The 144,179-nt window shown below is 43.8% G+C and overlaps 5 protein-coding genes, 1 long non-coding RNA gene, 7 other non-coding genes and 2 pseudogenes across 14 annotated transcripts; 8 read left to right on the forward strand and 7 right to left on the reverse strand.

Moving 5' to 3' along the window:
* Positions 1 to 11,154: 11,154 nt before the first annotated feature.
* LOC121274553 (late histone H2B.L4-like) lies at positions 11,155 to 11,633 on the forward strand. Its single transcript, XM_041181892.1, has one exon. The coding sequence runs from the start codon at positions 11,189 to 11,191 to the stop codon at positions 11,561 to 11,563; it is 375 nt and encodes a 124-aa protein (XP_041037826.1). The 5' UTR covers positions 11,155 to 11,188; the 3' UTR covers positions 11,564 to 11,633.
* Positions 11,634 to 12,560: 927 nt separating this feature from the next.
* On the forward strand, positions 12,561 to 13,314 carry LOC121274522 (histone H2A-like). Its single transcript, XM_041181862.1, has one exon. The coding sequence runs from the start codon at positions 12,663 to 12,665 to the stop codon at positions 13,104 to 13,106; it is 444 nt and encodes a 147-aa protein (XP_041037796.1). The 5' UTR covers positions 12,561 to 12,662; the 3' UTR covers positions 13,107 to 13,314.
* Positions 13,315 to 13,551: 237 nt separating this feature from the next.
* On the reverse strand, positions 13,552 to 14,079 carry LOC121274565 (annotated as a pseudogene).
* Positions 14,080 to 15,252: 1,173 nt separating this feature from the next.
* Positions 15,253 to 15,324, forward strand: trnag-ucc. Its single transcript has one exon. It is a non-coding gene; the product is annotated as a tRNA-Gly (tRNA).
* A 5,533-nt stretch (positions 15,325 to 20,857) lies between these two features.
* On the reverse strand, positions 20,858 to 39,586 carry LOC121274572. 2 transcript variants are annotated; one of them, XR_005942267.1, is made up of 3 exons: positions 39,165 to 39,586; positions 38,908 to 39,052; positions 20,858 to 21,248 (listed from the first exon to the last, which is right to left on the reverse strand). It is a non-coding gene; the product is annotated as an uncharacterized LOC121274572 (long non-coding RNA). The 2 variants fall into 2 exon arrangements; XR_005942266.1 differs by having other exon boundaries at positions 39,375 to 39,585.
* A 7,523-nt stretch (positions 39,587 to 47,109) lies between these two features.
* LOC121274529 (histone H3, embryonic-like) lies at positions 47,110 to 47,698 on the forward strand. The gene has a single exon (XM_041181868.1). It carries the CDS (start codon positions 47,294 to 47,296, stop codon positions 47,696 to 47,698), a length of 405 nt encoding a protein of 134 aa, XP_041037802.1. The 5' UTR covers positions 47,110 to 47,293.
* Positions 47,699 to 48,241: 543 nt separating this feature from the next.
* Positions 48,242 to 48,712, reverse strand: LOC121274543 (annotated as a pseudogene).
* Positions 48,713 to 49,848: 1,136 nt separating this feature from the next.
* Positions 49,849 to 50,281, reverse strand: LOC121274550 (histone H2B type 1-M-like). Its single transcript, XM_041181888.1, has one exon. The coding sequence runs from the start codon at positions 50,264 to 50,266 to the stop codon at positions 49,889 to 49,891; it is 378 nt and encodes a 125-aa protein (XP_041037822.1). The 5' UTR covers positions 50,267 to 50,281; the 3' UTR covers positions 49,849 to 49,888.
* Positions 50,282 to 65,939: 15,658 nt separating this feature from the next.
* Positions 65,940 to 66,012, reverse strand: trnaf-gaa. Its single transcript has one exon. It is a non-coding gene; the product is annotated as a tRNA-Phe (tRNA).
* Positions 66,013 to 76,572: 10,560 nt separating this feature from the next.
* trnaw-cca lies at positions 76,573 to 76,644 on the forward strand. The gene has a single exon. It is a non-coding gene; the product is annotated as a tRNA-Trp (tRNA).
* A 14,852-nt stretch (positions 76,645 to 91,496) lies between these two features.
* On the forward strand, positions 91,497 to 91,586 carry trnap-agg. Its single transcript is given in 2 exon segments — positions 91,497 to 91,532; positions 91,551 to 91,586. It is a non-coding gene; the product is annotated as a tRNA-Pro (tRNA).
* A 12,738-nt stretch (positions 91,587 to 104,324) lies between these two features.
* On the forward strand, positions 104,325 to 104,406 carry trnas-gcu. The gene has a single exon. It is a non-coding gene; the product is annotated as a tRNA-Ser (tRNA).
* Positions 104,407 to 123,307: 18,901 nt separating this feature from the next.
* trnat-agu lies at positions 123,308 to 123,381 on the reverse strand. The gene has a single exon. It is a non-coding gene; the product is annotated as a tRNA-Thr (tRNA).
* Positions 123,382 to 135,517: 12,136 nt separating this feature from the next.
* On the forward strand, positions 135,518 to 136,451 carry LOC121274514 (spermidine synthase-like). Its single transcript, XM_041181851.1, has one exon. It carries the CDS (start codon positions 135,526 to 135,528, stop codon positions 136,393 to 136,395), a length of 870 nt encoding a protein of 289 aa, XP_041037785.1. The 5' UTR covers positions 135,518 to 135,525; the 3' UTR covers positions 136,396 to 136,451.
* Positions 136,452 to 137,911: 1,460 nt separating this feature from the next.
* On the reverse strand, positions 137,912 to 137,984 carry trnaf-gaa. The gene has a single exon. It is a non-coding gene; the product is annotated as a tRNA-Phe (tRNA).
* Positions 137,985 to 144,179: the final 6,195 nt, after the last annotated feature.

Here is a 144,179-nt window from a genome sequence, read left to right on the forward strand (position 1 = left end):
GTGGGATCAGCTCAGCTGCTCTTGCAGAGAGCTGACACAGATACTATGGGCCGAATGGCCTCCCTCTGCTGTAACAATTGCGAGATTCTATTCTATATATTATGAGTGTAAGCCTGACTTATGTTTAATATAAAATGTGTTTCAACAGGAGTTAATAGCTGTGGGTATTAATCAGATATTATGTCAGAGTTTTGGATTAGAATTCCATCTCTGTCAACACAATTCTGAATGTCTGTATAGGGGAAATGTATAACATTGTAAAATCAGCTTAATCCAGATTGTAGAGGCTCTGAGATTTAGGGAGTGATACGTAATGCATTGTTCAGTCTGCAGTCTGGGTACAATGTTGGGATTCATGCATTAACTTACAATCAGGTGCTTTTGCCTGTTCTCTTTGTCATTTAATCTGTATTTAAGGTTCTACTTTTGTTTTGGTGACACAGTGCCTTGCAATCTGAGGGTGTGTGTAATTTTGCTCAGCAATTTGATAAGGTCCCATACAGGAGATTATTTCTCAAAATTAGGACTCGTAGTTGAGGATCACTCTAAACTTGCCCGTTGTGCTCAGTTCGCTCTGTGAGAATGCATACAGTACCTACTATTCTGATACTCTGAGGTTTTTGGAACGATATGTGGTCCCTATCTCAGTGTGTACTAATCAAATTGTTATTGTATCCTTGAGGTTAATAGTTTGGTGAGTTTCAAACTGGAACCTGAGTTTGCAGCTGAGGTTATACCATCTTTCAGTTCTTTCTTGATATTTAATTTAATTACAGCAAACTCTTGCACAAGGTAGAACTGACACATAGATAATCTGATAGTGGGTGAGAATTTGGAGTGTGATTTATGTATCTACCTGTCAGTGGTTTTGAGTTAGTTGACATGGAAACAATATCTGTCTCTCCTGCTCTGTTTGATTGTTGATTTGAAAATGTACCTCTGGAACCAGTTCTGCTGTCTGAGACTGTGGAGCTGATGCACTCTGAGTGAGACCGTACAAACTGTGTGTGAGGAGCTGTCTGCACTGATCACTGTCACTCGGGTGGAGGAAACATCACATTTATTCTGGTCCCGTCAATAATTTCCCTGTAGAAAAGAGTGCTTGGATTACAACAAATACAGGTGAGGTAGAAAATACAAAGGCTCTCAGTACATAATAATAATGAACAGCCACAAAGAAACTGCAGCAATACAAACATTGTCAATTGTCAGTTAGATGCAGGTACAACTGAAACCCTGCACTGCTGGTGGAACAGGGACATTTGTTCAGGTTGGATTTTGATTCATTGTTCCCATTGGGTTAACCATTCAACCGACACCAGTCACTGCTAAAGAAATGTGTTCGTCTTAGTTCTCACCTTGTGCCTGCAATAGCTGCTCTTTGTCTGACTCCCCACACCCTGACTGTCCGGCTCTGTTCCCACTCCTCACTGTCCAATATCAACAAACCGAGGTGGTTGGAACTAAACCAGAAATGTTCATTGTTGTTTAGGCGAGAGAAAGCAGCAATGATTTTCAATAACAGCTTCTTGCCATTCTGTCTCCCTCCTCCCAGGAGGCTGCTGTTTGTTCCCTTCCCCTGGGAGCAGGATCTCTCTATTGGCGGCTGTTTGAAACCATCTTCTTCCAGTCCCAGGCAGAGCTGGGGAGGGCAGCTCATCACTGCCTTTAACAAACACTTGGATCTGCACTGGGCTGCTGGAACCTACAGGACTCACGGAAAAAGAGCCAGAAAGTGATGTGAGGCTGGATCAAAACATTTGGGGGCTGGTGTCGACACAGTGGGCCGAATGGCCTCGTTCTGTGCTGGAAATTTTCAATGTTTGTGTTTCCAGATGTGTGCATCATTCTGCGCATGCACGCTGCCCTCCCCAGCACTGCCTGTGAGTGGAAGAAGATGGTTTAAAACAGCCGCTAATGCAGAGACACATTTTAAACAGCGGCTGTTTGCTTTCACTTGAACGGTTAGTCCATGGGAGCGGCAATTAGAAATCTGACCTACACAATAGTCCCTGCTCCGTCACTCAGTCCCACTCCTGGAGCAGTGGATTGTTTCTGGATGGCAGGAAATTGTTGTAACAGGAACAAAGTCCCTGGTCTTTAGCAGCTGAGTGCCGCAGGACTGCAGTGGATTCAGACACTGACTCTGTTTGTCTTATCTTTTTGTTATTCATTCATGGGATGTGGGCTTCACTGGCTGGGCCAGCATTTATTGCCCATCCCGAGTTGCCCTTGGCAAGGTGGTGGTGAGCTGCCTTCTTGAACCTCTGACTTTGCGGTTGTTCGGAATGATTATTAATTGAATAGTTGTTTTTGTTTCTTTGAATTTTTAATCTCACTTCTCCATAAATTATAATAAACACTTTTTTTCTTCCGATAGGCAAATACTTGAAAGCAGCAGAATAGATGATGTGATTCTACAACACAAGGGGAAGTGCAGTCAGCTCCTCACACACAGTAAGTACATTGTCACTCACAGGGAGCAGAGGTGGCCAAGAGGCTGACTTGGTGGAGTTCTGATCCATTGTACTCTGCATGCACGGGCGCCAAGTTCAATTTTAGTTTATGGTTCACTACCTGGTTGGTGAAGATTTAATCTAAATTGGCAGGGCTTTGGACACCGGCTTAGAGATGTACCAGAAAAGAATAATGACAGAGGGGAGGGAGAGGGATGGATAATACTGGAGAAGGAAGCAATGCCATATTAGATAAGGACAGATTAAGAAGCACTATGAGGAATGCAAAGACTGGTTTACAATGCAAGTATGTGATAAATGAGACTGATGAGCTGGAAGGACAAATGACAATGTGGGAATATGATGTGGTGGCAATGAAAGAAACGTGGTTTAAAAGGATCAAGGACTGGGTGCTGAATATTCAGAAATACAGTGTTCAGAAAAAGATAGAAAAGGATAAAGAGGAGGTGGGGTGACAGCACTGATTAGGGAATCAGTCTTATCTGCAATTACATTACTACCAGATAGAACTGAAAGATACAACCTCAGATTCCAGTTTGTAACTCACCCACATTATTAAACTAAAAGATACATATCAAATTGATTGGTACAGAATGAGATACAAATAACATACCACTCCAAAAAACTCCTACAACACAGTGCAAACTGAGCTCAACAGCCAAGTTTAAAATTCTCACTCAGAAACAGATTGAATGACACAGCGTTAATTTGAACAGTTAACTGAGTTCCACTTGCATAACAATGGAGATTCACATCAAAAAGTTACACAGAATGGGATTTAATATGAGACAAAACTTGCAATTATTCCATTGATTGAACCGACAATGTCAATGGCCGATTGCTGTACTGAAATTTCAACACAAAATGAATCTAGATTGGTAAACAGTCCAAGAGACTGAAAGTTATGTAATGAATCTCACACTGTCCAGAGTAGCAAGAATGACAGATTCCGAATCATTATTGAGCACATGTCCATTACCAGGCACTGACAGATTCAGACTCTCGGTACACTCACCCACAATACCTGAGGCTGAATGACACTAATTAATTTGACACACATGTGGCACCCACTGAAAGTCAGGAATAATTACAAATTCACACAAAATAACACAGACACACAATTTAAAAATGGTATTTCTAGACTGATCCTCTAATCTGCATACAGGACTGCAGAACTATGTTAACATAATCTAGATAATCCCACATTCAGATTCGGTAGCAGGTCCTGACAGTCACAGAATGAATTCCACATTCACATGCAGCACCGGAGTTTGACAGAAGGATAATCAACATAATCAAGCACACCCACACTTGCACACACATCTACAGTATTACTGTCAGCACAAAGGAGGTTTGGCCCATTGACTCTGTCTTGATTCTCCAAATAGGTAATACATCTAGTGCCATTCCCCCACCTTCTGCCCACAACCCTGCACACTCTTACTTTTCAGATAATAATCCAATTCTCTCCTGAATGCCTTATTTGCATCTTCCTCCAGCAGTATCAGGCTCCAAATCTGAGATCTTAACCACTCACTGCATGTAAAAGTTTCTCCACACGAATCCATTGCTTCTGTCAATGTCTTTAAATCTGTGCCCTCTGGTCTTTGATCCATCCAGTAGTGGGAACAGCTTTTTTCTATCTATTGTGTCCAGACTCTTCATAATTTTGAATACCTCTATCCTTTCCTCTCAATCATCACTCCTCTGAGGAAAATGGTCACAGCTTCACCAACTAAGTAACTGAAGTTCCTTATTCTTCACAATGTGGCTCACTTACACATGCTGGAGGCTACATATATTCATGCGCAGGGCCCTGTTATCTGTAGGCAAAACGAACATATCCAGACATTGTGCATATGTTGAATTAAACAAAAACATGTGGGACTATAGCTTCCTGGTGAATGCTGCGTGGCAACTCCTCAAGCAATTGCAGTTTACTTGCTAACCAATCAGCACCCCTTTTCTCACACAGTATAACTTGTTCCTCCCTTTGACTTACTTTAACACTTATTTTTTTGTTCATTTCTCCTTTTTCTATGTCTCTCCTGCTTATCTAGCTCAAATAATCTATCCACTTGTGCAGAATTGGTTGCTTTCTCAGGCATCAGTCATATTCACTGAAAATGAATGCTTCCCAGGGTTAACTGCCTCAGCCAATGCTAATTACTAATGGGTTTCAACCACAATAGGGATAATTCAGCATCAGCTTCTGTCGACAAAACTGTTACAAAGCAGCATGATAAACCTTCAGTTTTATCATGGGATCCACCCCACTACAGTCAGCTCCCATTCTCTTCTCTATTACCCTTTACAAGGGATCTACTGTGGTTTGCTTGGTTTAGAACCTCATTTTCCAAGTTCACAATCCCAGCAAGAAGCCTGATCTGTCCAGGATGTAAATGACAGGTTCACACACAAACGCTACCTGATTTACAACCATTGAATTTAATTTACATCCAGACTTCCATTTTGCACTATTCATTAGTGAGACTCCTCATTCACACCATGAGGTCACATAATTACAGGTTTAAAGTTCAGTTGACAATCCTTTGTTGTTTTGTTGAAATGAAGGAATGGGACACTAATATTTGAACAGTGGTGAAATTTTCAGGTAGACCCAGTTCTGACAAACATCTAGAGGGTCAGTGATTACTGGTGGCTGCTGGAGATGTGAGCTTTCTTCTATTAAATCACCGGATGTGGGCCCATTACTAATTGCCCTGGAGAAAATATTGGTGAGTGGCCTTCTTGAATAGAACTGAATGGTTTACTTGGACATTGTAGATGGCAGTTCAGAGATAAGCTGATCACTGTGGTTTGTTCTGAGATCATATATAAACCAGACTGGGTAAGGATTGGGATGGTAGTTTTACTTCCTGAAAGGTGTTAAGATGTTAAATCATTTCCAACACCATGCCTGAGATAACTATTGGATATAGATACAGAATTAATCCCAGAGTCACAAGCAACATCAAAGATTGAGAGTGACAGAATAAACCAGACACTGTGAAGTGCTCAGCAAATCCAACATGCTACCAGGCACTGACAAATACAGATTGAAGCCCAAGGCACTGACAACATCAGAGATACACAGATGCAGAGTAAATCACACACCCATTTACAGTACCAGAGATAGACAAAGGCAGAATGAATCACATTTCACAGAGTACAAGTGAATGATAGGTACAGAATGAATCTCAAGCAGTCCCAAAGATGAAGAGATGGAGAAAGAATCTGACATTCACAGAGTGCCACAGATTTACACACACAACATTCATGAACACATGTTCAGAAATAAGGTTTCATAAGTACAGAACTAATCCCACAGTCATGCACCAGATCAGGGATTGAGAGTTACAGAATGTATCTAACACTCACACAGAGTACCAGAGCCTAACAGAAACAAAATCAACCCCACTCTCACACACAGTACCACTGACTTGCCAAATTAATCCTACTCTCCCATACAATACCACCACCTGACAGAATTAATCCCACTCTCACATACAGTACCAAACAGAGTGCAGCTGATCTAGCTGAATAAAGACTTGAAGTTTCATGAGGGGGAGGTGAAAGTGCTAATTTTGTTCTTAAATTTTGCTCTTGAAACCTAATTTAGTTTGTAATTAACAGTAACTGGAAAGTACTGTGTAAGCAGGCTCAATTATTTCTTTCTTGCAGTTTAGACAGAGGAAACTCACTCTCAGCTGTAGGAGTTGAGTAGTTCATTAGCAAACTAGTTCAATCTGGTTACAATAAATTCAGGGTTCTTTAGTGCAGCCAAGGCAAACTGAGCGCAGCTGAGCTAACCGTGTGAAGACTTGGAGCTTGGTGAGAGGGGAGCTCAGAGAAGGGTTGGGGGGAGGAAAGCAGGTAAATGTTTCCTTCTTCTATGCTTCTCACCCCATAGGAATTGGTCCTTGTTCTACTACAGAGTAAGGAGTTAGCTGTTTGGTGAGTATCTGGTAAGTGGGTAAGGGCTATTCTATCCCCAAGGTTTAAAATAGTACACACATTTGTGGTAAAGTTAATAAATATATAAGAATAACTGAATAATATCATTAAGTAATTATTGAAAACACATTAAGGATGGTATAACAGGTAACATGTTCAGGCTGCAGCATGTGGGAACTTCTGGATAACATTATGATCCAGAGCAAATGTCTAAGTGTTGGTGGCTTGAGGAACTTTGGCTCAGAGTCATTGAGCTGGAGGCTGAGCTGCAGACTCTGTGACACACCAGGGAGAGGGGAACTTAGCTTGACGTTTTATACCAGGAGGCAGTCACACCATTTAGAGTAGGGTCTTCTGATTTGGTCAGGGATAGCAGGGTGTGACTGTGAATGAGGCAGGTAATGGGACCCAACGGGCAGGAGTGTGAGCCTCTGCAATGGTCCAATAGGTTTGATGTTCTCCCAGCTTGTTTCGATGAGGGCAGTGGCTGCAGGATAGATGAGCAAACTGATCATGGCACGGTGGTACAGGAAGCCATTCAAGTTGGGGGAACAAAAAGGAATGTAGTGGTAGTATTGGGCAGAATATTGAGTGGGATTGGCACTGTTCTCTATAACAAAAAGCGAGAGTCCAGACGGCTCTGTTGCCTGCCTGGTGCCAGGGTTCGGGACATCTGCTCAGGGCTGGACAGCAACTTGCAGTGGGAGGTAGATGATCCAGTAGTCATGGTCCATTTAAGTACCAACAACATAGGCAGGAGGAAGGAAGCTCTGCATAGTCAGTATGAGGAGTTCAGCACAAAATTAAGAAACAGAAGCTCAAAAGATTATTACCTGAGCCATGTGTAAATTGGCATTGGACAAATCAGATTAGAGAAATGAATGCGTGGCTCAAAGGCTGGTGTGGGAGAAGTGGTTTCTAGTTCATGGGGCACTGGCACCAGTTTTGAGAACCTGTACCATTGGGATGTTCTACTCCTGAACTGTGCTGGGGCTGGTTCCCTCTCTTAAGTCGCATACTAGGGAAGTAGTAAGGGTTTCAGACTGAATAGTGGGGGCAAGGGATCATATTTCCAAAGAGTAGAGACAAGGCAAGAAAGAAAGGTATTAACATGGGAAATGGTAAACAGACCATGACAGGAAGGGACAAATAGTACAAATCTAAGAGTAAATCAGCAGATAAGGCTAGATGCTGCAAAAGCAATGGAAGAACAAAACTAAAGGCTCTGTATCTAAACGCATGTAGCACTTGAAACATAACAGATGAACTAATAGTGCAAATATAAATCAATAAGTACAATCTCATAGCTAGTACAGGGGCATGGCTACAGGATGACATAGATTGAGACCTGAGTAATGAAGGGTTTTTGACATTTAGGAATGACACAAAGTCAGGAAAAGGTATAGAGGTGGCTCTGTTAATTAATGATGGTACTGGCACATTAGAGAGGGATGACCTAAGTTTTAGAAACCAGGATGTAGAAGTGGTTTGGGTTGAGATGAGAAATGGTAAAGGCAAGAAGTCACCGTGGGAGTGATGTACAGGTTCGTATTTAATTACACGTAGGACAGAGTATAATAGAAGAGATCATGGAAGCTTGTCAGACAGGTACAGCGATAATCATGGGGGATTTTAATCTACATATAGACTGGAAAATCAGATGGGCAAAGGTTGTATAGGTGAGGAGTTCATAGAATGTTTTCGGGATAGTTTATTAGGACAGCTCATTCTGGAGCCAACCAGGGAGCAAGCTATACTAGACCTGGTATTGAGCAACGAGACCGGATTAATTGATACCCTCATAGTGTAGGCACCCCTAGGTAGCAGCATTCATAATATGACTGAATTTTACATTCATTTTGAGGCAGAAACGAGTGCATCCATGATGAGTATTTTAAACTTAAGTGAGGGCAAGAAAGCAGAGCTTGCAAAAGTAAACCTCAACTCCACCTTCCTGTCTGCCCCCGATAGCCTTTCACCCCCCCTCGCTAATCAAAACTCGATCTAGCTCTACCTTCAAAATATTCAAAGACTCTGCTTCCACTGCCTTTTGAATAAGAGAGTTTCAACATTCACTGCAACCAGAGAGAAAAAAAAAATCTTCTCATCCCTCTCTTAAATGAGCAACCCCTTATTTTTAAACAGTGACCCCCTAGTTCTAGATTTCACCTCAAGAGGAAACAGCCTCTCCACCCCAACCCTGTTAAGACCCCTCAGGATCTTGAAGGTTTGAATCTAGTCGCCTCTTACTCTTCTAAATTCCAGTCACAAAGATAGGATAACCCGTCCAATCTTTCTTCATAAGACAACGCGTCCATTCCTGGTATTAGTCCGGTAAATCTTCTCTGAACTGCTTCTAGCACATATAAATCTTTCCTTAAATAAGGAGTCCAGTCCTGTACACAGTACTCCAGATGTGGTCTCACCAATGCCCTGTACAACTGATGCAGAACATCTCTATTTTTGTAATCAATTCCCCTCATAATAAACAGTATTCTACTGTACCTGCATACTACCCTTATCTGGTTCATGCAAATCCCTCTGAACCTCAGAGCTATGTAATTTCTCACCATTTCCCACATTATGCTCCGTTTGCCAGAGTTTTGCCCACTCACTTAATCGAGCTATGTCCCTTTGTAGCCTCCTTATGTCCTCTTCACAATTTACTTTCCTACCTAGTTTTGTGTTATCAGATTTATTAGCCATTGCTTCAGTCTCTTAATCCAAATAATTTACATAAATTGTAAAATGTTGAGGGCCCAGCACTGATCCCTCTGGCACACCACTCGTCACATCCTGCTAACCAAAAAAGGACCCATTTATGCTAACGCTCACCAATCTTCTATCCATGCCAATATGTTAGCCCCAACACTGTGAGCTTTTATTTTCCGCAGTAACCTTTGATGTGGTGATTTATCAAATGCCTTCTGGAAATTTATGTACAGTATATCCATCTGTTACCCTTTATCCACAGCACATGTGACTCCTTCAAAGAACTCCAAAAATTGGTTAAACATGATTTTCCTTTCACAAAACCATGTTGACTCTGCCTGATTGCCTTGATTTTTTTGAAAGTGCCCTGCTATAGCATCTTTAATAATAGCTTCTAATATTTTCCTTATGACAGATGTTCAGCTAACTGGCCTCTAGTTTTCTGCTTTCTGTCTCCCTCCCTTTTTGAATAAAGGAGTTACATTTGCTATTTTTCAATCTAATTGAAACTTCCCCAAATCTGGGGAATTCTGGGAAAATTAAAACAAATGCATCAACTATCTCACTAGCCACTTCTTCCAATTTCCTCAATACCACTTCCCAGGTAATTTTCCCCGAGTTCCTCCTCCTGATTGACAGGAATTTCCTCCATTTCCTGATTTACAGCTCTTTCCAGGAGATTACTTGTGTCGTCTATCGTGAAGACCGAAGCAAAATAACTGTTCCATTCATCCGCCATCTCCCTACTTTCTATTTTCAATTCTGCAGACGCACTTTCCATAGGACCAAAGCTCACTTTGTTAACTATTTTCTTACTTAAATATCTGTAGAAATTCCTCCCATCCGTCTTTATATTACTAGCTAGCTTTCTCTCATACTCTTATTTTTTCCCTCCTCATTAATATGTTTCCTTGCTGTTCTTTTTATTCTTTCCAATCTTCCGATACATAATTATACCCTTTTCCTTTAACTTTGATTCTGTCTCTAATTTTCTCAGTAAATCATGGACGGCGGGCCCTCCCCTGAGAACATACACATTCCAATCAGAGCGAAAAATTCCATGAATTCTGAGATATCCCTTTAAATATCTGCCACTGCCTATCCCTTCGCCATGATCTCATTGAATGACGGAGCAGGCTCGAGTGACTGAAGGGCCGACTCCTGCTCCTGGTTCGTATGGTCCTAACTATGTTAGTACCAGAATTAACCAAAGTAATTCCACTCTCACATACAGCAGTGAAGATAAACAGATGCAGAATATGTTTCAAAGATTCCCAGATGTTGACAATGACTCTCACATTCCTATTCAATACCAGAAACTGACAGATACAGACTGAATTCTACACTCTGATTGCGGATCAGATGTTGGCATGTCCATTATTCTCAAACACAGACCGGGTTCTGGGAGTGAATGCGAATTGCACACTCGGAGAGCAGCACAGACTGAAATATATACAATCAATGCCACTGATTTACAGCGCCAGAAACTGAGAAACTCATGAGTGAATCTCATTTCCAGTTCCATAAACTGAGAAACTCATGAGCGAATTTAATTTCCAGTTCCATAAACTGACAAGCACATGACACATCAGACACACACTGTACCACAGCTTCAAGAACAGAATGCAGCCCCTGTACTCTATCCCCCTACCTCACACAGTATCCGAGTAAGTCGCAAACATTAGCAGAACGTCAGAGTACCAGAAGGAATCCTGCATTCCCGGACAGTCCCTCGCACTGACAGCCAGGCAACACTTCCCAATATATCTTTACACACTGAGAAACTCTGGCTGGAGAGAAACCTTGTAGAATATGTTGCCTGGTTGCAGTAAATGGGCTAATGATTGGTGGAGAAGTCAAAATCTCTTTGGATATTTGTAGACACCAATCAGAACAATACACAAGAATAGGCTGTTATAATTTGTAAAAATGTCCAATCAGAATCACGGTCCTTCAATCCTTCATTAGCATAGATCTGGGAGACTGTCTATTTAATCGGCGCTCGGAAGGGGTTTGGTTTATTTCTGTGTCTGAAAGTGACGATGGTTGATGAGAAGAAACCAGTTCCCAAGAAGGGAGGCAAGAAAGCCTTAAAGAAACCGGTAGCAAAGGGCGGCAAGAAGCGGCGAAAGTCGAGGAAGGAGAGTTACGCCATCTACATCTACAAAGTGATGAAGCAGGTTCACCCCGACACCGGCATCTCCTCCAAGGCCATGAGCATCATGAACTCGTTCGTGAGCGATATTTTCGAGCGCATCGCGGGTGAGGCTTCCCGCCTGGCCCATTACAACAAGCGCAGCACCATCAGCTCCCGGGAGATCCAGACCGCCGTGCGCCTGCTGCTGCCCGGGGAACTGGCCAAGCACGCCGTGTCGGAAGGGACAAAGGCGGTGACCAAGTACACCAGCTCCAAGTAAAACCCCACAACGGACTGAAAAACACATTCACAACACAACGGCTCTTTTAAGAGCCACCCACAATCTCTCTGAAAAAGCTATATCATCTCAAGTTTTACTTTGTCATGTTTTAAATTTGAACATTCCAAACTATGTTATTCTCATGTTATTTTCCTCATTCGGGCTAATGTAGATTTATCACTCGCTCAATTCTAAAGTCCTGATAATAATGCCCCATAAATGAATGTCTGCCCGCTCACCCTCTGCGCTTTGTTCTCAGACACGTTCATATCCGGCCCCTTTGCCTGGTTTTAGAGAGGGAGAGAATAGAACGCAAATCCGTCAGTTTCCAGTTTGGTCTCAGGAAATGAACTCATCCATTATTATCAGCCCCGGTTGTGTCGGAAACTTCAGTCTCAACGCTGGCAAATTTACACCAGACATGTTCGCTTTTGACTCTCACGAATATCTACAATATACCGTCCGTTTGTAGAACGATGTCAATGAGACTTTGCCGGCTCTTTAAAGGGTTTCATAAAGGATGGAAATTAACCCCGAATAGATCCCGTATTACAAAAGCGAATCTGGAACTTGGGATAAAATGTGAAATAGTCCCATCAGGGACGGGTAATTTTAAAACTTTGTCGTCAGACCGAGTTCACTTTCTACATGAAATGTATTTCTTGTTTTATAAATCTATCGGCCACCTTTTCGATATAGAAATGCGTAAATTTCGAGCCGTTATTTTCGGCTTGTTTTCAGGTTCAGATAAACCCAGACTGAAAATCAGAAACACACAAATAGAGATGATTTGTAGAACAGAGAAAGGGAGAGTGAAATTAAGTAAATCTATCATTGCTATACTAAATACTGAATTACATATTTCCAATTAACACTATGTTCTGTCCGTTTTTTTTACAAATTTGGGCGGGCTTTGAAAATTTGAAAAAAAAATCGGTTGCAATTTGGCGCCGTCATTTTCCGCCCTCACTCAGTGGAGTCTCCGGATTGGTGAGTTCAGTAGATATCTGATTGGTGATATGAACATTGAGACGCAGCACAAAGTGACCAATCAGCAATGCCCGCAGCACCATTCATCCCGAAGATATAAGAGAAGCGAATGCGAGCGCATTTCCTCATTCTCTGTGAAAGTGTTTGTGAGATTGTGGAAATGTCTGGAAGAGGAAAGACCGGCGGGAAAGTTCGATCCAAGGCCAAGTCTCGCTCCTCCCGGGCCGGACTGCAGTTCCCGGTGGGCCGTGTTCACAGGCTCCTGAGAAAGGGCAACTATGCTGAGCGTGTGGGTGCCGGAGCCCCGGTCTATCTGGCAGCTGTGCTGGAGTATCTGACGGCTGAAATCCTCGAGCTGGCCGGTAACGCGGCCCGGGACAACAAGAAGACCCGCATCATCCCCAGACACCTGCAGCTGGCCGTCCGCAACGACGAGGAGCTCAACAAGCTGCTGGGAGGGGTGACCATCGCTCAGGGCGGGGTGCTGCCTAATATCCAGGCCGTGCTGCTGCCCAAGAAAACCAGCGCCGCTGCGGGCTCGAAGACCAAGTGAAGCGGACATTCTTCAATCTAATAACCCAGAGGCTCTTTTCAGAGCCACTTACAGACTCTGTGAAAGGGCTGCTCACTGTCTGATCTCATTTCATTCTGTCTGAAGAAGCGTCATGCCGATTCGGAACGGTAACTGTTTCCACACAGTTGCTGTCAAACCTGAAATTTTCCAGCATTTTCATTAAAAATACGAGCTTCGCTGCAAAAGACACCAGTATAAAACCAGAGAAAAATCATTTTCGCTCTACATGCCTTTCAGTCCGGTTTCAATTCGCATTCATTACCCGATCTGTTTTTAACAGGCGGATAGAAAATTTCTACTGATGGGCGAAATCACCGTGACTAACGACAGTTCCGGCTCTCACACAAAACATCATGAACTGTATGGGTTTCATTCATGTCACGGTTCAATAGGTATTTAAGAGAAAATGGATTGAGTCGTTCGTTAATAAATTAACTAGTGACAGAAAAAAAATTATATTATGCTAGTGACAGAAAAAAAAATGAAATTATGCTAAAGCTGCTTTTCATTCAGTTACAGTTTAGATTTCTCTCCCATTCAAGTCAGTGCTCTTAATGTGACGTTTTGGTTGGCTCTTAAAAGAGCCTTTGTTGTGTTTGGTAGAAAAGGTCGGGTTGTTCAGCCGCCGAATCCATAGAGAGTGCGGCCCTGGCGTTTCAGAGCGTACACCACATCCATGGCAGTGACCGTCTTGCGTTTGGCGTGTTCAGTATAGGTGACTGCATCCCTGATCACATTCTCCAGGAAACTTTCAGCACCCCGCGAGTCTCCTCATAGATCAAACCCGAGATCCGCTTGACACCGCCACGGCGAGCAAGGCGGCGGATTGCTGGTTTGGTGATGCCCTGGATATTATCACGAAGCACTTTGCGATGCCGCTTTGCTCCGCCTTTCCCCAGTCCTTTGCCTCCTTTCCCTCTGCCAGACATGACGATTCTTCGCTCAGATCACTGCAGAGTATGAGAGGCGAGCTGCTTCAAGTTCCTCTTTTATATAGGCCGCCCCGACCTGACTGAGAAAGGGGCAGAGAGTGAGAGTCGGCGCGGGGAGGAGACTGAGTGACAGACAGAAAAGAGGCTCCGCCTCCTGCCTGTTCGAACTGATTTGTTTTCGAATTCTGGGCACCATTAGTGAACAGGGCGCTCGAAACAAATTTTACTCAATGGAACATCTTGTTTATCTATAGTTAGAAACTCGGATCTTTTACATCCAGTTCTGTCAGCAATATCCCGCCTAATTCCGTCGCTTCTACAACCAGACAAACAGTCTGCTTCCATTTCTAGAACAGCTTCTATTCCATTAACACACAACTCCCTCCCAGAAGCATTGAGACTTTTACTAACACCTTTCCAGCTGAATTGGAGAATATAATGTGTTTGGGTTTGAGTTGTGACGCGGGGTTTGGCCAAGGTTGAGTTTGAGAGATTTGTAATCTACAAGGCAGTCAAGAGGTATGAGGAGCAGGCAGAGAAGGAGAACTAAGGTCACAAACAGACAAGCCTCTAAACCAGTTAGTCTGCATGTGTAACAAGTAAATGGGACTAAGAACAAGATAACATCGGATTACGGGCCTGTAATTTAGTTTATTCAGCGGGAATTCGAAAAGATTTGCAAAGATTGAACCGGTCAGTGAAAGTGTCTGTCTAAGAACTGGAAATGAATACCGGCTGAAATTTAAAACGTTGGTATTGAATTAGTGACAGCAAATCAATTATTTTAAGGGCGGTGTTGGTCGAGTTATTTCAGACAGAACTTCATCATCCCTTCCAGGATAAGTTGCATTATTCTATTGTTCTGTACTTTGTGGATATCTACATGGAGCCGTTGTAGTTGGTCACTATCTTTGTCTCTTTCACGGCCCGTTCCCCGGGCAGCAACAGACCTTTTCCTGTCTCGATGTGTCCACAGAAAGAGCAGGAGCCAATTTATTGTGGACTGGTGCCGTCTGCTGGCTGAACGTGAGACGTGCAAAGAGGTAACTTCTTTGGGGACATTTTAAATGAGTGTGAAACAACCTAAACATGGTGAGAATTATTGCAAAACAGTTTGTCATTCAGAAACAAGATGCCAAAAATATAGTGTGCTTTGCGGTACTATAAAGGCTGACTGTAATTTAAAGAAATGTGCGATGGTGGTATAGTGGTGAGCATAGCTGCCTTCCAAGCAGTTGACCCGGGTTCGATTCCCGGCCATCGCAGTAGTGAGTTATTTTTCAGCCTAATCCGTGGTTAGACCATAATTCTCTACACTGGCTAAAATATGCGTTGGGGTTCTTACAGTTCCCCGCTCTGTAAGATTGGTCTTATCGGCAACTTTGTAAATAGGACCCGAGCCATTTGCTCACCATCAGCAAACTTGATGCTGAAATCGGGCTCATCAAAGGCATCCTGCAGGGTAATGGCTACCCTGATCAGATCATTTCCGCTGTGTATCACACAAGCTCATGACCGTGCCTGAGACCGACACTTTCCACCCTGAAGTATATTCTCTATCAGTATAAATTGTTGTCTTCCCCTTATATTGGTTTTCTTGGGAGTGTCCTGTTGAGTGCAGAAGGAAAAGTTTTGACATGTCTCTTTTTTCAGCCACACTCAAATACATTGACGCTAATGTTCAATTTGTAAACCTGTTTCAGCCCTGCCAGTTTGGCTCAGTCAATCTGCGGTCCATTTTCTTTTTGATCTTGGAAAAACTCAGCAGATCTGACAGCATCTGCGGAGGGGAATACAGTTGACGTTTCGAGTCCGTATGACTCTTCATCAGAACACTCTGTATTCCCCTCCGCAGATGCTGTCAGACCTGCTGAGTTTATCCAGGTATTTTTGTTTTTGTCTGGATTTCCAGCATCCGCAGTATTTTATTTTTTTCTTTTTGATGTTTGTTGGTTGGTGAAATAAGCTGCTCTCTGATTGGTTACAAAAGCCACCCAATGAGATTCCGAACACTGACCTTTCAGAAATGGCCGACTGCATTCCCCAGAAGATTGGGGAAGGGTGAGTGCGGGAGGAATTCTTCATTCGTGGTGTAAGTGTGTGTAAGATTGTAGAAAGACAGGCGGTAAAGCCCAGGACAAAGCCAAAGCCAAGTCTCGCTCCTCCCGGGCTGGACTGCAGCTCCCCGCGGGCCGTGTTCACAGGCTCCTGAGAAAGAGCAGCTATGCTGAGCGTGTGGCTGCTGGAGCGCTCCGCTCTTCCGATTGTAACATTCCCGGCCGCTTTCAGGGGAGAGGGTCAGAAATCAGCCGTTTCTCTCTGTCCCGATGAAGCCTGTGTGAAGGAGTCGATTGGTAACCTATGTTATTGCGTTTCCAGTGAGCTGAGTTTGGCTCTGTTTTAAATCGCTGCTTTGTTACCGCCGGTTACAAATAAGAGATTGACACGTTTAATCTATTCCTAAAATAGTGCCAGGATTCTGTGACGCAAAATACAATATTACAGCTCCTAAAGTGTGAGATTAAAATTGTTGCCTGGAAATTAAGGCGTTCGGTACTTTGTTCCCCCACAAATTGGCGGGCTTTTCGAATTTGAAAATATAAACCAATCGGCACTTCCAATTCCTGTTACCTGGCTCTCCGATTGGTTGAAGATTAGGATTGAGAATGGACTGACCAATCAGAGCTAGAGCCTGGATAAAGCCTCTCAAACCATTCATAATGATTATTTATACAGGTTAAACTGATGGAATCTGTATTTTCTACCTCACCTGTACTTGAGCCCTAAAATATATTTTTTTCCAACAGGCAAATAATTGAAGGAACCAGAATAAATGTGGTGTTTCCTCCAGCCAAGCTGGAATGAAGATTCCCGCCAGCTCCTCCCACACAGTCCGTAAATTATCACTGACAGAACGCAGAGACACAGACAGGTCATCAATTTCACAGTCTCAGACAGCAGAAATAGTTCCAGAGTCACACTTTCCATCCATCAGTCAAATAGTGCAGGAGAGATAGATGTTGTTCCAATGTTACCTCGACTCAGTAGCACAGACGGGTAGTCCAAATTCTCACCCATGATCCAATTTTAACCAGGCCAATCCCACAATGTAGCCTCAGCTACAAACTAAATGTCAAATAAAACTGATATATGTTTCAAGTTTCCAGTCTTAACCTTAATAATGTACACTGAGATTCATGTTAAGCACCGGTCCAATATTTACACACATCATTAGTTTATAAATTGCAGTATTAATTCTCACATTGTGTCCTGACACATACATTAGATGCAAATCCAAATCTCAATTATTATCAGTTTGAGATATTCTGAAAGTGAGTATAACCTGAGATACAAACTCAGACTCTAGTTAAAACTCACCCTGATTATGAAACTGAGATACAATATTAATTTGATGGATATGAATTGAGCTATAAACTCCATGCTAATTCTAAATCCTCACACAGTGTCAAATTAAAGATACTTTACCAATTCAGGACTGAGCTCCATTTTGCAGTTGTGTGGAAATTCTGACTCAGAATCAGACTGAATGCCACATATCAAATCCTTTTGTACAAGCTGGAGTTACACTTGCAGACCAATCCAGGATCAGATTGAAGGATACATTATCTTTCACAATTGTGTTCACAGTGACAGAGATTTAATACTCAGCCAAAGATGACACACATTGTTTGCTTTAAACCTACCATATCAGTGGCCTGTTGTTCGGCTGGAAATGTATGTGGAATGAATCCAAACTTATAATTAGTCCTAGAGACTGAAGGTTATATAATGAATCCCACACTCACACAGAAGCAGAGAATAATTCTCAAGCACATTTTCAGTGCCAGATGCTGAAAAATACAGGCTGTTCACTGCACTCACTCACAATGGCTGAATCTGAGTGATACTAAAGAAATATGACACACCAATTGTACCACTGAGAAAGAGTCCAAGAATCACATAGAGTAACAGATGCTGAAGGATACAAATGGAAGACCACACACTAACACACACACTGTAAATTCTACTTTCACATACAATACCGAAGATTGGACAATTCCAATTGAATCTCATGAATTTTTAATAATTGAATTTTTAATAATACCAAAGATGGACAGATGTAAAATTAATCACACTGACAGATACAGAATGAATCTCATGCACACAAACAGAACCAAGTAATGAAAGAAACATATGATTCCCACACTTACTTTACAATATCACAACATTGATGGATCTGTAATGAATCTTATGCTCACACACGTTAAGAGAGTCTGACATGTATGTAACGGATACAGAGTGGATACTACACTCAAAATCCCGACTTGGAAATATATTGCTCTTCCTTCACTGTCACTGGGTCAAAATCCTGGAACTCCCTTCCGAATAGTACTGGGGATGTGCCTACACCACATGCACTGCAATGATCCAAAAAGGTAGCTCACCACCACCTTCTCAAGGGCAACTAAGGATGGACAATAACTGCTGTCCCAGCCAGCGAAGCTAACATCCCATGAATGAATAAAAAAAGGGCACCAAAGACTTCAAATTCAGAATGATTTCCACGTTCACATACAGTAGTACCGACTGATAGGATTAAACACACACACACACCATGAAGAGATTCAGAATGAGTCCCAAACTCATTTGCATTACCAGAAGGTGATTGAGAACAAAACACTTGTACACCTACAGTTCTACTTTAAAAAGTATCCCGACGCTCATACAGTACCAGAAAATGCAATGTGTCTTCTTAATATGACACAGGTACATTGTACCAGAGAATGACAGACACAGAATGAGTGCAGCACTCACTTTCAGTAGCAGGTGACCAATAGAGCAAAATTCTTCCACACATACAGTTCCACTGACAGTTTCAGAATGTAACCCACCTCTCTCAGTATCAGAAAATGAAAGTTAGGAATGGAATATAACACAAATATAATGTACACGAGAGTGACTGTGACAGAATAAATCCAAACACACTGGCAGTTCTGCTGACAACATCTCCACACTCACATACAGTAACCAAGACTGACAGGTTCAGAATGTCTCTCAGTTTCACACAGTACCAGTAAGTGACATAGATAATAAACCCCACGTTCACAAAATGGGCCAGAAAAGGGCAGAGAAGAATGTATCTCACTCTCAAATACAAAACAACGGTCTGACGATTTCAGCACAACATTGTAACTACTGTTTGATATAACAAAATATTATGAAATGTCATCTCCACCGTTAGTAATTCCGGATACCCCCCTTCGCCGTCCAATAAAATGTGATCGGTTCTTGTCTGTTCTGTCGCTCTGACATCTACTGGCCAGAGCGGAGAATCGCAACAGAGCGGAACATTCTTTTATTAATTCAGTGGATATGAGATTCGCTGGCTCGGCCAGCATTTATTGTCCATTCCTAAGTGACCTTGAGAAGGTGGTGATGAGCTGCCTTCTTGGACCGCTGCAGTCCCTGTGGTGTAGGTAGACCCACCATGCTGTGAGGGAGGGAGTTCCAGGATTTTGATACAATGACATTAACTGTGTGTGTTGCAGAAACAGCTCAATATAAGGAATTAGTGATGGAATGTGATAGGGTGGACATAAAGGTGTCAACAATAAATTCAAAGAGAATTCGATATTACCTTGTTTTTCCACTGAATTGGTAAAATTTGGAAAAGGCTGTCATATTGAGCAGTCAAGACGATTAGCACAGCTGTACTTTAGGGAAAGCAAGATAAGCGTAGGAGAGGGAATATATTTCATGGATAAACAGGTAATATTACATAAAGTAAACTGGGTTGAAGATCGTTAGCCATAATGTACCAATGTGTCCAAATGGCCCAATGAAGCATATTCTTGGTAGAATGAATACCAATTTTCAAAGTGCCTCAGAGACTCACAGATATATAATGAATCCCACACTCACATAGTGTACCAGAGACCGAGCAATGCAGAGTGAATCATACACTCTCACACATCCCCAGAGACTGACAAATACATAATGAATCCCGCACTCACATAGTTTTCCAGAGAGAGCAATGCAGAATGAATCACAGATCCCCAGAGGCTGACAAATACATCATGAATCAGACACTCAAATCCTTTACCAGGGATAGAGCGATACAGGATGAATCCGCACTTATACACATGGAATCTTAGAATAGTTACACCACAGAGAAAGTCCATTCGGCCCTTTGTGTCTCTGGTGGTTCTCTGCCAGGGAAACTCTGGTCAATCTGGACTTCTGTAAAATGCCCAACTGAAAGATGAGGTGCTGTTCCTCGAGAGTGTCCTGAGCTTCATTGGCACATTGCAGGAGGCCGAGGACCGAGTGATCTGCCTAAGATCCAGGTCGCCAGTCATTTTATTTCACCACCTTGACTCTATGAATGTGTTGGTTAGAGTTCCTGCTAATTTTTGGACGACTTTGGTTTCAATTCTGTCACAAGAAAATGCCACTATGAAAGATCTGTTCAAAGTTACTGCAACTCCAACACTTACTGCTCTAAGAAACTGCCACTGAGACAATTTGCTGCCTGGTTTGGTGGTGGAGGCAGAAACACTCAGCTCATTTCAAAGTTACCTGGATCTGCACCTAAAGTGTTGCAACCTGCAAAGCTCCATGCTGCAAGGTGGGATTGGAATGGGCGGCTAGATTTTGTGTGTTTCTTTTTCAGCCGGCGCAGACACAATGGGCGGAATGGCCCCTGTTCTATGCCCTAAATTTCTTATTGTTCTATGAGACCAGGAAGGAAATATTTTCCACAGAACTCATCTTCACAGGTCAGCAGAGATCATCTTTACACAAGAGAAAACACTTTTACTAAACATGTCGCGCTTTTACACAGCCAGGAACATATTGGCACAACAGGGAAGCATTTTACACAGCCACAGTGAAGGTCTGTCACAGTTCCACGACAGAGAGAACAGTTGTACAGCAGAAAGCACAGTTACACAACAGGAAATATATTTTAAAAAGGGCCGATCTTCATGCAACAGCAAATATCTTTCATCATAAATGATCAGTTTCTCCATCTCAGTTTCTTCCCTAGTTTGACAGGCAGTTTTTTGTGCCTGTCTTTGTGTGACCTGGTCATGTCTTACTGCTTCTCTGTGTGTCTTCCGCTCTGTGCTCTGTTCGCGGTGGTGTGAAGTGGGGTTGTGCAGCCAGGCTGAGCTCCCCAACAGATGTCCTTTTAAAAAAAATGAACAAGTGAGTCGTTGCTTGGCTCCCAGGCAGCATTAATATTAATTTGAAGCTCCTGCTTCAAAACAGAGTGGCGCAGCGGAAGCGTGCTAGGCCCATAACCCACAAGTCGATGGATCAAAACCGTCCTCTGCTATTCAGGTTGCCATACGGACGGAAAAGAAGGATTTGGACTTCGATACAAAAACTCGGAGCCTTCATTACAGTAAATTTGTATCAGCTTTATACTTCCAGGAAGCATTTCAATCTGCAACCAAACACTCAAGTTGCTTTCATTCACACATGGACACAAACAATAATTGTTGCAAAAATACACCAGCCCCAGGGGATCTCTCCTTTCTCTCAGCCCATTGTCCGAATGGACTTCCCCCATTCTCTGTCGCTACGTGATTATCTGAAAGAGGAAAAAAAGCCAGTGAATTAAAGAACTGATGGTTGGTGCAAGGATCGCAGTAAATACAGCAACTTGCGGACAGCCTCGGATTGTGTGGGTTCTTCAGTGCAGTCAGGACCATTTACAGCCCAAGCACCCAAGGACCTACCCCACTGAGAACTCAGAATGGAGCGGCACTTATCAAGGACAGAGATGCACTCCGGCTCATTGGAAGGAGCCCTTCTCTGATTTCCTCAACCAAGACTCAGTCCTTGACATGAGTGCCCTCGACCACATTCCACAGCATGCTACCCACCACCAGCTCAGCACAATCCCAGCCCGACATGAGGTTGAAAAGGCCATCCGACAGCTAAGAACCATCAAGGCCGCCGGCGCAGACGGAATCCCTGCTGAAACACTAAAATAGGGTGGAGAACTATTCTTAAAGCAAATACATGACCTCATCTCCCTCATCTGGAAGGAGAGCATACCAGGGTATCCCTGAGATGCTTAATTGTGACAATCTTCAAAAAAGGAGACCAGACTGACTGCGGTAACTATAGAGGGCTATCTCTGCTGTCCACCACAGGGAAGGTCGTTGCAAGAGTCCTCCTCAATTACCTTCTCTCCATGGCTGAAGAGCTCCTACCAGAGTCACAATGCGGATTCTGTCCATCAAGCAGAACATTGAAAATGATCTTCACAGGAAGACAAACCTAAGAAAATGCAGAGAGCAGCAGCAACCTCTGTTCATGGTCTTCTTTGACCCCACAAAGGCCTTCGACTCAATCAACTGGGAGGGACTGTGGAGCATCCTCCTCAAATTGTTCTGCCCACAGAAACGAGTCACCACCCTCCGCCTGCTGCAGGATGACATGCAAACCCTGACCCTGACCAAGGGATCTGCTGCAGACCCACACTAGTGCAAACTGGGGTCAAGCAAGTCTGTGTCATCACACCAAATCCCTTTTCCACCTCCATCGCTGCAACAGCCCACCCCATCTCCATGAAGCTTCCCGTCGGGGTGGAGCTACTCTACAGGACGAGCAGGAAACAGCTCAACCTACGTCACCTCCATTCCAGAACCGAGATCACCCCAGCCTCTGTCATCGATCTGCAGCGCGCTGACGACACTTGTGTCTGTGCAAACTCAGAGCCAGGGCTCCAAACTATCACTGACACATTCACGGAGCCGTGTGATAGGGAGGGCTTTAGGCTAAACATGTGGAAGGCAAAGGTTCTCTACTAGACAGCCCCCGCTACGCACACCCTCACCGCACCCCCCCCCCACCAATCCCCCCACCCCCACCCCCCACCTGGAGAGAGAAACAGAGTTATCGTTTGGAGTCTAATATGACTCTTCGCCAGATACTCTCTTTCCCTCTGCACAGATGCTGCCAGACTGGCTGTGTTTTTCCATTCCCTGTTTTCATTTCAGGTTTCTAGCATCCGAGCTACTTCCTTCTAATCCATTCATGGATGTGGGCGTCGCTGGCTAGGCCTGCATTTATCGCCCATCCCTAATTTCCCTTGAGATGGAGGTTGTGAGTTGTCTTCTTGAACCGCTGCAGCTTTATAAAATAATGGTTGGGCCAGGAGCAGGGCATTGTGTCCAACAATGATCATCACACTTTAGAAAGATGTGGCGACATTAGAGAGTGAGCAGGAAACATTGAGAAAAAATGATTTCTCTGAGAAACTTCAGTTACCCATGATCACTGCCGTATGCTCGAAACATTTATCTCTAAATCCCTGTTTAATGCCATCCCCTACTTTATCAATACTGCTTGGAGTCCTTTATACATCTCCCACTAATGTTTTCCACCCTTTATTGTTTCTTAGCTCTACACAGATTGATTCTACATCTAGATTTTATAAACCAATATCCTCTCTCAATATTGCACTGATTTCATCGTTAAAGAAAAATGCCACACCACCTCCTTTTCCTTTTTGCCTGTCTTCCCTAAATATTGAAAACCATTGGATATTCAGTTCCAGAATTGGTCACCCTACATCCATGTGTCTATTCTCGTAATCATGTTGTGCCCATTTACATCTATTTGCAGTGTCAATTCATCCACCTTATTCCCAATGCTCCATGCATTCAGATACAGTGCATTTAGACTTCTCTTTTTACAAATATTTCTTTGTACTATGGCCTTATTTTGATGGACAGCACCTACAATACAGCAGCGCTCCCTCAGTAATGTACTGGAGTGTCAGTCTTACTTGTTACACACAAATTCCGGGTGTGGGATTTGAAGACATATCCTTGTGTTTCAAAGCCGAGTGTGACCAAGTTAGCCCCAGTCAAAGTGTTTAAGAAATCGTCCAATCCACAGCTACATGACTGGGGCAATTATGATGTCATCCCCTGGCAGGTCACGTGACAGCTGGAGCCACAAGGCATCACAACCAGATTTGTGACTGGATTCAAACCCAAAATCCTGTCTCAATGATTTTTCAAATAAAGCTGTCAGCTGCTTGAAAATGCAGCAGTGAAACTTCCTTCTTGACCATGAGGAGAGCTAGGGAGACAGGAGAAAAACTAAATCCTTTAATACAACAGTTCAAAAACCATCAAGATTGAAATCCTGAGAGGAAAAGTCAACTTATTATTGAGAACTCTGCTGAGAGAACTTCACTGGACAGCAGAGGAATCAGGTGAAGAACAGAGTAAATCGACACCAGCGAACAAGTCAACATCAAAACTGGATCAACTCTTGTCAAGATCAGTGAGTAAAAGCTGAGAGCCCCGTGCATCATCAGTTCATCAAGTGGAGATATTGTCTGGACAAAACATTCTCTTTAGAACAAGATTTATTGAACTTAGTGGAATAGATGCATCATTGCAGAACATGCAAGTTACACTGTGATAAAGAAAGTGGGACAATTAAATTGCAAATGAGAAATTGAGTGACCTCTGAGCTCAAACACAAAGTGAATTGTAGAGTGAAGACTTTAAAACAGGGATTTGTTGACAGCGGGGATTGGGTGCATCCTATGCTCTGTTGGATCTCCAAAGCAGGCTGATGGTAAATGTCAGACTCATAAAACATTAGAGAAACAAGCACAATAAATAAAGTACAGCAGAGAACCGATAAAAAGGGAAATTAGAGCAGCAGAGAGTGAGTGCATGAGGAAGGATTAGAAGGCAACACAAGAGAAAACAACGCAGACCTTTCACAAAAAACAGAGAGTCACTGAAAGGGTCGGCTGGCTAAGAGATCATGTGGAGGCAGAGGGCTGAGGTGTTCAATGAGAACATTACATCTGTCAGCACGAAACAGAGGATGCTGCTAATGTCACAGTAAAGGAGGAGCTGGTGGAGAAACTGGATAGGATGAAAATAGATAAAGAGGCAATTAAAAGGTTGGCAGCGCTCACAGCAGAAAATTCACCCAATCCGGATGTCATACATCCTGGATTACTGAGGGAAGGATGGAAATAGTGGAGACTTAAGCCACAATCTTTTCATCTTTCCTTGGATATGGGAGTGATGCCAGAGAACTGAAGGTTGTTAATGTTACATCTGTGTTTAAAATAGAGAGAGATAAACCCAGTACCAGTTAGTCAAATGGTGGTAATGGGGACACGTTTAGAGACAATAATCCAGTACAAAACTCATTGTGACTTCATAGAACATGGGTTGATAAATGTGAACCAGTACAGATTGATGAACAGAAAATCATGACTGAAATACTTAACGGTGTTTGATGAAGTTTCAGAGAACATTGACCAGGGGAGTGAGTTTGATGATGTGAGCCTGGACTTCCAAAGGTGTTTGAAAAAGTTCCATATAATAGACTTGTTAGTAAAATTCAAGCAGGTGGGATTAAATGGGCAATGACAGCATGGATATAAAATTGAATAAGGGGCAGAAAGGATAATGTAGAGGTGAGCGGTTGTTTTCAGAGTGGAGGGATTTAGACAGAACCAATGCTCTGTCACATCAGGCGGCTGTTCTATTCCCATTCTCACAGCTCTTTTAAATTTCAATAAATTCCAGGCAATATCCAAGTTTACTGATGGCACTAGGTTAGGTGACATGGTTAGTAGTGTAGGTGGGAGCAGCAAGTTTCAAAGGATCATTGACAGATTCAGTGAGTGAACAAAACTGTGGCCGATGCTGTTCAACATGGGGAAGAGTGAGGTCACCCATCTTGGAGCAAAGAAAGATCAATGAGTTTCCTAAACAGTCAGAAACTTGGGACTGTGGAGGAGCTGAGAGTGAGGGTGAGAGCTGAGAGAGGCTGGAGGGTGGATAAAGAGCAGCGGCAGAGCAGCTGAGAGCAGCAGTGAGAGAGAGAAGGAGAGAAGAGTGAGAGCAGTGGGGGGTACTCATTCGATTCTATAAGAAGGAATAGAGGTTTGTTTTAGATCACGGATGGGCAGCTGAGACCTGTTGCTTGCAGTTCCTGACCCATTTGGGAACCTCAGGCCTTGGGGGCCACATGTGTAGGAAGTCCCTGCAGCTGCTTGAGTTTGAGCTCAGGATTTCCGAAGTTGAGGGGCAGCTGGAGTCACTGCAGAGCATCGGGGAGGATGAGAGTTTCCTGGATCGTATGTTCCAGGTGGTAAACACCCCAAAGGGTGTGTGTTCAGGGTAGTAGATGGGTGGCCATCGCAAGAGTAGGAAGAGGCAGGAAATGCAGGAGACTTTGGGGTCTGTACCACTCATTGACTCATAGACGTTTACAGCACAGAAGGACGCCAGTCAGCCCATCGTGTAAGCGCGGGTCAACAAAGATCCGACAACACTAATTTCATTTTCCAGAACTTGGCCCATAGCCCTGGAGGCTCTGGCAACGCAAGTGAATATCTAAATACTTCTTAAATTTATGAGAATTTCTGACTCAACCACCTTCCAGGCAGTGAGTTCCAGACTCCCACCACACACTGAGTGAAAAATTTTCTCCTCAACACCCCCCTTTGCCTTCTACCTCTTCCATTAAATCTATGCCACCTGGTTATTGACCCCTCTACTAATGGAAAAAATGCGTTCGTATCCACCCTGTCTGTGCCCCTCACAATCTTATTTACCTCTATCAGGTCCCCTCTCAACTGTTGCTGCTCCAAAGAAAACAACCTCAGCCTATCCAATCTTTACTCATAGCTCAGAACCTCCAGCCCAGGCAGCATCCTGGTAAATCTCCTCTGACCCTCTCCAGCGCAATGACATCCTTCCTATAATGTGGTGACCAGAACTGCACTCAGTACTCCAGTTGTGGCTGAGCCAGCGTTTTATACAGTTCCTGCATAACCTCCCTGCTCTTGTTTTCTATGCCTCAGCTAATAAAGGCAAGTCGACAGTGGCGCTGTGGTAATGCTTTGGGGACCTGGGTTCGAATCCCATCAGGGTAAGTCTAATGATGACCATGAATCCATTGTCGATTGTCGTAAAAACCCATCTGGTTCACTAATGTCCTTTAGGGAAGGAAACCTGCCATCCTTACCTGGTCCAGACTCACAGTAATGTGGGTGACTCTGAAATGCTCCCTGAACCAGGGCAATTAGGAATGGGCAATAAATGCCATGCCCTGCGACCTTCAGGGATCTGTGGACATGCACACTAAGGTCCCTCTGATCTTCAGTACTTTCCAAGGTCCTACAATTCAGTGTAATCCCTTGCCTTGTTAGCCTTCCCCAAGTGCATTACCTCACACTTATCCAGGTTGAATTCCATTTGCTGCTGCTCTGTCCACCTGACCAGTCCATTGATATCCTCCTGCAGATTATGGCTATCCTCCTCACTATTTACCACCAGGCCAATTCTCGTGTCATCCCGCACACTTCTTCATCTTACTCCCTACATTTAAGTCCAAATCATTAAGTACACCACAAACAGCGCTGAGCCCTGTGGAACCCCACTGGAAACAAACTTCCTGCCACAGAAACATCCCTCTACCATCGCCCTCTGCTTCCTGCCTCTCAGCCAATTTTGGATCCAATGTGCCACGCTGCCGTGGATCACTTGTGCACTTACTTTCTTGACCACTCTGTCATGGGGGACCTTAAAAAAAGCCTAACTAAAGCCCATGTAGACCACATCAAATGCATAATCCTCATCAACACTCCTGGTTAACTCCTAAAAAAATTTGATCGAATTTCTCCAACACAACCTTCCCTTAACAAATCCATTGTGACTATCCCTGATTAATCCGAGTCTCTCTAAGTGCAGATATATTCTGTCCCTCAGAGTTCTTTCTCAGGACTTCCCCACCACCGAGGTTAGACTGTCAGGCCTGTAATTTCCTAATCTATGCCTTCCTCTCTTTTTAATAATGGGACAACGCTAGCAGTCTCCCAGTCCTCTGGCACCTCCCCTGTGGCCAGAGCAGATTTGAAAATTCCTGCCAAATCTCCTGATATCGCTTCCCTCGCCTCCCTCAAAGGCTGGTATACATCTCATCCGGGCCTGCTGATTATCTACTTTTAGGGCCACTAAACTCTCTCGTACCTCCTCTCTCTCTAAGTTAATTTCATCTAATATTTCACAGTCCTTCACCCTGATGTCTTTATCTGTGTTGTCCTTTTCCATTGTGAAGGCCAATGCAATGTATTCTTTGAGGACTGTACCCATGTCTTATGGGTCCACATACAGGTCACCTCTATGGTCCCTAATTGGGACTACTCTTTCCCTAGTTGTTCTCTTGCTGTTTATATATTTTTTAAAAACCCTTTGGGTTTTCTTTCATTCTACCCACCAATTTTTCTCATGCACGTTCTTAGCTTTCCTAATTTCCTTATTAAGTTCCCCCTGCACTTTTTATACTCCTCTGGGACTCAGCCGTATTGAGCCATCGGTATCTGTCATGAAGCTTCTCTTTTTTCCTTAATCCTAACTTTTATGTCCCTTGACATCCAGAGTTCTCTGGACTTGGTCCCCCTCTTTGTCTTTACAGGAACATACTTGCCCTGTTCTCTCGCTATTTCCTCCTTGAATGCCTCCCACTGCTCTGACAGTTTTACCTGCAAGTCGCTGCTCCCAGTCCACTTGGGCCAAATCGTATCTCATCTTCGTAAAATTAGCCCTTCCCCAGTTTAGAACTTTTATTCTTGGCCCAACCTTATCCTTTTCTATAACTATGCTGAATCAAACTGAGTTATGGTCACGATCTCCAAAATGCTCCCCTACTGATATGCCTTCCACCAGCCTGGGCTCATTTCCTAATATTAGGTCCAGAACTGCCTGCTCCGTGGTTGGGCTTTCTACACACTGGCTAAAAACATTCTCCTGGATGCAACTTAAGAATTTTGCTCCCTCCCTAGCTTGCACACAAACTATCCCAGCCATATTTGGGTAGTTAAAATCCCCGACTATTACTGCCTTATTATTCTTACACATCTCTGAAATTTAATTACATATTTCATCCTCTATCTCCCTCCCTCTCACCCAACAGCATGTTTGCCCCTTCTGTGTTTTTTAATTCTACTCATATGGCCTCATTTGATGACCCTTCCATGATATCATCCCTCCTCACTGCTATAATTGATTCCTTGATCAATACTGCTACCCCCTTCCTCTTCTATCCACCTACACCCCCTTCTCCCCCAATCATGTCTGAATACATTATAACCAGGAATGTTGAGCTGCCCTTCTTTTAGCCAAGTCTCGGTCATAGCTATGATATCATTCTCCCACATGCCAATTTGTGCCCTCAGATCGTCTGTCTTATTCCTCAGGCTCCTTGCATGAAAATACATTCCACTTAGCCTTGCTAAACTCACTTCCTTCATAAGTGGCCTATGTTTCCTCTGCCTTTCAGACTCAATTGCTAGTGTTTTAACTTCTCATTCCATCTCAGCTTCTCTCCCATCTGAACAACTTTGCAGGATCCCATCCTCCTAACAATTTAAGTTAATCCACCCCAACAGCATTAGCAAACCTCCCCGTGAGGATGCTGCTCCCGTTCCTGTTCAGATGTAACCTGTCCAACTTGAACAGGTCCCAATTGCAACAGAAACGGTCCCAATGTCCCAGGAATCTAAAGCCCTCCCACCTGCACCATCTCTCCAGCCACGCATTCATCTGCTCTATCCTTCTGCTCCTATACTCACTCCTGTGTGGCACCCGGGGTAATCCGGAGATCACCACCTTTGAAGTCTTGCTTTTCAATTTCCCACCTAATTCCCTAAAGTCTGCTTGCAGGCCCTCATTTCTCTTTCTTCCTTTCTTTCTTCTTCGTCCCAACATGAACCACGGCCTCTGACCGATCACCCTCCCCCCTTCAGAATGCCCTGCAGCTGTTCCGTGACATCCTTAACCCTGTCACCTGGGATGCAACAGACCAACCTGGAGTCAGGCCTACAGTCACAGAAGCGCCTGTTTCCTCCCCTCAATAACCAATCCCTTCCCACTATTGCCACTGTCCTCCCCCACTGAGCAGCTGGATCACCCACAGTGCCATGGCCTTGGCTCTGGTTGGCCTCCTCAGAGGAACCGTCACTCTCACCGTTTTCCATCACCGAGAAACAGTTTGCAAGTGTGGTGCACTCGGGGATTCCCTCACTACCTGCCTGGTCCCCTTCTTCTGTCTGGTGGTCACCCATTCCATCTCTGCCTGCACCTCCTTCAGCTGCAGGGTGACCACCTCCTGAAACGTGCTATTCACGAGCCTCTGAGCCTCATGGATGCACCGTAGTGCCCTCATCTGCTGCTCAAGCTGCAAAACCAGGAGCTCGAGTTCTTCCAGTCGGAGGCACCTGCTGCACACATGGTCATCCAGACCGCCGGGAGAGTCTAGGATTTCCCACATAGCGCAGGATGTGCAAATCACAGCACTGAGCTCCCCAGGCATAACTTAACTAAATAGAATATGAACTCTTGCTTTTATTTTACCCTTACTCCTACTTGAGTCTCGCTGCTTTAACCCTCTCTCTCTCCCAGAGTATTGCTTGTTTAACCTCTCCCTCCGGAAGGGAAGGGTCTGTGTTTTAACCTCTCTGTCCCAAAGTTTGCCGTTTTAACATCTCTGTCCCAAATCATGCTGTTTTAACCTCTCTGTCCCGAATCCTCGCTGTTTTAACTCTCCCGAATTCTCACTGTTTTAACTTCTTCCTCCCGAAATCTGTCTCTGTTAAGCTCTCTCTCCCAAACTCTCGCTGTTTTAACCTCTCTCCCAAACTCTCGCTGTTTTAACCTCTCTCTTCCAAGGTCTCGCTCTACCCCAAATTCTCACTGTTTTAACTTCTTCCTCCCGAAATCTGTCTGTTTTAAGCTCTCTCTCCCAAACTCTCGCTGTTTTAACCTCTCTCCCAAACTCTCGCAGTTTTAACCTCTCTCTTCTGAAGTCTCGCTGTTTTAACCTCTCTCTTCCAAAGTCTCGCTGTTTTAACCTCTCTCCCGAAGTCTCGCTGTTTTAACCTCTCTCTCCTGAAGTCTCGCTGTTTTAACCTCTCTCTCCCAAAGTCTCGCTGTTTTAACCTCTCTCCTGAAGTCTCTGTTTTAACCTCTCTCTCTATCGTGAAGTCTCTGTTTTAACCTCACTCTCCCAAAGTCTCACTGTTTTAACCTCTCTGTTCCCAAACTCTCACTGTTTTAGCCTCTTCCTTCTGAAGTCACTCTATTTTAACCTCTCTCTCCTACAGTCACTGTTCTCACTGTCAAACTGGTACTCAAAATTGCAGACTGCTGGGAATGGTGATACCCTGAAGGAGTGCAGTCGAGACCATGGCATCAATGGGCAAGAAACTGCACAGGTGGGAACAGCAAAGAGTAGAAACGCAGTCATTATTGGAGATTTCATAGTCAGGGGGACAGACAGGCTTTTCTATCATTGAGAGTGCAACATGGTGTGTTGTCTCCATGGGGCCAGGGTAAAGGACTTCACGGGGAGGGTGCAGAATATTCTGCAGGGGGAAGGGAGTGAGCCAGAGGTTGTCGTACACGTCAGTATCAATGACACAGGGGGGACAGGTATTGAGGACCCTCCGTCAGAATTTCAGCAGCTCAGGAGGTCGTCAAATGTAGGACCTCGAAGGGAGTAATCTCTGGATTACTGCCAGTGCTACGTGATAGTGAGAGTAGAAATGTAGGAAGAAATAGGGAGCATCAATACATGGCTTGAGGCCAGTGCAGGAGGGGAGAGAGCCTTTAGATTCTTGGGACATTAGGGCCAGTTCTGTGACAGGAAACACTTATTCAAAAGGAACAGGTTGCACCTTAACAAGACTGGGACCAATGCCTTCATGGGGAGGGTCATTCATATGGTTGGCGGGGGGCTTGTACTGAACTGGCAGGGGGGTGAGCACCTGTATATTGAAGTAGAAAAGAGGAATAACTAGAGAAGGAAGTAGAACCATATAAGATAGGAGTAGATGAAGAAGAAATCTAAGAGGAATACAAGGCCAGGTTTAGTGCGTAATCGCACAAAGAGCGGTGAATAAAGCTGGTGAGCTAGAAGCACAAAGAGCCATGTGGGAAAATGATGTGGGGGCAATGATGAAAACGTGGTTTAAAAATGGTGAGGATCGGGTTCATATTCAAGGATACAAAGTGTTCAGAAACGAGAGAGAGAAAAAAATGGAGTTGTGGTGAGAGAGAGATAGAGAAACAAATACGCAGGGAAATCATAGAGATGTATAAGAACTATAGAGTGGTGATATTTTGGGATTGATGAAATGTGTTCAGGAGACCATCCTGGACCAGAATGTTCTCAGTCCAGTTAGGAAGGAGGCATTGCTGGATCTGATGCTGGGGAATGAGGTGGGCCAAGGTTGGCCACGTGAAACAAGTGTGTGTGTGTGTGTGTGAACCCTTGGGTAAAAGTGATTAAAAGGGAGCGAACTTCAATGGGAGGAGAAGGGATTTAGCCAGGGTGAAATGGAACCAGAGACTGACAGGAAAAACTGTAACAGAACAATGGGTGATCTTTCTGGAGGAGATGTTTCAGGTGCAGACTAGGTACATTCCAATAAGGGGAAAGGGAGGGGAACCAAAGCCAGGGCTCCTTGGATGATGAGGAAGATAGAAAATATGATGAAACAATGAAGAGGCCATGTGACACACGTCAGATGAATTATTCAAGTAAGAACCAGGTCACTGCTATTGTATGAGAGTGTGGAATTAACTCTCTCTCTGTCCATCTCTGTTACTCTGTGAATGTGGAATTAATTAATCCCCAATATCAGTCAATCTGCACAATTAACTCTCTATCCATCAGTCTCTGTTGCTATGTTTCAGGGCAGAATTATGATAACTTTCTACCTATCATTAAACATTAGTCTGTATGATTGTGGAATTAATTCAGTATCTGTCAGCCTCTATTGCTGTACATCAATGTGGAATTAACTCTCCCTCATCTCCGTTACTGGGTGTGAGTGCACAATTAACTCTCATCTGTCATTATTTGCTTCTGAGTTTCAGTGTGGAATTACCTCTCTGTCCATCTTCGTTAGTGTGAGAGGGCAGAATTAATTCTGTATCTGGTATTCTATATTACAGTATGTAAGCGGGGCATTAATTCTCTGTTTGTCTCTGTTATTGTATGTGAGAGTGGAATTAACTGTCAGTCTTGGTTGTTGTTTATGAGTGCAGCATTTCTTTCTCTCGATGAGTGTAATTGAATACGGAATTAACTCTCTCTTTGACAGTCTCTGTTACTTTATGTGAGTGTGAATGAATTCTCTATCCTTTAGTCTCCAATACTTTACTTTAGTGTGGCATTAACACACTGTGAATCTCTGTTACTCTCTGAGTGTGGAATTCACTCTCTGCCCATCTACAATAATGTGATTTTCATTATCTCTCCGTCCATCAGTCTCTGTTACCCTATGGAAGTGGGTCACTTTCAAGTTAGCAAACTACAACCAGTAGTGTGTCACAGGGATCAGTGCTGGGTTCTCAGCTAACTACAATCTATATTAGTCACTCAGATGAATGGAAAGAGCAACACCAAATTTTCAGACAATACATAGATAGGTGGGAAAGCAGGTTGTGAGGGGGACACAAAGAGTCTGCAAGAGGATATAGACAGGTTAAGTCAGTGGGCAAACATTTGGCAGATGGAATACAATGTGGGGAACTTTGATGGGAAGAATAGAAAAACAAAACATTATTCAAATGATTTTTTAAATTAATGGACTAGACTGTGGTGTGAATCGAGATGAGAAATCTCAAAATTTTCAGATGATCCAAAGATTGGAAACATTGTCAACTGTGATTGGGATAGTCTTGAACTCAAAAAGGACATAGACATGTTGGTGGATTGGGCAGGCAAATGGCAGCTGAAGTTCAATGCAGAGAAGTGTCAGCTGATTCATTTTGGTAGGAAAAATATAGTGAGACAGTATTAAATAAAGGGAGAGCCTCTAAAGGAGGTGCAGGAACAGAAGCACCTCATTGTATATGTATATCGGTCACTAAAGATTGTGGGGCATGTTGAGGGAGCAGGTAATAAAGCATATAGAATCTCAGGCTTTATTAATAGGGGCACTGAGTACAAGATTCTGTGATTCTGTGAAGAGTAAGGAGGTCATGTTGAACTTGTAGAAGTCACTTTTTAGGCTTCATCTGGAGTACTGTGTCCAGTTCTGGGTGTCATACTTAAGGAAGGATGTGAAGACATTGGGGACAGTACAGAGGAGATTCACAAGAATGATTCCAAGATAAATGACTTGGATATAAATGTAGGGGGAATAATCAAGAAGTTTGCAGACAATACAAAAATTGGCTGAGCAGTTGATAGCGAGGAGGATTTCTGTAGACTGCAGGAAGATATCAATGAACTGTTCAGGTGGGCAGAAAATGGCAAATGGAATTCAACCCAGAGAAGTGTGAGGTGATGTATTTTTTAATTCATTCAAGGGATGTGGGCGTCGCTGGCTAGGCTAGCATTTATTGCCCATTCCTAATTGCCATTGTTCAGAGGGCATTTAAGAATCAACCACATTGCTGTGGGTCTGGAGTCTCATGTAAGGCCACAATACATGGGAGGATACTGAGATGTGGAGCGGAAGTGAGAGACCTTGAAGTGAGTGTCCACAGATCCCTGAAGGTAGCAGGACAGGTTCATAAGGTGGTTAAGATGGTATATGGAATCCTTTCACTTATTAGCTGAGACATATAATATGAAAGCAGGGAGGTTATGCTGGAACTACGTAAAACATTAGTTAGGCCACAACTTGAGTAGTGTGCAGTTCTGGTCAACTCATTGCAGAAAGGATACAATTGTAGTAGAGAGAGTCCAGAAGTTTATGAGGGTGTTGCCAGGACTAGAAAATTGCAGCTATGAGGAAAGATTGGATGGGTTGGGGTTGTTCTCCTTGGAACACAGGAAGCAAAGGGGAGATTTGAGTGAGATGCACAAAATTGTGAGGGGCCTGGATAGAGTGGATGGGAAGGGCCTATTTACTTTAGCAGAGATGTCAGTGACTAGGCGGCATAAGCTTAAAGTGATTGGAAAGAATCAAGGGGAGATGAAGAAAATGTTTTTTGTCCAGGGGGCTGTGGGACTCTGGAACTCACTGCCTGAAAGGGTAGTAGAGGCAGAAACCCTCAGCTCATTTAAAAGGTGTCTGGATATGCACCTGAAGTGCTGTGACCTGCAGGGCTTTGGACTAAATGCTGGAAAGTGGGATTAGGCTGTGTACTTATTTTTTGGCTGGTGTAGATACGATGGGCCAAGGGGCCTCTTTCTGTGCCATAATGTTTCTATAATTCTATAAAGAATTGTAGCTATGGGGATACACTGGAGAGGTTGGGATTGTTTTCCCTGGAGAAAAGGCGGCTGAAAGGAGACTTGATAGATGTATTCAAGATCCTGAGGGGTATGGACAGGGTAAATAATGAGAAATTGTTCCCACTCAGTAGAACACTAAGAACTAGAAGGCACAGACTCAAAATAATTGGCAAAAGGATTAAATGCGATGTGAGATAGACTCATAATGTTTAATTTAAAATTATTTTTTTTTCACCTAGAGGGTGGTTGGAGTCTGGAACAAATGTCCTCAAAGGGTGATGGAGGCAGATTTGCTTGAGATATTCAAAAGGGAATCTAACTGCTAACTGAAAGGAAAGAACGTGCAAGGTTACGGGGACAAGGGAGGAGAGTGGGACAGGGTAGAAAGCTCTTTCAGAGAGCCAGTGCAGACTTAATAGGCTGAATGGCCTCCTTTGATACTGTGGAGAGAGACTGCAGAATGTTGCAGTACAGAGGGATCAAGATCTCCTTGTACACGAATCACAAGAAGTTAATGGGCAGCTGCAGCAAGTAATTAGGAAGGTAAATGGAATGTTGGCCTTTATTCCGGGTGGTGTGGGGAGGGGGTGGAGTATAAAAGTAGGGAAGTCTTGCTACAGCTACACAGCATTGGTGAGACTACATCGCGAGCACTGTGTTATGCTGTAGTCTCCTTACTTAAAGAGGGATATAACTGCATAGGGGGCACCTCAGAGAAGTTTGATTAGACTGATTCCTGGGATGAAGGAGTTGTCTCATGAGGAATGCTTTAGCAGGATGGGGTGACCTGTATAGGAGTTTTGAAGAATGAGAGGTGATCTCATTGAAACATATAAGATTCTGAGAGGGTTTGACAGGGTAGATATTGAAAGGGATGTTTCTATTTGTGAGGAAAATAGAACCAGAGGGCACAGTTTAAAAATAAACATCTCCCATTTAAGACAAAAATGGAAAGGAATTTCTTCTCTCAGAGCGTCATTAATCTTTATATTTCCTCACCTCAGAGAGCAGTGGAGGCTGGGTCATTGCATATATTCATGCTGAGTTAGACAGATTTTTCATCGGCAGGAGGGTCAAGGGTTATAGGGTAGGTGGGAGAGTGTGTTTGAGGGCACAATCAGATCAGCCATGGTCTTATTGAATGGTGAAGCTGGCTCGATGGGCTGAATGGCCTCCTCCTGCTTCTCTTTCTTATATGTTTAATTTGTCAGAGTGGGATTGACCCTCTGTCTGTTAGTCTCTTTTGCTGTATTTCAGCGTGAAATTAACTCAGCCTTATCTGCATGTGAGTGTGGAATTGATTCTCTGTCCGTCACTTACTGAATGTGAGTGTGTAATTTACATCTCTGTCAGTCTCTGTTACGGTTGAGAGTGGAACTAACTCTCGAGCAGCTTATGATACTGTATATGAGTGTGGAATTCACTCTTTGTCAGCCTCTAGCTGTATGAGAATATGGAATTAACTCATGTCAGTCTCTGTTACTATATGTGAGTGTGGAATTATCTCTATCACTCAGTCTTGGTTGCTGTAAGGGTGGAATTCTCTTTTCCAGTCTTTGTTCTGACATCTTAGAGTGGAGTTAAGACCTCACAATTTCCATTAATATTTCAGTGAGGAATTAACTTACAACAACAGAGACTGAGTGAAAGTAAGAGAGTTAGTTCCACACTCTCATATTAGTCTGCCTGTGTGACTGTATGTGAGTGAGGAATAAACAAATAATTTATCAGCCTCTGTTACTGAGTGTGTGGAATTAACTCTCTATCAGTCAGTCTCTGTTACTGTGAGTGTGAATTCACAGAATCACAGAACTGTTACGCTATAGAAGGAGGCCATTTGGCCTATCATGTCTCCACCGGCTGTCTGAGCATTTTAACAGTGCCAGTCTCCTGCCTTTTCCCCATAACCCTGCCCATTGTTTCTATTCAAATAATCATCCAATGCCCTCTTGAATGACTCAGTTGAACCTGCCTCCACCACACTTTCAGGCAGTGCATTCCAAAACCTAACGACTCGCTGCTTCTTTTGCAAAACACTTTAAAACCATGCCCTCTGGTTCTCGATCCATTTACAAGCAGGAACAGTACCTCTATATCTACTCTGTCCACACACCTCATGACTTTGAAAGCTTCTATCAAGTCTCCTCTTAGCCTTCTCCACTCCAAGGAAAACAGTCCAAACTTCTCCAATCTTTCCTCATAACTGAAGTGTCTCATCCCTGGAACCATTCTCATAAACCTCTTCTGCACTCTCTCCAATGCATTCAGATCCTTCCTATATTGTTAACCTTAACTTTCAATCTCTGTCATGTGTGCAAGTGCGGAGTTAGCTTTCTATCTAATCATGTTGGTTATGGTACATGAGTGTGAAATTATCTAGTTGTATGACACTCTGTTACTGTAGGTAAATATAGAATTAACTCTTGTCAGTTTCTGTCACTGTACCAGAATGTGGAATTGATTCTTTATCTGTCAGTCTCGGTTACTGTAGCAGGCCATGGAAATAACTCCTTTTCAGGCTCTGCTACTTCAAGAAAGTTAATTCCACACTCATCATCTGTCAATCCATGTTACTGCATATGAGTGCGATATTAATTCTCAATCTCTGTTATGCGAGTGAAGAATTGCATCTCTATCGTTTCGTCTCTGGTACTGTCTGTGGGTGTGGAATTTCATACCTTACATGTCAACCTCTGTTGCTGTACATGAATGCGGAATTAATTCTGTACCTGTCAGCCTCAATTATACTGTGAGTGTGGTACTCATTCTCTGCCAGTCTCAGTTACTGTGAGTGGGTGTGAAATTAAATTTCTGACAGTTTTGGTTGCTATGTGTGATTGTGGAATTGCCTTCCTGTCAATGTCTGTTACTGGATCTGAGTGTGAAATTAGCTCTCTGTTAGAGTCTGTTACTGTAAGTTGAGTTTGAATAAAATGTCTAATAATGTGCATTACTGTATGAATGTGGAATTAATTTTCTGTCATTCTCTGTTGCTGTGAGTGTGGCAGAGCAAACAGGAAGACTTTTTATCCCTTTGGTGGAAAGGTAGAGGACCAATGGATGCAGATTTAAGCTAATTGGCAAAATAAGCAATGGCAACCTGAGGAAAAATCTTGTCATGCAGTGAATGGATAGGAGAAGTGCCTGAGAAAGTAGGAGAGGCCGGTTCAATCAAGGAATTCAAGAGAGAATTGGATTATTGTCAAAAAAGGAAAAGTGTGCAGGGCTATGAGGAAAAGACGGTTAAGTGGCATGAGGTGATTTGCTCCTTCAGAAGGCCAGCATAGACATAATGGGCAGAATGGCCTCCTTCTGTGCTGTAATCATTCTATGATAAGATGAATTAACTCTCTGTCAATCTCTCTTACAATATATGAGTGTGCGGGGAATTAATACTGTCTGTCACTCTCTGTTATTACATATGAATGTGAAATTTACTTCCTGTCAGTCTCTGTTACTGTACAGGAAGCAGTTATTGAACTTATGTCAGAAATGCTTGGGCCCTACTGTTCCCAAAAGTGCTCGCGGTTAAACCCATCGCCTTCTCCTCTCTCTACTCTCCGGTTCTTAGTCAGCCAACAAGAACATACCTTCAAAGTAAGCGAGGAACGGCTTCCACGTCCAACATCCTTTCTGCTTCAAAAGTGTTCTTCATTTGTCAGTTTGAGTTTCTGACCTTGCTTCTGAGCAACACCTGCAACAATTCACTGGCAGCATCATGTGGATAGTGGCAATCTGAAATAAAGAGAAAAATGCTGGAAATACACAGCACATCAGACAGCAAATGTGCAGAAAGAAAAGTTCACATTTCAGGTCACTGACAATCAACCTGCAATAAAACACTTACTAACATCTGCCCATGGTGGCTGCACTTCCCACAATTCCCTGCATCCGAGAAACCGCTCTATCAAATGCACTGACTTCCCCGGCATTGAGAGTGCGCATGCTCCCCAGGGCCGGCCCCGGGTCATTCTGAGGTCGAACTTATCGGCCCATTTCACCAATATGCTTATGTCCTTTTGAAGTTTAACACTATCCTCCTCACAGTTCACAATACCTCCAAGTTCCATGTCATCCGCTAATTTTGAAATGGTGTCCCATACACCAACCAGTAGGTCAACAATATGTATCAGGAAGAGCAGGGGATCTAATGCCGTCCCCCGGGTCCCACGCCGCACGTCCGCGAAGCCCGGCGGCTTTGATTCGGGCTCTGAAAGCCGCTGAGACTCGGTGTTACTGAGGCTGCGCTCGACCACGCTCCTTGCGCATGCCCGGCGTAGATAGGATTTCCGTTGACGACTTGGTGCGCGTGCGCAGTGCGGCCCTTCTGATCGAGATAGGCCGTTTTATATCCCAGAGAGCATTCTGGGAATTCTGTCTGCCATTATAGTATAAACTTCAACGCGGGAGGAAGCGCCTAATAAATATCAACTTCACTATATTTTCCATCCCAGAATTTCATATTCAGGTAATGATGGAGTGATAGTAAACGAGAGAAGAACATTCAGACCGTGCCTGCTCTTTATGAGAATTGGGCTGGTCTCCACTTGTGTGTGTTTGCAGCAAATGCAGCTCGTGCTTTTGTGTGAATATATACAATTTGAGATATTTGTTGCCGATTCTAGTGTTTAACGGAAGCGAGATTCAAATGCTAATACCTGCAAACTGAAGTGATAAATCAGATAAGTTTGTGAGGAGCAACAAATGTTTCTTTTAGTGGGAAAGTAATTAGCAGAGGATGGTTTCGACTTATCAACCTTTGGGTGATAGGCCCAGTACCTTTCCACTGCGTCACTCTGCTGAATGCCATCTGTAGTTGATGAATATTACTTTGTGCATTAGGGAGATAAATAGTCACTTACTTTATGCTTTTGAGCAAGAGAACATGTGTTGGGAGGGTCTCATTGGCTGCAAAATTATACTGCGTAACACCAGAAACAGACAGAGAAACACAGACAGAAAGGCAGCAAGAGACTGTCAGGATACACAAGATAACAGAGAAAGATGTCGAGCAAATTAGGAAGACACTGAGGTGGAGAAGCTGATCATTTGTGTAAACTGTTCCCTGCTGCACAGAGATGTCCCCTGTTTGTAATAATGAGTCATGTTGTGCAACTGTGCATCCTGTTGTGTAACTGTGTACTTTGTTGGCGTGACTGTGTTCTCTGTTGAGCAACTATGCTGTCTTTCCTGTATCTGTGCAACTGTGCTCTCCGTTATTTAACTCTTCCATCTGTTGTGCAACTGTTCCCTCCATTGTGCAACTGTGCCGCTGTTGTTTAACTGTGCCCTCTGTTGTGTAACTTTGCCTTCTGTTCTGTAACTGTGCCCTCTGTTGTTTAACTGTGCTCTCTGTTGTGTAATTGTGTTATCTGTTGTGGAACTGCGCCCTCCATTGTGTAACTGTGCCCTCTGTTTCTTAACTGTGCCCTGTTTTGTATGACTGTTCCCTCTGTTGCATAAGTGTGCTCTCTGTTGTGGAACCGCGCTCTCTGCCATTCAGAGATCTTCACATTTGTGTTTCGCTTCCATGTCAGACGAACGTGTTCCCAGCTGTAAAAATGTTTTCTGTTTTCTCAATATGTTCCCTGTTCTGTAAAGATGTTCTCTGTTGCTCAGTGAGGATGTTTTCTGTTGGTAAAATATTTTTGTTCAGATGTTCCCTCTTCTTGTGTGAAAATCTGCTTAAGCCACAACTGGAAAACAATCGTTAATTCTCGACTGTATCTGCTAACGTCTTGGAATGAATGTGATTTTACGATACATCCTGAGAACTCTGTTATAAGACGTGAGTGAGATTTGTTCTGTAAATGTCCATCACATATAGTGTTTGTGAGTGTAGGATTCGTTCTGCATCTCAGTCTCTGGAACAGTTTGTGAGAGTAGGATTCCTTCTTTATGGGTCAATGCCTGGTACTATATGTGAGGGTGAGAAATATTCGATTTCAGTCAGTGGTACTGAATGTCAATGTGGGAATCATTCAGTGTCTATTAGACCCCATTATTGCCAGGGAAAGTGGGATTAATTATGTATCTGATTGTCTCCGTTATTCTTATTATTATTCAGCTCTTTGGGAAAGAGAATGATTTGCTTCATCTCCCTCTCTCTCGCCCTCTCTCTCTATTCCTCTCTGAACAGAGTCAGTGTCACATTCCACGACAGTGCTGCAGCACCCAGCTACTGCAGACCAAGGACTTGGATCATTTTACGGCAATTTCATCCGAGCCAGAAACAAGCCACTACTCCATGAATGGGACTGAGTGACAGAGAAGGGAGTTCTCCACAGGTCAAATTACGACTTCCCACTCTCAGGATCCACTGATGTTTTTATTTGTTCACGGGATGTGGGAGTCGCTGACAAGGCCAGAATCTGTTGCCTCGCTCTAATTGCCCTTCAGACTAGACTCTGCTTGAGTTGCTGTTTTTAACTTTCTGTTTTTTCGTAATGACTATTAATTGAAACAAATCATTTGGTCTACTTTGTATTTGCTACCTCCTCTCTCTTTGGATTATTATAAATGCCTTTTTCTTCCTTCAGGAAAATATTTGATCGCAGCAAAATCAAAGCAGTGATTCGATGACATAAGGAGAAGTGCAGCCAGTTCGCTCACACAAAGTACAGTATCACTCACAGAGAGCAGAGACATCAGTTCCACAAGAACCAGCAAGACAGAAAGAGATAAGAGCAAAATAGTGCTGATGCTGGAAATCTGAAAAAGTAGAAAATGCCGGAAAAAAAAACAGCAGGGTCTAATGGCATCTGTGGAGAGAAAGACAGATTAACATTAAGAGTCATACAGACATGAAACGTAAACTCTGTCTTTCTCTCCACAGATGCTGTTAGACCTCCTGAGTTTTTCCAGCATTATCTGTTTTTTGTTAGCACAAAGTTAGACTGGCAGTGAGCCCAAGTTTCAGGAATGTATATTCATTCGAACGGAGCTGGAAGTGCATGAACCAGATGGATTTTTATCAACATGACTTTCAAGATTTTTTAAAATTAAATGTCACCAGCAGCTGTGGTGGGATTTGATCCCTCGCCTCCATAACATTTTCCTGAGGGGCTCCTGAAGTTTCTTGACACGGTAGATGCGGAGAGGATGTTTCCTCTTGGAGGAGAATCTGGAAGTCCTGGTCACTGTTTAAAAATAAGGGGTCGCTCATTGAAGACAGAGATGAGGAGATTTTTTTTCTCACTGAGGGTCGTGAATCTATGGAACTCTCTTCCTCAGAAGTAGGTGGAAGCAGAGTCTCTGAATACTTTTAAAGCAGGGGTAGACTTTTGAAAGCAAGTGGGTGAGAGGTTATTGAGCGTAGGCAGGAATGTGGAGCTGAGGTTAAAATCAGATCAACCATGACCTTCCTGAATGGCGGAGCAGACTCGAGGGGCCGAGTGGCCAATTCATGCTCTTTATTCCTTCTGTTCTTTTGTTCATTAGCTTGGAACTCTAGATTCTCACTACGCCAGCATCTCCACTAATAAAACTACCACCGAAACCAAACAGCCGCTGTTTAAAACGTGCCCGTCTACTTCTCACCTTGTGCCTGCAATAGCTGCTCTTTGTCTGACTTCCCACATCCTGACTGTCCGGCTCTGTTCCCACTCCCCACTGTCCAATATCAACAAACCGGGGGAGTTGGAACTCAACCAGGAATATTCACTGCTGCTTTGCCGAGAGAAATCAGCAATGATTTTCAATAATAGCTTCTTGCCATTTTGTCTCCCTCCTCCCAGGAGGCTGCTGTTTCTTCCCTTCCCCCAGAACCGGGGTCTCTTCAATGGCGGCTCTTCCGGTCCCAGATATAGCTGGGGGAGAGGGAGAGCAGCGCACATGCGCTCTTCCGCTCCAACCCATTCAGCTCGCCTGACGGGTCGGAATGACGCATGCGCAGAATTCTACAACATTACATGAAACACATTTGTTTTGAAACGTTCTCCAATTCACTTTTACCCGAGATCAGCAAAAGAACTGGAACTCCTGAGAAAGGGACCGATGAATTTTGGGACTCGCCCCCTTAAGAAACTCAACTTGGGATCTTTCTGTGCAGCCTTTTTGTTGTTCAGGGGCCTGTCTTCACAAAGCAATCCTTCAGATTCACTGGAGGAACCCGGGAGTCGGGGTGTTTGCTGGGACCGTGAAGGAGTTAATATCTGACAGGAACTCTCCCAGATACGTTCAATCAGAGTGATACCCAACGACCCTGAGCTGCAAGGTGTACAACACGGAACTGAGGGTTAAACATGGGCCATCGTTTCTCACTCACTGACACTGTCAGAGAGACAGAGAGGCATAGAGTCATAGAGACATTACTGCTCAGAAGTAGGCCATATGGCCCATCCAGTCTGACTGCCTGTAGAATAATCCAGTCAGTCCCATTCTCCTTCTCTATACCTGCAACATTATTTCCCACAGGCGCCCACCCAATTTCAATTTGAAATCTTTGATCATCTCCGTTCCCACAATGCCCATAGTGATCAAGATCCAGCTCATTAATCCGAGGGTAACAAAGTTCTTGCACGCATACCCCCTGCACATCTTGTCTTAAATTTTAAACCCGTGCCGCCGCCCCCAATCCTTCCACTCACAGCCAATCAATCACAGAATTACACAGTGCAGAAGAGGCCCTTCGGCCCAATGTGTCTGCATCAACACATGAGAAACACCTGACCTACCTATCTAATCCCATTTACCAGCACTTGGCCCATAGCCTTGAATATTATGACATGCCAAGTGCTCATCCAGGTACTTCTTAAAGGATGTGAGGCAACCCGCCTCCACCAACCTCCAAGGCAGTGCATTCCAGACCATCATCACCCTCTGGGTAAAAAGGATTTTCCTCACATCCCCCCTAAACCACTTTCCCCTCACCTTGAACTAATGTTCCCTTGTGATAGACCCTTCAACTAAGGGGAACAGCTGCTCCCTATCCACCCTGTCCATGCCCCTCATAATCTTGTACACCTCGATCAGGTCGCCCATCAGTCTTCCCTGCTCCGACGAAAACAACCCAAGTCTTTCCAAAATCTCTTCATAACTTAAAAGTTTCATCCCAGGCAACATCCTGGTGAATCTCCTCTGCACCCCCTCCAGCGCAATCACATCTTCCTATAATGTGGCGACCAGAACTGCACACAGTACTCCAGCTGTGGCCTCACCAAGGTTCTATACAATTCCAAGATGACCTCCCTACTTTTATAATCTATGCCTCGATTGATAAAGGCAAGTGTCCCATATGCCTTTTTCACCACCCCACTAACATGTCCCTCTGCTTTCAGAGATCTATGGACACACACGCCAAGGTCCGTTTGTTCCTCAGAACTTCCTAATGTCATGTCATCAAGTGAATGCTTCCTTGTCAAATGACTCCTTCCAAAGTGTATCACCTCACACTTTTCAGGGTTAATTTCCATCTGCCACTTATCTGCCAATTTGACCATCCCAGTCTATATCTTCATGTAGCCCAAAACACTTAACCTCACTGTTAACTGCCAAACCAGTCTTTGTGTCATCTGCAAACTTACTAATCCTACCCCCACATAGTCATCTATGTTGTTTACATCAATGATGAATAAAAAGGGAGCCAGCACAGATCCCTGTGGTATGCCACTGGACACTGGCTTCCAGTCACTAAAGCAGCCTTCTGTCATCACCCTGTCTCCTACAACGAAGCCAATTTTGAATCCACCTTATCAAATTACCCTGTATCCCATGTGAATTTGCCTTCTTTATAATTCTCCCATGTGGTACCATGTCAAAGGCTTTGCTGAAATCCATAAAAACTACATCAAGTGCACTACCCTCATCTACACATCTGGTCACCTCCTCAAAAATTCACTCAAATTTGTTAGGCATGACCTCCCTCTGACAAAGCCATGCTGAATATCCCTGATCAAAACTTTTCTCTCTAAGTGGAGATAGATTTTCTCCTTCAGAATTTTCTTCAATAGTTTCCCTAACAATGACGTGAGACACACTGGCCTGCAGTTCCCTGGCTTATCTCTACAACCCTTCTTAAATAGAGGAACCACATTAGCTGTTCGCCAGTCCTCTGGCATCTTCCCCGTGACCAGGGAAGAATGGGAACAGGTTTCCTTTGTTTATCTGATCTAAACCTATAATAATTTTGTACACCTCTCTCAGACCAACCCTCAATCTCGGTTGCTTCAAGGAGAACAGCTCCAGATCGCAAACAAACCTTGCAGCTGTAATCCTTCATGCCTGGAACTATTCTAATAAATCTTCTTTGCACCCTCTCAAAGACCCTCAAATCCTTGCAAAAGTGTGGTTGACCAGAAATGGATGCAATATTGTAATTGCAGTCCAACCAGAGCTTTAGAAAGGTTAAACATAGTGTTCCTGTTTTTTATGCTCAGTACCTCTGTTGAGTAAAGCAAAGATCCCATCTGCTTTCCAAACTATTCCCTCAAATTCTCCTGTCTCCTTCAATGATCTAAAGACTCTCAGTCCCCCTGTACGTGCATAAGTTTTAGAACTGGACTATTATGTTAATACTGCCTCTGTTCTGTCAATATGCAGCACACCCTGCGTGTGGGATTAATATGTCTCTGTTAACAATATCATTAAGATCTGAGATTGCAGATTCTGCCTCTCCATGAGAATTTTTCTTGGTAAAACCAGAGTTTATTCGGATTTTTGCAACTGTTGTATTACCTGTGTCTCAAAGCCCTCACTCACCCTGTTTCTGTCAATCCCTCCACATCTCCCCGCCCCCCCCACCCCTCCACCCCCCTCTCTTGAACTCCACATGAAGGCGGTATACTGTTGTTTCGTGGCTGAGTGCACAGAATCTGTATCTTCAAATGATCAAAAATAATTCTGCTTGTGTACGATAATAATTTAAACCACTTACGGGTTAAACCAGGCACGGCTGTGATTAGCTGCAGTCCCCTGAATCTGGGGAACAGACACTGTGAGGAGCTCCGGCTCAGAGGGTTTAACAGTTACTGAGCTGTGAAACTACAACTAATTCCCGAGAATCCACAGCACAGGCCGAGAGGAGAGGAAAGCCTGTCCTGGGAGCTGTAAATTTGAGACACCGTTTGTCTTGTCAATGTGTAGATGTGAACATTGTATCAGCGAGAGTATGTTAAAGGGGCGGGCGGGTTAGACTAATGTCACTTTGTTTGTGTTTCCGGCCTCACCACCAGATTTCCGAGTCCTTCCTGTATAAAATCACAAGATTTCCCTGTCATAGGATCGCGCTGCTCCCCTGCTCAGCCCTGAAGAGAGAATTTAAGGCAATGTTTTCGCTTATTTCATGATTTTAATGGAATCACAGAGAATAAGTCAGCGCTCGACTGAGAGGGCGCGATCAAAGCAGCAAAGAAACGGGTTTACAATTAAATTGCAGGGATGGGGTCGCCTACACTGAACACACCAAGCGCAAGACGGTCACTGCTAAGGATGTGGTGTATGCTTTGAAACGCCAGGGCCGCACTCTCTATGGATTCGGCGGCTGAGCAACTTTACTCTTTCTACCAAACACACAACAAAAGTTCTTTTAAGAGCCACCCACCGTCTCACAGAGAGAGCAGAGACCTCGGAACCGGAGGTGGGATAAACATTTTTAAGTGTCTAGAGACGAATATTTATTTGTTCGGATTTGCGATGCTGCAACCACCGAATTTCACATTTTAGTGGAGCAGCGATGGAGATCATTCCAGTATAATCATTCAGTGTTTCGATAGTTAGTGAAACCTTTCTCTGGAGTGCCGGAATACGGGTGTTTGTTAGCAGCAACCGGTGAACAGTTGACTAACCAATCACAGTTCTGATGCTGCACAGAAAATTGGCCGGCAAAAGACAATTCAGCCAATCAGGACCCGAGTTGTCAAGAATTATCAGAGTTTGATTGGAACTGTCAATTTGGGCTCCAGCCATTTACTGTTCGGGGCGGTTCCTCACTGAGTTTAAAATGGCGGATTGTAGGGCAGACTGTAATCGGTTCAGAAAATGGCCAGGATCAAGCAGACACCGCGCAAATCAACTGGAGGGAAAGCTCCCCGCAAACAGTTGGCTACCAAAGCGGCCCGGAAGAGCGCTCGAGCCACGGGCGGAGTGAAGAAGCCTCATCGCTACAGACCCGGCACTGTGGCTCCGAGGGATATCCGCCGCTACCAGAGGTCCAAGCTGCTGATCCACAAAGTGGTTTTCCTGAGCCTGGTGCGAGAGATCGCTCAGGACTTGAGCGTCCTGCTCGTCCAGGGCTCTGCCGTCATGGTCCTGCAGGAGAGCAGCGAGGCTTACCTGGAGAACCTCTTTGAGGACGCCAACCTGTGCGCCATGCACGCCAAGCGAGTCACCATCATGCCCGAAGACATCCAGCTGGCCCGCCGCATCCGCGGGGAACGCGCCTAAAACCCGGCTCTTTTAAGAGCCACTAAATCAACAAATGAAAGAGCTGTGACCGGCGTTTAGATCAGAAATTAATTCGGCCGCTCAGACTCGAATCTAGTAAATATTCGGCATAGAATTTAAACTGTCCCACCCCTATGGGAAGTAAAGAAAATGCTGTCTATACAAGCAATTGAGACCGGAGACAACCCTTTTCACAGACTGCGTGCGGACAGATGCAATTGAATTATATCCTGTCCGTGCGCAACACTCGCTGTGAAACTCGCTTGTGAATTTCTTCATGTAGCTCTCGTTATTACATCGAATAGATTCGGTATTTTTGACATTGTTGGATTTACAGAATTATTGTTTCTGATATCCTGTCCATAAGTAATTCACTAACTAAAGCGGGAGATGTGTGACCAGAGAAACAGCGCTATCCAGAGAGGGAAGTGAAAACAGCAGTTAACAAATCAGAAACAGATAAATCCACCGTTACAATAACTCCATCTCTGACTCGCTCCTGACAGTGAGCAGCCCTTTCACAGATCCCGTGACTCCCTCCTGACAGTGAGTAGCCCTTTCACAGACTCTGTGGGTGGCTCTGAAAAGAGCCTTTGGGTTATTAGATTAAAGAATGGCCGCTTCACTTGGTCTTCGAGCCCGCAGCGGCGCTGGTTTTCTTGGTCAGCAGCACGGCCTGGATATTAGGCAGCACCCCGCCCTGAGCGATGGTCACCCCTCCCAGCAGCTTGTTGAGCTCCTCGTCGTTGCGGACGGCCAGCTGCAGGTGTCTGGGGATGATGCGGGTCTTCTTGTTGTCCCGGGCCGCGTTACCGGCCAGCTCGAGGATTTCAGCCGTCAGATACTCGAGTACAGCAGCCAGATAGACCGGGGCTCCGGCACCCACACGCTCAGCATAGTTGCCCTTTCTCAGGAGCCTGTGAACACGGCCCACCGGGAACTGCAGTCCAGCCGGGAGGAGCGAGACTTGGCCTTGGACCGAGCTTTACCGCCGGTCTTTCCTCTTCCAGACATTTCCACAATCTCAAACACTTTCACAGAGAATGAGGAAATCCTCTCACACTCGCTTCTCTTATAGCTTCGGGATGAATGGTGCTGCGGACATTGCTGATTGGTCACTTTGTGCTGCGTCTCATAATGTTGTTCATATCACCAATCAGATATCTACTGAACTCACCAATCCGGAGACTCCACTGAGTGAGGGCGGAAAATAACGGCGCCAAATTATCAGATTCCAACTGTTTTTATTTCAAATGCTGAAAGCCCGCCAAAATGTTTTGCAACGAATAAAGGACACAATATCGTACTAATTGGAAATAGGCATTTAGTATACGAATGTTAGATGCATTTAATCTCGCTCTCTCTTTCCCTAGTCTACAGTTTGTCTGTATCTGTCCATTTCTGATTTTCGTCCTGGGTTTATCTGTATCTAAAACAAGCCGAAAATAACGGCGCCAGTTTTACAGAATCCAAACTTTTCTTTTTATTCGACATGGAAAAAACCGTCGACATATTTATAAAACAATAAATAGATTTCACATAGAAAATCCCATTAATAGTTTTCTCGGTCTGACGAAAAAAAATTACAAATATCCGTCCGTGATTGGACTATTTCACTTTTTATACCAAGTTCCAGATTCGCTTTTAGCGTTTCGGTTAATTTCAGTCATTTTTGAAACCCTCTAATCTGCCGGCAGAAATTCTCATTTTCATACCTCTACAAACAGACGGTATATTGTAGATATTCGTGGGAATCAAAAGTGAACATTTTGGTGTAAATTTGCCAGCGTTGAGACTGAAGGTTCCTGCACAACAGGGGCTGATAGGAAATGAACTGATCGATTATTGAGACCAAACTTGAATTGGAAAATGACGCATTTGCGTTCTATTCTCTCTCTCTCTCCAAAGCCAGGGAAAGGGGCCGAATATAAACGAGTTTGATAACAAAGAGCAGTCATTAATTTATGGGGTATTATTAATGAGACCAATAATTGAACGAGAGTTAAATCTACATTACCGAGAATCGCTGTGATTGAGACGTGATCAAAATAACAATTAGACCATTCGGAAAGCTTCATAGTAAAATCATAAATTTTAAGTAAAGCAATCGTATAGTATTTTCAAAGAGATTGTGGGTGACTCTTAAAAGAGCCGTTGTGTTTCGGGTGTTTATCAGGTCATTGTGGGGTTTTACTTGGAGCTGGTGTACTTGGTCACCGCCTTTGTCCCTTCCGACACGGCGTGCTTGGCCAGTTCCCCGGGCAGCAGCAGGCGCACGGCGGTCTGGATCTCCCGGGAGCTGATGGTGCTGCGCTTGTTGTAATGGGCCAGGCGGGAAGCCTCACCCGCGATGCGCTCGAAAATATCGCTCACGAACGAGTTCATGATGTTCATGGCCTTGGAGGAGATGCCGGTGTCGGGGTGAACCTGCTTCATCACTTTGTAGATGTAGATGGAGTAACTTGCTTTCCTGGATCTTTTCCTCTTCTTGCCGCCCTTCGCGGGCAACTTTTTCTGCGCTTTCTTGGCGCCCTTCTTGGAAACCTGCGCTTTCTTCTCGTCAGCCATGATCACAAACAGCTTCAGACACAGAATAACTCAAAGCGCTGTCGAAACTCGCATTTTATAGACTAAACCGGAGGCCTATGCTAATGAAGGATGGGTGAATGTCGTGTTCCCGATTGGCTATTTCACAACGAGGTCAATTCGTGATGTTTTACATTTTTCCGATTCATTAGTTTAAAAACAAAATCACATTTATTGGTCCTTCAATCCACAAAATCTCTCAGCAGTCAAACCTTCCTTTCCCGTTGCCCGCTACATCCGCCCAAATCCCAGACTTTCTGACTCCCTCTGCCACACCAGCACATTCTCTCTGTTGAGAATACCACATCACTCTATAATCCTGCTGATGCTGTTCATACATTTTCCCTTCCTCACCAGGACCAACTGCTCTTCTTTACTTCCAACCTTCAGCAGGACAGAGCATTCCCGAATATTAGTGGTCAGACAGAGGCTTATGCCACATTTGCTGCTCATGTGAGGGGGGAATAAGTTTGGTGAGCAGCAGCCACAAGTCCCACATGTGACATTGATATCGTGGCAATAACAGAATTCAATATTATTGGCCTCAACCTATTCAGGAAAGATCAGGCAAAAGAAGCAGCACGGGGGTGAAGTGGGGACTGCATTGATCAAATAATCTATTATAATGCTTGGGAGGGATGATGTGACGGAGGGGGTCAAACACAGAATCTATTTGGTTATATTTATGAAACAAGGCAGGAGCTATCCCACAATATGATCCAAGTATTGTATTAAACAATATTCTCTGTCATTTCTGTCGGCTACGTGGTTGTCGGATTCATTCTGTGATGATCATTATGTGTTTATTCAGTGAGGCTTACAATTTCTATCCCTCAGTCTATTGTCAGTGATGTTGAGATTTAATTCATAACTTGTGTTAGAAGGAAATTGAAAAGGCTATCAGAGAATACAGTAAGAATTTACTGAAAAACCCCTAAAATCTCCAGGCAGACATGGCTGCTAAACATATTAAGAGTTGAAGATTACCAGATGAACATTGCACAGCCTTGACAGTCAGACTGGAGACAAAAGTATGACATAAATTAGATTAGGTGTACTCCCTTCTCACATAGGGAAGGGGCATATGGGTTTAGCTTAGATGTGGGAAGGTGAGCAATGGACAAAGATGGGGCTTTGCTGAAACCCAAACAGTCTTGAGTTGTAAGAACCAAAGTCTTTGTGTACGTGTTTGAATTTTGGTTGGATAATATAATTATGTATACATTCTTTAGAATAATTGGTAAGCCAAGTCACATGTTTATATGCTAAATAGGATAGTTAGTATGGAACTGGTGTGTCGGTTACCAATTGGATGTATTCAAATATATTAAAATGTCTTATGGTCAGAAAAAGTGCAAAAGTAGTGAAATGTAATCAATCAGGGAGTATGCTCTTCATTGTTATTCTTAGGAATGATTGCGGTTCCCTTGCATATGCTTGAATAAAACCAGTTAAAAGGAAGCCTGAGCCTCTGTGGTTGTTGCGAGATCGGACAGTATAACATCTCCTCTTCACTTGCAATCTCCTAAAAATGTTTTCTTTTTCTCTATAACATTCAGTTTTCAAGTGAGTGTGCCATTTACAATGTGCCTGTCAGTCCCAATACGTTATTCTGCATTTCATTCAGCATAGGCTGTTTTTATTTTTAAATATTTTTATTATTCCCTTTCCCTCTGTACTTCTCTAGTCTTTGGAATGCCTGTGTGCTTTTTCTCTGCACATGTTAATTTCTGCCAAGTGAGTGGGGTTTTACTCTGTCCATGTCAATCTTTGGTATAAGTGTGTGGCATTTTCCCATATCTGTCATTTTATTATTTGGAGTGTGTCTCTACAACTGTTTCTAAAGGTCTCCGTTAGTTTTTTTCATCTGATCCCCATCGAGGTTGATAACCTTTAAAAATATCTGTGAATTCCCAGTGACCATCTCAAAGGATCACACAACAGGGTTTCACAATTTAAGACTTGTACTTTAGCAAGCTGAACATTGACTAAACGTCACTTAGTCAGTAATTAATACACAGAGATACAGAAAAGATCCCCCTCCCATTTAACTTCCTAATGTGACTGAAAATCAAATGCCACTGTATGATCTGTACTCAATACCCGATACGCTCTGCTAGCGATCAATGGACTACCTATCAGTAAGTGATTATTTAAGGTGGATTTTAACCTGTATTGGTCACTTCCTGGTTTATTATGATAGTATTATTCCCTAACCCTCTGTTTCTGGAATCAAGGTTTTTTTTTTCAACTCTGTAGCTGTCAGCCTGTGGTACTTACATTGGATATGTTAATTGCTGTAATGCGAGTGCTGTTTTTGCTCTGTACCTGCCAGTGTGTGAAAGATCTGGGTTGTACTCTGTACCTGTCAGACTTTATTAAGTATGGCTGTATGTTTTCATCTACACCTGCCGAGCTATTGTATGCAGGTGCATTATTTTGTTTTTTTTATCAGTTTCTGATAAATGAAATTATAAGCGTAATTGTCAGTTTTTGTTTCATTGAGTTTTATTTTGCTCTGGACTTGTCAGTTTCTGGTATGTGTGACTTGAATAATACTGTACCAAGTGTCACTGGTGTGCCAATATGTGCTTTTCCCTGAATCTGTCAGTTTCTGTCACGTCTGTGTTGGCTTTAATTTGAACCAGGGAGTTTTTGATAAGTGAGTGTGAGTTTGGATCTGTACCTGCTCATTTCTGCTGTGTAACACGTCTTTGGTTTTCACTTTGTGCCTGCTCAGCACTGTTATGCGAACCTGGCCTTTTTGCACATGTCACTTCCAGATGAATGATTGTGAATGATAATCTATACCACTTAGTTTGTTATAGGCATGTCGACTTTTTGCCAATTTCTGTTAAGTGAGTGCTTCTTTTCTTCCATCCCTATCATTTCCTGCTGCGCTGAATGGTGGTTTTGCTTTGGATCTGCCAGTTGCTGATATGTGAATGTGGGTTTTCCAATGTACTTGGCAATTTCTGATCTTGAAGAAGGGGCTTAACTCTTGTATCAGTTAATTTCTGGCATTTGGATGTGGGATCACGGTTAACCTGTCAGAGACTGATACATTATTTTGGATTTGCACTTTGCATGTCAGTTTCTAATATTTGAATCTGGATTCTGCTGAGTGCCTGGCAGGTACAGCTATTTAAGTATACTTTTCACTATGCACGTGGCAATTTATAGTATGGACGAAAGATCATTCTTCTATACCTTTTATATTCTGGCAAGTTTATTTGCTGCCATTCTGTATCTGTCAGTTTATTTTTAGTATCAGTCTACAACTGCCTGTTTCCGATTTCATCCATACCTGTCAGTTTTAAAATACAGATATGTATTATTCTGTATATGTTTTTGGCCCCAAATAATAGATTGTGGGTTTTGATCCCTATTTCCCTGTCTCTGGGATGTGGTTGTAAATGTAAATATTACTCAGTACCTGATTTGTGAAAGTGTGCTTTTTTACTTTCCCTGCCTGTTCGTCACATTTGAATGTGGATCTTACCATGTACCTCTCAGTTATTGGAATGTGAGTTAGGGTAATTATACTTTATCTTTAATCTATGACAAGTAAGTTTGCTCTTTTTTTCTGTCACTCTGATCATCATTCAGTGATGGTTAGTTTATGATAAATGTGTACAAGGTACATTTTATAACCAGTTACAATATTACTGTGGCTTCAAAAACAGATCAGAGCCTGTCTGCAGCAAGTGATTGGCCTGCTAGTCCCCCAAAGACTTTCCACGACCTAAAAATCAAAAGTCCAGTCAGGGATGGAATATTCTGCACTGGCTAGGATAAGTGCACCTCCAACAACACGAAAGAATCTTGAAAACATCTATAAAGCTGTGGATTTCACTTTCACACCATTCACCAGCTTAAGCATTTACTCCCTAAACCATTGGTGAACAGTGTGTACCATCTATGAGACACAATGCAACAACTTGGTTAAGTACAGTGCAGGACTCAGGCTGTAACTCTCAATCCGTTGTGCAGAATGAGATAAACGGTGTGTGTCTCAGTCTTGGGTGCTTTATATGAAAGAAATTTGAATTGTGTATTTGGCTGTCTATGGTCAGTTTGAATGTGTGCAATGAATTGTGCACCTGTGAGAACAGAACATGATTTTGTGACTCATGGACGATGTCAGTCCCCACTACTGCATGTTAATATGGGACCAATTCTGCCCCTGCCAGTGTCTGGAAGTGAATGTGAGTTTGACCTTGGTTCTGCAACCATCAGTCTTTGAATGTCTGATTCATACTGTATATATCAGTCTCTGGTGCTGCCTCTGTATGTTGTTTTTCTTTTGCACCTGTCAGTCTGTGGTGCAGTGTGGAACTGCCGGGTTAATTCTATTAATGTCATGTTCTGATATTCTGTGTATCATCATTGCTCTTATTATTTGAGAAAGTGTGTTTCCTTCTGTGCTTTCACTATCCTGTGTACTGTGATCATGTTGCATTAATTCTATATTGCCGCATCTTGTATAGTATGTGAATGTGTGTTTTTGATCTCTGTATCACTCATTCTCTGTTACTGCTTGCAAGAGTGCAATTGATTCTACCTGGTATTATCTGTGAGATTGAGATTCTATCTGAATCTGTCAACATCTGGAACTAAATGTGAGGCTGAAGTTGATACTGATACTGTCAAACATTTTGAGTGAGGTTTTTTTTGTGTGCTAACTTGCGGCAATATTTTGTGACTGTTGGATTGACTCTATGTTTTTCAAACTTTTTTCTCATGTTTTTGTGTATGCCTGTGGTTTGATTTCTACAGTTCAATTGCTGGTACCCTGTATGAAGCAGGATTAATTCAGTACTTTTCAGCTTATGGAACATTATGTGAGTGTGGACATGCTTCCAATGTGTGTGTGGATTAACTCACTTTTTATTAGCATCTTGATGACAGTGAGTATATGATTTATTCAAGCTCTCTCTGTCTATAATATTTCCTGTGAAAGTGCAACTCTCTTTATGTTTTTCAGTGCCTGGTGCAGTGCATGAGTTCAAGATTAACTTGTACCTGTCAGTATTTGTTACTTAATGTCATTGTGAGATTTTTCCTGTATATTCTAATCTCCATTACTCCATGTTCATGAGATTATTTTTGTATCCTCCGGTTTCAGGTAGTGTAAATGACCGTGGTATTTATTATATAGATTTCATCCTGATTATTTCTATGATCATGGGCCACATTCTGGATCATTCAGCCTCTGGTACAGCATGTAGATATCAGAATAATTCTGTCGTTGTCATTCTCTGACATGTTTTGGAATTCCTTTATTTTCATCAATCTCTTGGGAGTAGATGAATGTGGCATTAATTTTACCTCTTTGATTCTCTGGTTATCAGTGTGTGTAGGATTCATTCTGTATCTATGTGTCTCTGGTGCTGTATGTAAGTGTGAGATAATTCTGCCCCTGAACTATACTGGTATCATGTTGGAAACTATTTATTTAACACCCTCTTAACACCAAGGTATGTTTACCTTTACATTTAATGTATTAAATGGAATTAATGTATTTTATAGCCAGAGGTTACATTCAGTAGTTGTGTGGGAGTTGTGAAATGGTATTCAATGCGTAGCTCTGTGAAAACAATTGTGAATGGTAGCATACACTTCAATTGGATACATAGTTTGGTATCTAATTCCTGCAGTTTGTAGTAAAGGAATTGCTGTTGAATCGTCTTAATTATGGTGAGATTTTTTTTGGATTGGTATGCAATATGTAGCCCTGAATTATTCATTATGTTACAATCAGTTAGTTGTTGTCATTTCTAGCTAAGAGTTTTTATTTAATTTGTGACCAAGGGTGACACAGCGTATTTAAATCTGCCGGTGGGCGTGTATTTTTTTAATCCTGTGGTTGATGTTAGCTGGGTTGGACGTGAATGAAAAAAAAATCAGTTTTGTCTGCTCTGTTGAATCTTAGATTGAAAAGTTGTCTCTTACCTTGGGTACAGTGTGGGACTGAACACTCATTTTCTTTGTGAGAGTGGATCTAATGAGCTGTCGATATCTTGTGCATTGTGAGTGTTGCTGTACCTGCTTTGCGTTGGAACTGGCTGGTTGACATTTCCCTTATGTCGAGGAATAATCTGGTTCCTCCAAATATTTGTCTGCAAAAATAAAATAACTCATTTAACCGAAGAATAGATGAAATAAAAGATACAAAAGTTATCATTGTAACCTTTCAAATAACAGTCATTAGGAACCATCGGAAAAGGAAAACATTCGAACAATGTCTGACTCCACTGCAGTAAGACACCAATCTGCTTCTGCTGACCGGGTGTTTTGAGCGATTTTACAACAATTTTGTGACATTCAGAAACAGTCCAATCCATGCACTGTTCCCTGAGTTGAGCTGCCCGCTGGAGCTTTTGCTCGGGTCATGTTTCTAATTCCCGCTCCCATTTCAACTAAGTATCCAACCGCAAACAAGCAGCCGCTGTTTTAAATGTGTCCTTCACACGTTTCACCTGATACCTGCAATAGATTTTGTTTGTATAACTGTTCTAATCGTTTTTGTGCAGTTATTTTTATTTCCACTGTTCATTGTGCAATAACAACAAACAGTGGGAGACGGGAACTAAACCAGAAACCTTGACTGCTGTTTGGGGAGAGAGAACAGCAATGATCTTCAATAGCGAGTTCTTGCCATTCTATCTCCCTGACCCTGTTCAGACACTGGCTGAGAATTGTCTCTCCCTTCCCCCCGCTTACTCCATGTTCCGGGACCAGATCCTGTCCCACTGGGCCGATTGCAAACAGACCCCGACTCTCCCGAACGTGCCCGGCAGTCAATCCCAATCTCTGAGCATGTCAGCGGACGCTGGGATGGTGATGGCTAAAGTGAGTGGCCGAGAAAGCGGGTGGTCCCCATGTCTCTCTAGGGCTTGTTTTCTCCCGATTCCACATCCAGCTGTGAGGGGGGAGGGGAGGGGGGAGGCGGAGCTGAAATGCCTCGCGGTGTCTGGAACATGCTCCGTCGGCGTCACGAGCCAGCGGTTGCTGTGCTGCTTCCTCCCCATTTCCATAACGTGTGGTAGTTGAGAGCGAGTTACTGGATCTATGCTCATCTTGGCTGTTCTAAACCACAGTGAGTCGAGCCTAAACTGGCAACTGGTCCCGAGGGGCCGATTATCAGTTGCTGGTATTTGATGTGGTGAACATCGGAATTCGACTGGCCGAGAACAGCCTTTGAGCCTGAGGTCTGCCAACCAGCTAAAAAGGGGAGGCTCTCTCTCCGACAGGGACAGTCAGCGATTTTCCGCCCACCACGGAACTTCGCACCGCTGTCAGGAGGCCAAGGGACAAGCGACCCCGACCCTTTCGAACGGCGAAGAGACAGTCAATTGCCATTTATCAAGAGCCCGGCATCCCTCAAGGGCGGTACGGTGGGCGGATGCTGGTGTCCCTTCCTGATCCTGGAGACTGTTCAGCAGCGGAATCGCCAGTGATTAAGACAAGGAGTCGCTTCGCGGGAAGCTAGAAACTTTTCCTCGTTTGTCCGACCCCCAAAGGGTTGAGTAAGGACTTACAGAGGCGGCCTCCTCCCAGGTGTGTGAGTAGGTATCATATGTGACATTGGAGAGACCAAACGTAAACTGGGCGACCGCTTTGCAGAACACCTGCGGTCTGTCTGCAAGAATGACCCAAACCTCCCTGTCGCTTGCCATTTTAACACTCCACCCTGCTCTCTTGCCCACATGTCTGTCCTTGGCTTGCTGCATTGTTCCAGTGAAGCCCAACGCAAACTGGAGGAACATCACCTCATCTTCCGACTAGGCACTTTACAGCCTTCTGGACTGAATATTGAATTCAACAACTTTAGGTCTTGAGCTCCCATCCCCATCCCCACCCCCTTTCTGTTTCCCCCTTCCTTTTTTTTTAATAAATTATATAGATTTTTCTTTTCCCACCTATTTCCATTATTTTTAAATATTTTAAAATCTTTTATGCTCCCTCCACCCTCACTAGAGGTATACCTTGAGTGCCCTACCATCCATTCTTAATTAGCACATTCGTTTATATATCACCAACTTTAACACCTATGTGTTCTTTTGTTCTATTGTTGGTGACATTAACGTTGTGTTTGTTCTTGTTGTTCACTGAGCGCTGTTGTGTGTTTTATGAATAACATATCACGTTCAAATTATGACATGAGTGTGTTCGTAGAAGATCATGTCCTGGTCCTCCACATAGCTCTCCCATCTGGCTCTGCTCCATCCTGGAGGTCGTTTCTCACGTCGACGAGCGACGTAAAGACTCGGATTAGGCACTCGGGTGAGCGTTTCAAATCGCACTGAGTGATAATGAGTTAATATCTCTCACACACACAGAGCAACATCTGGAGATACAGAATGAGGAGATTCAGAAACTCGTTTACAATACCAGAGACCGACAAATACAGAATGAATGACACATTGATTCACAGCACCGGAAGCTACAGAACAGATCACTTGTACACGCAGTTCCAAAGACAGACTCAGAAAGTGACCCAAACCTCAAACAGTATCGGAGAATGCAAGGTACAGACTGAAATGGCACAGATATATTTTACCAGCGAATGACAGATACAGAGTGACTTTAGCACTCACATTACCAGAAGCGGACAAAAAGAGCAAAATCCTTCCACACGTCCAGTTCCACTGACAGGTTAAGAATGTGACCCAGCTGTCTCAGACTCAGAAAATGAAATATATAGATGAAAAATAACACAGGTGCACTATACCAGAGAATTTGCGATACAAAATAAATCCAACACTCACCTACAGTTCTACTGACAACGTATCGACACTGCCATGGAATAGAGAAGACTGACAGTTTCAGAATGTCTCTCACACGCTCACACAGCATCAGATACAGAATGAATCCCGCATTCACAAGCTGGCCCAGATAAGGGCAGAGAAGAATGTATCGCAGTCACGCATACAACAAGCTGATGGTTTTATCACAACCTTATTACCCCAGCTGGGTACACCAGAATTCAATAAAATGTCATCTCCGCTCTTAGCATTCCTAAATCCCTCCTCCCAGATCCAATAAAATGTGAACAATTATTGTCTGCTGTGTCACCCAATGATTTCTAAACTTCGTTCTACCGGAGTCTGCTGACATCTACTGGTCTTAAGCCAAAACTGCAATAGACGGGAAGAAATTCTGATGATCAATTTTGCAGAAACAGGTAATTGTCAGGAATTGGTGATGGGATCTTATAGGGTAGACAGGGAGATTTCAATAGGAAATCCAATAAAGAAGTCGGTTATAACTCATTTTCCCGTGTAGTCGGTAGAATTTGGAAGTGTTTATCTGAAGGAGCAGTTCAGACGAACAGTAGAAACATTTTTAAGGGAAAGCTCGCTAAGTATAGGAGGGGGAATGGATTTCAGGGATAAGCAGGTATTGTGACGTGAAGCAGTCTGGCTGGCGGATCTTGCGGAGAAATGTGCCAATTAGACCAAATGGCTGTTTTATATGAGGTGCCTTCTTGGTAGAATGAATGCAGGTTTGCAAAGTATTTTCAGAGACAGACAGGTAAAATCGCACATTCACAGACAGTAACAAAGACTGACAGAGACAATCACAAACTCTCAAACATTAACAGGGACTGACTGACAGATACAATGACACACTCACAGGCAGTAACAGACACTGACAGATGCAATCACACCATCACAGGCAGCAGTAGAGACTGACATTTGCAGTCACACACTCAGGCAGTAGAGAGACTGACAAGTACTTACAGACAGCAACAGAGAGTGAGAGGTGCAACCACACTTTAACAGAATGATAGATACAATCATACACTCACTGACAGTACCAAGTACAGACAGATAAAATCACACAGTTATAGTCAGTAACAGAGGCTGGAAAATTCAATCACAAACTCACAGACGGTAACAGACTGACAAACACAATCACGCACTTCCAGACAGTAAAATAGACTGACAGACTCAGAACAAATCCCACATTCAAAGAAAGAATCAGAGACGTCCAGCAGCTGCAGTATCTTGTAGGTGTACTGACAGATACATAATGTAACCCATACTCAAACCAGAGACTGACATTCACAACATGAGCCTGAAATTCACATTCAGCATTAGACCAAGATTCACAGAATGATACAATCCATCACACACAGCACCTGAGGCTGACAAACATGGAACTGATCCCACACTCGCATGCAATAGCACATATAAAATGCACATTGAAACCTGCATCCACGTACTGCACCAGAAATGAGAGATGCAGTTTCAGAATCACTCCCAAATCCACATTGAAGACAAGAAGCCAACAGGCACAAAATGATTCTCACATTCGCAAAGAGTACAGTACCATGAACTGATAAATAATTAAACTCAACCTCTCACACTGTATCAGAGACTGAGAGAGAATGGATTCAACATTCACATATAACACAGCCACTGCACAATAGTCATGAATGTGATTTTTGAAATTTTCGGTTGACGCCCGGCCTCAGCAAGTTTTTGTGGGAGAGACTTCCAGATTCCCATTACTCTTCGTTGAAGATGTGCATCTCGTCATTACTCCCGCACAATTCCCCCTTGGTTTGGAGTCTCCCCATTAGACGAAGTAGCTCCTCTCTAACTACCCAATTAATTCATTTAAGCATGATGAATATCAATCAGAGGAAGTCTTAATCTTCGAATTCAAACTATTACAAGACAAGTCTGTGCAACCTGACCTCATCAATTGCATTGGAGTAGCACATTAGTGATTCCACATCTACCTTATGCTAAAGGCTCACAAATACAAATAAGCCAACAACACTTTGTTTGCGGGTCCCGCTGACGTCATCACTCTTCGGCTGGAACGTGAAGTTGGCACCGGCCCCTTCCAAAGGCGCATGCGCGCTGCCGCTGACGTTATCGTCCTGCGCCCATTGAAATCTCACCTTCCACTTCCTGGCCCATCACCCCGCCACCACATCAATCGCCGCTGGGCTCCGTAATCAAAGCGACATCTTTACTTTTTGGAGAAATCAGAATTTCTCCTGTGTTTTAACCAAATAAATCGAACGAACCTATTTCCCGTTCACTGGGCTGTAGGTAATGTTGCTGCTTGTGTGTGTTTAATTTCATTAACACAACTACCGGCAGCGACACCTAACACAGCCAAACATCAATGGAAACACCGATAAGGACAGGATTCGAACGAGAGCGTGTAAAGCAAAGTTCACCAACAGTCCATCTCGTCAACACCACAGAAGCCATGACACTATGGAAACATTACGATGCAGAAAGAGGCCATTCCGCCTGTCATGTCTGTCCCGCCAAAACAAAAAGAGCTAGCGGCTGATTTTAATCGTACTTTCCTGTACCTGGTCCGTAGCCTTGCAGGTGACAGCGTTTCAGGCGCAAATTCAAGTGCCTTTTCAATGAATTGGTCCTTTCAGCCTCAACCACCGATTTAGGCAGTGAATTCCAGACGCCCGCCACCCTCTGTGTGAAAAAGATTTTCCTCGTGTCCCCTCTAATCCTTCTGGCAATCACCTCAAGTGATTACCCCAGATAATTGACCCCTTAGCTAGGAAAGTCAAGTCTTCACTGTCCACCCGATCTAGGTCCCTGATAACCTTTTTGCAGCTCAATTCGGTCACCCCTCAACCTCCTCTGTTCTAAGGAAAACAACCCTAGAATATTCAACCTTTCCTCAATTTCCAAGCTGCAATTTCCAAGCCCTTGTAGCATTTTTAAAATCATTAATTATTATATTCTCTGCACTCCCTCCAGAGCATTACTGTCATTCGTGAAATGTCATGACCAGAACACTGCACAAAATTCCAGCTGTGGCCTAACCAGCGTTTTATAGATTTTCAGCATTATATCCCTGTTTTTGTATTCAATACCTCGAACAATAAAGGAAAACCTTCCGTTACCACCTTGCCCTCCTGTCTTGCCTCCTTCAGGGAAATGTGGACATGTACTCCAACGTGTCTCAGTTCCTCAACCTGTCTCAATATCCTCCCGTTTATTGCGTGTTCCCTTTCTTTGTCTGCCCTTCCCAAATGTATTACCTCAAATTTTCAGGGACTGAATTCCATTTGCCAATTTTCTGACCACTCAACTAAACCATGTATGGCATCTTTCAAATCACATTCTGACCTCTTTGCAGCCTTGATCCAAACGTGGAGAAACATCTGAACTCAAGCCATGAGGTGCAAGTGTTCACTTATGTTCAGAGAAGCATTTGACCTCGTGTGGTATCAAAGAACCCCAGCAAAACTGAAAGTTCATGGAAATGAGGAGGGAAACTCTCCACTGGTTAGAGTTGTCCCCGGGGTTTCTAATACATTTCAAAAGATTTCCAGCAGGAACAGTAATTCGCTTTTGTGTGATATACTATGGGTAACAATGAAGAGATCCCTTGACTGCATCTTGTAGCACAGATGGCGCGTTGCTCTCGGGGCATAATCCACGCCTTGGGACTGTCATTGAATTAATGTGCCAGAGGTCGTGGGTTCAATTCCCGGACAGGCCCATTGGGCATTTTAATGCAATAATGTTTCTCGTGCTCGAGGTGGTGGCAGTTCCGGAAATCAGGACCAGGGTTGAACACCCGGGAAGTCGTTGCAGGGAATGCATCACCTCAACACACGTGATGAAAATGAATGTCAAGTTAAAGAACTTTTCTCCGTGCCATGAGACTCTGAATTTATCCCTATGTGTCAAATAAGGCAACTCCCTCCATGTGGATTCAGGTAGGTGGCTGATTGTACTCAGTTACAATCTTGACTGAAAAGACAAGCAGAGCTGGGAACCCCAAAGTTTCATTTTAATTTACCACATTTTAGCTGTGTTCCGGGACTTGCAGTGAGCTGGGAGGGGTTTCCTTTCGCTACCAAATGCTTGTATGTTCCGGTCTTTCCGCAGTGGGTTTTCACACTGTGTAGAAACATGTTTGATATCAGGTTGAAGTGTTGAAGTGATTCACATCAGTCGGTTTACAACAGTGCCTGACCCGATGTGATGGACATTTACTTTAATGACAGAAACTGCATTTCCAACTTTACGCATCTGGCCGAATATTCAGGGCCTGAACCAAAGAGGATCATTTATTTCAACGGTTCATGGATGTAAAAAGTATAGAAGGGGGTTTAATAAGGCGTATTGTGTTCCGAGGTCTAGGAGAGGTTAAGGGGATGGGCTGCTGATTAATTGTGCTTTGCACGTGTGGGTTCGCATCCCACTATTGCTTTATCAACTGTTTCTTCTCTGTTGCGGTGATTTTGCAGAAGCTTTGTCTGGAATCACTGATGTGACAGTTGGTTGCGATCTTCTTCTTAACAATAACTTGGGGATCCGATGTAGAGTCCATTCGACTTGATATTTCCATTTCTCTCTAAGGGGAGACAGTGGAGTCGTGGAAATATACCGGGGACTGGCTTCATTTCCCACCATAGTTGCTGGTGGAAATTAAACTCAAGAATTAAAAGCTGCAAATAAACGCTAGTCTCAGTGATGGTTCACTGATGTCTTCCCTGGCCGGGCCTACATTTGTGGTTGATTCCTAACTGCCCGCCGAGAAATCCACGGAGTTCAAGGACAGTTTGGGATGGGTAACACTGACTGGCGTTGCGAGCGATGCTCACATCCCATGAAATATTGTTTTCACTATTTGAATTACAAGCGTTAGGCCACCCATCAGCCTTGTTATTAGAAGAGAATAAAGACCCAAATGTCAATCCTTTCGTCCTTGTATACCACGCATTGCATTTTTTTCTTATTTATTCCTCTTTTGTGGGATGTGGACGTCAATTGCACTGCCATAACTTCCTGTCCTTCCCTAATGTCCCTCGAAATGGATGGCTTGCTTAGTAATTTCCGAGGGCAGATAAGAGTCAACCATATTCCCATGTGCATGGAGTCACATGTAAACCAGACCAGGTCAGGACAGTAGACTGTTTCCTCTTAAGTGCATTGGTGAATCAGATGTTTTTTTAAACAACAATCGACGATAGTTTCATGGCCGTCATTATAGAGACCAGGTTTCAATTCAAGAATCATGAAATAATTAAATTTAAGTTCCACGAGTGCCACGGTGGGATTTGAACACTTGCTCCTAGAGATGAGCCTGGGCCTCTGGATTACGAGACCAGTGACTTCATCTTTCATCCCTGGAAACAAAAACTGAACATTCAGCGAATCATTCAGCCGCTTGATGAGGAAATTGGAATTCCCTCCGCAGCATTTTATTAAACTGATTGATGCAAAGCCTTTTGTTCCATTGGAAATATCACTATTTTCTCGACATTAATCAGATATTGTGGATTTCTTAGTAACGGAACAAAATCCAAAGATGAGTGAGCAATGACTGCACAAGGTAACAACGAAATACATTCTGAGAAAGAGCTCCGCAGTGTTTGCAAGAAAAAGCAGAATTTGCAGCTGACGAGTGGAAACATGGTTTACTGGACGTTCCACCAGATTTCTGTATAAAACAACGGTACAGGACACGAAACTGCTATCTTCTGATTACATCATAATGTACATTGAAGTCAGACTCCTGATCCATTAGGACCAGGCTATTATTCCTTACAGCTGGATAATGCCTTATGCATAAAAACTGTGCTGCATTTATGTCTCTTCGATTTTTGAATGATCCACTGATTCCCAGACCCTTGGCCTCGGGATCTTAGATTGACTTTGGATCATGATCTCAGTTCCTATTGTCCGCACCTCTCCTCAAAATATCCCTGCAATTCTTTTTTGCCCTCTCTAAATCTGAAGGTAAATAATTGGCGATTTTAGGAAGTGACTTGAACATTTAAACTAATGTTGCGACCTGTGGTGCAGTGGGACTAGACCAAAGGCACACTCCTCCCATACCGCTCGGAACAGGGTGCTCACTCACAAACTTAACTCCAGGTCACTGTCTGCTCCTTCTGCAAAGCATATGACATATTGGGCTTCCCACTAAACTTGCACAAAACTACGATCCGGTTCCAGTATTCCTGACTGAGGAAGACCTCCAGAAACTGCTGCACATAAAGAGATTACTGAAAGGTCAAATTATTTTGTTTCAGTGAGTCATGAAGGTATCTTTGGAGCAGGTTAAGCAGCATTTCTTGTGTTTCAATGAGAAATTCTGATCTGAATTTAAACGGAAAGGGTAAATATTTGTAATACTCAGGAGATCCGTCCGCCACATGACTGAGGGGAGCTCATTTCTCGATTTCATCACTGAGGGATACAGACACGAAGAAAAAATAATAAACGAGATGGAAACAATGGATAAATTGGATTCCAATTCCTCTCGCCTGGTTAAAGTTAACAAAAGCACCATTGAAATTGATCAACAGGCGGATTTTTCAGGATTTGCATTCCCAATGACTGATCGAGCAATCAGAAGCTGGGAACATATGAGAGTTGCACAGTTGTTAGCACGGTTTAATGGGAGCTGAGTTGAGCAGCGCTTGGTCACATATTTTTAAAGAAAATTTAAACCGGTCTCTATTCCATTAACGTGGACCAGCGAGCAGAAAGCTGCACACGTACAAGGGAGAAAGGCAAGTACCCCCTCCCCTGAGTAATGGGACAGAGTATCCCCAAAAACTATTGGCACCAATAAATATCGAGTAACATACACAGAATCAGGAGGTGGTTAGGCGATTGCATTTGCGGTTCGTTGCCGAAAGCTGGGTTCAAACCAGGGACCTTTAGATCTTCAGTCTAACGCTCTCCCAACTGAGCTATTTCGGCTGAGGGAAGAGCACCTTTTTCGAGCCAGAATTAAACCAGGGACGGAAGGATACTCGTTTTACAGTCACTGAAAGCCCTCCGCTTATATTAGAGAACATGATGGCATAATGACAAAGGACAGCCATCACCTCTTTTCAGCTCCCTCCAAATTTTGATTGTTACTTTGCAAAGCCGAATGAAACATCAGTTCATTCCCATAAGCTCTTCGGCCAATCGCTACACAGGGATTGTCCGACAACCAGCCTTTTTCATCTTTTGAGTGAATTGTTCCCTGACGTCACAGTTAAATGGCTTAAACCTAATTTTAAGGTTATATCCTTTGTTCTGTATTCACCCACCAGAGGAAATCGTTTCTCCGCATTAAAACCTATTAATCATTTCAATTACCTCAACCAGATAGCGCCAATACCTTCTCAACTGACGGGTAAGTAAGCGTCACAGCGGGACCACATCTAACTGCAGATCAGAAAACTGTATGTGTATCGCACATGGTCACCAAATATGTATCGGAATTACTGCAACCCGCTTGTGATAAACACTGTCACCTTTCACTGCTTAGTAGATGAGCTTCCTAGAGCCACGAAAATGATTCCCTCAGTTCTGCTTTTGTAGAAAGCTGGGGAAATGCATCACAGATGTCAGTCTTCAGCCAGCTCCATTCACTCCAAGTGAAATCAAGAAATGGCTGAAGGCACGGGTAACTGCAAAGGCTTTGGGCCCTGACACCATCCCTGCAGCAGTATTGAAAACCTGTGCTCCAGAAATAGCCTCGCCTCTCGCCAATTGTTCCAATACAGCTACAAGACTGACATCTACCCGGCAATGTGGGAAATTACTCAGGTCTGACTTGTCCACAAAAAACAGGAAAATCCAACCAGCAAAAACCGCCCCATCAGTCTTCTCTCATTTATCAAGAAAGTGAGGGAAAATTTCTTTGACAGTGCGATCAAGCGGCAATAACCCGCTCACTGAAGCTCAGTTTGTTTTCTGCCAGGGTCACTCTGATCCTGACCTCATGCAGCCTTGGTCCAAACATGGAGAAAACAGCTGAAATCAATACGTGAGGTGCAAGTGACGGCACTTGAGTTCAAAGAAGCATTTGACCTCGTGCGGGCATCAAGGAACCCCAGCAAAACTGAAGTCAATGGAAATAATGCGGGAAACCCTCCACTGGTTAGAGTCGTCCCCGGGGTTTCTAATACATTCCAAAAGATTTCCAGCAGGAACAGTAATTCGCTTTTGTTTGATACACTATGGGTGACAATGAAATGATTCCTTGAATGCACCTTTCTCTATAGGTGATTTGTCGGTCTAGGAGCATGATTTACTCTTTGGTGTTATCCTTGAATTAGCATGTGAGAAGTCCCTGGTTCAATTCCCAGACGAGCCTATCAGGCATTTTAATGCGGTTGTTTTTTTTTTCGTGCTCGAGGCGGTGGCAGTTCTGGAAATCAGGACCAGGTTTGAACACCCGGGAAGTCATTGCAGGGAATGCATAACCTCAACACACGTGCTGAAAATGAATGCCAAGTTTAAAGAACTTTTCTCCGTGCCATGAGACTCTGAATTTATCCTAACGTATTAAATATGGGAACTGTCTACTTGTGGTTTCACGTGGGAGGCTGATTGCACTCAGTTTCAATCTTGACTGAAAGGAGAAGCAGAGCTGGAATCCTCAATGTTTCATTTTAACTTACCACATTTTAGCTGTTTTTCGGTGCTTGCCGTGAGCTGGGAGGGGTTTCCTTTTGTTCCGATCTTTCCGCGGTGGATTTTCACACTGTGTCGAAAGATGTTGGATATCAGGCTGAAGTGTTGAAGTGTTTCACATCAGTCGGTTTACAACGTCCTGATCTAATGTGATGGACATTTACATTCATGACAGAAAGTACATTTCCAGCTTTACACATCTGGCCGAATATTCAAGGCCTGTACCATAGAGGATAAGTTTTTTAAATGGTTCATGGATGCAAAAAATGTAGAAGGGGGTTTAATGAAGTGTACTTTTGACTAAGTGGCCTATAGGTTAAGATGATCCGTTGTGTTTTAAAATGAGGGTTCGAATCCCACCTTCGTCATTAGATTTTCAATTGTTTCTGCCTTAATGCGGTGATTTTGCAGAAGCTCTGCCTGGAATCGCTGATGTGATTCTTCAACGCAAGTTATGAGGCCAGATTGCACAGAATTTTCTTGTATAATCTTGGATTCGGTCTTTATGTTAACAATAACATGGGGATCCGATTTAGAGTCAATTCGACTTGATATTTCCATCTCTCTCTAAGGGGAGACAGTGGAGTACTGGAAATATTCCGGGGACTTGGGTTCATTTCCCACCATAGTTGCTGGTGGAAATTAAACTCAAAAATTAAAAACTGCAATTAAACGCTAGTCTCAGTGATGGTTCACTGATGTCTTCCCTGGTCTGGCCTACATATGAGTTTGATTCCTAACTGCCCGCTGAGAACGCCACTGAGTTCAAGGACAGTTTGGGATGTGTAACAAAGACTGGCCTTGCGAGCGGCGCTCACATCTCCTGAAATATTTTTTTAAAAGGGTGAATGCGCACCTCACTGATTGGATCTTTCATCTGTCCCTGTAATGGCCAGATGTGTTGAATAATAAAGCACTTTGTGACTGAAAGGAAAATATCGATTCAGAATATCTCAGTCAAACACAAAAAATTCCCTTTAAGCTGCTCCAGGGGCACTTTTACGACTCACTGAAACAATATCATTTCTATGTCTTCACGGAATGAAGCCAGACAGGAGCAGAAACATGTTTCTCAATGATCAGACAATGTAGGTCAGGAAGTCTGTGTTCTGTGGGTTGATGGATTCCTCTGTGAGGAATCTCTGGGAGGGATTTGTTTTTGCTGCCAAATGTTTGTCGGATCTAGTCTTTCCGCAGTGGGTTTTCTAAATGCGCAGAGGCATGTTGGACATGGCTTGGAAGTGTTTCGCATCAGTCCAGTCACATCAGTCCCTGAACTGACGCGATGGGAAGTTTGTCTGCTGACAGAAACTCAATTTCCATTTTTGATCATTTGGCTGAATATTCAGGACCTGTGCCGAAGAGGATCATTTAATTCAACAGTACATGGATGCCAAACCTACATGACGTCGTTAGATAAGTGTCATGCATGTGGCGAGACGGTCCAGAGTTTAAAGGTGCAAATCCATTGGGCTTCCCACGCATGAGTTTGAATCCAGTTTTTGTATGGGACAGCGTTATGCAGAGTGGAAATCTGAAATTATCATTGTGATATCAAACCCAAGTTATGAGGGCAGACGGATTGTCTCGACGTTCCTTGTAATTCCTTGAATATCGATATTTAAGGCTTGATCTGATGGCGATGTGCACGATGATTAATGACTCGCTAGCTTCGTTATTTAACCTGTGGTGGACAGTCTGCAAACCAAGCGGGAATTTACCTGGTTCAGGGGCGTTGTCAAGAAGAATGTCTTCACGCGAAGGGTATTGGAAATCAAGAAGTCTCTCCCACAGAAGCTACTGCGGCTGAGGGACAATGGAAACATTACAAAAAAGATTATTCATATAATTTATTCCATCTCCGGAATTGGCTCTCGCTGGCTAAGCCATCTGTTATTGCCCATCCCTAACTGTCCTTAAGAAAGTGAAACGGCTGCCGTACAAATGGTGTAGGTACCCTGACAATGATGTTAGGAAGCGAGTTCCACAATGTTGTGCCAGTGACAGTGAAGGTACGGCGATATAGCTCCAAGTCAGGATGGTGTGTGGATTGAGGTTGTGTACCCATGCATCTGTTGCCCTTGTCCTTCCAGGTGGTAGATGCCACGGGTTTGGAAGTTGATGTGGACGGAGACTTGGTGAATTACAGCAGTGCATCTTGTGGATGGTATTCACTGCCGCCACTGTGCGTCGATGTTGGGTGGATTGAATGTAAAAGGTCCTGGATAAGTTGCCAAGCAACCAGGCAGCTTTGCACCGTATGGCGTCGAGCTTCTTGAGTGCTCTTGGAGCTTCAAGGATCAAAACAAGTGGAAAGTATTCAGAAGCAGTCCGACCCGTGCCTTGTGGATGTGGGAAAGGTTTTGGCCTGTCAGAAGTTGAGTCACTCTCCGCAGAATTGCCAACATCTGAACTGCTCTTGTAAGCACAGTATTAATATGTCTGGTCCAGTACGGTGTCTGCTATATGGTAACACTCAGCATATGAATGGTGCTTTATTCAGCGATGTTAATTTCATTGAGCTTCAAAGGGAGATAATTGGGTTCTCTCTAGCTGGAGATGATCATTGCCTGGCCACTGGTGTGGCGCAATTCATACTTGCCACCTATCAGCCCATGCCTGAATATTGTTCAGGCCTCGCTGTACATGCAACGGACAACTTCAAAACCTCATGACTCGCAAATGGTCTTAAACATTGCGCAAATCATCTGCGAACATCCCCAGTTCTGAACCTATTTTGGAGGGGAAGTGATTGATGAAGCAGCTGAAGTTGATTGAACATAGATCTTTTGCATAGAGGCTGCAGTGCAACTTTTCCAGAATAATAGTCTGATGAACTGGACTGGCAGGGGGATGGGGACCTGAGAAGGGAGACAGAAGGGCGGGAAACAAAGATAGAAATGAAAGACAGAAAAGCAAAAAAATCAGAAGTGGGAGGCAGAGAAAACGGAGGCTAGCAGCAAATTCGACCATAGTACAAAGAATGATATGTAAAAAGAGAAGTCTAAAGGCACTGTAGCTGATTGCACAGAGCATTTGCAATAAGGTGGGCAAATTATCAGTGCAAATAGATGGAAACGTGAAGGATATGATTATGATTATACAGACATGGCTGCACGTTGACCAATGCTGGGAACTGAATATGCAATGGTGTTTGACATTTAGGAAGGACAGACGAAAAGGAAAAGGAGGTGGTGTGGCATATTTTGTTAACGATGAAATCAGCGCCATATTGAGAGAGGGTATAGGCTCAGAAAATCTAAATGCAGAATCAATCTAGGTGGAGCTAAGACGCAATAAGATGGGGAAAGCATTAGCAGGAGGTGTATATAGGCCTCCAAACAGTGGTGGTAAGGTAGGGGCGGCATTAAACTGGAAATTTGAGTTGCAGGTAACAAGTGTGCTACAGTGGTCATGGATAACTTTAAATTACATATAGAGCGGGTGAAAAAAAATATCAATATTACTTGGTAGATGATGGAGCGTGCATAAAATAGCTTTTCTGACCAGTACGTCGAGGAACCAACCAGGGAACAGGCTATCCTATGTTTTTTTTCTCTTGCAATGATACGAGGTTAATGAATAATCTTGTTGTGCGAAGTCCGTTAGGAAACAGTAAAATGAAGCAATTCAATCCCAAACTACGGTCCTAAATCAAAACAAAGGGAACTGCGAAGGCCTGAGGAGTGCATTGGCTAAGATCAGTTGGGAAATTCATTAAAAGACATGACAGTGGGCAGGCAATGGCTAATATTTAAGGAATGAATTCATGCATTGCTACAAGTATATATTCCTTCCTGGCTCAAAAAGACAGCAGGAAAAGTGGCCCAACATTGGCTAACAAAATCAATTAAGGATAGTATTAGATCCAAATATCAGTCATATAAATTTGCTGGAAAAAGTAGCAAGCCTCATGATTTGAAGCAGTTTAGAATTCAACGAAGGAGGACCAAGAGATTATTTAAGAGAGGAAAAATAGAGAATGAGAGTGAACTTGCAAGTAACATAAAAGGCGATTGTAAAGGCCTATATAAGTATGATATATAAGTACAAGAAAAAGGTTAATTAAGAGAAATGTTGGGCCCTTACACTCTGAAACAGCAAAATTTACAAAAGAGAACAAGGATGTAGCAGAGCATTTCAACAACTACTTTAGTTCGATCCTCACGAATGAAGACACCAATAAATTCCCAATAGTTCCAACGATCCAAAAGTCAAGTGAGTAGGTGGAATTGAAGGAAATCAGCATTACTTGAGAAACAGCGCTGGAGTAATTAATGGCACTGAAAGCCAATAAATCTCCAGGGCCTGTCAATCTGCATCCCAGGGTAGTAAAGAAGGTGGCTATGGAAATAATGGAAGTGATAGTTACCATCTTCCAAATTTCCGTAGATTCTGGAACTGCCCCGGCAGATTGGAAGGTGGCAAATGTAACCCTACTTCTTAACTAAAGGGGGAGGGAAAAAATAGGGTATAACCAATCGGTTTGCCTAACATCAGGGAAAATGCTAGAGTCTATTATAAAGGATGTGATAACAAGACACTTAGAAAATATCAAAGTAATTTGACATAATTAACAGGGAGTTATGAAAGGGAAATCATGTTTGACAAACCTAGGGGAGTTTTTTTGACAACGTAACTAACAGAATAGATACAGGAGAACCAGTGGATCTGGTGTATTTTTATTTTCAGAAAGCTGTTGATCAACCTCAAGTGATGAGATTTGTGTGCAAGATTAAAACAAATGGGATTGGGGGTAATATATTGGCGTTGACTGAGAATTGGTAAGCAGGCAGGAAACAGATAGTAGGTACAAATGTGCCTTTTAAAGAATGGCAGACGGTGACTCGTGAGGTACAACAGGGATCAGTGTTTGGGCCCCAGCTTTTCACAATATATATCATTGATTTGGATGAGGGAATCAAATGTAATATTTCCAAATTCTCTGACGACATGGCACTTCGCCGAAATGTGAGTGGTGAGGAGGATATTGAGGGGCTTCAAGGTGATTAAGGGAAGTTGAGTGAGTGAAAAAATACATGGCAGATGCAGTGTAAGGTGGATAAGTGTTGAAGTTATCCACTTTGGGAAGATAAACACAATGGCAGAATATTAGTTCAATGATGATACATTGGAAAATGGTGATGTTCAAATGAACCTCGGTGCCCTTGTACACCAAACACTGAATGCAAGGACGCAGACGCAGCAAACAGTTAAGAAGGCAAATAGTATGTTGGCCATCATTGGGAGAACAGTAGAAAGGCGGTCTTGCTGCAGCAGTGAAGGGTCTTGGTGAGACCACACCTGGACTATTGTGTGCAGTTTTGGTCCCCTTACCGAAGAAAGGATACACTCGAGGGAGTTCATTGATAGTTCACCAGATTGATTCCAGGGATGGCAGGATTGTCGTATGAGGAAAGATCGGGCCGACTAGGCCTGTATTCACTGGAGTTTAGAAGAATGAGAGAGGATCACATTGAAACATATGCAATTCTGACAGGGTTGGACAGTTGGGATGTATGGTTGATATTTCCACTTGCTGGGAGGACTGGAACAAGGGGTAAGAATCTCAGGATGTGGGGTGGACCATTTAGGACTGAGATGAGGAGAAACGTCTTCATTCAGGGATTGGTAAAGCTGTGGAATTCTCCACCAGAGAGGCCAAGTCACCGCATATATTTAAGAAAGTAATAGATTTCTAAACTTGAAGGCATCAAGTGGCATGGGGTGAAAGCGAGAGTGTAGTGTTGAGATGTAGAAATCAGCCATGACCATATTGAATGGTGGAGCAGGTTCGATGAGCCGAATTACCTACTCCTTCTTCTATTTTTTCTATATTTCTAAAAGGCTTAAAGAATGGGGGAGGTTAGAATCATCGCACCATTGAATGGTTATAGCACAGGAGGAGACCATTCAGCCAGCCATGTCCATGTCAGTCGCCTCGAGTCTCTTTCTATTTCAGTGTTTATAAAAATTCTCCATAGCTGCCTTGCTTTTGTACTTGATGCCACTATTTACAATTCCCAGGTCCCCGAGGAGACCAACAAATCAGAAGAATCAAATTTACCCAACGACCCTAACGAGAAAACCAATGGACAACATTTCGGTTCTGATGTTTTTACTTCTTACTTTGTTTTAACAAACAAACAAACCAAAATCAACATCATTTACACATGAATTAACAGGCAGTTTCCTGTCTATGTAAAGTATAACTGCCTTATTCGGATTGATTTCACCTTGAAAAAAAGTAGTGCCTGTTCACTGAATTTGGAGATTTCTGCATTTGGAACCCTCAGTCTCTCAGCTCCTCCAGAGTTCGCAGCTTCTCACCAGACACAAAATAATCTGATGCATCTTCTTTAAGTCCTAAGCGAACGATCTCACATTTCCCTACACAGAGCCCTATCTGATCGCAACAACATTATTTACGGCTTCACCCAACTTGATGGCGCCAGTTTACTTCCGCAAAAACCAGCAAGTTCCTGTCCTTATTACAACTTTGGTCCGAACACGGCTTCAATTACAGAGACCGGCACCAGGGAAGTATTCCAAATGTTCCCATTAAACAGAAGAGGGGAATAAAATCAAATTGCATCTCTTCACTTTCGGACAGTTGGCTGTTCATCCATTGCCACAATACAACAACCAGTACACATTGGTCACGCTGAACACTGAAGTGCATTTCATTGCAGTGGATCAATATGAAGAGGAAGTAGGACATTCAGCTCCACCAATCAGTTCCACCATTCATCTAGATCATGACTGATTTGTACATCAAACCCATCTGCCAGCTCTGGTCTCATAACCTTTAATGCTCTTGCCCAACAACAATCCAATAGGAATTGTAGCAATCTTTATGTTCAAACCTGCTGTTTTCGCGGATCTGGACAGGAAATGCTTCTTAATGACAGACATCAAATAGATGCCTAAACTACATTTCAGATCTTAGTCTGGAGGGTTTTGATGACCCCTGCGTTTAAAAGGGGGGAAATGATGAAATGGTCAACACTGTGGATCATTTTTCGTGTCATTGAGGTGAAATAAACTTCCATTAAGAATAGGGGAGCAGCTATTGCAACACTTTCGACAGAGGAATGAGGTCGCTCACGGCTTGCTCGCCCTTAACGAGTTGAAGCGGACTATTTCCATCCGGGAAACTTTCGCCTGTAAAATGAGTTTGATAACCGCTATACAATGACATCCTCAGTCAAGTTACTGACGGCTGAGTGGATCTGTCCTGTTAACTACATTAGTGTTGATTGTGAAACTGTCTGTTCATTTTAAACGGTATCACTTCTGCCCGTACGAAAAGCTCTCAAAACTTCCCCTCCGCTGCCTCTTACAAAAAATGTCACTGACCCAGCAACAACCCAACGTGCTCTATTCTAAACCCACACATTGAGGCTGCTGAGGCTCCTACTATCACTGCACAAAACAGTTTCTCACTCCACAGATGCTGCTTGAGTTGCTGACTATTTCCACACTCTTACATTCTTGTATTAGGGTGAGGGATGCAGGATCAGTTACTCTCTCCTTCCGAACTTCCCAGTGCTTTTGATAGACTAGTGCTTCTCACGTCCACTTTACATGTTAATATCCCTCGCTTCATTCCTGGCATTAGAGAGACACAGAATGGTGAGAGCATAGGTCGTGGGCACTTGGCCCTGGTTCTCTGTTCTGGTTCTCTGCAGGGAAATTCAGTTAGTCAATGCCTCCGTAGCCTCTGAATTACTCGCTTCAGAAAATTACAGAATCTCTTCTGAAAGCCATTGTCGAATCTACCTCTCAAGTAGAGCATTCCAGATTCTAACCACACGCTGTCTTAAAACGATGTTCTTCTTCAGGCCCAATTGTATATATCTTGCCAATCATCTTAAATCGGTGCGCTCTGATTCTTGGCAATGGAAACAGTTTCTCTCTATCTTTCTGTCCAGACACCTTGTGATTTTGAAAATCCCCATCTAATCTCCTCTCAACATTTTCTTCTCTGAGAACAGCCGCAGTTTTTTTCCCCCCAATCTAATCATCTCATTCAAGTTCCTCAGCAATTAATTCATTCTTGTAAGCAATGTGTTGCTCAACCTGATGGCGCCAGTTTACTTTCACTGGGGCCAGGAGGCTCCTGACCTCTTTGCAGCTTTGGACCAAACATGGAGCAGGAGATTTCAGAGTGCAGGACCGAGAATGTATTCCGAATGTTGATGCTCAAACAAGGAATTGTTGGTGTGTGACATTGAAGTGTTATTTACGGAATACAAATGTTCTGATAAGTTCACAACTTGAAACATTAACAGTTTTAAAAGTCTCTCTCCACAATTAATACCTGATGGATTGATTGTTTCCAACATTTTCGTGTTTTTTTATTGATGTGAACACGGGGTCAGCGCTGGAGAATTGTTTAATGTTATTTCACAAATCCTGCATTGCTATTTTTTTATACCTGTCAGCTAACTTTCGGTTTAATTATTAGGGTCTCTGCTCCTCCACGGTTTGCAACATCTCACCAATTAAAAACAAAACGAAACAAAACTTGTTCATTCGTGGCCTCATTCGGATTAGGGCTCATTGTGAATCCAAGTGCAAAAGTGTTTCTCACTCATTTAAACTATTTATAAAATTTGAAAATAAATTTCTCCCACGGCTTATTGTTGTGTGTTTACACTCTCGTTCTTTGTTTTTCCTGGATGCTCTTCCATTTGATGTAAATCCACGGAAAGCAAAGAAGGCCACGAGGAATGGAGGGAAAATCATGTTCCCTTTCATGATCCTTGTTTGACTTTCAATGTATTGAATATGACCACTGTCTACCGAAGTGAATCTAGGACAAGTAAAAGTGCGTTTTGGAAGGCTGGGCTTGTGGCGCAACGGTAGCGCGTCTGACTCCAGATCAGAAGGTTGCGTGTTCAAATCACGTCAGGCTCATGGTGTTTTAGTACAGCTGAAGTTCCCGGATTTTATACCTGGACAACATTCAATGCGTGTTGATTCTGCCGAAATGATGAATTTCAAAACTATGATGAAAGTCATCTCTTCTAATTTTGGGGCTCAGATTTCATTTTGCACAATTTTACATTGGAGCAATGTTTCAGCGATGTGGGTATCTACTGTTTTTGCAATTGCTTTGTTACCCAGTATGAGAAGTAAAACACAAAGTGTCCATCATGGGGTTTAAACCCACAGCCGCTTCCGTCCATACAGCTGCTTAGTTCCGTTAGCTAGAGTTGGTTGTGTAAACTATAATCACCCGAGTGTCTTTAATCAATATATCAGGAGCTTCAAACTCGTCCTTTTAAAGCAGAATGTCATTGAGTTCAGTTAAAATAAATGTCTAAAAACAGCAGCAATTTGTTTCTTCTCACTGCATCCAGTTATAGCGACCTGCATTAAACAGCAGGAGCGGAAACCACAGCCCGACACCCGCCTCTTCACATTAACGGGCAGCCTGAATTTCAGTCTTGGGATTTTAGTGAGAACGGAAATTTTTTGTGGAAACTGAAGTCACTTTGTGATGTGAATGGAGCCGGTTAAAGAGCCCGGACCGGCCTAAGAGTCCCCAAGACTGCAGTCATTGGGAGCCTGGGGAGAAGACAGATCCTAGGGAAAGGGGATGAGATTACAGAGAGGGAAGTTTATTGCGGGGTGACGGGGGTGAGGGGAGTGAGCGGGCGGCGGGGGGAGGAAGAGAAATGGGGAGAAAAGGTAATGGGATGTGGGAGACAGCGTCCGTCAGGGCCAGGAAGAGAGCGACGGAGGAAAAGAGGGGGGGAGCTGGAGGGAGGCCGGGAAGGAGGAGGAACTTGCATTTCGCCAGCACATTATGCAACCGCAGAAAGGGTGGCGTGGGCAAGGGAGTGGATGGGGGGTCTTAGTAAATGAGATTCGTGCTTGAACGTGTACATCAGGATCCCACAGGCAGGAACCTGATCAATATTTGGATAACCTGTTTCAGTGATTCTGGATGAGGGATTATTATTGATCCCAGGACTCTGGGTAAAATTCATCTTCTCTTGTTGTAAGTAGTCTGGTCAGATTTCTCACATCCCTCCGAGTGGGGAAGATTGGAACTCGATTTTTAAAGTGGTTTATTACTGGATATTGTCATATATCCCTATTGCCCCTCTGCGGGGTGTTACAATATATCGTGGTGCACAATTTAGCTCTTTGAGAACTTCAAGGAGTTTGAAACACTTAAAAACTGCTCGTCCTGGCATTTCTAACCCACGTGGCCTGTGATAATAAAGCATAATCTCTTCCAGTCGGTGGAGATGTGATGTGGACATATATCAGACTAATACTCACATGCCACAGCAGATGTTATCTATTTTCTTCAAAGGCAGTCGATTGAAAAGTTTCCCTTCTTGTTAGGTTGAACTTTTCAATGTTGTAATGCTGTCTGCTTCATTCTTGGGACAAATGTGAGAAACAGAAATCATCACTTCCTCCCGTTGTGAATCTGACTGATAAGAGTTCTTATCATTAATTTCCCTCGGCCTCTGACGACTTATCACATCCAATCTTTAAATCAAATGTAACGTTTTCTGATTTCGACACTCGAATCGAAATTCCTACAATACCCTCTCTGCCTGCCCAGCTAAAATGTCCACCTCTCTCAACTGTGAGTATTTATCTCTCAACCTCTGTAGCAGCTCTACAAATAACAATCTAGTGCTGCTTCTGGCCACAATTAAACGTCTTCTACCTTTGCCCGATCCTCTGAACTCTGATCAGAAAGTTGCTCTCAGTTTTTACAGTCAGGAGGTTGTGAGTTCAAAACTCTCTCCAGAATTCTGATGGAAAGTCAGACTGACACTTTAGTGTAGTACTGAGCGAATGCTTCACTGCTAGAGGAGCCAGTTCTGAGATGCTATGGCAAACTCTGGTGCCATCTGCCTTCTCATGTAAAATTGCCATGACACAATTTCGGTGAGGGGCACGGGAGTTATTCCATGTTGTCGGAGCCAACATTTGTCCATCAGTTAACACCACTTCAAAACTGATTATCTTGTCTTTATCAAATTGCTGTTCCTGGAACCTGGCTGCTGCAAACCATTTAATAATATAGCTAAGAAAAACCTTGTGATTGAGGAAGAGACAAGGCGTTAATGAGAATTCCGCTGAGAGAGCTTCATTGGACAGAAAATCGGGTGAAGGATTCGAGGAATCGACACCAGGAAACAAATCAACATCAAAACTGAATCAACTCATGTGAAATAAATGAGTAAAAGCTGAGAGCTCAGTGCACCATGAGATAATCCCCAAGAGACACTCACAGAAGAATTTTGCCTCCTATCTTAGGCAGTGCCTCGTGACTGAGAATGACTTTCTTTCACTCCGGGGTGTGGGTTCTGAGGTGTTGAAAGATCACTCCTCTATCTAAGTCGTGAGATATGCAGTCACGGAGAGAGAGAGTATTAGCAAAGAGGGAAACATTAGGATTGAGTGGATTCTAATTGAGATCCCCGATCATTGTTGACAAAAGCACCACAGCACTGGATCGACAGACGGTATGCTCTGGATTTAAGTTCCCAAATACAGATCAATTAATTGGCAGCTGGAAAAATATAGAAAATGCAGTGGTTCTTCGTAACTCAGCCCTGCATACGATTCTAGTTTTGAACAGAAAATTGTTGACAGTGAGAGGAAAATGCCCTGGAAAATTGACTGGAGCTCATTTTGGTTCCCTCGAGATTTTTTTTTTCTACGGGATGGAGAAAATAAGTTTTACTATCAAAAGTGTTCAGAGTGGGAGATTATTCAAAAACCCGTTTGTTCCAGCATCGAAAGATGGGAATATAGGGACGGCAGTAAACTCTTCTCCCCTTAACCCTGTTCAGCTCAGTAATGGTCTGCATTTTAAATTCATTTATTGGTTTCAGAATCCTTAAAACTCCCTCCTGACCAAAATATATCAGTTTCAGTTTCTAAATGGTCAGTTTGAGCCACAGGTTCAGTAGCATATTGCGGGAGGATTCCAGATTTGCTCGATCCTTTGTCTGAATAATTGATGCCTGACACCACCCTTGACCGGCTTCGCTCTAATTCGTAGATTTTGTACAGTGTTTTTGCATTTCCGCCGCCAGAGAAATGGCATCTTTCTATCGACACTAACAAATCCATTAATCACCTCAATTATACAACACATGTGTCTTGAAGCTCACGGGAATACACGACGACTGAGGGTGACTGGCTCCTCCTCCTGTGCGAGAACCATTGCACGATTCTGTTATCCTAAACTGCCCTCAGAATTTAAGCCTTTTATCCCGGTGTTATTCGGGTGAAACTGCGCTGCAGCCACTTCAAAAAAGTTATGAATTTCTATTTTGACACCTTCAGTTGATCCCCGACCTCATCAGCTGTTTGTGGGGGAGACATCTAGATTTCCACCACTCGATGCAATCTGGCCACATTTCTTGGGTTTGGTACCACAGTGATGATTCTCGGCCATCTTAATGAAAGAAGCAGCCCCTCCTCCTCATACAAAGAAGCAATGGATAAAGAATTGACGGGAATGGGGATTTGAACCCACGTGTACAAAACCCAACAGATCAAAATTCCACTGCCTTAACTGCTCGGCAACAGCATCGAAAGACTTATTGTCATGTTGCCTTATGTGCTTTAGTAATTCACAGACTCATAAAAGTTTAAAAGAGCAGAAGGTGGCCATTCGGCCCATCGTGTCTGTACAGGCTGTCCAAATGAACATTATGACCTAGTGCCCTGCCTTTTCCTCGTGCTCCTGCGCATTATTTCTATTCATATAATCTTCCAATGCCCTCTTGAATGCCCTCGATTGAAGTTGCCTCTGCCACAGTTCCAGGCAGTGCATCCCAGAACCGAACCACTGGTTGTGTGAAAAAAGTTTATTTCTCACGTCACATGTGCTTCTTTTGCAAAACACATTAATTCTGTACCCTCTTATCCTTGATCCTTTTACGACAGGGAACGACTTCCCCCTATCTAGTCTGTCCAGCCCTCTCGTGATTTTGAACATCTCGATCAAATCTCCTCTTAGCCTTCTTCCCTTCAAGGGGAACATTCCGAACCACTCCAATCTACCCTCATAGCTGAAGTTTCTTATCCCTGGAACCATTCTTGCAAACCTCTTCTGCACTCTCTCCAGTGTGTTCACATCCTTCCTATGCAGTTTTGCCCAGAACTGTACACAATATTCCAAATTGGACCTAACAGGTGACTTATATAAGTTCATCATAACTGCCTTGCTTGTGTACTTTAAGCAATATTAATAAAGTCTAGGAAACTGTCTGCTTTATTAACTGCTTTCTCCACCTGTCCTGCCATCTTCAATAATCGATGCACATATAGACCCAGTTCTTTCTGTTCCAGAACCCCCTTCAAAATTTCTCCCCTTATTTTATATTGTCTGTCCATGTTCTTCCGACCAAAATACATCACCTCACACTTCTCCGCATTGAACTTCATCTGCCACCTATTTGACCACTCCAGCAACTTGCACATGTCCTTTTGAAGTTCTGCATTATCGTCCTCGCTGTTTACAACACTCCCACGCTTCGTATCATCCGTAAACTTTAAAGTTGTACCTTGCGTATCAAGATTTCATCATTAATATATATCAGGAAAAGCAAGGGTCCCAATACTGACCCCTGGGAAACCCCACGACAGACCTTCCTCCGGCCCGAACAATATCCATTGACCATTAATCTCTGCTTCCCAGTTTTCAGGCAATTTTGCATTCACGTTGCTACTGTCCCTTTTATTCCATGAACAAGCACTTTTCCTCACAGACTGTTGTGTGGCACTCTGTCAAATGCCCTATGAAAGCCCATGTACACCACATAAACAGCATTACCTCATCAACTTTTTCTGTTACTTCTTCAAAAATCTCCAGCAAGTTAGATAAACACGATTTCCCCTTTAGAAAACCATGCTGGCTCTTCCCTCTCCGCTCATCTTTTTCCAAGTGACTACTAATTGTTTCTAGAAACTTGCCTTTTACTGAAGTTAAACTGACTGGTCTGTAATTGCTGGGATTATCCTTTCAAACTTTTTCGAACAGGGGCGTAATGTTCGCAATTCTCCAGTCCTCTGGCACCTTCCTTGTGTCTAGGGAAGGCTGAAAAATTACGGCTATACCCCTGCAATTTCTACTCTGACTTCCTTCAATATCCTTGGATGCATATCATCTGCTCCCGATGCCTTTACAGCATTAAATACCGACAGTCTATTCAATATTTCCTCCTTATTCATTTTGAACCTTCTAGTGACAGTGTTTCCTCATCTGTTCCCATGCTCTGGGTGGCATCTACCTCCTCGGCAAAGACCAATGCAAATTATTCGTTGAATACCTCAGCCACGGCCCCTTGTCCATGTGTAAATTCCCTTTCAGGTCCGCAATCGGTCCGACTCCTCCTTTTCTCATCCTTTTACTATGTTTATGCCTATGGGAGGCTTTGGGATTCCTCTTTATGTTGGCTGCCAGTATCTTCTCATAATCTCTCTTCGATTCTCTAATAAGCTTTTCCACCTCCCCTCCGAAACTTCTATATTGCTCTAGGTTCTCAATTGTATTTTCTACCTGACACCTGTCATAAGCACACTTTTTATTCTTTATGTTATTTTCTATCTCTTTTTTCATCCAGGGAGCTTTGGATTCATGTTTCATGAACTGCTGGACAAAGTGATTCTTTTTGATATAGGTGCCGAATATATAGCCAGATGTTTAATGTTGGAAAGTAGCTTCTGTCAGTAAATTGAATGTCGATCAAATCTCCTCAGAGACTATTGTGAATGGACTGATGGGAAACACTTCAACAACATGTCCATCTCCGCACATTGTGAAAACCAACAGCTGAAAGAATGGAACAGACACTCATTTGGTCGCAAGAACGCGCCACCCACCAACCTCCCCACCCCGCACCACCCGCCCTCCCCCTCCCAACCCCCCACCCGGCATCAAAGAAGAATCCATGTGACTACTAATTATATCCCAGACTACATTGTCTGGTTATTGAGTTACACGTATCCACACTTGCCTGCCCTCATTCCGTGAGCGAGTAGATAATATATTGTTCAGTGATTCGTGAAAGTATTGTTGCAAAGTATCCCTAAAGAACCCCTGCGTTTCCCTGAGATACTCTTATTTGAAATTTAAAGATATTAGAAACTACTCTAATATTCAGCTGGTTGTTCTGTAACAGGATTCATGCCAGATCACTCTTCGATCCAGTCAGTGAGACAGTAACCTAGGGAGAGTATTAACAGAGAGGGAAACATCGGATTGACCGGATTCTAATTCGGATCCCCAGTTATTGCTAAAATAAACAGAATTGTATGAACAGATGCATTTTTGGGGCGATTTAAATTCGCTAAATTCTATTATCTAGCAATTTGCAGGTGGACGAACATGGAGAATGCAGAGGTGACAGGTTCTCCGTGCGGCAGCAGCAGTTACTGGGAACTGATTGGCGGATGGGGATCTAGTATTGAACAGGAAATTGTTAACGGTGACAGGTAAATGTTCTCAAAAAAGGAACGAACCTCGTTTCACTTCCCTCCAGATATCGCTTTTCTTTATAGGGAGAGAGTGGCAATAACAACTTTGACAGGCAAAAATGTACAGAGTGACTGATCATCCGAAAAGATGTTTGATTTGGGATTAGGAAGGTGGGAATATAGGAACGGAAGTAGACTGTTCTTCCCTCAAGACAAAAGCGAAATACTGCGGATGCTGGAAATCTGAAAGAAAAACAGAAAATGCTGGAAAAACTCAGCTGGTCTGAGAGCATATGTGGAGAAAAAAAACAGAGTTACCTTTTCGAGTCCGTATAACTCTTAATTCAGCGCTATTCAGATACATGGGAATATCACCACCTGGAAGTTCCCCTCCAAGCCATCCACCATCCTGGCTTTTAATATATCGCTGTTCCTTCACTGTCATTGCGTCAAAATCCTGGAACTCTCTCCCTAACATCACTGTGGATGTACAAGCACCATATGGACTGCAGCGGTTCAAGAAGGCAGCTCAGCACACCTTCTCAATGGCATTTAGGGATTGGTAATCAATGCAGGCCCAGCCAGCGACGCCCACATCCAGTGAATTAATTGAAAAAAAAATCGACTCTATTGCATCACACGATAGAAACATGCAAATGCTACCGACTCAATGGGAAAAATGTATTAATAGTGATTTCTACATTGGTTTTATTGCTGACACCTCTATGTCTACTTTATCACATCTCACCACTAATTTCTCATATTGACCTGTTTCTTCAACACCACAGTTCATGTGAATTTCCAACGCTCTGTTGCAGTTCTCAGTTGCTGCCAATAGATGTCAGCACAATCTGATGGATTGCAGTTTGCAGATTAGGGAGGGGCACAACAGTCAAGACTTGTTCACTTGATTTGGGGCGGAGATTTACAAATAGTCAGGGTAGGGATGACCTTTAATGGGATTCATTTTATGACAAGCTGTAGCTATGGTTGGTTGTACTCAGTTCGAGGATGACACCCACCCGGGTCGCGAGATTATCCCATGGCTCTTCATACGGGTGAACTGATCAATTCTCGATCCACGCAACTTTGAACACATGGGGCATAATGTCCCACGATGTATTGAGATCCGGAGTGCAGGATTTTCTGCCTTTTACTTCTCAGCCGCCGTTCTGCCTCATCATTGAGATCTTGTGACTCAAAGCGCGCTGCAGCTTGAGGGATAAGTTTTGTTCATTTGTATCGACGGCTAGCAGGTTCATTCCAGTCATTAATATCAATGCTGCCGCGTTTGAATGAGAGTTTCAGAGTGTCTTTGCACTCTGCGTTTTCTTCTCCCTCCCCTGGAACGTTGGCCATTTGAGATTTGAGAAAACAGAATGTGGTGGCGGAGACGCTTTTCGACCATCCAGACACAGTTTTCAGTCCATCGACGTTGCTTTTGTACTACTTTTGCATAATTGCTTGTGGAGCTGTCTTCAGTAAGATCACGTGGCATTTTTCGGCAGTCCTCCCGCGGAGACATTGTTCATGGATATTCTCTAGCACTCTTATGAGACGCTGATACACAGTTAAATAATAATAACATTGTGCTACAACCATCAACCTGTTGTCTTGCATATGAAAGTGAGATACATTCTTATCTGCCCATGTCTGGTCCATTTTCCCTGCATGAAGTATCTCAAAGTCAATCCGTATGTTAAAGACCAGTATTAGGCCACTCCTCAGCGTTCTGTAATGAACGCAAGAAGGAAAAAGCAAAAACTTACTTTTCACAATGGGGATCGGGCCCCGGGGGTTGAGAACTACAGTTTCCAGGGGGTCACAGCGGCGGGTTCTGAAATGATCGCACATGCGCAGGTTGTTCTTTTTTTGCGACGTTGTTGGCACTGCGCATATGCTGGTCAGCAAATACTGGCACATGCACATGTGATGCATTTTCTCGGTGGCAAGCCGGGACACGGCATTGCACGCATGCGCAGTTTGTTTTCGATATTTTTGGAGATTGGAAGTTACCTGTGCCCCTCCGCAGAAGTGAAAGTCTGTTCAAAACCAAAATAGCGTGAAGAGAGGCGCAGCTGACTGAGAAAAGAGCACCATTTGGAAGAAAGTGCCAGAAGAACTTGGGCACAGGAACAGGTCCCAAATCAAAGAAGCAGTCCCAAGCCAGGGACTTGGACAGAAATAGGTCCCAGGAAGGCAGTCAAATTGAGGGTCAAGGACAGGAATCTGAAACAGATCCTGTTCAGTGAAGATGGAGGAGCGGAATCAGAGCCGCGTGGAACAGACTTAGAACGAGGTGGACTTGCAAGAAGCCAGAAGATCTGAGTAGAGACCCAAAGGTTGGTGATTCCTTACTATGGACCTTTGGAGCAGTATTGTTCTGTTTGTCACGGCCTAATACCTGAGAATGTCCGTGTGGAAGGTGAAGCTAGAATGTATGGAGATCCAGGAGAAAAGAACCTTGAAAAGAGAGACTGAAACCCTGGAAGAGGATCCTTGTTGAAGACATCTGAGACAAAGCGTTCTTTGGGGGAGAATTCTAAAGCCAGTTCTTCGAACGTGAAGATTGGAAACACTTGTTAGAAGGACAGAGTTTCAGTGAGACCGATTGGCTTTTGAGCATCTGGGGGGTTAATGAGAAATCCCTAGGAATTTGATTTTGGAGTGTGGTGTGTCCGACTGAAGCTGATCCATTAAGTTACATGGATTGTATACTTGCTGTGAATGTTAGAGTACAAGGTACTTTTTGTAACTTCTGTTATTTTCATGAATGTTTGCACATTGGTAAAGGTATAGGTTTGGTGAAGAAGTTGTCTAATTTACTTCGTCTTTTCGTGTTTAATGAATGTTTCATTGTTTTGCTAAACGTTCATCAGCGGACCCCTGTTCAATAACAATCCTCCATGTTTCTAAGGAAAATAAAAGTTACGATATATCAAGTAAGATTCCACACTGAGAAAGAGCTCTGAAATGTTTGGAAGAAAAAGACTAGCCTTTAACTGGTGAGTGAGATGGTGGTGTTTAGGAACCTCCACCTGATTTCTGTATAAAGCGACCATGACATGACTCGAACCTGCATTCATCTGATAGCACCTGTACACAGGGAAGTCAGACGCCTTATCCATTAGGCCACGCGGCCTGTATTAGTCACCCCACAGTGATATTCAGTTAAGATCGTAACATTCGTTGCTATAAGAGAAAAAAAGATCCTTCCGTCTCTGTCGACCACGCTTTTATTTTTATTTTCATGAGATGTAGGCGTCGCCTACAAGGCCAGAATTTTTTGCCCTTCCCTATTTGCCCTTGAACTGTATCCCTTTCTTGGCTGCTTCAGAGAGCAGTTAAGGGAATAATATTGCTCTGGGTGGGGATTTAAATACAGGTCAGGCAACGTAAGGACATCAGACTTCTTTACCTCAAGTGCTTTGTGAAATAAATTGCTTTTTAGAGCAATTGACTATAATTTTACGGTCGCCATTACTAAGGCGAGATAACAATTCCATGTTTATTATCGAATTGAATTTGAATTCGATCAGCTGTCATCGAGGGAGTTAAACCCGTGTCCACAGAGATGAGTTTGGGCTTCAAGGCGAGGAGCCCAGTGATATTACTGTTCACCCCTGTTCACCAAAGCAGCGCGTTTAGCTAATGATTGAGCCGCTTCACCGGGAGGTTGGAATTCCATCCAAAGCATTTTATTAAAGTCATTGAGGCAAAACATTTTCTTCCAGTTGGATTTGTTAGAAACTAAACGAAATACAAGGTGAGTGAGAGGACTCAACAAGATAAAGCATACTAAGAAACAATGAGAAATATCAAATCGATTCGATTGGAATGTAGAAAAGGAAAATAAATTGGAATTCCGGTTAGTTTACAGATCCGGGAAAGAAAAGAGTAACGGAGGGAAAAATGTCGGAAAGAAGATAAGAAATGATGGAGCTGCTCCTTTGTTTTCTGCTTATCCGGTCGACAATCAATACTGCATTAAAACATGTAAAAAAAACTGAGTAAATTTAACCAAAAAGTGATTTTAATCACTGCCCAATGGCGCCTGACCTCTCCAATTGGGCTTGTTGGAGATCGCTGGCAGCAGGCGGCAGGAGTGAGTGTGATCTGGGCACTGACAGGGAATGCTGCTTCTTATAGCTGTCTCATGGCGCGGTCGTGAGGGGAGAGGGTAGTGGTGTTTGAAAATCATCATGTGTCCTAAAATCATAATTGATGAAGCTGTGCCACAAAAACCGCAGATGAAGGGAGAACAACCATCTCTTTTCATCGCCGGAGCACATCTGGCTGCAGAACAAAAAAAAAACTGTTGGTGAATCAATGATTGGTCACGGATAATTTAGCAGCAAATCTTTCTCTGAATTAATGAACCCGCTTCTTATAAACACTGTCTCCTTTCACTGTTTAGCAGGTGAGTTTCATAGAGCCACCTGTGTGATTTTCTCAGTTATGCCTTTGCAGAATTTTAGGAAAAAGCATCACAGATGCCATTCTTTATCAATTCCACTCACTTCACATGAAATGAAGAAATGACTGAAGACACTGGATACTGCAAAGTCCATGGGCCCTGACAACATTCCGGAAACAGTAATGAAGATTTCTGCTCCAGAACTAGCCGTGCCTCTAGCCTAGCTCTTCCTGTACAGCAACAGAACAGGCATCTACCCAGAAATGTAGACAGGCATGTCCTGTCCAGAAAAAGCAGGACAAATCCAACCCAATCAAATGCTGCCCCATTAGTTTGCTCTCGATCATAAAAAACTCGATGTAAAGTGTAGCTGGCCGTGCTATCAACACTTTCCCAGGAAGAACCTACTCATTGACTCTCAGCGTGGGTTCCGCTTGAGCCACTCAGCTACTGGCCTTACTGCAGCCTTTGTCCACACATGGACACAGGAACTGAACTCAAGAGGTGAAGTGAGAATGACTGCCCTTGACATCAAAGCAGTATTTGACCCAATGTGGTAACAAGGAGCCCGATCAATACTGAAATCAATGGGAATCAGCTTGGCAACTCGCCATGAGATGGGATCAGGCCTAAAACAAAGGAAGGTTAGGATGGTTGTTGGAGGACACTCAGCTCAGCTCTAAGACATCACTGCAGGAGTTCCTCAGTGGAGAGTCATAGACTAAACCATCTTCAGCTACTGCACCAATGACTGTCCCTCCATCATAAGGGTAGAAGTAGGGATGTTCGCCGATGATTTTGCAAAGTTCAGCGCCATTCAAGACTCCTCAGATAGTGAAGCAGTCCGTGATGAAATACAGTAATACCTGGACAATGTTCAGGCTTGGGCTGATAGGTGGAAGGTAACATTCGTGCCACACAAGTGCTGGGCAATGACCATCCAGAGCAAGAAATAATCTAATCATCAGTCATTGACATACAATGGCATTTCCGCCGCAGAATCCCCCACTATCAACCTACTGGATGTTATCATTGACCAGAAAATAAACTGGAGTATCCATTTAAATATTGTCCCTACAGGAGCAGAGGTCAGTGGCTGGAAATTCTGTGGAGAGTAACTCACCTCCTGACTCACCACAATTTGTCCATCATGTAGAAGGCACAAGTCGGGGCTGTGATAGAATTCTTTCAACTTGCCTGGATTACTGCAACTCCAACAGCACTCAAGAAGCTCGACACCATGCAGGACAAAGTACCCTGGTGCTTGACACCTCATTTACCACAACAAACATACATTCTCTCCACCACTGACGTACAGTGGCAGCAATGTGTACAACATGCGCAGCACCACCTCAACAAGGCTTCTTCAACAGCACCTTCCAAACCTGTGTCTCTACCATCTCGAAGGACAACAGCAGTAGCATCATGTGAACGCCACCACCTGCAGTTTTCCCTCCAAGCCACATATTATCCTGACATGGAACTATATCGCCATTCCTTCACAGCCCTGGGCCTAAACCCTGGAAATCCCTCCCAAACATCACTGTGGCTGCACCTACAACACACGGACTGCAGCGCATCATGAAGGCAACTCATCATCACCTTCTCAAGGGCAAGTAAGAATGGGGAAAAATGATGGCCTCGCCAGATACGCTAAAGTCCCATGAACGAATAAAAAAAAATGAAATAATGGAGCTTTGAATGGCTTAAAGGGAAAACTTCTCTCTGGATCTTGCTGCCTCCCTCTTAGTCACAAAGCAGCCTAAACTCATCGAATCGTGACATGCCCAGAGATGGAAAATAGAGAGCAAAACACATCAAATACACCTCCAAGAGCCCTCAGATTAGGGCAGCATGTTTCTCTGCTTTGCCTCTATGAGTTAACTGGTTAAAACATATTCGTAAATAACACTGTGGTTTAACCCCAGGCGACCCTTGAACTCAATTAACATTTGGGTTAATTTGTGAAGTTAATCCAAACAGGACAGGATCATTTTATTTTCAGAAAGGGTTTCAGAGTGGCTGTTTGAAACTGAGAATGAAATGTCGCCACAATTACCCACAACTTCAGTCAACAAAATTTGTTCGCCAAACGAACATACAAACAAGGAACAGGAGTTGGCCATTCGGCCACTCGAGCCCGCTCCGCCATTTAATAAGGTCATGGCTGATCTGATAGTAACCTCAGATATGCGCCCAATACCCCCGATAAGCTTTGCTATCAAGAATCCATCCACCTCTGCCTGGAAAATATTCAAAGACTCTGCTTCCGCCTCCTTTTCAGGAAGCGAGTTCCAAAGACTCACAACCCTCCGAGAGAAAAAAAAAATCGCCTCATCTCAGTTTTAAATGAGCGAAAAGTTTTTTTTTTAAACAGCGACCCCCAGTTCTAGATTCTCCCACAAGAGAAAGAATCCTCCTGACATCCACCCTGTCAAGAGCCCACAGGGGTTATATGTTTCAACCAAGTCGCCTCTTACTCTTCTAAACTCCAGCGGATACAAGCCCAGTCTGTCCAAACTTTCCTCGTAAAACAACCCGCCCATTCCAGGCATTAGTCTGGTAAACCCTCTCTGGGCTCCTTCCAACGGATTTACACCCTTTCTCAAATAAGATGACCGATACTTTATACAGTGCTCCAGACGTAGTTTCATTAGGGATCTGTAGGCATAACCTCCCTACTTTTGTACTTTGCAATAAATTATAAACTTCTATTAGCTTTCCTAATTATTTGTTACACCTGCAAACTAAACTTTTGTGATTAATGCACTCAGCCACCCAGATCCCTCTGCATCTCAGAGCTCTGCAATCGCTCACCATTTAAAGAATATTCGGCCTGGAAATCGCTCTCCCCATTAATCTCAATGAAACGATGTGTGACCAAATTGACACCGTCAGCCTGGAGGTGACGGGGTTAGGGTCGCTCTGGACGACTTTAAAACAACACTGGGGCTCGACGCAGGAGGCAAGGGTGAGTGTTTCCTGAGGTTTCTAATGCAATCAAAAAGCGAAATACTGAGAATGCTTCAAATCTGAAGAAAACACAGAAAACGCTGTAAAACCACAGCAGAGCTGGGAACATGTGTGGAGGGAGAAACCGAGCGAACGTTTCAGGCCGTGACTCTTTTGGTTAAATTCACCCAGTTATTTCCATTCTGTTTTATGCATTCTTAATGGGTGAGTGAAGAAACAGACATGTTTTTCATGTTTTTTTCTCCCTTCTTTAGTTTCTTTCCATCAGTTGCTCCTTTCTCTCCCGGATTTATAAAACGACGGGAATCCCAATTTCATTGGCCGTTTCCGAGATCGCCGAATACATATCAATCGAAACCCCATTTTTCAATCCAACCTAGTTGTTGTTTCGCGTTATTTATCGCTCCCTGTGTTTTATTGTGATCTAACCTCTCGCGGTTTGTATGATGATCACTGTTAATCTTAGTGTCTGTTCTGATGAATATCGAAAGCAGAAACGACATTACCAACATTGCACATCCGGCTGCACAGTCGGATCTGTTTTCAAGGACAGGACCGGCCTCATTCTGCGCTGTTGTAAATCTAAGAGCTTATGTGTCCCACGCTCTGAACAAGTTGCTCAAACTTTATTCTCATTTTATCTTTACTGATTTCCAATACATCACAGGCTGTCGCTTTTCCTTTTTTCCCTGCGTTTCACTGCATTGAAACTTATGACAACACTAACTTTCCCCAGTGTTAATCAAAAGTAATCGATGTGAAACGTGAACTCTGTTTCACTGTCCGTATGACTGCCTGAGATGCGGCGTAATTGTCAACATTTCTGATTCCACAACCGCGATGTAAATGAGGATGTTTGATAGACTATGGATGGCAATGAAACGATTACATGGTTACATCGCTCCCGGCAGCTGGCTCGTTGGTCTAGAGGTATGATTCTCGCTTAGGGTATGTAATCGAGTTAAAATGCGAGAGGTCCCGGGTTCAAGTCCCGGACGAGCCCAGCCAGCGTTTTCAGAAATCCTCGAGCTGGTGGCAATTTCAGAAATCAATACAAGTTTTGAACAGACGGGAGGTCATTGCAAAAAATACGTCGCTTCAACAAAGGTGAAAGCAATGAACGCAAAGTTTAAAGAAAATCTCGTGTCTCTGGGCTCGGATTTCATCCCCCTGCATCAAAGACCGTAATTCTATGTTTGTGGGTTCAGGTAGGAGGCTGAATGCAGTCAGATGCAATCTTGTGCGAAAGAAAATAGAGAATGACAGAGCTGGAGGCACACAGTTTGATTTATTTATTTTTTTCCATATTTTTGCTGTGTTCTAGTTCTTACACTGAGAGGAAAGTTTAGGGGGAATTAACAATCCAGATATTTGGCATAGGTTAAAATCAATTGTCCGGCAGGAAGTGTCGAAGTGGCAGTTTCGTAGGGCAGTAACTGTCGGCGTGACAGCTACTTTGAACAGAAAGTGTCATAGTGGCAGTCTCTTGCGATAGAATTCATATACAACTTTGTCCGGTAAATTAACAACAACTCTAACTCATCCACAGAGTTAAACTGGTGAAACAAGATGACGTGGATCTCGCACTGAACACTCGGTCCCCGGCTCCTGCAATGTTCCAATGAAGCACAAGGTTCCCTCGATGAAATGCACCTCATCTCTCAATTTGGCATTTTACAGACTTCCAGAGTCAATGCTGAGTTCAACAGATAAAAGCAAAAAACTGTGGGTGCTGGAAATTTGAAATAAAAACAGAAAATGCTGGCAAACCTCATCAGGTCTGACAGCATCTGTGAAAAGAGAAACAGGTTAACGTTTCGAGTCTGCATGACCCTCCTGCAGAGCTAAATAGAAGTAGAAAAAGTACAGAATTTATAATGTTTGTGGGGGGGTGTTTGGGGGGGAGGGTGGGGTTAGGGGCGCGCGGAGGGTGAAGCTAGAGAGAAGCCCAGCGATTGGTGGGGGCTAAAGGAGAGATTGACAAAGGCGTCATGGGCTAAAGGACAAATGGAGTGTTAATGGTGGTGGAAAGGGCTAAAAGAGGTGTTGATAGTGGCAGAAAGGTAAGAAAGCAGAAGTTGTTAATGGAAGAACAAGGGTAAGCACTCTGTGAAAGAATAACATGGAACAAGCAATAGTGACCCTCCTGGGATGGAGGCAGTGGATTTTGAGCTGGAGTTGGTGGAAATGGCGGAGGATGATTCTTTGAATACGGAGGCAGCTGGGGTGAAAAGTGAAGGCAAGGGGGGCCAGATCATTCTCCTGGGAGGGAGGAGAATCTGTGAGGGCAGAGGCTCAGGGGATGGGTCGGACCCGGTTGAGGGCCCTATCAACCACAATGGGTGGGGTCCAGGGTTAAGGATGAAGGAAGACATGTCAGAAGCGTCGTTTAGGAAATTGGCATCATCGAACAGAAGGAGGTTATTCTGGAACTGTACAAAACGTTGGTTAGGCCACAGCTAGAGTATTGAGTGCAGTTCTGGAATTCACATTATAGGAAAGATGTGATTGCACTAGAGAGAGTGCAGAGGAGATTTACCAGAGTGTAGCCTGGGCTGGAGAGTTTCGGTTATGAGGAGAGATGGGAGCCGAGGACATTGAGGGGGTTCATGATTGAGGTGTATAAAGTTATGAGGGGCATAGTTAGGGCAGACAAGAAGGAAAGTTCCGCTTGGTGGAGGGATCAATAACCAGAGGACATAGATTTAAGGTAAAGGGCTGGAGGTTTAGAGAGGATGTGAGGAAGATTTTTTCACCCAGATTGTGCTAGGAATCTGGAACTCACTGCCTGAAAGGGTGGTAGAGGCACAAACCCTCACAACATTTAAGAAGTATTTGGATGTGTACTTGCGATGCCATGACATAAAAGGCTTTGGGCCTAGTGCTGGAAAATGGGATTAGGATCGTTCGGGACTTGTTACACTGGCGCAGACTTGATGGGCTGAAGGGCCATTTTGTGTTTTAAACCACAATGGCTGTTTGATTCTATGGCTTAATCTGACATTCATGCTTCCCCAGAAAGATCATTTGTCTCTTTATTTGTTCCTTTGCTCTTACAGAGAGTTTTCAAGGGCAGGACGGACGTCATTTTGTGCTGTTGAAAATCTAACAGCCTATGTTTCCCTCTTTCTGGCCAAACAGCATAAACTATTTTCTCATTTTACCGTTACTGATCTTCAACACACTGCAGGCTGTCTGTTTTTATTCGTTTTCCCTGCCTTTCAATGATTTAAACTTATTGCAACACGACTTTTTTCCCCAGTTCTAATGAAAGGTCATCGATGTGAGACATGGGCTCAGTTTCATATTCCTTGTCACTACCTGAGCTACGCTGTCGCTCTTACATTTTCTGATTTAACAATTGAGATGTGAAAGTATGGTTGAAAGGCTTTAGGTGGCAATGAAAAACAATGGTTGCATGTAAATTCCTTAGTCCAGCCTTTAGTGGTATTATTCCCATTTAGGGGAGTTGATTGAATGAGTGTGTGCGAGATGTCAGGTTCGGTTCACGAATGAGACCTCCTGAGATGCTGAAGACATCGCTGCCCTTTTCAACCTCAGCGGCTCTTCTTCACTCATCCTAATTTGGACTTTTCCGTCCCTGCCTGGATCCCTGTGTTAGGCGCAAGTTCAATGTTTTTCGTTTTGTAAAAGCAGTAAAATGCTCTCTAATTATAAAACAGAAGTTTACTAAGTTGTATAGCTGAAAATATAGCAATAAAAGCGGGAGAATCCGATCATGTCAGTGATTATCTGTGAACTGTGATCCTGACGCGTGTGCCCGAGTCTAGAATGTCGGGGGTCCATGGAGACAGATCCTGAAGAGAATGTCGGAGCCCAAAGTTCCGGGTCTCTGTGGAGGGACAGGAGAAGGCCTTTCAGCCCCTCCTTCCTGTTCCACCACTCGGTTAGACAATGGCTGATCTGTGTCTTAGCTCCATCCAGCTGCCTTGATTCCAAATCCTATTATACTGTTGCCTCGCAAAAATCTATCACAGCAATTTGGAATTATTCATTGAGGCAGCATTTACTGCTTATTAAGGAAGACAGTTTCACACCTCTATCTTTGCGTGAAACAATATTTTTAAAGTCTCACCTGAATGGCCTGGCCTTGTTGACATTCTGAAATAAAAACAAGGAAGCTGCTGAAAATAACTCGGCAGCTCCGGCAGCATCTGCGGCGAGTGAAACAGAGCCTCCCGGAACTGGCGAAGAAGTCACATTGGAATCGAAACGTTAGCTCTGTTCCAGGTCTGGCAGCATCAGTGGAGAGAGGGATAGAGTTAAGGTTTGATTCTTCGCGAGAGATGCTGCCAGACCTGATTTCAGAGAGCGGGGCCGGGAAATTATTCTGAATGTTGCTGCTCAGACAGCGAATTGTTGATGTGTGACATTGAATTGTTATTTATCGAATACAAAAGTTATAACTAAAGGTCACAAGCTTCAAACGTTGACTTTTTTTCTCTCCACAGATGTTACCTGATCGGCTGAGTGTTTCCAGATTTTTTTTTGACGTGAATAACCGAGTCCGCGCTGGATCACTCTTTAATGGTCTCTCACAAATCCAGAATCATTATTTTATCAACTTCTCCGCTAACTTTCACTCTCTGTATTTGGGCCTCTTCCCCTCCACAGTTTGCAGCATCTCACCAATTAAAATAAAAAAAAACCCGAATCTCGATCATTCGTGCTGTCAATCAGATTCACCCCATGTTTGCGGGTGGGCTGGTGGATAAACCGGGAGCCGCGTTTGTCTTTCAAAAAAAAATAATTCAAGAAAGTTCCGTGTTCAGGTCCCCGTATTTCAATACTAACCTAAGTTTTAGATCTGGACAAATTTCATTGTTTGGAGATGTTGGCGAAATGATGGGTTTCAGAAGCCTGATAAAAGTCACCTTTTCCAGCTGCTTCCGAATGACACGCTCAGTTTTTATTTTGCGCAGTTTTATATCAATGTTTCAGGGATGTGGTGTGTCTATTGTTTGTGCAATTGCTCTGTTACTCAGTATGAGAAGTAAATCACAAACTGCCCATCATGTGGTTTAAACCCACAGCCGCCGCCGTCTATACAGCCGCTTCATTCAGTTACTGGATGAGAGCGTGGTGTTAATAACATAATAATATTTTATTAGGTACACTGCAATCACGCAATTATATTTTCCAATATATCAAGAGATTAAAGCTCCTTTTAAAGCAGAATGACAGTGACTTCAGTAAGAAATGTTTATAAACAACAGCAGTTTCTTTCTGCTCACTGTACACACATATAGCTAATTGTTTTAAACAGCAGGGGCGGAAACCGCAGTCCGCAATCTTCCGGTACACGTGACCGGAATTTCAGTTTTGGGGACAGAGGGGGCGCGAATGTTATTGTGGAAATTGAAGTCAATTAGCCTGTGAATGGAGCCGGTTAAAGAGCCCTGGCCGACCTGAGAGACCCCGAGCCCGGGATCAGCGGCAGCCTGGGCAGAAGGCAGGTCCCAGAGAAAGGAAATAAGGTTTGACAGAGAGAGGGGTGGGGTGCAGTCGGGGCCGATGGGAGGTGGCGGGAGCGAGAGTTGGAGAGAGAAATGGAAAGAGACAGCTTAGGAGGAAGCGAGGGAAAGAACAAGAGAGGGAGAGAGGAACGGAGCTTGAAGAAGAGAGGCAGCGGGCGGGAGGGAAGGGAAATTTGAATTTTTCCACCACATTTTGCAAACTTAGGAAGACCTAAAGGCCAATGGTGCGGGAGCGGAGGTGTGTCTTGGTAAGTGAGATTGCTGCTTCAATGTGAACAGCAACATCCCACCGCAACAACCTGATCAATGACTGTATAATCTCTTTCGGAGATTCTGTTTGAGGGATTAATATTGATCCCAGGACTCCGGGTAAGACTCCGCTTCTCTTGCTGTAAACAGTCTGGTCGGATTGTTCACATCCGTCCGAGAGGGGAAGATGGGGTTTTGGGTTCAATTGCGCTTTATGCCTGGAATAGTCATAAATCTTTATAACCCCTTTGTGGTGTATTACACAATATTGTGAAACATATTTGCCTCTTCTAAATGTTCAAGCTGTTGGAAACACTGAAAAAGTCCTGTTTCAATCCTTACTATCTCACAGACCTGGGATAATAATAACAACCTATTTCTGCTTCTCCTCACAGAGTGTCATCTCTCCTGTATTTTTTTCTCTCTCTATGCTGTGACCTATGATTCAGTCTGTTGTTCTCTTGCTTTTTATGATCATGAGGTTGTGAGATCAAAACTAACGTCAGAATCCTGAACACAAATTCAGGCTGACACTCTAGTGCAGTGCTGAGTGAATGCGTCACTGTTAGTGGTGCTAGCTTTTAGATTATATGGTAAACTGAGGCGCCATCTGCCATCTCAGGTGAAATATACCATGGCACAATTTCGGAGAGGGGCGGGCGGAGCGAACATTTGTCCCTCAATTAACATAACTTCAAAACAGATTCTGTTGTCTTTTTCACATTGCTGTTCCTGGAAGCTAGCTGTGTGCAAATCCTTTAACAAATAGTTCAACAACATGGTGATTGAAATCCTGTGAGGAAAGTTCGAGCTATTATTGAAAATTCTGCTGAATGAGCTCCATTGGACATCAGAGAAATCAGGTGAGGAATTCGAGTGAATTGATACCAGTGAACAAGTCACCGTTAAAACTGGATCAACTTTTGCGAAGATCAATGGGTAAAAGCTGAGAACTCCGTGCATCATCAGTTCATTGACAAGAGACACTCACAGAAGTATTGTGTTACATGTGTCGTTCAGGCAAACGTGAAGAAATGAACCCTTACCAGTTCATGGCGATATTAGGGATGGAATTTCATATTTTATATCTATGATTGAGAATGAATGACCATATCTGTCAAAATAATGATTAACTTTGTCTTTGACGTGATGCTGTTTCCGCTATACTGGTAATCTTGCCCTTCCCGATGGTACATGTCTCAGGGAGGACGCTGCTGTCCAAAGTCGCATGGGAATTACTGCAGGGTGTCCTGTAGATCGGACATACTGAAGCTAATATTTATAAACTCCACCAAATGTTTCCGCTTACGAGGCTTGTTTTATGTTTTTTAATCCATTCAGATAATCATGGAATGATGGAGAACAAGGGAATGCCATTCGGACCATGGCCTGAAATGGGCTGAGAGAAAGGGGAAATCCTCGGCTGGTGTATTTTTGCAACACTTACTGCTTGTGTCCGTGTGTGCAAAAAAGCCATTTGAGAGGTTGAAGTAAGAAGCTGATACAAAGTCACTGTAAGGAAAACGTCAGGTATGTTTTTCGGTCGCCACCAGTTGTTTCCTTTTGGTGCGAATGAGAACAAAACTAACAGAAAATGGTTTCGATCCATCGACCGCGGGATTATGAACACAGCACGCTTCCGCTGAACCACTCTGTGACCAAGCGAGCTGTTTCCTTCCTGCCTCTTAGTGCTGCATCAAGAGCAGGCGTGTTGGGCAGCTCACCCTGCCTGCGCAATAGCACCTCAACCCCCGAGTGCAACATGTATTCCCAGATCTGTGCTCTGTCCCCATTGTCCTGTGTCTCCTTCCTTCAAGTTGTTTTTTTCTCCAATTCTCTTTTGAAAGTTAAGAATGAATCTGCTTCCACCACCCTTCCAGGTCGCGTCTATTTCACAACCCACTGTGTAAAATACATTCTACTCATCCCGCTCCTGGTTCTTTTCCCAATCAGTTTCAAACCGTGTCCTCTGGTTAGCGACACTTCTGTCAATGGAAACAGTTTCTCCTTATTTACTCTACCAAACTGGTCATCATTTTGATCACCTCACAGGAGATGTTTTTTCGATGCAAAGCAAGTGCAGAAAATAAATTTAAGAAGATTGAAGCCGAATGCGAAGTTATCCAAATTCAAGCCATTTCAGCAACAGCACCGGGGCTAAATAAAACTCCCAAAGCGCTTCAAAGGAGCTTTATCAAGCAACATTCGACATCGAGTCACATAATTGGCCAGATGAACAAAGCCATCGTAAAATTAATAGATTTTAAGAGGGTGTTAAGGGGGCAAGTGAACTGGGGATGTTTCTCGAAGGATTTGCAGGGCTAATGGCTCAGGCAGCTGAAGACGAGGCCGCCAATGATGAAACAATGAAAAGTGTAAATGAGCCAGAGGACAGAGATGGATTCAGAAAGAGCAAGGGAGATGCCTGGGAATGGAACTGCAACTCCAGTCAGGCCAGCGACAAATCACCTCCTGCACCATTGATGTTCACACAGCCGTTCATTCTATGTGTCCAGTTGGAAACCTGTCTGAAGGAACATGCAGTCTGATAGAGCGCCTGTGATAATCCTCCACTGTCTGATCTAAAGCTGTAACAGGAGCTGTTCATTACGGCTGTGATAACCGTGTTGGTCTTGATAATGAGTGATGCAAATTCACATCAGCCTTGTTTTGAGCTGCCTGTCAGAAACAGTCTGGAAAGATGACTGAGCAGGTATGTAAAGCAGTTACTGAGGTGGCTGTGCATGTCCAATTTGGAAATCTGCCCGAGGGCTGAGCAGACTGACTCTGGTCAGCATCTTTCAAAGGTTTTATTTTCGTCTGCGCAGTGGTTCAGATGGGAAAGTGGGGAGTGACCTGTATAGGAGAAAGTTTGGGACGGCAGTTTCCCTTTTCTGAGAACATTAATAAACCTCTTCCTGACTTTCTTCAATGTTTATCTAAAGTATTCGACCCACAACCTTTAAATGTCTCTGTTTGTACCGACTGCACGTCCAACGCGCTATCGGTTGCGTCACAGATCTACAACAATGATACGTGTTTTCCATCCCAATGTAGGAATTTCTGACATTGACGAACGGAAGGTTCAAAAGTTCAGCAATTTTAACAGTGTCTCCATTTCAAAAGTTCTCATTGTCTGTAAAATGTTTTTGGACGCCCTGTGGTTCCGAAAAGAGCTATAGAAATTCAGTAGAAACTTAAAAACGTCATGGGCAGGTTGGTAGAATAGGCGGATAAGCGGCAGACAGAACCATACGACCCTAGAAAAGCTATGGCGCAGAAAGAGGTGATTCAGCCCATCATGTAGCGCTGGACAGAAAAATGATGAAAAGGAAACTAGCTGCTCATTTTAAGTCCACCTTCCAGCGCCTGATCAGCAGCCTTGCAAGTTTCCGCGCTCCAGATGCAGATCCAAGCACCTTTTAAATGAATTGAGCATTTCATCTTCAATAACTTGTTCAGTAAGTGAAATCCAGATGCTCACCACTGTCTGCGTGAATAAAAAGCTTTTCCTCCTGTCCCCTTTAATCACAGAATCACAGTGCAGAAGAGGCCCTTCGGCCCATCGAGCCTGCACCGACACGTGAGAAACTCGTGAGAAATCCTTCTGACAATGACCTTAAATTTATCTTCCCTGGTAATTGACCCCTCAGCTCGGGGTAACAAGTATTTACGGTCCACCCTATCTAGGCCCCTCATCATTTTTTGCACCTCAATTAGGTCACGCCTCAACCTCCTCTATTCTAAGGAAAACAACCTTAACCCATCCAATCTTCCGCGTAGCTGCAATTTTCAAGCTTTGGCAGCATTCTTGTAAATCCTGTCCGTACTGTCTTCAGGGCATTTATGTCCTTCCTGTAATGTGGCGACTAGAACTATACACAAAATTGCAGATGTGGGATAACCAGCGTTTTCGCAGTTTATTTTCGTTTCCTGGGAAATGTGAAAAGATTAATTGTTGTTGGAAGAAAGCAAAGAGGCAACATAAAATAAAGCGTGTGCACCCAAAGGGCAAGCAAGAGCAGGGGGTAATTATGGGCTTGTTCATAAATGATTGAAGTTGGCAGGAAAACTTTTATTCATTCACGGGAAGTGCGCTTCACTGGCTGGGCCTGCATTTATTGCCCAACCCTGTTGTCCTTGAGAAGGTGGTGGTCAGCTGCATTCTGGAGCCTATGCACTCCATGTGGTGTAGGTACACCCACAGTGGTGCTGGGAAGGGGGTCCCAGGATTTTGATCAAACGACAGTGAAGGAAAGACGATATATTCCGAAACCTAGATGGCATGTGACTTGGAGGAGAACTCCCAGGTGGTGGTTTTCCTATGTAGCTGCTGCCCTTGCCCTTCTCGACCATAGTGGTCGTGGGTTTGGAAAGTGTTGTTTAAGGAGGCTTGGTGAATTCCTGTATGCATCTTGTAGATGCTACACACTCCTCGGCTGTGCGTCCGTGGTGGAAGGAGTGAATGTTTATGGATGTGGTGCCAATCAAACGTTCTCCTAGATGATGCCAAGCTTCTTGAGTCTTGTGGGTGCTGCACACCACCAGGCAATTGGCGACCATTCCATCACACTTCTGACTTGTGCGTTATTGATTCTGGACAAGCTTTGGAGAGTCAGGAGGTGAGTTACTCGTCGCACAATCCCTGGCCTCTGACCTGCCCTTGTAATGACAGTGTTTATAAGGCTAGTCCAGTTCAGTTTTTGGTCATCAGTAACCCCCAGGATGTTGAGAGTGAGCGATTCAGTGGCGGTAACGCCATTAAACTTCAAGTGCCAGTGGTTAGATTATTTCTTGTTGGAGATGGCCATTCTCTGGCACTTATGTGGCGTGAATGTTAGTTGTCATTTTTCATCCCAAGCTTGGATATTGTCCAGGTCTTGCTGCATTTGGATATGGACTGCTTCAGCATTTGAGGAGTGACGAATGGTGCTGAACATTGTGAAATTATAAGTGAACATCCCCACCTCTGACCTTTTGATGGAAGAAAGGTCGTTGATGAAGCAGCGGAAGATGTTCAGGCCGAGCACATTACCCTGAGGAGCTCCTGCAGTGATATCCTGGAGCTGAGAGGACTGAACACCTTAGGCATGACTACAAACTAATGGAGTTTTCCACCTGATTCCCATTGACTCCCGTTTTCCTAGCGCTCCTTGATGCCACACTCAGACAAATCCGGCCTTGATGTTAAGGGCAGTCACTCTCACCTCACCTCGGGACTTCAGCTCTTTTGCCTATGTTTGAAACAAGACTGTAACGATGTAAGGAGCTGAATGGCCCTAGCGGAACCCAAACGGTGCGTCAGTGAGCAGGTTATTGTTAAGCAATTGCCGCTTGATAGCACTATTGATGACCCCTTCCATTACATGACTGATGATCGAAAGTAGACTGATTGGGAGGTAATTGGCTGAGTTGGATTTGGCCTGCTTTCTGTGTACAGGAAATACCTGGGCAATTTTCCACATAGCCGGGTAGGTGCCAGTGTTGTATCTGTACTGGAAAATATTGGCTAGGGGCGTGACATGTTCTGGGGCACAAGTCTTCAGTACTTTTTCCCGAATATTGTCAGTGTCCATAGCTTTTGCTCTACCCAGTGCCTTCAGCTGTTTCTTGATATAACGTGGAGTGAATCGAATTGGCTGAAGACTGGCATCTGTGATGCTGGGGACCTGTGGAGGAGGCTGAGATGGATGATCCACTCGGCACTTCTTGTAGCAAATGCTTATCGTTTGTGCTGATATGCTGAGATCCTCCATTATTGTGGATGGGGATATTTGTGGAGTCTCTCCCTCCAGTGAATTATTTAATCGTCCACTACCATTCCTGACTGGGACTGCGGAGATTAGGCCTGACCCGTTGGTTATGCAATCACTTGCTGCAGATGCTGTTTGGTACGCAAGTAGTCCCATGTCATAGCTTCACCAGGTTGACAACTCATTTTTAGGTAAGCCTGGCGGTCATGTGGCGCTAACTCACCAATCACCTGCTCACTGAAGTTCAGTTTGGTTTCTGCCAGTGTCAATCAGCTCCCCACCTCATTGCAGCTTTGGTCCAATATGGACAAAAGAGCTGAACTGAAGGCGTGAGTTGCAAGTGACTACAGTTGACTATACATAAACATTTGGCAGAGTGTGGCATTGAGAATGCCCTCTTCACTCTTTATTTAACCAGGGTTGATCAACTGGCTTGGTGGTAATGATATAGTGTGGAACATGGCAGCCCATGAGTTTACAGATTGTGTTCGAGTGCAGTTCTGCTCCTGCTGATGGCCCACAGGACTTCATGGATGCCCGGTTGTGAGTTGCTAAATATGTTCTAAATCTAACCCATTTAGCATGGTGGTAGTGCCGCCTTCACATTGAGGATAGTCTCCATCGTGTTGTGTGGCATAGTCTAGCAGCAATGTCATTTAGGACTCATCCAGCTCGGTCAGTAGTGGTGCTACCGAGCTACCTTTTGTGATGCACATTGAATCCTTCCACTCGGATGCCGTTCTGTGCCCTTGCCACCCTCAGTGCTTCCTCCAAGTGGTGTTCAACATGCAGGAGCACTGGTTGATCAGCTGAGGGAGGGCGGTACGTGGTAATCAGCAGGTTTCTTTGCCCATGTTTGATCTGATGCCATGAGACTTCAGCAGGTCCAGAGACAATGTTGAGGACTCCCAGGGCAACGGCCTCCCGACTGTATACCACAATGCCGCCACCTCTGCTGAGCCTGTGCTGCCAGTGGGACAGGACATATTCAGGGATAGTGATAGTGGAGCCTGGCACATTATCTGTGAGGGTGACTATGTCAGGCTGTTGCTTGCTTGCCAAGTCTGTGAGACAGCTCTCCCAACTTCGGCACTAGCCCCCAGATGTTAGTAAGGGGAACATTGCAGGGTGGACAGGGCTGGGATTGACCGTGCCGATGTCGATTCCAAGTGGTCCGTCCGGTTTCATTCCTTTTTTGTGACTTTGTAGCGGTTTATTACAACTGAGAGGCTTGATAGGCCATTTCAGAGGGCATTGAAGAGTCAACCACATTGCTGTGTCTTCGACAGTGCGGTCATGTGGCGCTAACTCACCAATCACCAGCTCACTGAAGCTCAGTTTGGTTTCTGCCAGGGTCTCTCAGCTCCCGACCTCATTGCAGCCTTGATCCAATATGGACAAAAGAGCTGAACTGAAGGCGTGAGTTGCAAGTGACTACAGTTGACTATACATAAACGTTTGGCAGAGTGTGGCATTGAGAAACCCAACAAAACTGAAGTCAATTTATATTAGGAGGGAAACATTCTAATGGTTGGAGTCGGCCCCGGGGTTTCTAATACAATCCAAACGTATTTCTAATTTTTTGATAGCCTGTAGGTGGCAATGAAAGGATATATTGAATACGTTCCGGTTGTACCTGGCTCGTTGGTCTAAGGTTATGATTCTCGCTGTGGGATTTGTAATAAACTAATATGCGAGCGGTCCCAGATTCAATCCCCAGACGAGCCCATCCAGTGTTTAAACACGTTAATTCGTGTGTTCGAAGTGGTGCTAGGAAATCAAGACCTGGTTTGAAGATCCGCGAAATCATTGCGGAGAATAAATCCCAACACACAAAATGAACACAAAGTTTAATCGAATGCGGCAACATTTGGTTCAGTCGGGGGCTCATTGCAGTTAGTTACAGTCTTGAGTGAAAAAAACACATTTCAGCTGTGTTCCGGTACTTGCAGTGAGCCGGAAGGGGTTTCTTTATTCTTCCAGATGAATGTATGTCCCGCTATTTCCGCTGTGGGCTTTCACACTGCCTAGAAACATTTTGAAGTGTTGACGTGATTCACATTAGTCGATTTACAACAGTTCCTAGCTGATGTGATGGAAATGAGTTTTCTTGACAAACTACATTTCCATCATGAGACACTTGGATGATTATTCAGGACCCGGAACAATCAAGATCATTTAGTTCAACAGTTCATGGATGCAAAACACTATAGAAGGAGGTTCAATTGGGGCAGTGCATGTGACGAGGTGGCCGAGAGGTTAAGGCGATGGACTGCTAATCCATTGTGCTTTGCACGCGTGGGTTCGAATCCCACCTTCGTCGACACTTTATTAGCCCGTTTTTCGTGAACGCGGTGTTTTTTCTTTCAGAAGGCATGTCTGAAATTACTGATGTATTCGGTCCGAGGCTAGGTTCCAGAGGTGACTCATGTCGCTCATCACTCCATCATTAACTGATCATCCATTATGCTTCCCTCGCGTGAGTTTAAATCATGTTTCTTTATGGGACTGCATTATGCAGAAAGGAAATCTGAAATTACCATTGTGGTATCAGGCCCAAGTTAAGACGTTTCCTGTAATACCGTGTATATCAATGTCTCATGAATTTAATTAAACTTTTACGATGATTAAATAACATTCTAGCTTCGTTTTTTTAGTCTAGCGGGCAGTGTGCAAATCATTCAGTTTGTACTGGGGTGCTGACAAGAAGCACTGGGAGTCGAAATTCCTGCTACAATCTCTCTCCCTGCCGTGATAAAAAGTCGGTCTCTTTCAACTGTGGGTGTTTATCTCTCATTGCCTGTGACATTTCTTCAATTAACAATCTACTTCAGCCTCTCCTTGGAGTGAAATGTCTTCTGTTGTCTTTCCTTTGCTGAGAAAGATGATTCAGTCAGTTGTTCTCTTGCTTTTTACAATCAGGAGGTTTTGAGTTCAATACTCACTCCAGAATCCTGAGCACAAATTCAGGCTGACGCTCTAGTACAGTAATCAGTGAATGATTCACTGGTAATGGTGCCAGCTTTTAGATGATATGGTAAATTGAGGTGCCCTCTGCCTTCTCAGCTGCAGTATACCAAGCAGCATTTCGGAGAGGGGCGGGGCAGTTATTCCATGGTGTCAGAGCCCACATTCATCCCTCAATTAAAATCACTTTATAACAGATTATATTGTCTTTATCACATTGCTGCTCCTGGAAGCCGGCTGTGAGCACCTTTTTTAACAAGTTGTTCAAAACATGGTGACTGAAATTCTGTGAGGAGAAGTCAAATTATTATTGAAAATTCTGCTGAGCGAGCTTCATTGGACAGCAGAGAAATCAGGTGAGGAATTCGAGTAAATTGACACCAGAGAACAAGTCACCGTCAAAGCTGGATCAACTCTTGAGAAGATCAATGAATAAAAGCTGAGAGTTCCGCGCATCACCAGTTCATTAACCAGAAACAGTCACAGTGTGTTTTGTACAATGTGTCTCTAAAACAAACCTGAAGGAACGAACCCTTCCCAGTTCATGGGGATATTGGGGATGGAATTCCATATTTTAAATAAGTAATTAATAATGAACAATCATATCTGTCCAAATAATGATTAAGTGTCTTTGACGTATGTGTTTCTGCTATGCTGATAATCTTGTCCTTCTCGACGGTCCATGTCTCAGGGAGGGTGCTGCTGTCCAAATAAGCGTGGGAATTTCTACTGGGTGTCCTGTAGTTCGGACATGCTGAAGCAAATACGCATAAACTTCACTATATCGTTTCCAAATAAGATATTTGTATTTTTTAAGATAATCATAGAGTGATAGAGAGCAAGGGAAGGCCGTTCGGACCATGGCCTGCAATGAGCTGAGAGAAAGGGAAAATCCTCGGCTGGTGTATTTTTGCAGCACTTCTCTTGCGTCCGTGTGTGAAATAAAAGGATTTGAGAGAGTGGTTTCAGTTTGAAGTGTTCAATGGAAGCAAGAAGCTGGTGTAAAAAACTATGAAGCAAATTCAGAAGTGATTTTGTGTCGCAGACAAATGTGTTTTTTTGGTGTTAATGAGAATTTAACTAAACTGAGTATGGATTCAATCCATCGATCGCTGGGTTAGGACGCCAGCACGTTTCTGTGCACCAGTCTCCTCTGAGGCAACATTTTTCTACTGCCTATTACCGTTGTTTGGTTGCCAAACACCTATTCACTTCCTCATTACTTTTTTAAACAGGAGCACAACAATTGGGAAGCTCACCCAAGCTCCGCAAATGCACTTACGCTACCACGACTGTATCAGATGGAGAAAGACACACAGAAAAGTAGTAAGAGACTATCAGGATGAACACACTGGCTGACAGGAAAAGGTGCGAGCAAACCAGAAAAATATTAAGGTGGAGAAACTGATCATTTACGAAAAGATATTTTCTGCTGCATAAAGATAGGGCCTGTTTTCAAATGTAATTCCTGTTGTGTAACTGCGCTCTCTGCTCTGTGACTTTTCCCTCTGTGGTGAAATTGTGATTCTGCCATTGAACCATCCTCACTGTCGTTGTGTAAAATGCTTCCCTGTTGTGAAAATGTGCTCCCGGCTGTGTTAACATGATCTGTTGTGTGCAAAAGGTTTTTTCTTCTGTTCAATAAAGGTATTTCCTCTTGTTCTCTGTTCTGTGGGGAGGTTTTCTGTGGGAAAATATGTTCTTCCTGGAGTCATGGTCTTCCTTGTCAAATGCTGATTTGATATCAAGGGCAGTCTCTGTCGCCTCGCCCATTGAGTTCACCTCGTTTGTCCATGTTTGGCCTAAGGCTGTAGTGCAGTCAGGAGCTGAATGGCCCTGGTGGATCCAAAATTAAGGGTCAATGAACAGATTATTGCTGAGTAACTGCTGCTGGATATCACTGTCGAAGACCCCATCAATCACTTTTTTATTTTGATAGGAGAACAGGAATGGGGTGGTACCTCGCCGGGTTGCATTTGTCCTGCTAATTTGTGGTGGACATGACATACCTGTTGCCCTAGCCAGTGACGCCAACATCTCATGGGGGACAAAATATTACCAGCTCCTGTATAAAGCTCTCGTTAAACCAATATGTGCTTACTGTCATCAAGTCTCGACTGCAGCTGTTAAATTCTGGGACTAAATATGATTGTGGGATACATGAGGGATTTAGCAAACTCTGCCTCTGTACCTGAATGAGATTTGTCCTGTATCTGTCAATCACAGTTAGTGCTTGCAAGTGCGGGATTCATTCTGTACCTCAATCTGTGGAACAGTTTGCGAGATGGGATTCCTTCTTCGTAGGTCAATGTCCAGTAATGCATGTGAGGGTGCGATTCATTCTCTTTCAGTCTATGGCACTGAATGTCAATGCAGGAATCATTCTGTATCTATCCTCGTCCTCGTCCTGTCCGCGGTCCAACCATCTTCAGCTGCTTCACCAATGATCTTCCTTCCATCATAAGTTCAGAAGTGGGGATGGTCGCTGATGATTGCACAACTTTCAGCACCATTCGTGACTCTTCAAATACTGAAGAAGTCCATGTCCAAATGCAGCAAGACCTGGGCAACATCAAGACTTAGGCTGACATGTGACAAGTAACATTCACGCCATGCAAGTGCCAGACAATGACCATCTCCAACAAAGAAAACCCAATCATCGCCCCTTGATGTTCAATGGCATTGCCATCACTGAATGCCCCACTATAAACATCCTGGAGCTTATCATTGAGAAGAAATGAACTGTACTAGCCATATAAATACTGTGGCTACAAGAGCAGGTCAGAGGCTAGGCATTTTGCGACGAATAACTCATATCCTGACTCCCCAAAGCATATGCACCAGCTACAAGGCACTAGTCAGGAGTGTGACGGAATACTCCCCAATTGCCTAGATGAGTGCAGATCCTACAAGACTCAAGAAGCTTGACACCGCCCAGGACAAGGCAGCCTGCCTGATTGGTGCCACATCCACAAACATTCACTCCCACCACCACCGACGCACAGTACCAGCAATGTGTGCTATCTGTGCGCAGGAATTCACTACAGCTCCTTCGACAGTTCTTCAAAAACCACGACCACTACCACCTAGAAGGACAAGGGCAGCTGATGTGTGGGAACACCACCATCTGGAAGTTCCCCTCCAAGTCACTCACCATCCTGTCTTGGAAATATATGAAATTTCCTTCAGTGTTCCTTCGTAATCATAACCCCTACAGTTAAGTCAAATTATTAATATATGCAACAAACAGAAAAGGTCCTTGAACCAAACCCAGCTGAACCCAAGTGGGGAAACAGATTTCCAGTCACAGAAACATCCCTCTACCATCACCCTCTGCCTCCTGCGTCTCAATAGAACCATAGATCCATAGAAAAGTTACAACACTGAAGGAAGCCATTCGGCCAATCTGATCTGTGCCAGCCCGAGGACACCAAGATGCCCCTTCTAATACCACCTTCATGTACCCGGCCCATAGACCTGCAGCTTAGATCACTTTAGGTGCAGGTCCAAGTACTTTTTAAAAGAGTTCAATTTTCTGCCTCTACTGCAAACTTGCGCAGCGAATTCCACACACCCACTACCCTCTGCATAAAAATGTTCTTCCCCACGTCCCCACTACACCTTCTGCCACTTATTTTAAATCTATGTCCCCTGGTTCTGGAAGTCTCCATCAAGGGAAACAATTTTATCCTGTCCACTCTATCTATTCCCTTCATAATTTTGTACACCTCAATCAAGTTACCTCTCAACCTTCTTTCTTCTAAGGAAAATAACCCAACCTATCCAATCTCTCCTCGTAGCTACACTTTTCTAAGCCTGGCAACATTCTTGTAAACCTCCTCTGCACCCTCTCCAGAGCTATTACGTCCTTCCTGTAATGTGGTGACTAGAACTGCGCACAATACTCCAGTTATGGGCTCACCAGTGTTTTATACAATTCCAGCGTTATATCCTTACTTTTATATTCTATACCTCTGCCAGTGAAGGAGAGCATTCCATATGCCTTCTTTACAACCTTGTCTACTTGAACTGCTGCCTTCAGGGACCTGTGTACTTCTATACCAAGATATCTCACTTCATCTACCCCTCTTAGTATATTCCCATTTATTTTGTAACCCCGTAACTGTTTGACCACCCTTAATCTATGACCTCACACTTCTCTATGTTAAAAGCCATCTGCCTCTTTACCGCCCAATCCACCAACTCATCTATAACATTTTCGAGATTATGGCTATCCTCTACACTATCCACGACTCGGCCAATCTTTGTGTCATCTGCAAATTTCCCAATCGTGTCCCCCACATTCAAGTCCAAATTGTTACTACATAATAGAAACAGCAAGCGTCCCAACACCGAGCCCTGTGGAACGCCACTTGAGACAACTTTCCATTCTCAAGGGCATCCATCGACCATTACCTTTGTTTCCTGTTACAAAGCCAATCTTTTATCCAGTATGCCACATTACCCCGAATCTCATGGGCCTTTACTTTCCTGACCAAACTGCCGTGTGGGACCTTGTCAAACGCCTTGCAACATCCACTGCACTAACTTCATCAACCCTTCTTGTCACTTCCTCAAAGAATTCAATCAAATTTGTGAGGCAAGACCTTCCTTTAACAAATCCATGCTGACCACCCCTGATTAGTCCATGCCTTTCCACATGACAGTTAATCCTATTCCTCAGGATTCATTCTACTAATTTGATCACCACCGATGTAAGATTAACTGGCATTTAATTGTTTGGCATTTCCTTTGATCCCTTTTTAAATAATGGAACTAGGCTTGCATTTCTCCAGTCCTCCGGTACCTCCCCTGTATCTCTCAGCCAATTTTGAATCCAACGTGCCACTTTGCCTTGCATCCCATGGGCTCCTACTATCTAGACCAGTCTTCCATGGGCGACCCTATCAAAAGCCTTGCTAAAGTCTACATCAAATGCATTGTCCTCATCAATATATTAATTAATTCTCTCTTGTTAATTAACCTCTGAACTTCGTATAACTTATTCTCTTGCGTTTTACAAGTCAGGCTGGATGCCGTCCATTTGATTTGACAAACGAGTTGATGGTGCATGGCTAGGTAAAATGGACAAATAACAAAACTAAAGATGTGTCTAAAGGAGGGTGTTAATGACGGGATGTTGAACAGATGTCACCTGAAATCAACAACAAGAGAAAAATGTTAATTAAAATAAAACACCCAATGGTAAAGATACACAATGGGTATTGAGATTACGCTCTCAATTTGTTGTACTCAGTGTTGAGCCTGGAAGGTTTGAAATTGCTCAATTGAAAGTTGGCATACGGTTCCTGGAGCTTATATTGAGATTCATTCGAAAACTGCAGCACGCAGAGCACAAAGAGGTCAGTGTGAGGACAAGATGGAAAATTCCAATCACAGGTGACCTGAATCTCAAAGTGATGCTTGAAGATTGAACAGATTTTCCACAGAGCAATTAGTCAATATTCCCACTGTCGAGCAGACAACATTGTGAGCAGTGAATACCTGGAAGGAGTGTTTTGGTGAGGAAAGATAATATTCCATACTAATACTGCTAATTAAACTTCCTTTTTTCCTCAACTGATTATCTCACCTCTCTGTGATTGACAGAGCCCTCAATCATTATTTTTCCATTTCACAAACTCTGCTGTCAACACTTCCCTCTCCCCCAGAACTCCAAAGGCTTTCCCCTTGTCCCCTCCCTGCTCCCCACCATCCTCCACAATGAATGAATCGTCACTTGTCATTTCTTTATAGGGCAGCGAGTTGTTGTGACCGGAATGTTCTGCTCGAAAGTGTGGTAGGCAGCAGATTCAATATAAATTTACAAAAGTGAAACGAAAAATGCGGGATGGAAAAATATTTTGGGGCTATTAGAAAGGATAGGGGAGTGGAGCTGATTTGCTACTAACGAGCTTGCTCTGAAACGATTAGCACAAACGCATCCTCTTTTTTGCACTTTATAATGAAATGGCGGACAGCCGTTCCCAGAATGCTCGGGGTGATATAAAGCGGCCTATCTCTCCCGTGCGGCCGCACTGCGCAGGCGCGGCATGTCGTCTACTGTAAATCCTGCTTGCGCCGAGCATGCGCGATGCGGCCTCCGAAAGCTGTGGTCGAGCGCAGCGTCAGTAAAACCGACTCTCAGCGGTTCTCAGAGCCCGTTTCAGAGCCGCTGGGTCCGGCGGACGTGCGGAGAGGGACCCGGGGGGCGGCACCATGAAGTCGATGGTGCAGGACCTCCCCCATCCCAGCCGCCGCTTCCCTGTTTCATCTCCGGTTTAAACCGAGTCTTTGATGCGGTAACAGAGAGGGTTGGGGAGGGTGATGCTGTTCATGTGGTTTACATGGATTTCCAAAAGGCATTTGATAAAGTCTCACACAACAAACTTGTGAACAAAACTAGAGCTCATGGAATAAAAGGGACAGAGCAACATGGATATAGAGTTGGCTGAGTGACAGGAAACAGAGGGTAGTGGTGAATGGTTGTTTTTCAGACTGGAGGAAAGTTTATAGTGGAGTTACGCAGGGGTCTTCCTGATATATGTTAATAAGTAAGACCTTGGTGCACCATTTCAAAATTTCCAAATGACATGAAACTTGGAGGCATTGTGAACTGTGAGGAGGATAGTGTTAAAACTTCGAAAGGACATCGGAGGCTTGGTGGAATTGTCTGACAACTGGCAGTGGTAAAAGTTCGCCCTCAGGATTTCACAGGGCCGGAAGTGAATGCATTGAATAGAGTGGTTTCTGGGGTGCAGGGAATTGTGGGATCTACAGCCACCATGAGTTTTTTGCAGGCTGACTACCAGTGACCTGAAATGTGATCTCTGTTTCTCTCGCTCCACAGATGCTGCCTGTCATGTTATGTATTTTGAGCATTTTCTCTCCTCATTTCAGATTCCCGTTAATAAATACTGATTTTGCATGTGAATTATTGCAGATGTTGCTCACAAAACCGAGGCCAGAAACACAAACTGACGAATTCAGATCCCTTTTTGCTTCAGGGTGGATGTTTGACATGGTTGTCGTTCATCACTTTCTTTGAAGATATGTCCTTGTTGGCTGACTTTTGATTGCGGAGCAGAGAGAGAAGTGATGGGTTTACCTGCAAGTACTTTAAGAACAGCAGGGCCCAAACATTTCTGATAAAAGGTCATGAATTGTTTCTTGTACAGTAACAGAGATTGACAGGAAATAAATTTCACATCCAAATTCACAATAGAGAAGGAGAATGATTAATGCTGCCCTCAAATGCAGCAACAAAGACTGATAGTTGATTACACTCTCACATCCAATAATAGCGATGAACAAAGGATTAATGCGCCACCTACATACACTAATAGAGAACACCAGATACAGAATTAATCCCACCCTCTCTCACACTAACAAAGATGGATAGAGAGGTAATTCTGCACTGAAACATAGGAACACTGCCTGATTAAAAAGAGTTAATTGTGCATTCACACACAGTAGCAGAGATTGAGGGAGAGATAATTCCATACTCGCATGCAGTAATAAAGGCTGGCAGATACAAAATTAATTCCATCCTCACATAGACTAATGGAGACAGATGGTAGAAAGTTATCATAATTCTACCCTGAAACACAGTAACAGAGACTGCCAGATAGAGAGTTAATCATGCACTCATACAGATTGCCAGATATCATGGATGAGTTAATTCTTCAATCCCATACAGTAACAGAGATGGACAGGGAAAGAGTTTATTCCACACTCTCGTACAATAACTGTGACCTGGCTCATACTAGAAGAATTCATCTAACATGCATCAGACAACCTCTGCATTGTTTCAACATATTTTCTAGCTTCCTCATCATCCATGGAGCCCAGGCTTTGGTTCCCCTCCCTTCCTCCCTTATTGGAATGTATCTAGTCTGTACCTGAAACTCCTCCTGAACGATCACCCATTGTTCTGCTACAGTTTTTCCTTTCAGTCTCTGCTGCCATTTTACCCTGGCTAAATCTCCTCTCCTACCGTTGAAGGTAACCCTCTACCAATCACTCTTACCCAAGTGTTCACCCACAGACACTTGGCTCAGGTGGTCAGCCTTGGCCCACCTCATTCCCCACACCAGATCCAGCAATGCCTCCTTCCTAATTCGCCTGAGAACATTCCAGTTGGGGAAATGCCTCTGAGCACATTTCAGAAATCCACGGATATCATCACTCTATAGTTCTTACACATCTTTTTGCTTTCCCTGGAGATTTTGACTGAGGGACCTCAAAAACTGCTCTCCCTGTTGCATTCATACTGACCTGTACCACAACCTCTGGCTCACTCCCTTCCCCCTGCAGAACATTCTGCACCCTTTCCGTGATGTCCTTTACCCTGGCACGAAGGAGACAGCACACCATGTGGGACTCACAGTGACGGATACAGAAATGCCTGTCTGTCCCCCTGACTATGGGATCTCCTCTGACAATTGCATTTCTACTCTTCACTTTTCCCTCCTGTGCAGATTCTTGCCCATTGACTGCGGTTCTTCAGGTTGTCACCATTCCCAGCAGTCTCCAGTGCTGAGTACCAGTTTGACAGTGGCACACACCCCGCAGAATCCTGCGCTTTCTGCCTCTTCCTACTCTTTCAGTGGCCAGCCATCTTCGATCCTGAACTGCCTCTTTCCCTTTGAGATGTTCACCACCTGCAACGTACAATCCAGGAAACTCTCTGGCTTCACTCCCATATCCGATGTGGATTGTATGATTCTGGCGCGATAATCCGCTATTTCCACCCTTCCCTCAGTAATCTAGGATGTATCTCATCCGGATCAAGTGACTTTTCTACTGAGAGCACAACCAACCTTGCAACTGCCTCCTCTTTATCTATTTTCATCCTATCTAACTTCTCCACCAGCTCCTCCTTCACTCGGACATTAGCAGCATCCACTTGTTTTGTGATGACAGATTAAATGATCTCATTTAATCCCTCAGGCATGCTCGCTGCTTTCTCAGGATATCCTAATCAGCCGACCCTTTCAGTGACTGTCCATATGTTAGTAAAAAAGTGTAGTGTTTTCTCTTGTGTTACCCTCTAATCCTTTCTCATACACTCTCGCTCTGCTGATCTAATTACCTTTTTCAGCTCTTCTCTGTACTTTCTGTATTCTGCTTGGCTCTATAATATATTAATCACCTGACATGTATCATCAGCCTGCTTTGGAGTATGCACAGAGCATAAAATGCTCCTAATCCCCACTCTCAACAAATCCACGTTTAAAAGGATTCACTGCAATTCACTCTGTCTTTGAACTTGCAGGTTGAATTCAACAACTTTAGGTCTTGAGCTCCCTCCTCCATCCCGACCCCCTTTCTGTTGCTTCCCCCTTCCTTTTGTTTTTTTTCCAATAATTTATATAGATTTTTCTTTTCCCATCTATTTCCTTTATTTTTAAATATTTTATGCTCCCCCACCCCCAATAGAGCTATACCTTGAGTGCCCTACCATCCATTCTTAATTAGCACATTCGTTTAGATAATATCACCAACTTCAACACCTCTGTGTTCTTTTTTTCTTTTGTCTGTGACATCTTTTGATGATCTGCTCCTATCACTGCTTGCTTGTCCCTACAACAACACCCCTCTCTCCAATTCTCCCCCTCAACCCCCGCCCCCCCCGCCCCCGCCACCTTAAACCAGCTTATAATTCCCTCTCCTTGTAAAGAAAAATCAGTTCTGTTGAAGGGTCATGAGGACTCAAAACGTCCACTCTTTTCTTCTCCGCCGATGCTACCAGATCTGCTGCGTTTTTCCAGGTAATTCTGTTTGTGTACTCAATTTCTTGTTTGTAATTTAATTGTTAAAATTTATTTATTGCAAAGTGAAAATTGTTTTTGAATTATCATTCCAATTGCTCTTTGATTCTAGTTAATTTTAATTCAATGTCTCAACAAACTGGAAGTTTACAAAGGAAAATCTAGAGATGACTCACTTGTTCTGCAATGAGCTTTCTGATCCACCCAGTTCAGTGAATCCTGTCCTAAACAAAGTGCTTTATCCAGACAATATCTCTTCTTGATGAACTGAGGATGCACGGAGCTCTCAGCTTTTACTCACTGATCTTCACACAAGTTGATCCAGTTTTGAACGTTGACTTGTTCGCTGGTATCGATTTACTCGGATTCTTCACCAGATTTCTTTGCTGTCCAATGAAGCTCTTTCAGCAGAGTTCTCAATAATAACTTAACTTTTCCTCACAGGATTCCAATCTTGATGGATTTTGAACTTGTTGTGACACAGTGGATAGCAAGTGCTGAGCTGCTCAAATCCCAGAGGGAAACTTGAAACAGCTGCCAGACTGTTTGCAATTTGTACTTTATTTCAAGATGCCTGCCTTGAATTCAGTAGTACAAAACTAAAGAAAACATTTATTAAAAGAAGAAAACATTTAAGCACATATATGGGCCTACAAATCCGTACTATAATAACTGCTAAATCTCCTAATTAATCTAGCTCCCAGTTACACCTCCGTTAAGGTAACAGTAATACAAAATAGATTCAACAGGCCCAGACAAAGCACAAAATACCCTTGACAGGGGTATACACAATGAGTTTTCTCAGCTTCGGTTCCTGTAGATAGCATCTTGGTACACAGAAGCTGGAGGATTTTCACACTTGTTAGATATTAACATGTCTTCTGTTTACACATAACCTTAGCTCCTTTACACATGTTTCTCTGTTCTGAATGAAAATTCCATTGTTCCAATATGTCTTTGCAACTTTACTTTTTCCATAATATAAATCTTTCATGGCACTCATGTTATCAGTAATCTTTGGGAAAAATAAACACACTGTTTGGCTTAGCCTCTTATGGCAAGGTGTAACACCTTACCATCTCTTTGAAATTCACTACTGTGCTTTACCTAAAAATGCACATATTCTTCACACCTCACATTCTAAAACTTCAGCCATGTTTATATGTTTAGCATTTCAGACCTAGCTAACACCTAGATAACGCAAAAACTCCAGACTAGCTGTCTGGAATTCAACTGAAACCCCACCACCACCCCTACACACAAAAACTCACTCAGAGATAATAATCCACACCCAACTATTAACCAACCTTTACAATAAATCACAATATTATGAATATTATTATATTTTGATGACAAACTATTTCATTAAAGGATTTAGTTTTGTATATATCTCCCTCGTTGTATATGACCCCTCGTTTCTGCTCCCTCCAGATTTCGATTTTTTTTTTCTTTCTGAATAGGGCGTGGAGGAATTAATTTTAACAGGCAACATGTTCAGACTGGGTGATAATTTGAAATCCTGCTTGGTCCAGGATTATGAAGATCAGGATATAGTAACAGAAATAAACTATTCTTCCTCATGTCTGCTGTGCCATTTAATGAGTCATTTTTATTTTAAATCCATCTAGCCAGCTTGGTTTTGAAATCCTTAAAGCACTTACCAAACAGAAGCTACCAGCTTCAGTTTGGAAATTTTCGGTTGACCCCCAGTCTTAACAGTTCAATATTTCCACCATTATTTGTGTGAAGAAGTTCTTCCTGAAATTACCCCTGAAAGGCCTAGTTCTAATTTTAAGGTTATGCCTCCTTGGTGAGGACACCCTGCACCAGAGGTAATAGTGTCTCTCTTAGAATCATAGAGTTATACAGCACAGAAACAGGCCCTTCGGCCCATTCGTGTCCATGCTGGCCATTAAACCCCGATCTTTCTAATCCAATTTTCCAGAATTTAACCCATAGCCTGTGTGCTATGGCATTCCAAGTGCTCATCTAGATACTTATTAATTGTTGTGAAGGTTCCTGCCTCTACCTCCCCCTCAGTGTGTCCCAGATTCCAACCACCCTCTGGGTAAATTTTTTTTCCCTCAAATCCCCTCTAAACTCCTGCCCCTTAGCTTAAATCTCTATCCCCTGGTTATTGACAGCTCCGCTAATGGGAAATGTTTCTTCACATCTATGTCACGAATAATTTTGTATACCTCTCTCAGGTCCCCCCTCATCCTTCTCTGCTCTAAGGAAAGCAACTCTAGCCTATGCAGTCTCACTTTATAGCTGAAATGCTCCAGCCCAGACAACATCCTGGTGAATCTCCTCTGCCCCATCTCCAGTGCAATCACATCATTCCTATAGTTTGGCAACCAGAGCTGCACACAGTAGTCCAATTGTTGTATAACCAGCGTTTTATACAGCCCCAACATAACCTCCCTGCTTTCATATTTTATGCCTTGGCTAATAGAGGCGAGCATCCCATATGGCTTCTTAACCACCTTATCTACTGGTGCTGCTCCCTTCAGGGATCTGTGGACATTTTCACCAACGTCCCTCTGATCCTCTGCTCGCTAGGGTCCCACCATTCATTGTGTATTCCCTTGCTGTGTTAGTCCTCCCAAAATACATCACCTCACCTCACGATTAAATTCTTTTTGCCACGGCTCTCTCTGTCTTACCAGCCCATCTATATTGTCCTGCAATCTAAGGCTTTCCTTCTCACTGTTTACAATGCCACCAATTTTCGTGTCATATGTGAACTCACTCATTATACCTCCTATATTCACCCCTAAATTATTAATGTACATTACAAACAGCAAGGGTCCCAGCACTGATCCTTATGGTACACCACTCATCACAGGCTTCCAATCACAGAAACAATTTTCGACCATCACCGTCTACTTACTGCCACTGAGCCAATTTTGGATCCAATTTGCCAAATTGCCCTGGACCCCATGGACTCTTACCACTTTGACCATTTTCCCATGCAAGACATTTGCAAATATTTATATTTGTTTATATAAATGATAATTATATTATATAAATTATATAAAATAAAATTATATTTAATTTGCCCATTAGTGTTTTTTCTTGCGCCCTCTTCACTCTCCTAATTACTTTTTTAAGTACCCCCTAAACTTTCAATACTCCTCCAGGGCTTCTGCTGTGTTCTGCCCTCTGTATTTGCCAGAAACCTTGCTTTCCATTTCCGATTCTCTATATCCCTTGACATCGAGGCTTCCCTGGACTTCTCCATCTAACCTGTCAAATCATTCAATCATCGTAAACATCTCAGTTATATCACCCCTTAATTTCCAAGATTCAAAGACAAGTCTTTGCAACCTGTCCTGATCATTTGAGTCTGGTTTCACTGTGGTGAAATTCTGCTGCTCCCACTCCAAGGCCAATCTAACCTTCCTGAGGTGTGATGTCCAGAACTGAACACAGTGATCGAAATGGGGTCTAAATCGTCTTTGTATTATTGTAGCATGAGATCCAATCTTTTATATTCTATTAGCCTTGTTCCATTATTTTTACCTTCCTGTCCACTGGCTTTTAATGATATCTGTGAATGGCTCTCTGCTTCTCCACAGTTTTGAGCATCTCACCACAAAAATAAACAACCTGCTCTGTTTTTCATAGGTTTATTTGGACAGCATCTCACTTTTAAGTTCATTTGCTAACACTTGCTCATTCATTAAACTTATCAAGAAAATTTCAAACTAAATGTGTTCCCCAAGCATAATGATATGTAACTGCTCCATCGCCATTAACTTTTCCCATTGCTCTTTCAGCCAGCGTAAATCCAGAGAATGGAAGGGAGGGAAAAATCTTGCTCCCTTTACGAATCCTATTTTATCATCATTCCATTAAAATTTTGCTGAAGAACTGTAATTACCAGTCTCAGTTTTGATGAAGTCTGAACAAATCCGGGATATCCCATGAGACATTGACAAGCAATCGGATTCCAGGTCTATTTTATGCAAAATGTAATGAAACGGGAACAAAGCAATTAATTAATAATATCCACAAACTAACAACAAGTATGTGATTGGAAGCCATGTGTGTTTAAAAGAAACAGATTAGCAATCCATCACCTTAACCTCTCAGTCACCTGTCCGAGTTTTAGACCACAGTCTCACACCCTTTTTCCATCCTTGAAAACTTGGTAAGAAGGTTCTGACTGAGCAGCCTGGTGTGCAATGTTGGAAATGCAGCTTCTGTAAGTGAAAGGAATTTCTATCACATCAGATCAGGGACCGTTTGGAATGGAACAATGTGAAACATTTCCTGACAAATTAAATTATGACAAAAGGAAAATCCTGCAGATCGTATTAACTCTTCATTGGTTGTTGAACATTCTGTCAATTTAAAAAAAAAAGCTATTGTTCAATTTGTTTAAGAAAGAAATTGCTGGGTTGGTAGTAAATACCTGTATTAAATCTCCCCTTAACATTCTCTGTGACAAGAAGAACATCCCCAGTTGTTGTTTTTTTTGACAATCCACATACCGAATACCTCACCACTGATACCGTTCCAGTAAATCTCCACTGCACGCCCTCCACGGTCTTACCAAAGATTTGCCCTTGCCCTCACCAGGATCATAGAATCACATTATAACGTGATGTGCCTCTAATTTTTTGAATCCCGTTGACCCACATTGTTCTTGTAAAATAAGATTACAATGCATTATTAATGAGGACAGTTTCCGTCAATGTTAAACCCCTGAAAGACGAGGAAGAAATTGCCTCACAATCTCTATTAAATAAATCTATGAAACTCTGTAATCAGTCCATAACAACCTGCCCCCTTCATTCCTATTATTGCTACTTTTATTTCTGCTAATCCTACTTCTTCATCACAAAGACTTCCCTCTTCTCCTTTAACCCCTATTCGATGAAAGTGCTCACTTTCTCCAAGACAATTTGCAAATGCCTTCTTTTACATATAACTCTTGTTGAAGACGAGGTACCAGAAGGACTGCCGGTGCTTAATGTTGGTAAGTCTCTTGGACTTAATGGGATACAGCTGAAGATTCTGCGGGATTTAATAGTGGAAATTGTGAAGGTACTGGCCAGAATCTTCTGAATTCTATTTCTTTCCTGTAATGGACAGCTACAAACTACTTGTATATTCCAGGACATCAAATGAATTAATGTGAATCAGAGCTGAGCAGATCCTAACGCCCCACATCTCCAGTTTTGTTTTTTACTGAGCAACCAGTCCTCCATGTAAGCTTTTTGCTCTAAGAATGAGACCCCCGCCTCCAGGGAACACAGCAGCGATACCTCCAAGATCTGATATACAAACTTGAAACTCAGTGAAAAGCTTTCACCCTCGCCTCGGGTTCTGACTGCTACTTCACCCCAACATTCTGCTTGAATCGGCTGACAAAACAACTTCCTTCCCCGCGGTCCCCCAACACAGACTGGATAATGTCCCGAGCTCGTAACCCGCTAATGTCACATTGCTCCACCAACTTGTGCGATTCCCCCAAGCTCTGGTAAACTCGGCCCAAACCACCAGACCTTTTATTATCTCTTAAACCAACTTTTTGTCTCCTGATTAAGTCCATCCTAAGAAGAGGGGCTCGGCATTCCGAGTTCCTGTGCAGACATCCGGTTGCTGCTAATGGACCAAAAAGAGGCCTAAAACCTGAAAGAAACCCTCTGGCACAGCCCTCTGAGCATGTCTCCATTAGACCGTGCAGACAATACCTGCTTCATAGAGAACAACGGCGAGAACTATGAGCAATTTCAGAGTCAGCATTCTGTGGAAATGGACGATTCAAGATAAAACAGAATTACAAATTCTAAACAGATCCTCAGGGAACAGGACTGTGCTCGTTTAAAGCTTTAACCATTGGACAATGGCAGCTGCAATCACCCCCCTTTCATATAGACCAAAAATGTTCCTGTGCTGATTCACTTTTGTTCAAGTTGTTTACAATCAAATGAAGGAAATAAACCGTTGGAGGGAATTTCCATCATTTATGGAAACACCAACAACCGCCAGTTGTCAATCACTCAGCCCCATCAGACCCACACACACTGACGGGAGCTTCCTGCATCCAGCACTGGCCCTGCCGCACTCACCAGCTGCTCACCCAGACCCCACTCTCATAAACACTGGACATGGCTACCCAGACCCTTCAAATTATTGTTAACATGAGAATAAATATTTACTTTTCATCTCAGTTTGGTTGAACGGAACAAATGTTAAATTTTTCACCGTCACTCGGGAACCACGTTCGACATTCCTTCAATCAGTTGTATAAATTATCGGCTGCAAGGATTTATTCACTGGGCAAAATAATTTATATGTGAGGAATGTTCCAGCGTCAGGAAGGAGGGGGACGGGCTGACTGAGCTCTGTCTTCATCGCTTCTGGGCAGTGGCAATGTTCACACTTCATTCTGCCCCCATTTACTTTCCCAAGGGAAATTTACAGATTATCGAATCTGGGCATTGGGTTTTATTCTTTGGTCCATTTTGATTTGTCTTTTTTCCTAACTGACAATATTTTCCAAAGCTCGAGAAAACCCTCCCCCTTGCATCATGCCCCAGTCTCGGGTGGAAGCAGCCGATAGCGACCGAAGTGGTCACCTCCAAACTGACAGATACAACACGGTCACACTCTGCTTCACTGAGATTAATGTCGGGAGCCGTTTCCAGGTCCAGTGCAACAGCGAACGCATTAGTTTTGATGAAATTGTGGATGATTAATGTATATTGAAATCCGGGATTACTTGTAGCCCATCCTATCCAAATCTCTTTGGATTTTCATGGAGTGATACCTACCTCTTCGTGAAAGGCTATTTAAAATCAGTGACAATCTCTTTCAGTGAAACGTGTTGAGCAGGTCGTGAGGAGGAATCTTTGAAATGGTTACGTGCTGCCACCTTAACAACACGTAAACACTTTATACTTTTGTTCACAAATGAATTAAAACTAGATTTCCACCTCGATGCACATGCAGAACATTCAGTATTTTAAGCAGCATCGGGAACAGGTTAGTCACAGATATTCACTGAGTTCCCGGAAAACAGAAATTGGCGACTATTTTTTCCAAGGTTCATGCAGTAACCTGCTTTGATCTCTTTTCCTCTTATTTCCCGGGACGATGTTTGAATTCTATCGCTGACTCAGTGATGTTTCCCCTTGTTCTTTCAAAATCTCGATGTTCGTGTTTTCAGCTTCAACTGTTAAATAGAACAGCGCCCATCTCTTCCAGTAGTGACACACAGGGAAGAATTTCTCAGTGTAAGTGGCCACTTCCCCAAAATCTCTTCTTTGATCGCAGAAAGGAAAATCTGTATAAAAACAAAAAAAACCTGCGGATACTGGAAATCCAAAATAAAAACAAAAACAGAATTACCTGGAAAAAAAACTCAGCAGGTCTGGCAGCATCGGCGGAGAAGAAAAGAGTTGACGTTTCGAGTCCTCATGACTCTTCGACTGAACCAAGTTCTGTTGAAGGGTCATGAGGACTCGAAACGTCTACTCTTTTCTTCTTCGCCGATGCTGCGGGTTTTATTATATGGTCCATTTTGATTTGTCTCTTTTCCCGACTGACAATATTTTCCAAAGCTCGGGGTAACCCTCCCCCTTGCATCGTGCCCCAGTCTCGGGTGGAAGCGGCCGATAGCGACCTGAACTAGTCACCTCCACACTGACAGATACAACACGGTCACACTCTGCTTCACTGAGATTAATGTCGGGAGCAGTTTCTAGGTCCAATGCAACAGCGAACGTGTTACTTTTGATGAAATTGTGGATGATTAAGGTATTTTGAAATTCCTGATTACTTGTAGCCCATCCTATCGAAATCGCTTGGGATTTTCATGGAATGATACCTACCTCTTTGTGAAAGGCTATTTAAGATCAGTGATAATCTCTTTCAGTGAAACATGTTGAGCAGGGCGTGAGGAGGACTCTTTGAAATTGTTACGTGCTGCCACCTCAACAACACGTAAACACTTTATACTTTTGTTCACAATTGAATTAAAACTAAATTTCCACCTCGATGTACATGCAGATCATTCAGTATTTTAAGCAGCATCAGAAACAGGTTATTCACAGAGATTCACTGAGTTCCCGGAAAACAGAAATTGGCGACAGTTTGTTCCAAGGTTCATGCAGTAACCTGCTTTGATCTCTCTTCCTCTTATTTCCCGGGACGATGCTTGAATTCTATCGCTGACTCAGTGACGTTTCCCCTTGTTCTTTCAAAATCTCGATGTTCGTGTTCTCAGCTTCAACTATTAAATAGAACAGCGGCCATCTCTTCCAGTAGTGACACACAGGGAGGTACTTGTCAGTGTAAGTGGCCACTTCCCCAAAATCTCTTCTTCGATCGCAGAAAGGAAAATCTGTACTTGTGTTAAAATGCTCCCAGATAACCTACTACACAAGGAGGGACCATTTTACCCTGCAATTCTAGAGGAAAATCAGATTTCGCCCTTCGATGAAGTAAGTGCTCAATTGCGAAGCAGTAAGGCTCTGCTGGGATTTGAACCCAGGATTTCCTGTTTACTAGACAGGCGCTTTAACCAACTAAGCCACAGAACCTAATGACGTTAAGCAATGGGCAAGAAAATGCTAGAAATACTTCGCAGATCTGGTAGTATCAGTGAACAGATAAATAATTTAAATTTCAGACCGCGGCCTTGCACTAAAAAGACCTGAAACGTGAATATGTTTCACTCTCCACAGATGCTGCCAGATGTGCTGAATATTTCCAGCGTTTTCTGTCTTTCTTTCAGATTTCCAGCATCCGCAATATTTTGGTTTTGGACCAAAGGACAACGAGTTGCCGTTCCTGCACTGAGGGATATTGCAGGTCTCTCTGGCTGTGATTATCGTTGATCATCATCTCTGGGCTCTTTATGATTCCGTGAGTTTGCCGTTATTTGGGAGTGAGCGCCAGACAAAAAGATGATTTCCCTGCAAACTTCTCAAACCTCTGCCTTTTCCCGATTTATAACAAACTCATAAATCAGGGATTCACACACATCACTCCATGATACTCCTCCGCCAAACATTGAGCGGTTTATCGTGAGGTGGTTCCATTTATTGCATTCAGACACACATCTGGTATAAAAGTAGCCGTGTTCGGGATTTGACTCACACACAGTTTTCTTCTCGGATGTCGGATGCGCTCCTACATAAGGTGATGGTTTTTCCGTTTTCTGGGGTATTTGGGTCACTCCTTCATAAATTCTATTTTTGTCACTTAAGAATTTCAATTCCTCTACGGCCACTCAATGTGACAGCTATAAGAAGCAGCATTCCCTGTCAGTGACCAGGTCACCCTCGCTTCTGCCGCCCGCTGCCAGTGACCAACAATAACCTCAGTTGCAGGGATAGAGAGCAGATAATCATCATGCAAAGGGACGTGGCCTCAAAATGCAAACCCGAAGCGACAGGATCAGGGGAACAGTTGTTGCAGTGCAGTGTGCACCTCGGTCCAGAACAATGGGGTAAAGCAGAAAATGAGCGTTGGACCTTTCATTAATGCGGTGAAGAGACATTTCTTCACCAAAAGGGTAGTGGAAACCTGGAACTCTCTTCCCAAAAACCAGTTGAAATTGATAGTCAAGCGACAATTGTAAACACGAGGTCGATAGTTTTTTTTTACACCAGCAATCGTATAATTGTTTATGAAATCCTGCCAGGCAGCTGGAGTTAAGATACTGGTGATCCAGGATCGAATTGAAGGTTGGAGCAGTCTCGAGGGGCTGAATGGCCACGCCGGTTTTATTGTTCCTGTGAATGTAACATCCTAGAAACAGTATCAGCTGCAAACATACATTGCATTTCCTTTATATTTAACAAAAATATCTGCAGTCAGGAGCTGAAACGGGAGAGATGACCCCTCGGCGACCTGAGAATAATCACAGAATGGTCTCCTTCAGTGTTGCTGATGTCATCAGGCCTGACGTCAGAAATTAATCCAATGGAAATCGCCGCCCTCTCCCTTCATGAAGCGGCCATTCTAATTTGGGATGTGGGAGTTTGGATTGGGCAGAGGGTTGACTGTGACACCAAAAACAGCCCCTTCCCAATATCTCGCTTTATTACCCACCCCCCAGGGTATTGCTGTAGTTGGGGCGGTACAGGAAAGGTTCATTGGATTGGTCCCTGGATGGGAGCGATGACAGGCCGACTAAATTGGACTCATGCGGAACGAATAAAAATCAGTCAGAAAGGGGGGCGGGGAAGGGTGTAAAAGTCCATGAAGGCAAATGAGGACAGAATTCAGATGGATGTAATAACAGGTGATATGTCAGAGAGTGTAAAACAGCAACTGAATGGTCAATGATAATCAACAAATCACATTGGGTATGGTAAGAGAAGAGCAGAATGATAACAGCGACAGAGGTAAGCTATGAAACAATTTACATTCCGCCTTGATCTGAAAATGTCTGGCGAAGTTAGTCTTTTTGAAGAAAAGCGGAGAAATGAAAAGAAGCAAAATAAAAATAGCTACAGTTCTTTTGATTTGAGGAAACTGTTCGAAAGCAGCAGATTTTTTGTGCATGTGAAGGGAAGTGCAGGGTAATGTTGTGTGAGAGAAAATCACAGGAAGTTCAGCTTGGAGCTGCGCCCTTGAGGAAACTTGCAGGGTGTCAGGAAAACTGCAACGCAGAAAGCACAAAACTCAAAACATAAACTGCTGCCAACACTCAACAGGTCAGACAGGATCTGTGGAGGGATATTCACTTTACCGTCATTGTGAACTTTGACCGACACTTCACAAAGATCACATCTCACAATCCCGACACCTCCGGACCGTAATCAGTTATTGGCTAATTTGAACAATCAAAGGTAAACCAGCAATGCAAAAACTTCCACTGCAATTACCGAATGGACCCAGCTCAGGATCCCTGGATTAACAATTCAACAGTGTAACCACTCAGACAGCTGGCTGCATGAATTGTGCTTGCAATTGGTCTCTACTTCCTTCTTTCAATGCATAACCCTGGATTTGGAAGACAATCAGCAAAGATGCCAGCTTTCAATCAGACATCACCCGTCCCCTGTCCAGATAGCTCAGGATTGTGGAGACGTCTACAAAACCCCCTGCTCCATTTTCCCGTCTCGAAGGCAAATCCGCCCATCTTCTCCAATCTACCTATGCAATTGAAGTTCCTCATCCCTGGCACATCCTCGTGAATCTTCTCCACAGCCTCTCTGATGCCTTCACAACTTTCCTAAATTGTGCCAACCATAATTGGGTGCAATGCTCCAGCTGAGGGCAAACTAGCATCTTGCACAATTTCAACATAACCACTTTGCTCTTCTATGCTATGCTCTATTAAAGAGTCCTACAACCTGTTAGACTCGGTCTGCGGCAGGGGTAAGGAAACCAACAAGAGGGATAAACATACCTGACCTCATCCTCTTGCCTGCCGCAGATTAATCTGTCCATGACAGTATCGGTAGGAGCAGCTACCACACAGCTGTTGTGGAGACGAAGTCCAGCCTTCACAATGAGGACAGCCTGCATCGTGTTATGTGGCACTACCACCGTGCTAAATGGGATAGATTTCAAAAGATTTAACAACTCAGGAAAGGTCATCCATGAGCGCTGTGGGCATTCAGCAGCAGCAGAATTGTACTCGAACATAATTAGTAAGCTCATGGCCAGGCATATCCCCCACTCCACTATTACCATCAGTCTGGGGATCAACGCTGGTTCAATGAAGAGAGCAGGAGGGCATGCCAAGAGCAGCACCAGGCATAACTAAAAATGAGGTATCAACCTGGTGAAGTTATAACAAAGCACTACGTGCGTTCCAAACAGCATAAGCAGCAAATGAAAGACTGAGATAAGCGATCACACAACCAATGGATCAGATCTAATTTCTGCAGTCCCACCACATCCAGTCGGGAATGGTGGTGGACAATTAAACAACTCACTGGAGGAGGAGGCTCCACAAATATTCCCATGCACAATGTTGGGGGAGTCCAGCACACAAATACAGAAGATAAGTATTTGCTACAATCTTCAGCCAGAAGTGTCGAGTGGTTGATCCATCTCGTTCTCCTCCGGAGGCCCCCAGCATCACAGATGTCAGACTTCAGCCAATTAGATTCACACCATATGATTTCAAGAAGGCACTGGATTGTGAAAAGGCTATGGGCCCTGACAATATTCTGGTAATAGTACTTGTACTCCAGCCAAACTGTTCCAGGACAACTACAACACCGGCATCTAACTGGCTATGTGAAACATTGCCCAGGTATGTCCTGTACACAAAAAGCAGGACACAACCAACGCGTCCAATTGCGGCCCCAATAACCTACTCTTGATCATCAATAAAGTAATGGAAGGGGTCATCAACAATGCTCCCAAGAGGCACTTGCTTCTCAATAACCTGCCACTGACGCCCAGTTTGGATTCCACCAGGGCCACTCGGCTCCTTCCCTCATTACAGCCTTGGTTTACAAAAGAGCTGCAATCCCGAGGTGAGGCAAGCGTGACTGCCCTCGGCATCAAGGACCGCATTTGCCAGTTTGTAGCATCAAGGAGTCCTAGGAAAACCGACGTGAATGCGAATCAGGGGGAAAACTTTCCCCTGGTTGGAGTTGGACCTAGCACAAAGGAAGATCTGTACTGTTGGAAGTCAGTCATCTCAGCTCCAGGGCAGCACTGCAGGAGTTCCTCAGGGCAGTGCCCTCGGCCAAACCACCTTCAGCTGTTTCAACAATGACCTTCCTTCCATCCTGAGGTCAGAAGTGGGGATGTTCGCTGATAATTCCACAATATTCAGCACCATTCGCGACTCCTCAGATGCTGAAGCAGTCCATGCCCAAATGCAGCAAGGCCTGGACAGTATCCAGCCTTGGGAGGCAAGTGACAAGTAACATTAGCGCCTCCTAAGTTCCAGGCAATGACCACCTCCAACAAGACAGTATCTAACCACCGTCCCTTGACTTTCATTGGCATTAACATCACTGAATCCCCCACTATCAACATTCTGGGGGCTCCCATTGACCAAAAACTGAACTGGACTAGTCATCTAAATACTGTGGCTACAAGGGCAGTTCAGAGGCCACGAATCTTGCGACGAGGAACTCACCTCCTTACTCCCCAAATCCTGCCCACAATGTACAAACACAAGTCAGGAGTGTGATGGAATACTCTCCAGTTGTTGGATGAGTGCAGCTCCCAGAACTCTCAAGAAGCTTAGCATCATGCCCGCTTGATTGGCACCAGATCGACAGAAAATCACTCCCTTGACCACTGCCACAGAGCAGCAGAAGTGTATGCCATCCAAAAGATGCATGAAGGAATTCACCAATGTCCCATAGACAGCACTTTCCAAACCTGCGGCCATTACGGTCGAGAAGGTCAAGGGCAGCAGCCAGATGGGAACACCACCACCTGGGGGATCCCTACCAGGTCACATGCCATCTTGACATTGAAATATATCGCCGTCCCTTCACTGTCGCTGGGTCAAAACCCAGGAACTCCCTTCCTAGCAGCACTGTGGCTGTACCTACACCACATGGACTGCAGCAGCTCAAGAAGGCAGCTGACCACCAGCTTCTCAATGGCAACTAGGGAGGGGCAATAAATGCTGGCCCAGCCAGCGAAGAACAAATTCCGTGAATGAATAAAGGTTTTCCCGCTACCTTCAATCATTTCTGCACATGTCAACAATTTTCCGCTGCTCCTGTGCCCTCTTTGGAATTGTCCCTTTATTTCATTATTGCCTCTTTGCTTTCTTCCGACCAAAATTAATCTCTCAACATTCTCTGGGCGGTGGGGGGTGGTGGGGGGGGGGGGGGGGGGGGGGGTGGGGGTTAGCTGCATAAAACGCTGGCTAGGCCACATTTGGAATTGTGTGTACAATTCTGGTTGGCACATTACAGGAAGGACATAATTGTTCTGTAGAGAGTACAGAGAGGATTTACAAGAATGCTGCCAAAATTTGAAAATTGCAGCCACGAGGAAGGATTGGATAGGCTCAGGTTGTTTTCCTTAGAACAGAGGAAGCTGAGGAGTGACCTAATTGAGGTGTGCAAAATTGTTTGCGGCCTAGATAGGGTGTACAGTAAAGACTTGTTTCCCCTAGCTGAGGGGTCAATTGCCAGGGGGTGTAGTTTTAAGCTGATTGTTAAAGGATAAGATGGGACATGAGGAAAATCTTTTTCACAGAGAGGCTGGTGGGCGTTTGGATTTCACTGCCTGAATCGATGGTTGATGATGAAAGGCTCAACTCATTTAAAAAAGGTTCTTAGATCTGCATCTGAAGTGCTGTAACCTGCAAGGCTATGGACCATGTGCTGGAAAGTGTGTTTAAAATGAGTGGCTAGTTTCTTTTTCATTCTTTACTGTCCAGTGCAGACATGATTGGCTGAATGGCCTCTTTCGACGCCCTTGCTTTTCTATGGTTCTATTTGCCACTTATCCGCCCACTCCACCAATCTGCCCATGTCGATTTGAAGTTCTACTGAATTTCTATAGCTCTTTTCGCAACTACAGGACTTCCAAAACTATTTTACAGACAATGAGAACTTTTGAAATGAAGTCACTGTTCAAATTGCTGAAGTTTTGAACCGTTTGTTCGACAATGTCAGAAATTCCTATATTGGGAATGGGAAGCAACTATTATTGGTGTAGATCTGTGGCGGATAGCGCTGTTGGACTTGCAGTCTGCATAAACAGAAACATTTAAAGCTTGTGGGTTCGAATGCTTTAGATAAGCATTGAAGAAAGTCACCAGGAGGTTTATCAATGTTCTCAGGAAAGGGAAACTGCTGTCCCGAACTTCCTTCTATACAGGTCACTCCCCACTTTCCCATCTGAACCACTGAACAGACGAAATCTCATCACCATCTTAGTACAAAACAAAAATCTATAAAAGATGCTGACCAGAGTCAGTCTGCTCAGCCCTCAGACTGATTTCAAATTGGACATCTGCAGGCACCCCGGAAACTGCTTCCCATTACTGCTCAGTCATCTTTCCAGACTGTTCCTGACAGACAGCTCGAAACAAGGATGATCTGATTCTGCATCACCGAATATCAAGAGCAACACGGTTATCACAGCTGTAATGAACAGCTCGTGTTGTAGCTTCAGATCAGAGAGTGGGTGAGTTATCACAGCATGTTCCTTCAGACAGCTTTCCAAGTGGACACATGGAATGAGCGACTCTGTGAAGATAATGGTTCAGGGGGTGATTTCTCACTGGCCGGACTGGAGTTCCAGTTCCATTCCCAGACATCTCCCTTTCTCTTTCTGAATCCATCTCTGCCCTCTTGCAAATTTATGCTTTTCACTGGTTCATCATTGGCTGCCACATCCAATTATCCCTTTAACTCTGCAATTCCTTCTAGAAACATCCTCCACTTCACTCTCGCCCTTAACACCCCCTTAAAATCTATCACTTTTACTAAGGTTTTGTTCAGTTGTCCAAATATGTGACACGATGTCTAATGTTGCTTGATAAAGCTCATTTTAAGCGCTTTGGGGATTTTTATTAAATCATGGTGCTGTTGCTGAAATGGCTCGGATTTGGAAAAATTCACATTCAGCTTCAACCTTCTGAAAGATTCACCTGTAGTTTATCCACTTGCTTTGCATCGAAAAAACATCTCCCATGAGTTGTTCAAAATAATGACCTGTTTGGTTGAGTAAATGAGGAGAATCTGTTTCCACCGACAGAAGGGTCGCTAACCAGAGGACACAGTTTGAAGCTGATTGGGAAAAGAACCAGGAACGGATGAGGAGAATGTATTTTACACAGTGAGTTGTTGTGAAATGGAAACGATCTGGAAGCAGAACCAATATTAACTTTCAAAAGAGAATTGGAGAGAAAAACGAAACTTGAAGGAAGGAGTCACAGGAAAATGGGGGCTGAGCCCAGATATAGGAGTAATGCTGCTCAACCAAAGAACCAACGCAGGTGGAATGAGCTCCTTCTGCCCTCTCTAATTTTATGCTTTATGGATAGATATCAGCCCAGCATTCTGTAGAGCATTAAAGCATAAAACTGCGGATGCTGGAAATCCAAAACAAAAACAAAAATACCTGGAAAAACTCGGCAGGTCTGGCAGCATCTGCGCAGAGGAACACAGTCAACGTTTCGAGTCTGAATGACCCTTCAACAGAACTAAGTAAAAATAGAAGAGAGGTGAAATATAAGCTGGTGTAAGGGGTGGGAGGGGTTGGGACACGTAGAGCTGGATAGAGGGCCAGTGATAGGTGGAGATAACTAAAAGATGTCACAGAAAAAAGGACAAAGAGGTGTTGAAGGTGGTGATATTATCTAAGGAATGTGCTAATTAAGGGTAGAAAGCTGAACAAGCAAGGTACAGATAGCCCTAGTGGGGTGGGGTGGGGTGAAGGAATCAAAAAAGGCTAAAAGGTAGAAATAAATCAATGGATGGAAATACATTTAAAATAATGCAAGTAGGTGGGAAAAAAATCAATATAAATTATTGGAAAAAAAGGGGGCGGGAAAATCGGAAAGGTGGTGGGGATGGAGGAGAGAGTTCATGATCTAAAATTGTTGAACTCAATATTCAGTCCGAAAGGCTGTAAAGTGCCTAGTCGGAAGATGATGTGCTGTTCCTCCAGTTTGCGTTGAGCTTCACTGGAACAATGCAGCAAGCCAAGGACTGACATTTGGGCATGAGAGCAGGGGAGAGTGTTGAAATAGCAAGCGACAGGGAGGTCTGGGTAATGCTTGTGGACAGACCGAAGGTGTTCCACAAAGCGGTCACCCTGTCTGCGTTTGGTCTCTCCAATGTAGAGGAAACCACATTGGGAGCAATGAATGCAGTTGACTAAATTGAGGGAAGTGCAAGTGAAATGCTGCTTCACTTGAAAGCAGTGTTTGGGCCCTTGGACAGTGGGGAGAGGGGATGTAAAGGGGCAGGTGTTGCACCTTCTGCGGTTGCATGGGAAGGTGCCATCAGAGGGGTTGAGGTATAAGGGGTGATGGAGGAGTGGACCAGGGTGTCCCGGAAGGAACGAACTCTGCGAAATGCCGCCGGGGGTTGAAGGGAAGATATGTTTGGTGGTGGCAACACGCTGGAGTTGGCAGAAATGGCGGAGGATGATCCTTTGAATGCGGAGGCTGGTGGGGTGATAAGTGAGGACAAGGGGGACCCTATCATGTTTCTGGGAGGGAGAAGAAGGTGTGGGGGTGGATGTGTGGGAGATGGGCCGGACACGGTTAAGGGCCCTGTCAACCACCGTGGGTGGAAAACCTCGGTTAACGAAGAAGGAAGACATGTCAGAGGAACTGTTTTTGAAGGTAGCATCATCAGAACAGATGTGATGGAGGCGATGGAACTGAGAGAATGGGATGGAGTCCTTACAGGTAGCTGTGGGAGTCGGTAGTCTTGTAATGGATATTGGTGGACAGTCTCTCACCAGAAATTGAGACAGAGAGGTCAAGGAAGGGAAGGGAAGTGTCAGAGATGGACCCATAGAGCATGAAGGGTGTGCGAAGCTGGCATGGGATTGGTCCCGTGGGCCAAGAATGGAATCAGTAAAATGTTGTCTTTTGTCCAGGAATCGAAACTGTGTAAATATGACAATGTCTATTTAAAAGTGGCTTGTTACCAGTTTCAGATAATTCGCACTTTGCTTAAAATGGATGCGTTATTAGTCAAGGAGCAGACTGTAACATTAGAACAGAAAATGCTATTAATACTCAGCAGCAACTGTGGAGTGAAAACGAACTAATGCTTCAAGTTGATGACACTTTACCTGAACTGGTTAAAGATAGGAATGTAATAGGTTTTGAGCAACTGTGCGAGTCCAGGCTCTAGGAACACGTCGAACAAAAGCAGAGGTCTGTAATGGTGTGGGGCCCGGGGAGATTAAATTACAAAAGGCTTCACGGTGCAAAAGCCAAAGGGAGTTGTGCTGGAACAGGCAAAGGAACAAGAGGTGGGTCCAGATGAGGTGAGAATGGTTAGAGAGCTTCCGCCCAATTGCAAAGTGAAGGAATTAACTAAGAAACAAATAAGAGAAAACCCCTGAAATAAACACATGGAAGAAGAGGGAGACTGCGTTTATAAACTCAAATTATTGAACTCGATGTTGAGGTCAGAAGTGTGCAGGGAGAGATGTTCTTGCTCGAGCTGATGTTATTGTTCACTGGAACATTGTAGCAGACCAAGGACAGGAAGGTCAGAGTGGGAGCAAGACGGAGAATTGAAATGACAAGTGGCAGGAAGCTCAGAGCCAGGCTTGCAGATTGAAATGAAAATCCTCGAAGCGCTCACCCACCTGAAGCAGATGGGAACATGTTGCAGCAGCAAATACAGTGCATTAAACTGAAAGATGAACAAGTGTATCACTGTCTCACTTGGAAGGAGTATTTGAAGCCTTGGATGTTGAGCTACAAAGGCAAGAGTTGCATCTCCTGCACTTGTACAAATATGTGCCTTTAAAAAGGGGAGGGGATATTGACTGGTGATCTGCTTTCTTGCTGTTTATCAGCTGAGTCAAGGAATTTCACATTGTAAGAGAAGGAAATGATCATTTTACACACCTGAAATGCTAGTTCTATTTTTTTCTCTCCACAGATGCTGTTTAATTGACACGAATTTGCAGAATGTTCTGTTTGTTGTTATTTCTGATTTTCAGCATTCGCACTATTCTGCTCTGGTATCAGTGAACTTTCTGAGCTGTGTTCCGGTGGCCAAGAGTTTTTGTTTTATTCGTTCACGGGGTGTGGGCGTCGGTGGCTTGGCCAATTATTGCCCAACCGAAATTGCCCTTGAGAAGCTGCCGATGAGCTTTCTTATTGAACCGCTGCAGTCCATGTGGTGTAGGTACATCCAAAGTGCTGTTAGGGAGGGAGTTCCAGGATTTTACCCCAGCGGCAGTGAAGGGACGACGATACAGTCCAAGTCAGGATGGTGTGTGTCTCGGAGGAGAGCTTGCTGCTGGTGGTGTTCTCATGCATCTGCTGCCCTTTTCCTTCCAGGTGCTGGAGGTCTCGGGTTTGGAAGGTGCTGTAGGAAAATTAGTGTCAGGAGTGGGATTCGAATCCATGCATCCAGAGGAGACTGCGACCTGAATGCTGCGTCTGTGACCTTTCCTGTGACCTTTATAAAGTCGACTGTTTTCACACTCGTCACTCTTTCTCATGGCCCCCTCCCCCACCAGCACCCAGCACCCACCGCCCCCCTCACCTCCATCCCCACTCCCGCCTGCTCCGGTCTCAACTCTTCTAAGCATCTTTTTTTCAGAATTCGCAAAGGCCCGGGGATCATAAAGTCTGTGAGGGAATATAAGGGGTTAATCCACATTCACATACAGGGACCAGTGACTCTCTTAAGATGGATGGAAGTTGGTGTCCCTTCCAGATCCACTAGGAGGTCTAGTTACTGGAGCTGTGGGAATTTCTGCCATTTCTATCCCACAGTGAGTCGCGCCTACCCTTTGGTCCAGCTGGGATGGTGATGGCTAAAGTGAGTGGCCGAGAAAGCGGGTCGTCCCCATGTCTCTCTAGGGCTTGTTTTCTCCACATCCAGCTGTCGCCGGGGTGGGGGTGGGAGGTGTTGGCGGTGGTGCTTGTTGCTGAAATGTCTCACGGCATCTGGAACATGCTCCATTGGCGTCACGATCCAGCGGTTGCTGTGTTGCTTCCTCCCAATTTCCATAACGTGTGGTTGTTGAGAGCGAGTTACTGGATCTGTGGTCATCTTGGCTGTTCTAAACAACATTGAATCGAACCTAAACTGGCAACTGGTCCCGTTGGCCCAATCATCACTTGCTGGCATTTGATGCTCTTTAGGACTCCGACCAGGGTAAATGGAAACCACTTCACATTGCAGGCCAGTCATTCAAGGATCCCTCACCCTTACTGGAGTCTTGCTGCAGAGGGGACGTTAGAAATCACATAATGTGAAGTGTACTCCAGTGTCTGAGTGAAATGGTGTTATCCTTGGCTCTGCTGCAGAACCAAACAGTCACCAGCACAGATTACAAAAGGCCCTCTAACCAGGCCGTGAATCATCAGCAGTCAACTTCCTTTCCCTCCCTATCCAGGGAATTTCCAGTGTCAGACTGCGACAGGCTGGCCAACACTTTCAGTAAACTGCTGACACTGTCAACAACTGGCAATGGAGCCTTGCTGAGGCGGTGCAGATACATAGAAGCATGATTCAAATTCTTCTGACTCAATTTAATGGATCCCAGCAGCGAGGTGATATTGATAATTGCTGCCTTGTTATAGTTCATCCCTTCCAAATCCAGGACCTGTTCTGCCTCCTTCTGACTGGGTAGAAAAGGCTTGCTCACCAATAGGGGGCCAATCACATTTGTTTGTTAAATCGCCATCTTGTCCTCAGCAGCGAGGGTTTCTTGATTTGCATAAGAGTTTATTCCAGCATTGTTGATGAGTGAGTTGAGTCCAGTTGTGCCCAGGCTTGCTTACACTGCCTCCACCGCTTTTTGGATGCTGGCTGAATCTGTAACATCCCAGCTCTATCATCTTCACTGCACATTGTTCACCTGTTAACTTCTGCAGCTCCTGGGCTGGGCTCGACTGCCAATAGGCTGCAAAGATCTGAGCTGGTCGACATTCGGAGCTGCTCAGTTGTTTAACGAGTTCCAGCCCGATCTCCTTGTTCACCCCGGTAATTAGAACAGCCTCATCTGGCCGCCGAGGGTGGGAGAGAGCGAGTGTGAGAGTGACACGGGAGAACCTGGCTTGCAAATACCGGCCAGCGGACATGGACACTATCAAGAGCGGCTGGTTCACGGAAACCTCCACCCTGTGGCTGGGCCAAGCCATGTCCCTGGAGGTGGATGAGGTCCTTTACAACCAGAAATCCCCCTTCCAAGATGTGGTTGTCTTCAAAAGCAAAACCTATGGTAATGTCTTGGTGCTGGATGGTGTGATACAGTGCACTGAAAGGGATGAACTTGCATACCAAAAGATGATCGCAAATCTAACTCTTTGCAGCCATCCTAACCCTAAAAAGGTACTTATTATTGTAGGTGGTGATGGTGGTGTTCTCCGAGAAGTGATCAAACATTCTGCTGTGGAGTCTGTAGCACAGTGTGAAATCGATGAGGATGTGATAAAGAATTCTAAACAGTACCTTCCTGGTATGGCAGTGGGTTTCTCGAGCCCCAAGCTGAAACTCCATGTTGGTGATGGCTTTGAGTTCATGAAAGAGAACCAGGATACATTTGATGTAATTATCACTGCTTCCTCAGATCCAGTAGGACCTGCTGAGAGCCTATTTCAAGAGTCTTACTACCAGCTGATGAAGAATGCTCTGCGTGATGATGGGATCCTTGGTGCACAAGGTGAATGTCAGTGGCTGCACATCGAACTCATAAAGGAGATGCGGAGGTTCTGTAAATCCTTGTTTCCTGTAGTTGAATATGCGTACAGCACAATCCCCACGTACCCCAGTGGACAGATCGGCTTTATGTTGTGCAGTAAAAATGCTGAAACTAGTTTTCGTGAGCCTGTGAGACAACTGTCAGCAGAAGAAGTGGACAGAATGCAATTGAAATACTACAATGCCGATATGCATCGGGCAGCATTTGTTCTGCCAGAGTTTGCCAGAAAGGCACTTAATGATGCATAAAACCAATTCCATTGCTCTGTTCGCTGCCTTCAATGCTGGAAGAAGTTTTTACAAATTCTGTCATCAGCCTTCAGCTCTGTTCTGGTCAGCCTGAACCAGGTGGCGACAGCGCCACTAAACCCGCGGTAACTCAGGCCGAGAATAGCCATTAACGCTGAGGTCTGCCAACCACCAGAAAAGGGGGAAGTTCTACTTCCGACGGGGACAGACAGCGATTTTCCGCCCATCTCGGAACTTCGCACCGCTGTCAGGTGGACAAGGAACAAGACACCCCGACCCTTCCGAATGGTGAAGAAAAAGTCAATTCCCATCTATCAAGAGCCCGGCATCCCTCAAGGGCGGTACAGCGGGCGTCCAACACTCACCGACAGTTCCTAACGAAATTGTGACTCTTTTTTCTCCCCACAGATGTTGTTAGACCTGCTGATTTTTTCCAGCATTTTCTATTTTTGTTTCAGATTTCCAGCATCCGCAATATTTTGCTGTAATTGTGTGTGTGTGTGTGACTTATGGTATCTCGAAAGATTCATTTCTTTAATTTTATATTCCATACTGTATGTTGATAAGCTTTACATTTCTATTCGAGAAGAGTTTTTTTTTATAATAAACTAATAAATGTTTTTTTTTATCGAAAGAATCCACGTTAAAGTCTCCCTTATTCTCGGGAACAGTGGTGAAGGTAAATACTTGGCCATTTTGGTGAGTGAAATGAACATTTAAACTAATGCCGCGAACTGTGGAGCAGTGGGACTAGACCAACGGTGCACTCCTCCCATCCCGCTCGTAACAGGGTGCTCACTAAGAAACTTAACTCCAGGTCACTGTCGACTACTTCTGCAAAGCATATGACATATTGGGCTTCCCACTAACCTTGCAGAAAACTAAGATCCGGTTCCAATATTCCTGACTGAGGAACATCACCAGAAACTGCTGCACACAAAGGGTTGAGTGAAGGGTCAAATAATATTGTTTCAGTGAGTCAAGGAATTACTCTTGGAGCAGGTTAAGCAGCATTTCCCGTGTTCCAATGAGAAATTCTGACCTGAATTTAAAAGGAAAGGGTAACTATTTGTAATACTCATGAGATCCGTCCGCCACATGACTGAGGCGAGCTCACTTCTCGATCTTATCACTGAGAGATACAGACATGAAGAAAGTATAATAAACGAGAGGGAAACAATGGATTAATTGGATTCCAATTCCGCTCCCCTGGTTAGTGTTCACAAAAGCACCATTGCAATGGATCAATGACTGATCGAGGAATCAGCAGCTGGGAACCTGTGAGAGTTGCACGGCTGTTAGCATTTTTTAATGGGAGTTGAGTTAACCAGCGCTTGTTCAACAATTTTTAAAGAACATTTAAACCGATCTTTATTCCAGTAACATGGACCGGCGGGCACAGAGCTGCAAAAGTGCAAGTCTCCCCTACCCTCAGGGGTGGGACTGAGTCTCCCCAAAAGCTATCGCAAACTCACGTAGCAAGCAGCACATCCAGACAACTGGATTTGAAGTTTATTGCCGAAACCCGGGATTGAACCAGGGACCTTTAGATCTTCAGTCTAACGCTCTCCCAACTGAGCTATTTCGGCTGTGGAAAAAGAGCTCTTCGAGCCAGAATTGAACCAGCGACCTAAGCATACCAGCTTTACAGTCAGCTCCAGTCCTCCGCTTATATTAGAAAACGTGATCGCATAATGACAAAGGACAGCCATCGCCTCGTTTCAGTTCCCTCCAGGTTTCGATTTTATCTTCATAAGGAGGGAGTGCTAAATCCAACGAAGCATCAATTCATTCCCATTAGCTCTCGGCCAATCTCTACACAGGGATTGTCCTACACACAGTCTTCTTCATCCTGTGGGTTAATTGTTTCCTGACGTCGCTTTTACATGGCTTAACTCTAATTTTAAGGTGAAATCCTTTGTTCTGTGTTCCCCCACCAGTGGAAATTGTTTCTCCGCAATAAAACCTATTAATTATTGCAATTACCTCAAGCAGATAGCACCTGCACCTTCTCAACTCACGGGTATGTAAGCATCACAGCGGGAGCACATCTAACCTGCAGATCATGAAACGTGTGTGTATAGCACATGGTCATGGCTACTTTTGCACCAAATCTGTATCTGAATTAATGGAACCCGCTTGTGATAAACACTGTCACCTTTCACTGCTTAGCTGAGGAGTTTCATAGAGCCACGTATGAAATTCGCTCAGTTCCGCTTTTGCACTAAACTGGGCAAATGCATCACAGATGTCAGTCTTCATCCAGCTCCATTCACTCCAAGTAAAATCAACAAATGGCTTAAGACACGGGTAACTGCAAAGGCTTTGGGCCCTGACACCATTCCTGCAGCAGTACTGAAAACCTGTGCTCCAGAAATAGCCTCGCTCCTCGCCAAGTTGTTCCATTACAGCTACAAGACTGACATCTACCTGGCAATGTGGGAAATTGCTCAAGTCTGTCTTGTCCACAGAAAAACAGGAAAATCCAACCGGCAAAAACCATTCTCTTCTCTCGTTCATGAAGAAAGTGAGGGGAAATTTCTTCGACAGTGCGATCAAGTGGCACTTACTCAGCAATAACCCGCTCACTGAAGCTCAGTTTGTTTTCTGCCAGGGTCACTCAGCTCTTGATCTCATTGCAGCCGTCGTCCAAACATGATGAAAACAGCTGAACTCAAGCCGTGAGGTGCAAATGACCGCACTTGAGTTCAAAGAAGCTTTTGAACTAATGTGTAATTCAAAGGAAATAAGGCGGGAAACTCTCCACTGGTTGGAGTCGTCCCCGGGGTTTCTAATACATTCCAAAAGATTTCCAGCAGGAACAGTTATTCACTTTTGTTTGATAAACTGTGAGTAACAATGAAAAATTCCATGATTGCATCTTGTTTTGCAGGTGGCTCGTTGGTCTAAGGGCGTGATTTTCGCTTTGGGATTGTCACTGAATTAGCACGTGAGTGGTCCCGGACGAGCCCATCAGACATCTTAATGCGGTAGTTTCTATTCGCGCTCGAGGTGTTGGCAGTTCCGGAAATCAGGACCAGGTTTGAACACCCGGGAAGTCATTGCAGAAAATGCATCACTTTAACACACGTGAAGACAATGATGCCAAATTTAAAGGACGTTTCTCCATACCATGAGACTCTGAATTTATCCTGATGCATCAAAGAAGCGAACTGTCCACCTGTGGATTCACTTGGGAGCTCATTGCACTCAGTTTCAATCTTGACTGAAAGGACAAGCAGAGCTGGAAACCCCTGTGTTTCGTTTTAATTTACCACATTTTAGCTGGTTTCCGGTGCTTGCAGTGAGCTGGGAGGGGTTTCATTTTGCTGCCAAATGCTTGTATGTTCCGGTCTTTCCGTGGTGCGTTTTCACAATGTGTGGAAACATGTTGGATATCAGGTTGAAGTGTTGAAGTGATTCACATCAGTCGGTTTACTGATCTGATGTGATGGGCATTTACTTTAATGACAGAAACTACATGTCCAAATTTACACATTTGGCAGAATATTCAGGGCCTGTACTAAGAGGATCATTTATTTCAACGGCTCATGGATGCAAAAAGTATAGAAGGGGGTGTAATGAGCCACATTTGGTCAGCGTGGTGGCGGACAGGTTAAGGCGATAGACTCTTAATCCATTGTGCTCCGCACGAGTGGGTTTCAATCCCACATTCATCGTTACTGTTCCCGTCTTATTCCAGTGATTTTGCAGAAGCTCTGTCTGGAATCACTGATGTGATTCTCCAACCCAAGTTATGAGGCCAGCTTGCTTCGACTATTCTTGTAAGATCTTGGATTTGATACTTTTGTTAACAATTACATGGCGATCCGACTTAGAGTCCATTCGACTTGATATTTCCATCTCGCTCTCTAAGGGGAGACAGTGGAGTAGTGGAAATATTCCGGGGACTTGGGTTCATAGTTGCTGGTGGAAATTACACTCAATAATTCAATTTTGCAAATAAACGCTTATCTCAGTGCTGGTTGACTGATGTCTTCCATGGTCAGGCCTACATATGATTTCGATTCCTAACTGCTCGCTGAGAAAACCACTGAGATCAAGGACAATTTGGGATGTGTAACAAAGCCTGGCCTTGCGAGCGACGCTCACATCCCCTGAAATAATGTTTTAAAATGGTGAATGTGCACCTTACTGATCAGCCCCTGTAATGGACAGACGTGTTGAATAATAAAGCGCTTTGTGACATCAAGAAAAAGATCAATTCAGAACATCTCAGTGAAACCGAGGTTCAAACCACATCTGCGAACTAAAGGGAATCAGAATGTTGGCAGTTTTTACAGAGCGATATTGTTGAGCTGAAAGTTCACACTGGAAGGCTGTAAAGTTCCTAACTGAAGGATAAGCCGCTGCTCCTCGAGCTTCATTGGAACATTGCAGGAGTCCGAGAACCGAGTGATCAGGGTGAGAGCCAGGTCACCAGTCATTTCGTTTCACGAGCTTCTCTGTGTGGATGAGTTGGTTGGACTTTCTGTTAATTTACTGCACATTCTTGGCTATCAGCGCTGTCACAGGAAAATGCCACTTTCTGTCAAAAGTAACCCCATCCAAACTCTTACTGCCCTGAGAAACTGCCACTTAGACATGTGATGAGCAGCAATTGAAGTGAGCGCTGCCTAATTTCCCTGATCGTTAATTCCCCCCGAGCTTCTTTATTAAGTCGAATTAAAGTTGACTTTTTGCAACTCCTATAACACAGCTAAAATATGGTCAGTAATATGAAGCTGTAACCCTCCCACCCCACCCACCATCATCTGTGCCCACAAGACGCCCCTACCCTCCCTGCATCCCCCCAACTGCCACCACCTCACCAGCCCCCACCCCACCAACCGCTACCCGCACCCCCGCCACCCCCCCCCCACCCGCACCACAGCCACCCCCAGCTCTGCCAGTCGAATGTTCTTTCAGACAAGTCTACAACTCTATGTTGAAATCAGGCTGTGAACATTTTGACCCGATAGGACTGTATACAGAGGGGGTCACTTGGTTTTCATGGTTCTGAAATAAAACATGCCTCGGAGACTGTGATTTAAATAGTGTTTTTTTTTTTCCTTTGAGAAGAGAAAGACCAACTGCTTGATGTTGTCATGGATCAGTGCTGGGGGACTTACTGTAGCACACTGACCCCATCTCAAGGACTGCACACCCTGTCCTTTGCATTGATCCATTGATTTTTAACGTTTGGCAAAATTTCCCCCTTTCTAAAGAAAGGTCATAAAGACTCGAAACATTGATTCTGTGTTTTTTTTTCTCCCCACAGATGCTGTTAGACCAGCTGATTTTTTTCCGGCATTTTCTGTTTTTGTTTCAGATTCCAGCATCCGCATCATTTTGCTTTAATTTCCCCCATTTCTCTTTTTAATGTCATGGTTTTCTGTTATGAGTGTTTGTCTGTGTGTGTGTTTGTGAGAGAGGGAGGCCGAGTATGTGTGACTTATGGTATCTGGAAAGATTCATTCGTATAATTTCATATTCCATACTCCATGTTCATAAACTTTAATTTTCCAGTCGAAAATACCTTTTTTTAATGAACAGATTTATAGTTCATCGAACAATCCACTTTAAATTCTCCTTTATTCCCGGAAGTGTGGTGAAGGTAAATAATTGGCCATTTTGGTGAGGGAATTGAACATTTAAACCAATGTTGCGACCAGTGGAATGGTGGGAATAGACCAACAGTGCACTCCTCCCATCCCGCTCGTAACAGAGTGCTCACTCAGAAATTTAGCTCCAGGTCACTTTCGGCTCCTTCTGTAAAGCATATGACAGATTGGGCTTCCCACTAATAATGCAGAAAACTAAGATCAGTTTCAAATATTCCTGACTGAGGAACACCACCAGAAACTGCTGCACACAAAGAGCTTACTGAATGGTCAACTTATAGTCTTTCAGCGAGTCATGGAAATACCCTTGGAGCAGGTTAAGCAGCATTTCCTGTGTTTCAATGATAAATTCTGATCTGAATTTAATAGGATAGAGTAAATATTTGTCATACACATGAGATCCGTCCGCCACATGACTGAGGCGAGCTCATTTCTCGATCTAATCACTGAGGGGCACAGACAACGAAATAATAATAAACGAGAGGGAACACGGGATTAATTGGATTCCAATTCCACTCCACTGGTTAATGTTAAAAAAGCACCATTGCAACGGATTTTCAGGAATTTACATTCCCAATGACTGATTGAGTTACCAGAAGCTGGAAACATATGAGAGCTGCATAGTTATTACTATAGTTTAATGGGAGCTGAGTTGACCAGCGCTGTTTCATATGCTTTTTTCAAGAAAAGTTAAAGCAATCTTTATTCCAGTAACGTGGAAAAGCACACGTGCTTTGGAGCAGAGCAAGTCTCCACAACACTCGGAAAGAGGGCTGGGTCTACCCGAAACACTCTGGCACCATTAGCAAGCAAATAACACACGCAGCAACTGGTGAAGCTCATGTGAATGGATTTCCAACTTGCTGCAGAAACCCAAGATTGAAGCAGGGATTTTTAAATCTTCAGTCTAACGCTCTACCAACTGAGCTATTTCGGCTGACAGAAGGGCTTTCTTCGAGCCATAATTGAACCAGATACCAAAGGATGAGAGTTTTACAGGCACCTACAGTCCTCCTTTTATATTAGAGAACATGATCGCATAATGACAAAGGACATCCATCAGCTCGTTTCAGTTCCCTCCAGGTTTCCAGTTTTTTCTTGATAAAGAGGAGGTGCAAAGCCCAACGAAGCATCAGTACATTGCCATAAGCTCTCGGCCAATCGCTACACAAGGATTGTCCGACAAACAGCTTTCTTCAGCCTTTGAGTGAATTGCTCCCTGATGTCACTATTAAATAGCTTAACTCTAAATTTAAGGTTATATACATTTGTTCTATGTTCCCCCAGCAGAGGAAATCGTTTATCCGCATTAAAACCTATCAATCATCTCAATTGCCTCAGCCAGATAGCTCCTATACCTTCTCAACTGACGTGTCACAGCGGGAGCACATCTAACTGCAGATCAAAAAACTGTGTGTATCGCACATGATCATGGCTTCTTTTGCACCGAATCTGTGTCTGAATTAATGGAACCTGCTTGTGATAAACACTGTTGCCTTTCACTGCTTAGCAGGTGCGTTTCATAGAACCGCACATGTGATTCCTTCAGTTCTGCCTTTGTAGAAAGCTGGGCAAATGCATCACAGATGTCAGTCTTCAGCCAGCTCCATTCACTCCAAGTGAAATCAAGAAATGGCTGAAGGCACGGGTAACTGCAAAAGTTTTGGGCCCTGACACCATTCCTCCAGCAGTACTGAAAACCTGTGCTCCAGAAATAGCCTCGCTCCTCGCCAAGCTGTTTGAGTGCAGCCACAAGACTGGCATCTACCCGGCAATGTGGGAAATTGCTCAGGTATGTCTTGTCCACAGAAAAACAGGAAAATCCAAGCGGCAAAAACCACCCCATCCGATATATCTCGTTTATCAAGAAAGTGAGGGAAAATGTCTTCGACAGTGCGATCAAGCGGCAATAACTCGCTCACTGAAGATCAGTTTGTTTTCCGCCAGGGTCACCCCGCTCCTGACCTCATTGCAGCCTTGGTCCAAACATGGAGAAAACGGCTGAGCTCAAGTCGCGAGTGACTGCACTTGAGTTCAAAGAAGCGTTTGACCTAGTGTGGGCATCAAGGAACCCCAGCAATACTGAAGTTAAAGGAAATAAGACAGGAAACTCTCCACTGGTTGGAGTCGTCCCCAGGGTTTCTAATACATTCCAAAATA

Source organism: Carcharodon carcharias (genome assembly GCF_017639515.1).
Source record: "Carcharodon carcharias isolate sCarCar2 chromosome 37 unlocalized genomic scaffold, sCarCar2.pri SUPER_37_unloc_1, whole genome shotgun sequence".
Classification (NCBI taxonomy): domain Eukaryota; kingdom Metazoa; phylum Chordata; class Chondrichthyes; order Lamniformes; family Lamnidae; genus Carcharodon; species Carcharodon carcharias.

Coding starts and splice junctions, on each gene's coding strand:
- LOC121274553 (XM_041181892.1), top strand. CDS start 11,189: ATGGTTGATGAGAAGAAACCAGTTCCCAAGAAGGGAGGCAAGAAAGCC.
- LOC121274514 (XM_041181851.1), top strand. CDS start 135,526: ATGGACACTATCAAGAGCGGCTGGTTCACGGAAACCTCCACCCTGTGG.
- LOC121274529 (XM_041181868.1), top strand. CDS start 47,294: ATGGCCAGGATCAAGCAGACACCGCGCAAATCAACTGGAGGGAAAGCT.
- LOC121274522 (XM_041181862.1), top strand. CDS start 12,663: ATGCGAGCGCATTTCCTCATTCTCTGTGAAAGTGTTTGTGAGATTGTG.
- LOC121274550 (XM_041181888.1), bottom strand. CDS start 50,266: ATGGCTGACGAGAAGAAAGCGCAGGTTTCCAAGAAGGGCGCCAAGAAA.